The sequence below is a fragment of the Sinohyriopsis cumingii genome, chromosome 4, assembly GCF_028554795.1.
Source record: "Sinohyriopsis cumingii isolate HCF-2022 chromosome 4, ASM2855479v2, whole genome shotgun sequence".
Lineage (NCBI taxonomy): Eukaryota > Metazoa > Mollusca > Bivalvia > Unionida > Unionidae > Sinohyriopsis > Sinohyriopsis cumingii.
The window spans coordinates 70,882,899-71,021,291 of record NC_142964.1 but is presented as its reverse complement, the minus strand read 5'-3'; the positions used below and the strand labels follow the sequence as shown (position 1 = coordinate 71,021,291).

Here is a 138,393-nt window from a genome sequence, read left to right as displayed (position 1 = left end):
TAAGGACCTACGGTAAAACACTAGGGTAATGTCCTACGGTAAAACACTAAGGTAAGGTCCTACGGTAAAACACTAAGGTAAGGTTCTACGGTAAAACACTAGGGTAAGGTTCTACGGTAAAACACTAGGGTAAGGTCCTACGGTAAAACACTACGGTAAGGTCCTACGGTAAAACACTAAGGTAAGGTTCTACGGTAAAACACTAAGGTAAGGTCCTACGGTAAAACACTAAGGTAAGGTTCTACGGTAAAACACTAAGGTAAGGTCCTACGGTAAAACACTAAGGTAAGGTTCTACGGTAAAACACTAAGGTAAGGTCCTACGGTAAAACACTAAGGTAAGGTTCTACGGTAAAACACTAAGGTAAGGTTCTACGGTAAAACACTAAGGTAAGGTTCTACGGCAAAACACTAAGGTAAGGACCTACGGTAAAACACTAGGGTAAGGTCCTACGGTAAAACACTAAGGTAAGATCCTACGGTAAAACACTAAGGTAAGGTCCTACGGTAAAACACTAAGGTAAGGTCCTACGGTAAAACACTAAGGTAAGGTCCTACGGTAAAACACTAAGGTAAGGTCCTACGGTAAAACACTAAGGTAAGGTCCTACGGTAAAACACTAAGGTAAGGTCCTACGGTAAAACACTAAGGTAAGGTCCTACGGTAAAACACTAAGGTAAGGTCCTACGGTAAAACACTAAGGTAAGGTTCTACGGTAAAACACTACGGTAAGGTCCTACGGTAAAACACTAGGGTAAGGTTCTACGGTAAAACACTAAGGTAAGGTTCTACGGTAAAACACTAAGGTAAGGTTCTACGGTAAAACACTAGGGTAAGGTCCTACGGTAAAACACTAAGGTAAGGTTCTACGGTAAAACACTAGGGTAAGGTTCTACGGTAAAACACTAGGGTAAGGTCCTACGGTAAAACACTAAGGTAAGGTTCTACGGTAAAACACTAGGGTAAGGTCCTACGGTAAAACACTAGGGTAAGGTCCTACGGTAAAACACTAAGGTAAGGTGCTACGGTAAAACACTAAGGTAAGGTCCTACGGTAAAACACTAAGGTAAGGTTCTACGGTACAACACTAAGGTAAGGTTCTACGGTAAAACACTAGAGTAAGGTCCTACGGTAAAACACTAAGGTAAGGTTCTACGGTAAAACACTAAGGTAAGGTTCTACGGTAAAACACTAAGGTAAGGTCCTACGGTAAAACACTACGGTAAGGTCCTACGGTAAAACACTACGGTAAGGTCCTACGGTAAAACACTAAGGTAAGGTCCTACGTTAAAACACTAAGGTAAGGTCCTACGGTAAAACACTAGGGTAAGGTTCTACGGTAAAACACTAAGGTAAGGTCCTACGGTAAAACACTAAGGTAAGGTTCTACGGTAAAACACTAAGGTAAGGTCCTACGGTAAAACACTAGGGTAAGGTCCTACGGTAAAACACTAAGGTAAGGTCCTACGGTAAAACACTAAGGTAAGGTTCTACGGTAAAACACTAAGGTAAGGTTCTACGGTAAAACACTAGGGTAAGGTTCTACGGTAAAACACTAGGGTAAGATTCTACCGTAAAACACTAAGGTAAGGTCCTACGGTAAAACACTAGGGTAAGGTTCTACGGTAAAACACTAGGGTAAGGTCCTACGGTAAAACACTAAGGTAAGGTTCTACGGTAAAACACTAGGGTAAGGTCCTACGGTAAAACACTAGGGTAAGGTCCTACGGTAAAACACTAAGGTAAGGTGCTACGGTAAAACACTAAGGTAAGGTCCTACGGTAAAACACTAAGGTAAGGTTCTACGGTAAAACACTAGGGTAAGGTCCTACGGTAAAACACTAAGGTAAGGTCCTACGGTAAAACACTAAGGTAAGGTTCTACGGTAAAACACTAGGGTAAGGTTCTACGGTAAAACACTAGGGTAAGGTCATACGGTAAAACACTAGGGTAAGGTCCTACGGTAAAACACTAAGGTAAGGTTCTACGGTAAAACACTAAGGTAAGGTCCTACGGTAAAACACTAAGGTAAGGTTCTACGGTAAAACACTAAGGTAAGGTTCTACGGTAAAACACTAAGGTAAGGTTCTACGGTAAAACACTAAGGTAAGGTCCTACGGTAAAACACTAAGGTAAGGTCCTACGGTAAAACACTAAGGTAAGGACCTACGGTAAAACACTAGGGTAAGGTCCTACGGTAAAACACTAAGGTAAGATCCTACGGTAAAACACTAAGGTAAGGTTCTACGGTAAAACACTAAGGTAAGATCCTACGGTAAAACACTAAGGTAAGGTTCTACGGTAAAACACTAAGGTAAGGTTCTACGGTAAAACACTAGGGTAAGGTTCTACGGTAAAACACTAAGGTAAGGTCCTACGGTAAAACACTAAGGTAAGGTCCTACGGTAAAACACTAAGGTAAGGTCCTACGGTAAAACACTAAGGTAAGGTCCTACGGTAAAACACTAAGGTAAGGTCCTACGGTAAAACACTACGGTAAGGTCCTACGGTAAAACACTAAGGTAAGGTTCTACGGTAAAACACTACGGTAAGGTCCTACGGTAAAACACTAGGGTAAGGTTCTACGGTAAAACACTAAGGTAAGGTCCTACGGTAAAACACTACGGTAAGGTCCTACGGTAAAACACTAGGGTAAGGTTCTACGGTAAAACACTAAGGTAAGGTCCTACGGTAAAACACTAAGGTAAGGTTCTACGGTAAAACACTAGGGTAAGGTCCTACGGTAAAACACTAAGGTAAGGTTCTACGGTAAAACACTAGGGTAAGGTTCTACGGTAAAACACTAGGGTAAGGTCCTACGGTAAAACACTAAGGTAAGGTTCTACGGTAAAACACTAGGGTAAGGTCCTACGGTAAAACACTAGGGTAAGGTCCTACGGTAAAACACTAAGGTAAGGTCCTACGGTAAAACACTAAGGTAAGGTCCTACGGTAAAACACTAAGGTAAGGTTCTACGGTAAAACACTAAGGTAAGGTTCTACGGTAAAACACTAGGGTAAGGTCCTACGGTAAAACACTAAGGTAAGGTTCTACGGTAAAACACTAAGGTAAGGTTCTACGGTAAAACACTACGGTAAGGTCCTACGGTAAAACACTAGGGTAAGGTTCTACGGTAAAACACTAGGGTAAGGTTCTACGGTAAAACACTAGGGTAAGGTTCTACGGTAAAACACTAGGGTAAGGTTCTACGGTAAAACACTAGGGTAAGGTTCTACGGTAAAACACTAAGGTAAGGTTCTACGGTAAAACACTAGGGTAAGGTTCTACGGTAAAACACTAAGGTAAGGTTCTACGGTAAAACACTAGGGTAAGGTTCTACGGTAAAACACTAAGGTAAGGTCCTACGGTAAAACACTAGGGTAAGGTTCTACGGTAAAACACTAGGGTAAGGTCCTACGGTAAAACACTAGGGTAAGGTCCTACGATAAAACACTAGGGTAAGGTCCTACGGTAAAACACTAAGGTAAGGTCCTACGGTAAAACACTAGGGTAAGGTCCTACGGTAAAACACTACGGTAAGGTCCTACGGTAAAACACTAAGGTAAGGTTCTACGGTAAAACACTAGGGTAAGGTCCTACGGTAAAACATTAGGGTAAGGTTCTACGGTAAAACACTAGGGTAAGGTTCTACGATAAAACACTAAGGTAAGGTTCTACGGTAAAACACTAGGGTAAGGTTCTACGGTAAAACACTAGGGTAAGGTTCTACGGTAAAACACTAAGGTAAGGTTCTACGGTAAAACACTAGGGTAAGGTTCTACGCTAAAACACTAGGGTAAGGTCCTACGGTAAAACATTAGGGTAAGGTCCTACGGTAAAACACTACGGTAAGGTCCTACGGTAAAACACTACGGTAAGGTCCTACGGTAAAACACTACGGTAAGGTCCTACGGTAAAACATTAGGGTAAGGTTCTACGGTAAAACACTAAGGCAAGGTCCTACGGTAAAACACTACGGTAAGGTCCGACGGTAAAACAGTACGGTAAGGTTCTACGGTAAAATATTAGGGTAAGGTTCTACGATAAAACACTAAGGTAAGGTCTTACGGTAAAACATACTAGGGTAAGGTCCTACGGTAAAACACTAAGGTAAGGTCATACGGTAAAACATTAAGGTAAGGTTCTACGGTAAAACATTAGGGTAAGGTTCTACGGTAAAACACTAGGGTAAGGTTCTACGGTAAAACACTAAGGTAAGGTTCTACGGTAAAACACTAGGGTAAGGTTCTACGGTAAAACACTAAGGTAAGGTCCTACGGTAAAACACTAAGGTAAGGTCCTACGGTAAAACATTAGGGTAAGGTTCTACGGTAAAACACTAAGGTAAGGTCCTACGGTAAAACACTAGGGTAAGGTTCTACGGTAAAACACTAAGGTAAGGTTCTACGGTAAAACACTAGGGTAAGGTTCTACGCTAAAATACTACGGTAAGGTCCTACGGTAAAACACTAAGGTAAGGTTCTACGGCAAAACACTAGGGTAAGGTTCTACGGTAAAACACTAAGGTAAGGTCCTACGGTAAAACACTAAGGTAAGGTCCTACGGTAAAACACTAGGGTAAGGTCCTACGGTAAAACACTAAGGTAAGGTTCTACGGTAAAACACTAGGGTAAGGTTCTACGGTAAAACACTACGGTAAGGTTCTACGGTAAAACACTAGGGTAAGGTCCTACGGTAAAACACTAGGGTAAGGTCCTACGGTAAAACACTAAGGTAAGGTCCCACGGTAAAACACTAAGGTAAGGTCCTACGGTAAAACACTACGGTAAGGTCCTACGGTAAAACACTACGGTAAGGTTCTACGGTAAAACACTAGGGTAAGGTTCTACGGTAAAACACTAGGGTAAGGTTCTACGGTAAAACACTAGGGTAAGGTTCTACGGTAAAACACTAGGGTAAGGTTCTACGGTAAAACACTAAGGTAAGGTTCTACGGTAAAACACTAGGGTAAGGTTCTACGGTAAAACACTAAGGTAAGGTTCTACGGCAAAACACTAGGGTAAGGTTCTACGGTAAAACACTAAGGTAAGGTCCTACGGTAAAACACTAGAGTAAGGTCCTACGGTAAAACACTAAGGTAAGGTCCTACGGTAAAACACTAGGGTAAGGTCCTACGGTAAAACACTACGGTAAGGTCCTACGGTAAAACACTAAGGTAAGGTTCTACGGTAAAACACTAGGGTAAGGTCCTGCGGTAAAACATTAGGGTAAGGTTCTACGGTAAAACACTAGGGTAAGGTTCTACGATAAAACACTAAGGTAAGGTTCTACGGTAAAACACTAGGGTAAGGTTCTACGGTAAAACACTAGGGTAAGGTTCTACGGTAAAACACTAAGGTAAGGTTCTACGGTAAAACACTAGGGTAAGGTTCTACGCTAAAACACTAGGGTAAGGTCCTACGGTAAAACATTAGGGTAAGGTTCTACGGTAAAACACTAGGGTAAGGTCCTACGGTAAAACACTACGGTAAGGTCCTACGGTAAAACAGTACGGTAAGGTTCTACGGTAAAATATTAGGGTAAGGTTCTACGATAAAACACTAAGGTAAGGTCTTACGGTAAAACATACTAGGGTAAGGTCCTACGGTAAAACACTAAGGTAAGGTCATACGGTAAAACATTAAGGTAAGGTTCTACGGTAAAACATTAGGGTAAGGTCCTACGGTAAAACACTAGGGTAAGGTTTTACGGTAAAAATACTAGGGTAAGGTTCTACGGTAAAACACTAGGGTAAGGTTCTACGGTAAAACACATGGGTAATGGGTAAGGTTCTACGGTAAAACACATGGGTAAGGTCCTACGGTAAAACACTAGGGTAAGATTCTACGGTAAAACACTAGGGTAAGGTCCTACGGTAAAACATTAGGGTAAGGTCCTACGGTAAAACATTAGGGTAAGGTCCTACGATAAAACACTATGGTAAGGGTCTACGATAAGGCACTGGACGCTTCTTGCCTTCACAAGATATTATTTTCAGTATGATGTTGTGTCCTAAAATACCAAAATATAAAACAAACCATGGTATCACTTCTGTCAATTCTTCTGTCAATAAATGAATGATACAATGAAAGCCAGATGCGACGCGATGGAAAACTTTGTAAAAGTAACTCTTCAGTTTCACATCATTGCTATAAAATATGCCTTAATTAAGTAAACATACTTGATACGGGGTCACACACACACACACACACACACACACACACACTCACGCACGCACACACACACACACACAAACACACACACACACACACATACATACATACATACATACATACATACATACATACATACATACATACATACATACATACTTTAGAATATTAAGGATTGCGCAAAAGTAAGTAGATGATGTCAGGTCTAGAATAAACTCTACGCAGCAATAGAGTCCATCGTGACATTTATGGATTACTGCTAGGTTACGTTTTATGGTCCAGGTACAAATATGGAATTATAACAGTTTTTAATTTCCTGAATTGTGCCATGAATTAAAAATTTTAGGAACTGAAATTCAAGCTAGAAAATTGAGATGAATGGCATGCGTCATAACCTCCGCTTCTACCTGCCCACGCTTTCCGGTCATTGAGGAAGAGTTATTTCCCTTTGGCCATGCCAATAGGAACATCAGCTCTCAACCTTGACCTTAACTTGCGCATTCCAACATAAGTCACTTTATGTAGATGTATAAATTTACAGTCTTTATTGCTATAAAAAAAAAGTTCTTGGAGATTTCCGATTCGTATTTTTAAATGATCTTGGTATTAGTTTACATTTTGTGTGTCAGTTTATGCCCTATATCCTTGTCGAATGTGGGCTCTGCTTAATCCACACCATGAGTCCTTTTGATTTAACAATTTGCATGGCCTAACTTTCACGCAAATGCCGCAAGTGAATATTACTATTACACCGTATGTCAACTTCAACCCTGTGTATCAGCTTGCACCCTTTGTATATGCACCGTATGTATTAGTAAGTACTGTGTGAATCGTATGTGTGTATATATATATATATATATATATATATATATATATATATATATATATATATATATATATATATATATATATATATATATATATATATACACACACACACACACAGAGCGAGACGGAAAATATAAACGTGGTTTAAGATTTAGTTAATAAAATCTGCATATAACTTTAGTTGGATGTGACCCGCTTTAACATATATATTCTCCAACGAATCCTAATGAATACGTCATCGACAATTTGGAGTATAATAGTTCCTTATTATATGGGAGTCATTTACCCAGTGAGTCAGATTTCTACCATACTTTGCACTTGAGGTCGACAATCGCATTTTAATAATGTTTATATTACTGGAATAAATTTTCATCATAACAGGTTCTACTTATGTTACCTAACAATAGCGGTAAATACAAAATCGACTTATCAATGGTGACACAATGGAATGCATACGCGCTTCCTCGTGATATCATTAGTTGAGTCAGCTGAAACTGATAGTGCTGATATAACTGTATGCAACTTTCCAGCTTATCTTTTCGTTCCAGCACTCGCCGACTACATATAGTAGTACATCTACATACTTCTAGAAGCCAATATTGGCGCAAACCTCGAAGCGAACATCAAATGCCAAAAGTTATGTGGGGGTGGGGTTTAAAGTATCCACAGCAATTTAAATGTGAACAATGAACCATTTAGACTACACTGTTGGTTGATGTGTAGGGTATTATTTTTGTGTAAGTTTAACCATTTATTCCTGAAGAATCCCAGTGTTGCTTGGAAACAAATATCCTCCTTAAGGCAATCAAAGTAGCAACCGTAACCATGGTTTGGAAAGAGATAACGAGCTCAGTAGTATGCCTAAATGAAAATGTGAATTAAATAAGTAAATTAAGCTCAACATTCGTTTCTGAGAATAGTGTTTGCTATATTTACGTGGGTGCATTCTATCTTTTATCATAGGGTAAGATTAATAGAAACTTTTGTAAATTAGTCTCAGACACGATTGCTTATATTAATTGAATCAATTACACATGTAATTGCTTCCCTCTGGTACATAGTCATACTTTTGATGTTAAACTTCCAAAGCGTCCGTTTTAGGTCAATTGCCCGCAGCCTTTTCGGCCGATGTACAAATCAACACGCTATTGGTTAGTTAGCATTACATACTAAAAGAGGCAACTTATGAAATGCAATAGATATCGCAACACAAAGCACCAATATATATGATGTTCGATCCGCCAAGGTGTAGATAGGGTTATCATATCGGAACCTTGTCTAGCGAAGATGGCATAGACCATCTGTATACTGTTTAAACCGTTGCATTAATCACATTGCTGGCAATTATCCGTTGCTGGCAAAGTGCCACATTTTGAGAGTGATTGGGAGATCCATATATTCCGGTCATTTTATACAATATTTCCGATATTTCAAGAAAAATGTATTTAAAAAAACACAGTTAAGCAGCTTTTTTATCATGTCAAACAAACACCATTCCTCGCGCTGGCATCTGTGGAAAATGTATTACATTATTCTATCTATTCCTCGGGAGTTTAAATATTATGGGATGCCATAGCTGAACAAGCAGAAAAATGAGACTGTATTGAAATTTAGAAGGATGGCCTTCTTCAGTGAATGTTAATGTTATGAAATGTCTCTACTCTTTTCAAGTCAGAAGAATGTCTTGATCTCTGATCTCGTACAAGCAAATGTTGCATTTCACTCCAGGCACTACAGTAATGAAGCTGTCTTAGCACATGTATTGCTCCCAGACTCGAAACTCCAAAAAGTTCTATTCAGAATATCTGAATACCATTCAAATCTGCCATGAATGCTAACAATATGGATAAAACGTTCAGTTATTGTGCATATACAAGGTCGTAACTATCCGATTAAAGTTCAGTTATCTTGCTTAGAAATAGTCGTAGCTATCCGACTAAAGTTTGGTTATCGTGTTTAGACATGGGGATAACTATCCGACTAAAGTTCTGTTATTGTGCTTAGACATGGTTGTAACTATCCAACTACAGAGCCGAGTGCTTTCATTTTCCTATCTTACAAATAAACCAAGGTATCTTTTTGCTGACCTAGATGATAATTAGTGAAAACTGATCACTCCGTTCTTACTTAAAGCCAGCTGAACACAGTTTGTATAGTGTATCCACAGGTAAGGACAAAAATAAATTCAGACATTCGCAATCTTGGATGTTAACATTTGTTTGAAAAAAATAAAATTGTATGACTTTCATTCCGGTTTCCGTTAATATTACATTCCAGGGATAGCATTATATCTTTGGAAGCGGTCCTGTTTATTTTCTAAAGTGCCACTATGGCAGGTCCAGCCATTAAAGGCCATTTTAAAAATTAACTCTTACGTAAATTGCGTTTGGTGTGTATAACGCAAAAAATGTGGCTGGTCCATCCACCAAACGTCATTTTAAAACAAAATGACCCTATACGTGCGTTACGTTCAGGGTATATATCGTGAAATTGTGGCAGGTCCATCAATCAAACGCCATTTAAAAAAAAAAAAGAAAGACCCCTGCGTGGATTGTGTTCAGGGTGAATAAAGAAACATCTGTGGCAGATCCATCCATCGAACGCCATTTAAAAACAAAATTGACCACCTTCTTCTATTGCGTTCAGGGTATATAGCGTAAAAACTGTGGGAAGTCCATCCACCAAACGTCCTTTTTAACAAATGCCCCCTACGCGCAATGCGTTCACGTTGAATAAAGAAATACATGTAGCAAGTCCATACATCGAACGCCATTTAAAAAAAAAAAATATGTCCCTACGTGTATTGTCTTCAGGGTATATAACGTAAAATCTGTGGCAGGTCTTTCCATCGAACGTCACTTTTTTATATAAAAAATGTCCCATACGTGCATTGCATTCAGGGTATATAACGTAAAATATGTGGCCGGTCTATCTATCGAATGTCTTTTTTTTAAATGCCCCGTATATGCATTGCATTCAGGGTATATAACGCAAAAACTGTGGCAGGTCCCTCCACCAAACATCATTTTTTAAAGACATGACCCTACGTGAAATGAGTTTAAGGTGTACAACATAAAAACTGTGGCAGGTCTATCCAACAAACGGCATTTTTTTAAGTGCGTTGCGTGCAGGGTGTTTAACGTACATTTGAATCACCAAAACGAGAAACAAAAACTATAGACTTTGCAAAACTCAATGTTGCCAAAATGGCAGGAAAAAAAATTAACGTTACACCATCTTTGAAAACTGTAGTAATAAACAATATTTTAAGTATTATTGTGTACTCAAAATGTCTTCTCTTTATTACGACACAAATGTACTGTTTTCCAATATGTTTGGTTTCAAGCACTTGGTATTCAGACCGGATTGCCCAAATAAACGATTTATATGTCGTCCAGAACTTTCTGCAACCTTTCAGAAAACTATGAGAAACTACTTGATCTAAATTGTTGCTGAAACTAATCACAAACTTGTTTAATTTCACCAGAAAATTATAATTGATTGATGTTCATAATTACAAGAGCTAATGTTTTGGCTAAATTAATTTAAATGATATCGGAGTATATGCTTTCTTCGCAATTTGCTACACGGTTATAACTGTATCATTGTGCTTTGCGCCCGATGACCAAACGGTGCTGTTCTTTCGTTCTTGTTGATTTTTAAACGGGAATACCAGGTCAACTGTAATTTGGTTTTAATGGGGTTGTGTGCCAAAATAGCGGGGAATCTATGATATATGCAAGTACTTAAGTGGGTCACTTTAGCCTCACGTAGACTTCTGTGAACATGGGCCTGTTTAGACTCAAAATGAATTGAAGTTACGGTACTGGACACTGGCAACAATGTTGGAAGTGGCTGACCTCAGTTGGGCGGAACACTGGCAACAATGTTGCAAGTGGCTGACCTGAATACACGCAACCCTAGGTAGAGACAAATACAGTAGAGACATAGACATATATAACAAATATACATATATTGATAAACATCAATCACACAAACAAATATACAAAGAATAAAAAAATTAGGAAAGAGAGCAAATCTTTTCGAGGCATATGAGTGGTCCTTAAAAAGGGCCTTTGGGTTTCTTCTATTTTTTCGTTTACATCATTCCGTTAACATAGAGGGCATCGCATATGTCTTCTCTTTCTCAAACATCTTCTGACTTCTGGACCGTAGATGAAGACACTCTTCAGACAGCCTTGTCTCTCCACATAGATTTTTCTTTCCCAAACGCTCGTATCAGTCATCCGAATGATTGTCCATGTTGATCTGACATGCATGGATAAGTTCGTACGAAACAGCATCGACGATACGAGAGTAGATAATTCAACGTTAGTCCCCATCATGTGGCGAAAATGGCTGAAGCGAATGCAGTGAACTATTGTTATTCATAGTGGAAGAGCGGATCGAAACTGATTGAGTTTTTTCACCAATCCCAATACGCGTTACAAAATTCAGCCACAGTGTGGAGTCTGTCTTCCAATCCGAAGAGTGTTGCATGTGATGTCACATTCCCTATATAGATGCGTTAGCGTCTGTGCGCAGTGAATCAATGCGACAAAGTTTTCAAACATGGCGGAAACTAAGAAGACGATTAATTGGGATGCACCGGCCGTGGAGACGAGTAGCGATGGCACAGCAGCGGCTACCAAAGTCAACACAGTCCTCCTTAGTGGATATTCTCTCTTCTTCGCAAGAATTTGTTCCAGTACCAGCACATTCGCCACCTTCTCCTTCTTTACCACATGTCGAGGACTTTAAACAGAGACAGAAAGAAGAATTGGAGAAATTTTTACAGCAGCAGAGAGAAGTAAAACAGCTTTTCTCTTTCAACAGCAACATCAAGAAGAAGAGGCAAGAAGAAGGAAACGACATGGAAAAGAATCATCAGCAGAGAAGAAGCAAGGTCTAGGAGAGAAGGAGGACAGTGAAAGTCAAACGGTGACGGTACTCTTAGACATTTTGGCCGACTTAAGGAGTCTGAAACAAATGTATCAGACTTTTTTATTACGACCCAAGAGAAAAAGACCTTCCCGAGCCAAACAGCCCAACCTTGTTACTACGCCTGCGATGCCAGCCCTAGTGATTTTTACCAAATCATTATCGACAGGACCAAGTCCAGAAGTAGGCCTTGGTAGTGGCAAAGGCTTAAGGCAGTTAAAGCTGATTACTTCCCGTTCCTGAGTTTGTTTCTTTAGTGTGGGATTCTTTGTTAACCTCACTGAAACGACATTGTGAAGCCAAAGAAGACGATCGCTTGAGACTTTCCATTCATCACGACAGTCTGAAGTCCCCCGTTTAGATCGAGTTCAGCAGCCCAGCAGAACTGGCACCTTCCAAAGTCATCGACAAGATTCAACACGTGCAATAATCCAACGACAATTTTCACATCACCGATGGAAAAGCGACACTGTTCATGACCCAAACGACAAAAGGTGTTATTGGTGGAGCACCAAAAAGAGCCTCGTTCAAATTAACAATCCTCAAGACCAGATGTGTGTAGCCCCTGCCATCGTGGTGGGACGAACCTATGCCGACAAGAACGACACGGCAGAATGGAAAAGAGCCTGGAAAACTGTTCGACAGTCGGACCGACCCAAACAACGAAGATTAGTAAAACTCATGTTACAGCAATCGGGGCAATCCAAAGACACACCCTATGGCATTCCTGAAATGCAAAAATTGCAATTCTTCTTGGCTCCACCCTACACCTTGAAAGTGCATCCTCAAGAAGTGCGTGGACCTCTATTGTTTCAAGGCAAAGATTTAAAAGACGGAAAATATATTCACGTCTATTATCCCAGTGAACATTTTGATGTCATTACCAGTCTCACCTGATTCCTGGGATACAGATATTATTGTGAGAAACGTGATTATGGCTATAACAATCGAGACCAACACGAGCAAGGTTCACAGACGAAAAGTGCTTGTCAACTCCTGAGATTGTGCTACTTGTGGACAAGTAATGCCAAGGCTCACGTATGTCCAGGAAAGAAACGATGTCACAGTTATCACGAAATCGTGGACTTGAAACAAGACTGAAAATTCAAAAATGCCATTCCAAACAAGAGGAGGAAGTTGACCACAAGAAAGGGAATTTCATCGTTTTCGATTTCAGATGCATGCAAGAGACCGCCGTTCACATTCCTAATTTCTGCGTGGCTCACCGAGCGTGCGAGAAGTGCATTCAAGAGCCTATCTTTTGTCATTGCCCTCACTGCAGCAAGATTCCTGGAATATGTCAAAACATCTTTCGGTTACCTAACACGCTAGCCGATTTTGCCCAACGGATCTTAGACTCCATCGACGAGACGTGGAGCCAAGAGGACATCGAACATTACGGAGATTGTCATTGCCATGTCACGGTGATGAATCACATTTTCTCGGGATGCGATGAACAGTTTCTTCTCAGATACTATACGGAACAAAGTGCCGAACGTCCGAAGGTGACGTTGAACGGAGCCAAAATCATTCCCAAGCAAGTGGGACAAGTGCAGTTTAAAGATTCGATGAGTTACTTGACCATACCTTTGAGTCGAATGCCTAAAACATTTGGAATGACAGAAATGGCTAAAGGCTATTTTACGCACTTTGTAAAGACCAAAACCAATCAACATACTGTTCTACCCCATTTGCCTGAGGCTCACTACTATGACCACGACAACATGCACATTGAACAACGAGAAGCTTTCTACGCTTGGTACCAGACTCACGCCTCGGACCCCTTCAACTTTCAGGAAGAAATGTTAAAGTACTGTCGTTCCGACGTGGACACTTTACGGCGTTGCTGTGGACAATATCAAGAATTCTTCATGGAACACGGAGGGATCGATCCATTGTAAGAAGCCTGCACTATTGCCAAAGCGTGTTCTTTAGTATACCGCCAACGATTCATGCCCGAAAACAAACTGGCTGTCATTAACCCTCATACGACGAACATTGTCAAACGTCGATTCTCGGTCAAAGCCCTACGTTGCTTACATTACTTGTGCGACAAGGAAAAAAAAATGGATTCAACATGATCGCAATGGAGGAGGCGAAAGACCATCGGACAGTATTCGGTGGATGGCTGGGACTTAGAAAACCCTAAGATTCTGCACGAGCTTAACGCGTGCTTATTTCACCTTCCCGCTACTTCCAGATGATTCACAACAAAACCAAATACATGAAACACGTGGATGTCGTTCGTAAGGATTTGATCCTGGTCAATTACGAAGAAGAACTGGACGTTGGAGAAGCCGACGAGTTTGGAAATGTCATCATTGCGGCAACGTGACAGAACATACTCGCTTACAATTGTACGAAGTTTTGGAGCTGTTAGGAGATCGCGTATTGTACTTTGACACGGACAGTTGCATCTACATCGATCGTCTGGGTCAACGCCACCCTGACATCGAAGGAGACCGTTTAGGAGCCTAGACGGACGAGCACCCCGACGACAAAATTCTAAGTTTTGCTAGTGGCGGTCCTACAAATTACGGCTATGAATACCGAGACAAACAAGGAAAAGTGCATTCCAAGTGTAAAGTGAAAGGATTGAATCTCAATTATCGCACCAGTCGAGTGGTGAACTTTGGTGTCCTGAAAGAAGCCTTGCAGTCTGGATAGGATGAAAACTTTAAAGTAACCACCAACGAACCACACAAGATTGTACGTTTACCCACACACCAAATCGTCAGTCGACCTTTGGAAAAAGCGTATAAAATCGTGTATCAGAAGCGGGTACTGCTTCCTAATCACTTCACTTTACCGCACGGACACGCCGATATTGGTCAGCATATAAAGAGGAAAACGTCCAAGACCGATAGTTTATTGTACTATCAACGTCAATCGAGAAAGCTGAATACTTTTAAAATGGCATCATTCAAGTTCGGGGATTCTCAGGTGGAGTGCGATGCTGTTCCTTCCGATTGCATGGATGCCGTATGCTGTAACCTAAATGATTCAGTACCACATCATGAGAACTTCGTTATCACTACTGCTGTGCGTGTCAAACCTGACGCATTAGAAAGCGATGTCACTCGTTATCGTGGACTCTTAACTGGTTTTCATTATCAATGTCTCCACGTGAAACCATGCGTCTACCACCCTAAGGATTTCATCTAACCCTAAGTAAACTCCTTTGAATTTAACAGCACCATCATCGAAAATGAGCCCCTGAAAGACGAATATTCGTTCCCTGTGCGTTTGCCTAAATACCGCAACTTTGAAAGTCGATTCCAAACCTTCCAAGGAAAATGGCCTAAATATGTGGGAGGACCTACCCCCGAAGAATTAGCCAAAGCCGGATTTTTCCACTTGGGCGAAAGAGATAAAGTCAAGTGCTTCAGTTGCAGTGTGTTACTTCACGAGTGGGAGCAGAAAGATTAAGCTTACCTGGAACATGCTCGATGGTCTCCGTATTGTCACTACTTACCTTCAGTGGGACGACCTCATTAATCTCTGCAAGGATTCTTTACTGGAGAACATTTATGGTTTACATGTGGAGTTGAGAGAACGCATTTACCAGGAGTTGGTCAAAATACAAGTTAAACGCAAACTCAAAATCATTTCTCCATTTTTAGACTATGATCTTTTCCAAAGTAAACGAAGACTGATTATAGGAGGATACTACTTCAGTCACAAATATAAACGAGGATATTGACCACGGCCTAGCGATTCCTGATTCCTAGAGGACACTGAATGGATACTTTACAAGAGAACATTCGTGGTTTGCCTGTGGAGTTGAGAGAACGCATTACCGAGAGCTGGTCAAAATACAAGTGAAACACAAAGAACAATAGCATCCGTTACGTCACCGATGTTAAACCACAGGTACCTGAATCCTATAAGATGACTGATTCAGATGAAAGTGTTCCAGTGGTCAGACATTGAACAGCTACTTGAGGGCGATAAGTATTGGTTTGTTACTGATTGTATTTACTACAAGGTAGACTTACTGCAACAAATTCCAGAGGAAGAGTTAGAGGGTTACCAAAATCTGTTTCACAACGTAAACTTAGTTCAAGAGGAAACTTTTGAAAAGTGTGTGATGTGCAAGTTAGCGACTAAACCATTTAGATTCGCCACTGGAGTACGATCATCTATGTGCAGAAAGTACACTTATTGTCTCCGACAAAAAAAGATGTATAAAAACTGATTACCTTGCCACAGACGTTAACAGTGGTGATGCATCAGATTCCTTGGAAGGAAATCAATGAGAGTATTTAAACGAACTGTGTCCCATGAATTGGGGTCGACGTGTGATGTGTGTCTTAGTGACTTTCTGGGATTTCGTTTACCAGCCGATTCCTTGTAGACTCTTTACGAACACTACCTACAAAGACATTATGGTGGCTCCTTTAAATGTGCACGAGACACTCATGCTGTTCAAAGCTTTACGATTTCATCTCGATACATCTCACTCTCTACTACATGAAAAAAAGATTCCTAAAACTTTAGTGACTTTGGCTTCTTAAGACGATATGAGTAGCTCGTTGGTTAAACTGACACTAAAAAGATGTACATGCTGGAAACATCTACGCTGGAACACAAGTGGTAGCTGACCAGTCACGTGTGTGACTGATCAATAGAGAAACATGAACTTTGTCCTGTTTGTTTGTTTGTTTCTTGTTTGTTTTAGCTTTTTCTTAAAAATGAACATTTAATGTAGTGTGCAAGAAAATGGCATTCTTTTATGAAATGTAAATATAAACGCTGTATATGAAGTGATATTTTTCATAAGATATGAATGGTAATATTTAAAAAATAAATACTTTTCGAGGACCAAGAACTGGGTTTTTAAAACAAATATGGGATATATCTGGGTGAGAGTTTTTAGGCATGTTTAGTCATTGCGCGGTTAGCTTCCTCGAAATTAACTAGGAATGGACTAGATTGAAAGTTCCATTACGTGACAGGAATGTAACTAGTGATATCAAAAGCTTACCAATGGAAATACAAGATCATATCTACAAGTTTCATTACAAGTCAAGGGGAGAGGAGAAGTCCAAGCTAGCGAATAAAGATTATCTTGGCCAAGAGTTGCATAGGAGAAAGGTAGATCAAGTGAACAAATATATTGTATTCATATTTGTTAGAGCTTTCTTTTGGAGCCTGTACTTGTCAAGAACAGATTTGACAATTCAACAACGGCATTGATATTCTCTCCAGGTATCCTATTGAATTTACTGGAGATGTATATATATATATATATATATATATATATATATATATATATATATATATATATATATATATATATATATATATATATATATATATATATATATATATATATATATATATATATATATATATATATATATATATATATATATATATATATATATATATATATATATATATATATATATATATATATATATAATGTTCTTTGAAGATTACTTCAACGTGCGCGTAATGACGTAGAAGCAGAATGAGGCTGAATATTTGTTTTATGAAGAAGATGAGGAAGTGTAAGTTAGAATGTGAGGTTTATTCAGTCACTGAATCAGAGTTTAACAGTACCGTTTGTGATGTGAAACTGAGTGAATCTAAAGGGTTTTTAATTGAATGGTGGAAGAGAAAAGACAGCGAAAGTTTATGACTTTACATGTGGCTAAAAGTAGTCCAAGGAAAGGAAATATGCACATACTTTACACCGATAAACGTGATGAATATAGATTCGTATGAGGACTCTGAAGTATGGAGAGATGATGGTGTAAATGGGATTTGGGAGTTTGTAAAATTAAACGTTTTGAGTTCTGAGAAATGTGTAAAGTAATTTGCATTGGGATATACAGATGAATATGTACATAACTTTTAACTATGTTTGTCACATGTCGAATTATTATATATTAAATGGATAATGCTTAGACCATAGTACAGGTAGTAGAGCTTGTGTATGTAATTGAATATATGTTTTGTACCCATACAAGATATATATAAAAAAATTGCGGTCACAACTCTTTCTGTGAGTCTTTCTTTGAAATATCTCTGTCTTGTTCTGTGTCTTTATATGTTCTGTGACGGTACTGTGCCGTTAGGACACGAACGTACTCCAGAAAACCACACTACTCGACTATGATGTCTCATTCTCTCTGTCACTTTTTACTTTGTCGTTGACCACGATGTCTACAACCCTGATTTATATCGCGTCCGCGCTTGAACCATATACAGCGAAGCAGTCTCCAGCCTGACCATCCATTGTTGACTCATCCACCTATGAAGATGACTTCAAGACTAGCTAAACTGAATGAAGCCCATGTGAATTTACATCGTGTCAGGCAAAAGTCTGATAGCCAAACCTAAAGAGACAAAGAATGTTAAAAGTAGCTAAAGACCTAATAGAGAGATCTTCAGAGAGGAAATCAAAAAGGAGAAATAATAATGGACGAAGAAGTATAGACTTCAGAAGCAAAGACAGCAGAGAGAGAAGCAACAACAGTATCAGCAGGAACCAGATAGAGGATTTGTCGACTGTCGTGTAGACAGGAAAAAGTTCTCCCATTTCCAAAGAAGTCGACCCTATCCTGTGGGAAAGCCTGTCGCCAGACGGGGACGCAATCTTAGACGATAAAAGATTGTCATAACTCCCCATCCATAAAAACAGCCATTTTCAGGGTTACCCCAATACTCTAGAAAGAGATACTAGTTCAATTGCAAATGATATTATTTTGTGTGTCTATAAGCACTTCGTTTCTTTGTTTTATGTTCAACAAAACAGAAGTGTGTCTATGAACACTTCCTTTCCTGTCTTGTCAAATAGTCAGTATGTTTTTGTTTGTAGTTTGTGAATGAAGGTAAAAAGTGAGTGCGTGTTTATTTTAGGTCCGCGCTTTCCTTATTTGTTTTAGGTAATTTTAGTTAGTTAATTTAGATTTAAGTGGTTTTCGCACAGTCGTGCATGTACCACCGTGTTATGCCTACACGGTAGGCTGTTTTTTACAATTAGGGGAAGGAATTCGAGCCACTTCCCCCAGGCTTTTATGTGCTCACGGAGCACTGTTTTTTTGAAGCCGTCAGGCAGTGGGACTAAGATTAGTCCCTAACTGTCTGAATGGAGGGCTTCATGGCGAGTGGGAATAGATCCAACACACACTCGACCTATTCAGTCGCTACTTCTTAGCTGCATTTAGTTATGTATGAGTGGGAATGGACCCATCACACACTCATATGTATTTTCAGTAGTATTAAGGGCGTGCACTGCACGCTGTTGTTTTATGTCTGGCCATGGCAAGGGATGCGAGGGTGGAAGGGCGGCTCTATGGTCACAGGTTGGTGCTCCTAGACTTCAGGATATCTGGTCTAAATTGTCGTCCTACACAATTTTGAAAAACTCTGTGCTGTTTTGAGTTTAGAAATAGCCTAGGAGAGGTATCTTAGGTGACAGTTTTTAATAAAGTTTGCCACCTTGTGTGGCTGGTCCTGATGGTCTTGGACTTTTGAGACCACCTTATATGAAAGATTCTGTTTTTAGGGTATTACTTGTCTAATTTTACATTGTTGTGTTTGCAGCCTTGTGCTGCTTGGCTTGATGGTCGTTGGTGTTTAGACCACCTTATATATGCTAATTTTGGGTTCTTTTTCCTAGGGTTATTTAAAGTTTGCTACTTTGTGTAGCGGGCCCTGATGGTCTTGGGTGTTTGACCATCTTATATGCTCTAATTTGGGGGCCTAGAATTTCTCGTGGCATAAATATGACTGTCACCTTCGGCTAGAGAGTTCTCAGAGGTATTAGTGGTGTTATGTGCATTATAGAAAGTGAGAAAGATTGGTTAAGAATACTAAAGAAGAAAAAAGAAAAAAAAATTCCACTTCCCCTCTTCCTATTTCAGTTCCCTAGTTGCCTTATTTGTATCTGTTTGGATTTGTTTGGTGTTATTTAGGCTAAGTTTATTTAATTAAGACTAAGACAGATATCTTTGCCGATTTGATCGGGTCTCTAGGACGGGTCAAGGACATCTGATCTTATTTCCCCCCTATATTTGAGTTTCTTAGCCTGAATATTAATTATGTGATGTTTATTACCAGGCTATGTCTATTTGGATAAGACAGATGCCCTTGCTGATCAACCGGGTCGCTAAGACGAGATTTGTACCCTATGTTTAGGTTTGTTAGCCTGTACTAGTGTGTTATGTTATTTTCTGGCTAAATTTTTTGGATAAGATATATTTCTTTGCCGCAGAACTCGGGTTACTTACGACAGGTCAAAGGCATCTGATCTGATTGGTCCTAACATTTGGTTTATTAGCCAGTCTCCTAGTTGATAACAATTTAATTATGTAATTTTGGTTTTATATTTTGTTTTGTAACCCAGATTCATGTATGAAGTTTATTATATTTATATAGGTGAGATTGAGGTTAGGGTTGTTATTCATTAAAAATCCTGGGTATGTATTCGGGGATACAATCTTATTTTGCTCCATTTTTAGTTTAGTTCTATCTTTTTTTAGTTTGTGGCAGGTGTTGAATATATGTGATAGGTCTTCTGGAACCAGGCTGTGATAGCAGTTTGGCTTGTGGGGTTGGAGTCCTATGTATTGCCCAAAGCTGCTGGCCAATTTGGTTTTTCTTGTGTAAATTCTATATATTATCCTTTGATCGTTACTGTTCACTTTTGGTGGTTTCCTGGATCTGGTGACGTTTTTCATGATGGAGTATAGTTTTCTGCCTGTAGTATTTCGGTTCCAGATTTCTTGCCATATCCATTTGATATAATTTTTGGTTACACTTATTAATTCACTGCTGTTCTGATGGGTTCTGCTATTTTGGATCCATCAGTTTAAATTTTGGCTGAATTAGGGTATTTAGTCATTATTTCTATTGTGGAAATTGATTTTATCTTATGCTCCTGTTCGTTTTTGATGCCAAGTTTCGTTAATTGTATGTTGATTGATGGTTTGATGTTAGTCCATGGCATTGAGTCATAGTTTTTAGTGATTTCAGTCTAAAAGTTGGCTATTGGTAATCGTCCAATTAGTTGATGTACGTGTTTCCCTGCAGGTACGTTGGGTACTAATTTATTGCTGAATGGTTTATTACATTTATTGATGGCTACCCGGATGGGGTGTGTATTGGGGTGGGTTGATAATCTAGCTGCGTATCTTAAGGTTAACTCCTGCCTTCTTAAGTGCAGTGGTAATTCTCCAGTTAGAAGTTGGAGTTCGGCTAGGGATACATACTGCAGAGTGCCGGTGCATATTATTAGTGCTTTTCTTTGAATCGTGTCTAATTTCTTAAGCTGTTTGTGAGGTGCCGAGTTATATATTTGACACCCGTAGTCTAGTTTAGATCTTATTAACGCCCTGTATAGTGTTAATAGAGATTCCTGGTTGGATCCCCATGTGGTCCCTTTAAGGTTTTTAAGTAAGTTTAGATCATTATTACACCTGTTAACTATTTGGTCTATATTATGTCCCCTGTTTAGATGTTCGTCATAGTACAAACCCAGAAATCTAGCAACTTTAACAAATTTAATGGTTTTATTTTGTATGGTAAGTGTAGGGTATTTCAATTTTATTTGACGTTTGGGGGAGAATAGGACTGCAATGGGTTTTTCGTGAGATAGTTTAAACCCCCATTTATCTGCCCATGTCCCTATTTGTTTAGACTATTTTGGATTTCATTGTTAACTGTGTGTCTTTCAGAGTCCACTGTCGTCCGCAAATTGTGACATTTCAATTCGGTTAGAAGTTAGATTTAGATCGAGGTCATTTATCATGATGTTGAAGAGTGTAGGGCTGAGTATGTCTGCTTTGCAGTGAGAGGTTAGTGCTACCTTGATTGCCGCTTCTAATCTTATGAGTTGATCCGTGGTGGACCTTCTATTTCTAAATCCACATTGATTTTCAGATAGTAGATTGTTACTTTCCAAGTGCTATTTGATGCGATTTGTCATAATTGTCTCAATAATTTTACAGATGTTGTTAGTTAGGGAAATGGGTCTATAAGAATTAATATCATTTAGGTCTTTTCCTTGTTTAGGGATTGGAATTATTATGGCGTGTTTCCATTTATCAGGTAGTTCATCAACAGCCCAGATTTTGTTAAATAGCCTTAGTATAGAGTTGGTAATATTTTCAGGCAGGTGTTTGTATATAATATAACCTATTTGATCTTCCCCTGATGAGGTTTCCTTTCTAGATCCTAAGGCTATTTCCCACTCATATAAGGATATTTCACAGTTTAAGTTGGATTCCTTTGTACCTAGGTCTTTAAAGAGGTGTGTGTGGGTTTTTTCTACTTTATCCCTATTTTGGTGAAAGGCTGGGGCTTGCTTAAGGTTACTACTCATTGCAGTAAAGTGGTTGGCAAGTTTGTCTGCCATTTCCTTGTTTTTGGTGGTACCTGCTATTTTGGGGGAGGTGTTTACTGTTTTTCCTTTAATCGATTTTATTTTGTCCCATTCTTGCTTGGATCTAGTTTTGATATTAATTTTGGAACATAAATTTTGCCAAGATCTTTCCTTTTCCTGCTTATTTGTTTTAGGTTTTTTTTCTCTATCTTTCTATGTTGAGAAACTGAGTTTCCTGATCTTTTGAATTTTTAGAGGGCCTTTCGTATTTCCTTATGTGCCTGCTTGCATAGGTTATTCCACAATGTTACAGTTTGTTTGGTTTGTGTACCACTGTTTTTAGGGATGTAGGAGGTGGCAGCTGCTTGGATTGTGTTAATTAAATTTTCATAAAATATATTTATGCTTTTCGTGTTAATTTTGGTTAATTGTATTCTAAAGGATTCCCAATCAGCTTGGTCATATTTCCATCTAGGGTGTTTGTTGGTGGGGTTGTTTTAAACCGCCACTGCAGAGTGATGATGATTGGAAAGTAGTCACTTCTACTTCCTTCCTAGCGAGTCGGTTTGTTCCACTCTCCAGTCTGTCATCTGTGCTAGTTTAGGTGAGCATATGGTTAGGTCGATAGCAGACAGAGATCCATCCTCCGGATTTAAGCGAGTTTTTGTCCCGTCATTAAGGATGGTCAGGTTTAATTTCGGCAGCCCATGCCTCTACCAACCTGCCTCTATTGTCCGTTCTATCGCTTTCCCACAGCTCGTTGTGTGCATTGAAATCTCCGCAGATGACAATTTTATTTTCTACTTTATTATTTGTTATTTGCCTAAGGGTTGCCAAATTAGAGGCGTTGGTGTTTCCGCCCGGGTCGTATATGTTAAAAATTTGAAGGTTTCCCCTCCCTGTATGGATTATTAGGGATTGTAATTCAAAGTTTTCATTACTACTTGGGGTGTGGGTTATGTTAACTGCTGTAATATTAGGTAGGTTTTCTAGGATAAAAATGACTAGACCCCCTCCCTGTCCTATGTTACGATTTTTAAAGTGACCTGGAGAGTAGCCAGGGAGTTTGGGTAGTTGCTTAATTTTATCTGAGGTCTTACTTTCTTGTATACAAATAACATCAGGCTTTGGAACTTGGTCTTGTAGTTTGATTTTTAAGTCATTGATATTACTTGATATACCCCTACAGTTCCATTGCCATATTTTAATTTATTCTTGATTGTGTTATTCATATTGGAGCGTGGTCATTTAATTTGGTTATATATTTGGGGGAAGGGGTTTTAGGGTAGCATGGCTAATATTAGTTTGAGTTTGCCTAGATATTGCTCTATCTTGTTTTTACCTGGAGTTAGGCTATTCGTGGTTAATATGATTATTTCATGAATAACCTGTTCAACTGGGGGTGCTGCTGTGTTTCATTTATTTGTGTTTGGATTTACTTTAACTGCTGGTGGGTGGGGAGGGTGTTTATATTTTTCCTGATTGGGTGGTTCTGTTACTTTTTCCTTAGGTTTTTGTAGGCTTGGTTTTTGTTTTGCCTGTGTAGTTGGTTTATTTGGATTTGAATTTCGACTTACTGTTTTGATTTGAGTAGTGTGTTTCTTGCTTTGTTCTAGGTTGGTGTTAATTGAATGTTTCAGGGGATTGAGGTTTGTGTTCTCCCCTGCAGTTAGTGCATTTAGGTGCCGTCCTTCTACGAGATCCCTTATGTTGGCCCCCACATTGATTGCATTGGGTGTTGAATTTGCATTTGGAGGCATAGTGCCCCCAATGTTGGCAGTTGCAACAAAATCTGGGTTTATTTACGTATAGTTCCAGGCGATGGCGAACTCCATACTGTCCTAATCTTCCCATGGATGTAAGGGGTGTTATAGACTCAGTGACTGCTGTATTGGTTAACTGCCCTTTATAATTATTGAGTCTGTAAGCCCTTTCAATTGGCGCCCCATTTTCTTTTAATTTTTGTGTTAGAGTTTTGTTGTCCATCCATTGATTTGGGCTTTTTAATTTAAGTACTGCTTTAAATTTGGTGTTTCCTACTTGGGGGGAGGTGGTTTGACAGTTATTGGTTGGTTGGTATGATCAGGTTTTGTTGGTTCTATTTTGTGGTTTGGGATGTTGTGGTGTTTCTCCTATTTTGTGGTGTCTTTGCACTTTTATCTTGATGTTAATTGATTCCATTTCAAGGAATTTTGCTAATTAATTCAGTGTGCTACAGTGCACAATTATGTAGCTGGTGTTGGGCCGAGATACTGTAAATTGGCCCTGGTGTATCCTCTTTAGGGCCCCTGTTAAGCTGTTTATGCTTAGATTGATTAATTTGGTAGAGGTGCTACTTTTGTATAATGTGTGTTCTATTGAGTGGTAGTGGAACTTGGTTTGTTTGGAATTATTTTGCTTAGATGGGTTTGGTTGTTTATTATTTGGTGACTGATTCCTAATTTCAACTGATGTTTGTTTTGTTGATTTGAGTTCATTAACGTTTTTCCTTTTCATGGGTTGCTTCCATTTACCACTGGTAGGATTACTGTTAATAAGGGTGAGTGTGGTTTCCCTGTTTGGCGTGTTGTTTTCCCAAGTTAGAGTTATGTCCTGGGTGTTATCAAGAATATCCCTTTCGGATAGAATTCTAGAAGGACCTGGGGTTTGGCTGTTATAATACTTATTTTTGTTAGGTTTTACTGGATTTTTTGGGGGGTGAGTGTTACTTGACGCTACTGTTTTTGGTGTTGTTTTCCCTTGCTTATTGTCAATTGTTGGGGTTGATGTTTTTGTATCCCTAGGGGCTGTAGCTTGGGTTAGATTTAGGAGGTTTGGAAATTTTGAAACTAGAAATATAGGCTTGGTTTTTTTCACACAGGTTGTAGCTATAAATAGATACTAGGGCAAACAGGAACGTCACACAAGTTGAGGCTATAAATAGATAGCGGGTTTTTCCGAAGGATTTTCCCACAAGTTGTAACTACAAATAGTGTGATTTCATAGGAATTTCAACAGGTTATAGCTATAAATAGATACAAGGGTGTTCATCTACGATCGTCACAAAGGTTGAGATTATAAATAGTTACTAATTAATAGCAATATAATGATCGGTGATATGTTTAGTCTCCTTTAAATTCTTGGACAATTTATTCATTGTAGCGTTACTTTTAGTCACATCGATTTTGACGTTGGTCTTTTCCTAGGTTATAACCATTTATAGCATCATTACAATTATGCAAATTTATTAACACCGCCAACATAATTTCATGTCTAGTTATTGCTTTATGTATAAATCTCGGACTTTTATTAGTATGTCTGTCCCTGTCTCTGTTGTGTTTTGCCATCGACCATCCTTGTCCCTAGACAGGCCCTATACAATTCTCCATTGTCCCTAGACAGGCTCATCCATGTTCAATGTCCCCTTGTCCCTAGATAGTCCCATGTTCAATTCCCCTTGTCCCTAGACAGTCCCAATCCATTGTCGCTATACATTCCCTATGTTCTATTCCCCTTGCCCCTATCCAGTCCCAACCTATGTTAAAACATTCCCTTGTCCCGCTATAGTCCCACCAATGTTAATTTTTCCTATATACGTTCCCAAGGTGTTTTCCTTGTATGTTCTCATTTGCCCTACGGTATCAATCAATGCCTATGTGTTGAATGTGTTATATATCTATCTCTCTTGTATTTGTCTCTGCCTAAGGTAGCGCATATTCAGGTCAGCCACTTGCAGCATTGTTGCCAGTGTTCCGCCCAATAGAGGTCAGCCACTTGCAACATTGTTGCCAGTGTTCCACCCAATTGAGGTCAGCCACTTGAAACGTTGTTGCCAGTGTCCACTACCGTAACGTCACTTTCTATTGAGTCTAAACATGCTAATGTTGAATTCCAGTTTGAGGCTATAGTGCCAGGACCCTTTTTCAACATAGAAGTCTACGTGAGGCTATAAATCTTGAGGCTAAAGTGTCGGGACCCTTTTTAACATAGAAGTCTACGTGAGGCTAAAATACCCCACTTAAATACTAATACATCTTTGGTAGCCAAGGGTCTCAATCACTTGATTATAAACGACCCTTGACTAGAGAAGATGCGAAAAATAGTCCGTGCATTCCATCCGTGGATGAAATATCATAAAGATGTGCTCCGTAACGTCTTCAAAAAAGCTTTTCCATTAAATGATTAACTGTTAAATGATTAGTTATCAAAAGATCCGTCACTCAACACTTTATGTCTGATCATCGTTTATTATAAATCTTTACCATCATTATAAGTTATAAGGCCATCTGTTACATACCAGCCTCAACTTCCTGCATGTATCAACCTCGAAATGTGTATTTGTAGGTTTAAGTGTCGAAAACGCATGTGCGTTCGTTTGTTGTGTGCATTTGTGTACGTGTGATGGGCGGAGGGTTATTGTCTCCTTCCTCCGCCATAAGTAAACGAAAGTAGTTCAGAATATAATTCTTAATAGCGACGAATTTCATCTAATATTTATTTCACCACCTGTCGGAAATGGCCAAGCAAGGTTCCGATCGGCATTGCCTAGTGCACGCCAGCCTCGAAGGGCAGTTTTTCACCCCAGCTGATAACATTGTCATGGACTATTTATCCCTGTCCTTACAGATGGAGGGAATACACAATTAATCGAATATATTTGGTAATATAACCTTTCTCTTAGTGTTGAAGCCGATATTGTTTAATCTTGTATCAAACATATTGTTTAATCTTATATCAAACATATTGTTTAATCTTGTATCAAACATTTTCTGTCTGAACACACAAAATAGTATGCGGAGAAAAAATCTATTGATAAAACCAATCCGATATTTCTGTAAAATCAAAACAAAACATGGATTTACAACTGGTCTAGCGTGTTTTGGCACCAGAATTCGGTAAGCAAATCTAACGAAACATGATTCTCGCTCGATATAGGTAAGGGAGCAGATACGGTGTGTTTTTAATGGAAACTGGCTCTTTATTTATGATGGAGAAAGATTAAGCGGAGACCAACAGTTATCTCAACCTCCTGTGATTCTAAAAACGCACAAATAGTACCTAACTTTGGGGGCACGCCGATTTATGTTTGCAACTGGATGTATACAATGATGTTAACAGTGTTTATTTCCCAATCGTCTGGATCCTATTCATGCAAGACATTAAATAAACATAATTTTTCTTGCCTATCATTGGTAGAGGGAGTGACGATGCTGAACATATATATATACGCGCCAGATAGGCCAAAGAGTGTATTTAAGCATAGGATATAAATTGTGGTAGGCAGACCGTTCGAATTCAGTGTAACAGAAAAGATATAAACTCATATTCCGAAGTTCTTTTATCAATTGCGCAAGGAAATTTATTAGGTAGTGGCTTCTTGGAACTTTGGATATTTTCCGTCCTGATTATCGTCGAGTTTTAGTAACTATCTTGCAGAGATTCAACAAACGTTTATACCTTTTTACATTCCTTTTAGGGATGATATAGTCTATAATTTAAGACGTTTACCTTAATAATGATGTGTTTTGATCGATGTCTTATTGCCACAATAAATAGTGTTGTGTAGCGGTGGGCAAAGAGGGGAACTAGAGGCCAAATTTTCAGGACTATCTCGCAAACTTGGCAGTCCATATTGATACTTTTCGACAAATTAAAGTCTAATTGCTTTAGTCCGACTCTACTTACTCTGATGTTTTTTTCCTAATGGATTCAAATTCTGACACAAGGAAATGGATGCACATACATTTCAGCTGCATGAAATGCGATGGTAGCCGAGGAATAACGAAGTTGATGTATTGTTCATTAACGAAATGATTAAAAAAATATAATAATATTGACGAAAGGTATTAAGGGATCTGATAGCTTCGTTTCGAGGCTTCCGGTTTTGCCAATGGTGGGAATCAGTTGTTCTTTGCGTGCCTGGTAAGGTATCTTGTAAGAGAAGAGCCTTAATGGACCACATTGTAACTCATTTAGAGTTTGGAAAGCAAGCTGTTGAATGGGGAACTATAATGGTATAGGTAAACTATAGCAACGGAATGTATGAAAGTGTGTACAGAACAAAATTTTCTGTATCCTGTCTCTTTAACAATCCCCACACATCTTCCGTTTACGAAGAAACATATTTGCATTCAAGAGAAAATGTCATCCAAACCTATTTTGAGAAGTACTCCCATACCCGTACTTGTGAATGTTAGTCAGATTGAAAACAAATCACAGAAACCTACCGTTAAAGACAAAATTGGAGAGAACAGTCTGGGGCTGAAGTGTCACTGGTAAATATGATGGGTGTGTCTAATGGTGGTACTGAATTTGTGTCTGAAACTGACCCAGAAATGTCCGTTGAATAGATGTTTCTACATAAAATGTTCGATGAACTTGATAAGAATGCAGAAGAAAGACATCAGGCTAAGGACAAGGAGGTAGATCCGATCCTTAATGATATAAAAGGTAGTGTAGACACTTTGAGGTCAAAACTTAGGTGGCTAAAATGAAAGCAATGAAACTTAAAATCACTGATATTGAGCAGAGCCTAAATTTTAGGGACTAGAGAGTTACAAAATTGAAGAATAATAGTAAACAAGAGCTCTAGACCCTGAATGATAAGATAAGTAGTCAGTTAAATTCTGGAGGGAAAATTTTTCTCATGGAAAAGCAAGAAAGAAAATACAACCTTCTGTTGTACGGGGTGAAACAAGATTATCCTGGTGAGAACATCTATCAAGTGGTAAAGAAGTGCTAGAGAAAGATTTGGATATCAACAAGCAAAGAGTACGTACATGTCGTTTGTAAATGCACGCACAGCTCTTTAAACTCCTGATCCAGAACCCATTAAAATAAGTTTCAGTTGTTGGGTAGAAAGAGAAATGGTATTGGTCTGTAGTGAAAGTTTGCAAGGCGCCAAGAAGAGAATAGGGACTGACCTGCTAGTACCAACGAAAATAGAAAGAGGGAGGCTGCCTAAGGAAGTTTATATCATTCGAAGAAATGAGAACCTTCATACAAGAATAAGAGGATGTGTGATTGGAAATAAAGAAGGATGCCAGACATAGTTGGGCAAAGGGAGTTCTGTAATATTTGACTGGTAAACTGAAAAAGTCACAGTTAGACTCAATAGTATTTTACTGTATGCTGCAGTACACAGATTTGACCCAAGTCCTTAGACTTTCCCTTTTATCAGCAAATATGTATGGATCTTTTTTTAAACCAACTTCCAGAATGGGACCTATTTTATTTTGATATTTTGTTTTTGCTCTTACAATATGCTAAGACAAAGACGAATTGGAAACTATATTCTATGTACTTTCAATGAAGCTATTAGATTTTTGTATAGACCCGAAGCATCGACTATGAACGTGTTGCAGGAAGGTAGAGAAATTTAATATAAATTACCAAATAAGTTAACATGAATAAGAATAATAATATATTTATGCGATTCATTATAGGAAATGTATAATATGCCAGTGTAAATATGATATATACAGACCTAATGTTTCCTCTTAGTTCCTCTTTGTGTAAAGGGTCAGTTTACAAGATTAAAAAGGTCATAAGTAAAAGTATGAAGAAGGGGGACTATCATTGACTGACTTGAAAAATGTCATACTTTCTCTCACAATATCCTAGGTCAGAAGAATACTTACCAAACGTACATAATGGAGTAAACTAATGTTGCAAAGTTTTAATTTTGTTCAAGGCATTTAAGAAGTTTGTTTTCAGTTATCTAGAAAGGGACATATAATATAAAGATTATATAGTTTGGAAGGATGTTTTTATTTCTTATAAAATATGCTGCAAAAGCTTATTCCAAAGGCTTTTTCAGGATTTCTTACTGAAGCCATAATGTATATTGAAAATATTAAAGTCGGTGGGTCGTTTTTTTTTATTTAGCAAACAATGGTTTGACAAAGTTATACTTTTATACGATATTGTCGAGAATAATGGGCATTTCATGGCAAAAACTAAATGAAATATTTAATATTCGGACTAACTCTCGACAATATGCAGGGGTCTGAAATTATATATAAACAAATTATCTATCGAATCCCAACCAGAAATTTGGGACAAATCTTGGATTGCAAAGAAACAAAAACAAAACAAAAAAAACCTACTTACTTCTCCTTGAAAGTAAGAAAGGTTGCAGAAATATTTTTACTACCTGGGTGGATGACGGAAGTATTAGAAACTAAAGCACCAACTTAATAGAAAAAAGCAACTTAATCTACCAACCCAATTGGATTGGACAATGCATTTTGCCTCAACATACAAAAATTACAAAGATTCTAATCTAATTTGGTTACAATATAAATTACTGCAGAGAGCTCTTGCAACAAATACCTTTTAAGAAACAACTAGAATAGCAAGTAATAATAAAGATTATATAGTTTGGAAGGATTAATTTGTATGGATTTACCTGAAACTATAATTGATCCTTTTTGGGACAGTGTAACTGTGAAACAGTTTTGGAATGATTTAAGCCAGTGGATTAGAAATAACATTAATTTCTTGGATATATTTACAGGAATAATCTTAGATGCAGGCAATGTAATTATTTTTTTAATTGCTGATATTAAAATACACATGTACATTATTCGCCTTGAAAGAAAACCTCCATCTCTACCTTTCTTTAAAAACTTCTTAAAACATTTGTGATATGGAATTAGCTAAAGGAAACAATGAGGTGGAATGTTTTGAAACTGAATGGTACAGATTTATTATTTTAGTAGTATAACAGTGTTATAGTATCTGTCTATTGGTTGTGTGTGTGTGTGTGTGTATATATATATATATATATATATATATATATATATATATATATATATATATATATATATATATATATATATATATATATATATATATATATATATATCAATGAGGACTTTGTATAGCGCCTAATCTTTAGAAGCTCTAAGCGCTTTACAACAATGGACAACACCTATACAAAAAAACAAACACCGTGAAATTAGAATACAGAAAACATGCTGAAAATATTTAAGGTAAGGAAACATTATTAGGTCTTTAAGTCTGTTCTTGCAATCGAAATAAGTGAGTTTTAAGAGCGCTCTTGAAAGGGATCACTGTGTCTTTGTGTCTAAGTTCAGTGGGCAACTCATTCCATGTTGCTGGGCCCTGGTATGCAAAAGAACGTTGTCCATATGACTTCACTGTCATAGTGGGAATAATGAGTATGCGATTGTCAGAAGAGGAACGTGAGTATCTTGCTGGTGTGTACACATGGGTTAGGTCGGATAGGAAGGTTGGACTGGAGTCCGTCAGTGAAACGTATCACAGAGAACAAATTTTGTGTTTGATTGTCAGGGACGTCATTTCAACTTTTTTTCGGGGGGTGGGGCAAAACTTAATGGGGGGCGAGCAAAACTTGACGGGCTTGTTAATTTTCATATATAGGCAACAGCAATTTTACATTTTTCAGCACATGCAAATTCAGAAGGGGGGGGCATATCTCCCCAGCTACCTCCCCCAAATGACGCCCCTGTTGATTCTGGATCGAATGGATAGCCAATGTAGAGTACAGAGCAGGAGGGGGTGCTCTGATCGTAGTACTCTAAGGATTATCTGAGCAGCTGTGTTTTGAACTTTTTGATGTTTCTGGAGTGGGTATTGAGACGAAAAAGACAGAACTGAATTACAATAGTCCAGTCTTGAAAGTACTAAGGAACACACAAGTTTTTTAGTGGCATCGACTGAAAGATAACTGCTAATGGAGCTGGTAAGTCTCAGCTCAAGATATGCAGTCTCGCATATGTTCATGATATGTTGGTGCAGTGAGAGAGTACTGTCCAGAGTAGCACCTAGGTTTCGTATGTGTTGTAAATCAGAATGGCTTCAGTTTTATCATCATTTATATGCAGCTTCTTACATGTCATCCATGATTTCATATCGGAAATGCACCTCTCTACACCTTGGATGGTAGCATCAGCTTCAGTTGGGTGGCTAGATTTATATATTTGGGTGTCATCCGCGCACAATTGGTGAGACACTGGATGATGATCTATGACACTTGAGAGCGGCTGAGTGTATAGAATGAAGAGAACAGGTCCAAGAACAGACCTCTAAATCAACTGGTTGGAATGTATACCTTTTACAGACACAATTTGTGTCCTATTGACCAAGTAGGACTTGAATTACAATAAGGATCGTGAATGCCAAATACATGCTGGAGACGGTGAAGTAATATAGCATGGTCTAGTGTGTTAAATGCTGCAGACAAGTCAAAGAAGGTGAGGACTGTAATCTTTCCGCTATCCAAAGCAGAGAGAAGATCATTAACTATTTTTAGAAGAGTAGTTTCGGTACTGTGGCAAGGGCGATATGCAGACTGTATATTGCTAAAAAGACTGTTTGAATTCAGATGAGATACAAGTTGGGATAGAACAACCTTTTTAAGATTTTTGACATGAATGGGAGATTAGAAACTGGGCAGTAGTTCTTTAAATCGTTATGTTCGAGTATTTGTTTTCTTCCGCAAAGACTTTACAATGACAGTTTTCAAAAATGATGGGAAATCCCCGGATGAGAGAGGTGTTAATAACATCAGTGATATATATATATATATATATATATATATATATATATATATATATATATATATATATATATATATATATATATATATATATATATATATAGTCTTCTTTCTTCAGGCTATACTCGTTTCCTCTTGTACGTTTATTGCCACGTGTTAATGGTTCAAAGTTCAGCTGATTGAAACCTTTATACAGAAGACAAGACATATGGAGAACAAAAAAGAAATTATAAGGTTGTCCGTGAAATGGCTCCCCGACCTCAAAACTATCTATGAACGGGAAATATAAAAAAAATAGATAGCTTCGTTTTGTTAAAGATACTTATCATCCCTTTCCCCGTTAGAGAAAAATAAGATAAGATCAGAGGTAAGAATTCTTTATTTCAGACTGCAAAGTCCATAACTCTAAATTAAAATATAAACTTATGGTATAATTTTTATTAGCATAAAGGATCATAGATATTTTATATATAAATATATACACACATTTACAGCAATGGACTGTGCCCAGCATTGATAAGAATGAAATGATGAAAGGCATTCCAGGAGTAATTTGTTTCATCTGTGTGAAGTGGCAAATTTTATGTCGATCTAACAAGGATACATTAGCTGAGACCAGACAACCATTAAGTAGATTTATGGAGACAAGCGCGTATCATATCGCCATACTACCGTGTACGGTAATGTCTTTTAGAGGGAGAATTCTGTTCCTAATTAAACATTTGTTTATACAGCAGCCAGGCGGACACTTTAGGACAAGGAAAACTTCATTTTCATGGTAAAGTTGTCACAATTGAGAGAATGCAGAAACTCTGTTACTCAAACTACCAATGTCAAGTTGACCCTGACTTTGGCGCCTCTGGAAAAAAGGGGGCAGAGATATTTGATTCTGATTGGTACGTTAAATGAGAGGGCGTGTTCCAACACAAAATTTCATAGGTTTTAATATCGCCCGCATCGAATTTTAATCAGTCTAAGCTTTTCCTACAAGAGGAGACCCAAAGGTTATGACTCCGGAAATTTGCAAGAAATTTCCGTAAAACTGTTGTCCAAAAAGGGGACGATTGTCGAAAGGAACCGACGAACTAATTTACCGATTAGAGGGAGAACGTGACAGCAAAGGGAGAAAATAGCTCCAAAGACGTACGAACGAATGAGGGACGTTATTCTGAGACCTATACGGAGAAGCATAGAGAAGAGTGCAGTGAGACATATAATCCTGTGACGCAACCCTGCGACGTATTAATCTCTGAAGAAGTATTTTGAGAGTGTCCTGAGACGGGTGGTAGAAACTATCATCCCGAGATCCAAGGGGTCTGAACAGCGACAGAGGAAGCAAAAACAGACTGAGGACGAGCAGGTTATGAAATCATACAAGACGTTGACTTCGATTGTTCACTCGATCCTATGATGAACTAAATCTATCAGTAACAGATCGGCTATCTTATTTAGATCTATTTGCGTTTTCTTTGTATTTCGGTGAAAGTTAAATTTCTAAAAGCAGAGTACACTCCTGATGTAATGAATTTTCACAGTGTTTTGTATGTAATTGATTAAATTGTTTGTTTACATGTACGGAGGCTCGTGTTGGTTTGTTCTATATACCTGCTCAGATCTCTATCTATTCCACCTATAAGTTTCACCACTTATATTTCCATTTACTCGAACCGGGCAATAACATCGAAGGCGGTCAACCCCTAGATAATGAAAACCAAATACGGAGGGACATTCACTCCCCCCGTGTAACAATCTGTCAATATTACGAGAATGTATACAAATGTCATAGTTCCACAGAGATTTGGTGATACAGTTCTTATTAGCAGATATTCTTGTCATCATTGAAAACACATACTTTCTTGCTTCTTCAAAACTGAATACATTATAGTTTACAAACATGGCAGAGGCATTGTTCCATCTTGGAAGGTTTAATAGAAAACGAAGACTATTATTATAACCAATAACTAGTTTTCTTTTCAGACAATCATTATTGTTTGTCCACATTGGAGTGCAGTAGATTGGGCAGCAAAAAGCTTTGACTAATCTAATTTTGATATTCAAAAAAACAATTTCTAAATTTACGTAGAAGCATGCTTGTTGGAGTATACAATAATCTTTAATGTCTCGTCATATCTTCATCATCTGACCTACTGGATTTTACAACATGACCCAAATACGTATAACGGTTGACATATGTAAGAGCATTACCGTTAAGGTGTACAGGGGGAGTAGATGGTAATTTGAAAGAAGTTGATTGAAAGACCTTGCATGCCAATTTTAACTTCGAAAACAAAATCGTTATTTTTCTCCGTATTTCTCATTTAACAAAACGTAGCGTGCCGTTGTTGTTCTTTCCAATGAGTATGAGTCAATCGGTATCACTTTCATCAGATATTGGGCGGGTAATGTCTATGCGTTCAACCATTTTAGATTCATGTTTAGGCAAGAATTATTATCATAAAGATGTGTGACTTGAATGAAACGAAAATATGTCAATTTAGATATTACCTAAAATTACTCCTGCACAAAGAAGTTTGAATAAAGTGTGTGTGTGTGTGTGTGTGTGTGTGTGTGGTTGATGTACAAATTTCATGGCGCATAGGATCAGTAAGGACAAGTACATTTGTTAGTACCCGTAAGCATAAAAAACAATAACCTGACACATTTTTAAAATTATCTACCTGTGTACGTGATTCTTTTAACGATCAGGTGACTTTTCATTATGATGAAGCTGCGCTGGCAAAGTGGTTAGCGTATGGAACTACCGACCGAATGGGTGCGAGTTCGATTCCTACCAGCTTACCTTAGGATCAGCCTGTATTAGCTACCGTGTTATGACCTGAGGCAAGGGAATTTACTCCGATTGCCTCGGCACCAAATAACCTACTTGTGTTACTGTGGCGTAAAACACTAAATCAAATCAAACCAAAACACTAAATCAAATCAAACCAAACCTTTCCACCTGGGAAAAGTGATCTAGAGCAAAGTCTAATCTGACTGGAATATCATGTATTTAAGAGAACAGAGGTATAAATAGTATTTAAGAGGGATAAAATAGCTACACCTAGATCCAAGACGGTATATATGGCTCTCGTACACAACACACGTTTTTGGCCGCTCTGGTGGTCTATTGGTTAGAGCGTCTGCCTCAAATGCGGGAGGTCGCGAGTTCGAACCCGGGCAGAGTCATACCAAAGACTTATAAAAATGGTACTAACAGTTGCCTCGCTTGGCGCTCAGCATTAAGAGGTTAGTGTTAGGATTGGTCGGCCTGGTGTCAAGATAATGTGACAGGGAGAGACATGATGCTAATGTCTGTGGCATGATGTCCCACTGCTAGACGTCACTCTAAACTGCCACGCTGTAGACATCGAGGCGATATGACTGAAAAATTGTGAAAGCTACTTTAAAAATCCAAATTACACACACACTAACACACACTAACACACACACACACACACACACACACACACGTTTCGTATATTTTCATTTATATTATCTCAAGTTTTAAAAAAAAATAACGTTTAATATCTCTTTCAGTCAGTCAATAGCAAATGCTACTTAACGAAATTTATTCACAAATCGTCGCCATATATTTTTCTACAGTATTGATGAGTAAGACTAAAAAGACTAAAAATAAGTTATTAGTAATTTTTACAAAATGTTTATAATGTATAGACCCATTCAGAAAAATTAGTTCCTAATCGAACACATTATAGTAGCTTAAAAATATGTATACTGTCATAACGTTTTATATTTGCAAACATACTTTAAACAAGTTCATAATATTTGGCAAATACCACTCTAAACATGACGGATATCATAGTGCAAGGGAGTCAAGACAACATGGGTCCTGACCAGTCAAGTCATGGACAATGATTCCATATCGTATTACAACAGCAAGCAGAATGGGGTTATTAAGACACTTCAAATTCAGGGCTGGGGCTAGGGTTTATACCATACTTACTACAAAATCGGAACCGAACCACGCCTACATTTGATACAATGAAACAATGACACAAAGGGCACAGTAATTTAACCAACTGCCAATTAAACAAGCAAATTTTTTCCAGTTTCTAAAACTTCCCAGAAAATGATCGAGTTGTAAATATTTCAAAACGGGTTTGACACAACCCCTATAAATGCACATGAGATCACATGACCAGGTGTCTTCATACCATTCATCCATTAAAACCATAGTTATCACTGACTTTGTGCGGATGAGTAAACCTCAACTTTACAACTGCATGTTTACGGCGTTTATTCCAAGAAAATTCTTAATCTTTCGGACTGTCAATTTTCAGTGACGTTTTGAAAACTGAAGACAAATTAAATGAGTTCTAGTTGTAGTTGATTGACTATACCTGTTTGAGAGTACAACATTGTAGTCTTGGTACTCATATTAGTTAGAATTAATTACAATGTATATTATCTGCTGTGCTCATTGGAAGTCATGTGGCAAAAATACATGGTGTAATGAGACCAAGAAGGGCACATGAACTTTACACTATTTTTCGTGCACTTACGTTGCAATCAAACGTTGTTGAGTGCATAATCGGTTCATCAGGACAAGGAACGGGAGTGAGAATGCCGAGAATGGTTTTAAGTGGAATAAACGCAGAGAAAAAAAAATCGCTTAGCGAATACCATAGATATTAAAAATGTTAAAATTAAAATAAAAAACGTAAAAAAAACGCTTTAATCTCTCAATAAATAAAAAAAACGAAAAAAAAAACGTTCCAGTAGTTTTTAGGCAACACAAAAATCAATATTTTACTTATTTACACGCTATTTTGTGAAAGATATTTATCCTAATCTGATGACTAGAAAATACTCAAAAAACTACAAAAATTGGACTTTATAGCATGCGAAACGTTCCAAAAAAGGGACTGCAAAAGGTTAAACACAGCGTCATCTTCCATGTATACACGCCTGGCCTACACTACCAGATATCAGCACTATGTTGCAGCATGTTTACGTAAAGTATCGTAGGCTAGCATCATAGATTCATTATTGATCGATATTTGCTATCTAACGTATGACAGAGGACCGCCTGTATGGCCGATGATAAAAAAAAGAAAGTACCAAATATAAAAAACGCAAAAAAATAAAAAAAACGTAAAAAAAACGCGTTTTTCGAGGTAAAATAAAAAACGTAAAAAACGTTTTTATCATCTATGGCGAATACAGTATGGTACGCTGTCTCGATACTGCCAGACAAGTAACATAACACGGATCGTAACCAAAGAAAAAAAGCATTGGGGTGGGATCTCTATCAAATTTTGAAAAATAAATAATTTTACCATGCCAGCCTGAGTCTATTTGGGAAAGGTATTTAGCTCCCATTTCCTTGGCAAAATATAGAAGCCAATAATGTGTTCAAAGTGTCGTTAAACCAAACAAACACACACATACAAAAAAAATCACGAACCTGTTACGGTCTCTCAAGACAGATTTAAGCAAATTCAGTTTTTCCCTCAAGACAAATTTAAGCAAAATCGGTATTTCATAAGCAAAATATCATGTTACTTGTTTTTTTTTCCTGAAAACAAAAAGAAAATAGTGCTTAACTTTTAGAGTTCATATTTTTTATATTCCGTGTGCATCTGTGTATATAAGTGAGAGAAATATTTCTGAACATTTTGTACCTGTATTAGCCTAGATATCTCTGATGAGATTTAGTCCGTTTTATATTTGGGCTGTGCTAGTTTTAGCCTAGAAACCTCAGATGAGATTTAGTATGATTTATATTTGGGCTGCGAAAGCTTTGAATTCCAGTCACTTTATACAGAATGGTGTGTCAATAAATTTCCTGGTATAAAACGTAATTGCTCAAATAAATATAAACTAAATCGATATAAAATAAGATAACCATCAAAAAACCGAGCAATCAAACTATGTTCTATTTTGTTAACTGACAAATGATCGGAGCAACGAATGCCTTTACAGCTGAGGATGCGAAGGGTGGGGGCGAAAAAGAGGAGCTAACGTGTTCGCCATATTGAAATAAGGAACGTCTGAACGAAACCACCTCCAGAAAAGTTGTGCGCCAGAATCTTGTGTCACGAATTTAAGACCGTAACTCCTGGCTTATTGAGACCGCTGCTAAGTGTCTGAGATTTCATCTGAAATGGATGATCATTTTATAAATGGTTTCACCAACAAAACAGGTTAATGAAGCAAATTGCAAGCGTTCGATTTCTTCGATGAAATTTGAAATTTCTACACATTACAAACCACATGAGTAGTTCTGTTACTTTTGGCTGTTTTCATCAATCTGAATAATTTAGTAATCCAATTTATACATTTTAACATGAATATTTGTAACATGAATATATTCAAGGCCATATGTGCTTGATTAGTGTCCGAGTGAATCCAAATCTTGTATACTGTACTTATGTATATCTCTCAATCCATCAATCCAACCACCTATTATGACCAAATAAGTTTTTTTTCCTTTAAATCACGAAACAAATAAAATGAATAATAAATTGAGAAATTAATGAATAAAGTAAGTCTTTATATAAATAAATTCATGGATACATTGCTTTTTAAAAAACACAAGTTATATGTAGGATTTAATTGATCGCGTACGCTAAGTTGATGACTCTTAAGTCAGGCGTGTAGTTGGGATTCTCAGAAAATAGCAGTGGGATTCTGAGTTCTAGGAGTGAAGAGTACCAATGTGAAATTCTTTAGAGAGCCTTTACTACATATACATCCTTGTTTATAAGTTTAAACCATATTCGAAAAGCATAGACCCTGAGCTGTGTTTTAATACGCCATCATAAAAGGGTTTACACTAAACGGTATGCTTATAATTTCTTACAAATGCAGTAGGACATATCGGACTGCACTGTACTGTTCACGGACAGGAGCAGTTTGTGCAAGTGTACGTACAAATAGTTTTCGTGTGGTTTATGTTATTAGAAAGCCATCAACTACTCTTGTTATATTTTCTCATCCCCATTTGGTTGCACTGCTTGATGAGTATATTACCAAACTCATAGCACTGCTTGATGAGCATATTGCTATACTCATAACACTGTTTAATGAGCATATTGCTAAATTCATAGGACTGCTCGATGAGCATATTTATATATGCTATAGCACTGCTTGATGACCATATAGCTAAACTCATAGTACTGTTTGATGAGCATATATCTAAACTCACAGCACTGTTTGATGAGCATATATCTATACTCATAGCACTGCTTGATGAGCATATTTCTATACTCATAGCACTGCTTGATGAGCTTATTTCTATACCCAGAGCACTGCTTGATGAGCTTATTTCTATACTCATAGCACTGCTTGATGAGCATATTGCTAAACTCATAGCACTGTTTAATGAGCATACTGCTACATTCATAGGACTGCTCGATGAGCATATTTATATACGCTATAGCACTGCTTGATGAGCATATATCTATACTCATAGCACTGTTTGATGAGCATATATATATATATATACTCATAGCACTGCTTGATGAGCATATTTCTATACTCATAGCACTGCTTGATGAGCATATTTCTATACTCATAGCACTGCTTAATGAGCTTATTTCTATACCCAGAGCATGCATTTGGAGCATTCAGAAAACGTTCCACCGATCTTTGTTTTGTGTTAATCCCGTCATAATTCGAGAAGCAAACATGCATACTTGAAAAAAGAAATGTAAAGGTAAAAATTCATTCTTGGAAAATTCATTAGCGATGTCTCCATTTTTTTAAACCTCCAAAATCAATGGGCTGTGCGCCATTTCTCAACAACACGAATTCCTCATGGGCTAACTGGGTATAAATCAACCCATTTTCATGGTCCCAAAAAGGCCTATTTCAAGTCGTAAATACGCCTTTATTTTTTCTACTGTATGTAGTCTTTTTTCCAACCAGATCAATAATCTTAGAACTGTTCAAGAAAAATTGTCGATTTATCTATTTTTATTACTGTCCGCTCTTTCTGGAATTATGTATCGTTATGTATCATTCTTGTACATTAGCTAGGGAAGAACGGTTCAAAGTAAATATTAAGTAAATATTAAAAGTAAAAGTATGAAAACGGTAAATGGTAAAATTAGAGGGTGCTAGAAAGAGACAAAGAGGAAAGAAAACACTGGTTGTTTTTAGGGTATAGTATGACAGCATCTGCGATAGCCAAGGTTCAGATATGTTAACCCATCTACACCTTGGCGTATCGGTTAGATATTTCATTGTTTCGGATTGTGAATTTCATTGGATGCAAGCCACCGCATCAGTTAAAATCGGGTTGTTCAGATTTGAACATTGCTAGCTCTTCTTCCTTGTCGACTATTTTTATTTCTCTATCAACATACTGCAGAGTAACTATGAAAGGTGTACATGCCTGACGTTAATTTCAAGAACAACACAAGCCCGAAACACCTAGTTCACAAATATATCCATATCTTTGATTAGTAAATAATAATAGCTGAAAAAAATCACACAATAGCCTTAAATTAAGAAATTTGCCAGGGGCCAATTTACGAAACTGTACCCTGCCAACTCAGTACCAGTACCAATTTTCCTACTGTGAATTGTTTCGCTCTTTGTAAATAAATTATTTAACTGTGTAAAATTCAATATTTCAACTAGAAATAATTATCCTATCACAATCCTTTCAACAGCAATGAAACCCGTCTGAAGTATGGTAATGTTTTCCCAGTGCGTAACAAAATTAAAGGAGGGAGCTTCCATAATAGGAACACTAAGGACCAGTATACAGTATTTTAAAAAAAAAATAACATCACACCCTCTACACCGTGCAAACATCAGGCAAGGAAATAATTTATATGTATCTTCAGCTTCTTGAAGGTTTAAACTATGGAACAGATGTTCCTCCGTATTAAAAGTAGGCTGAGCTAATAGCACACCAGTGATGGTGCGTAAATACCAGAAGTGTTCAGATGAGGTGGAGGGAGAATTGTTATTCGCCAATAAAACTGAGTTTTGTCTAATTAGGGGGCAGGGTCCAGTTTTTATGTACAAATTTAATGCCGCAATCAGCGACCTAGTATAAAAAATCATAAAAAATCAAATACACAAGTGAGGTCAAAAAGGTCCATATTTTTAGATACCTATATTAAAACAAAGCATATGAATAGTATTCACTTGACCAGAGAAGTCAATGGCAGTTCACAGCAGAAGAGGTTTATGCACCCCAACCCCTATTTTTATACATGCATTTTTCACATCCAAATGCCATTTTTGACAGCATGTGGTGCTCACGGTGCAAACGCAAGCCCTTTCCCTGGATGGAAATTTTGAAAAACATTGTCTACTAAATCGTTTGATGCAATTCAGAATAGTTGTCATCCAAGCCGTCTTTGAGATACTCTGCTTGCCTTGAACCCACGTGTCTACTGCTATGGGAGGCTAGCTCTTCTTCCTAGCCAACTATTGGTATTTCACTATCAACATACTGCAGAGCAACTATGGAAGGTGTACATGCCTGACATCAATTTCAAGAACAACACAAGCCCAAAACACCTAGTTCACAAATATATCCATATCTATAAATACTAAACAATAATAGCTGAAAAAGTCACACCATAGCCTATCGTTAAGAAATTTGCCAGGGGCCAATTTACGAAACTGGACCCTGCCACCTTAAGAATTTGGCTGAAAATGGTTTATGTCAAAAGTTGTGTACATATCACATATTTAGACATGATCTAGTACGATGGTATAAAGGAAAACTTTTTGTGCACAAAACTAAAAATGGTTTTATGCTTTTGAAAAAGTTACCTCTTTGCGGCAAAAAGCACTGCATTATTACATTGTGAATTATGACTGACTGCATTTCTTGAAAGATTTCAAATTGTTTGCAACCTACAATGCTTTTGGTCTTTGTTTACCACCATAGCATCAGTACAAAATCAAAATTCCTTTACAATGTTTCATGAATGTCAAGAAGAGATCTGGAAGTTATAAATTTTAGGAGGGAATGACAGAAATGCTATGTTAGGTGTCAGTGACAGAAGTGAAAAGTTTCTGTAAACTCTTCTAGCAAACTTAAAGAAATCACACATTAAGTAAATCATGTGCTTTAGAAGTACTCTTAGACTGATATAAAAGAAGTGGTTCCTAACTTTTCATTATCATTCTGAAGATGCTAATAGCAGCATCAGTGTTGTGTCAGTGTGTGTTGGGGGGGGGGGGGGGGTAATCGCAACACAAGTCTAGCTAGTCTGGAGAAGTCAAAGTTTAATCAATTAACAGTAGACAATGCTGGAATATTGATATACTGATGGGTGGGACCCTAAAACTTACAAAGTGACATATCAAATAAATTCATTGATACATAGCCAATGAAATTGACCATACATATACAAATTACTCAGTACAATTTAACAGAGAAATTTCTTCTCAGACACCAATTTACTTACAACTGACTTTAATGTTTTCTGGAGTTTACAAAATCATAGTAAATAATAAGATACAGTATAGAACAAATATTTATAGTGGAAAATCCAGTTCAAGGTAAAAATCATTTCACCGGCTTGGCTTTTGATAAGCACGTACCATAAAACAACTCCTGCAGAAGCTAAATCTGTCCGTCAAAGTCACTCTCTTGTGCACTTAGATCAGAATGAGTATCTGGATGAGATTGAAGCTATTGTTTCTTTCAGCATGACTAACCGATTAATCCTAATCTCTTACCATGAAAACTGAGACCTGCAAAAAGAAAAGAAACCAGTGATATTGATGTACTTTTAACATTCAGTGAAAACATAAGACTTTCAGAGGAGAAACTGTATGTGTATTGTCAAATGCATGAAGCTGCCACTTAATTTTAAGCTTTTCCCCCTTTGTTAACTGAACCTAGAAATTTCAAGATATGTACATAACACTGAAACATTTTCTATTATCACCCAAGTGTGAGATATGAATCTCTTATGTCAACTTCAGAGTGGGGTCATGAAGGTAGAAACTATGTAGGTGTGCTAAAACTTTCATTCTTTTCACCAAAATATAGCAAGTAATATGCCATATGCATCATTATTTCTAAGACCGTTCCACTGGTGACATTCAATATTCACAACAGTATGTTTATGTATGATTCCTCTGAATTCTATCTGCTCCTGTGGAGTTAAATTACTTTAAAGAATACATGTTGACATGCTATGCAATTGTTTAGGTGTGTCTATATTGAAATGTGAATATTATTCATAAAAATAGGGGTGCAAAACCTTGACAGCTACAGAAAGTGCAAGACAATACATTATGGTTACCATTTTGTTCCCATATTTAGTAAGTTAAGTCCAAAATATGCTACTTTGTCATGATGTAAACAGTTCTCACATGGAGGTACAAAACACAGTTACCTCCCTCTCCAAAGAGCATTACATACAACACTAAGTGATATATGGAAAAAGGAAGGAGATATAATAAGGTTAATGCATAAAAATTATTTAAATATACACAAAGAAACAAAAAGGTATAATAGATGTGGCTGACTGCACCATCAAAAAATTATCAATTTTCCTTAAGGGGGCAGGGTCCAGTTTTTATGTACAAATTTAATGCCGCAATCAGCGACCTAGTATAAAAAATCATAAAAAATCAAATACACAAGTGAGGTCAAAAAGGTCTATATTTTTAGATACCTATATCTATTTTTAGATACCTATACCAAGCCGTTTTTGAGATACTCTAGTTGCCTTGAACCCACGTGTCTACTGCTATGGGAGGCTAGCTCTTCTTCCTAGCCAACTATTGGTATTTCACTATCAACATACTGCAGAGCAACTATGGAAGGTGTACATGCCTGATATCAATTTCAAGAACAACACAAGCCCAAAACACCTAGTTCACAAATATATCCATATCTATAAATACTAAACAATAATAGCTGAAAAAGTCACACCATAGCCTTAAGTTAAGAAATTTGCCAGGGGCCAATTTACGAAACTGGACCCTGCCACCTTAATACCGCACGCGTATGAGAGAGAGAGAGAGAGATGATTAAAAGCGTTCTCTAATTACAGAAGTGTACAAATCAGAAAATATATTGGGAGCAATAACCGACTTAGTGCGATTTATATAAAGAGCTCTCTAAGTCAATTGCAGTGCTCTATTATTTATTAGGGGAATTCTCTAAACAATTAGAGAATTCTATATCGATTTGAATATATGTTTAAAACAAAAAGCCACCCGTATGAACTGATTAAATGGCGGCATATGGTGCTGTAAATGAAATCTGGAAGCTACCTAACAAGTCCTGCGCAGAAATGTTTTCGTGGGTAATAAGCTAAAAAGAAATTCGTGTATTAGCAATCGAAACGGCTAAGTTCATGTATTAGCAATCGAAACGGCAAAGTTAGTGTATTAGCCTTCGAAACGGCAATGTTAGTGTATTAGCAATCTAAACGGCCAGGTTCATGTATTAGCAATCGAAACGGTCAAGCTAGTGTATTAGAAATGGAAACGGCCAGTGGTGCACTAAGGGAAAATGGCCCCGTCCGCCCCTTCCCCCTCCCCCCGCCCGTCCGTTAGTACGCTACTGGAAACGGTCAAGTTCGTGAAATTAGCACACGAAACGGTCAACCTCTCGACGTATTTTGTTTTCCTCATACAAATACTGGATTAATCTGGTGTACACCTCGCCCACCGTGTTCTGGCACTAGTAAACAACTCTAAGAAACCGTAAACAGTATTGTTTCTCAGAACGCCTGAAGCGAGTCGAACCATGTAAAATGGTAGCATGTGCTGCTGTAAATAGCATCCGGGAACTACCGAACAATTCCTGCAATAATTGTTTCCATGGATGATAAGCGTTATCTTCCAGTCTACTGCCAACACGGCAAGAGTAATGTGGTTCATGATGATACAGATCAAAGTATCATTTCTATCCGCCAGCCAATGTTAATGGTCTTGAATACTCATTTTGTTTATTCTAATTGACTCGGATGAGTTAGACTGAATGTATGCGATGTTTATCAAACTTTTCTTTTATCTTTCTATATTCATGCAAACGGTAAGATATGCACTGTGCGTGACGCGTGTTCGCGCCGGCAAACAACATCTGGAGCATAATCTGCATCTGACGTCAAAATAACATCACAGTTCGGTGTTTATAATTGGGAGAACTGAGTTGCTGACCTTACGGTTATCCACATTTTCCTGCAATTCACATGACCTATAAGTGTCGGCCAGCCTATTTGTATGGGGAATCCAGTACATTTCTGGATGGGTTTCAATTCGATACTAATATGTATTCATTGATCCGGAATTTGTATGCCATAGCAGTGATTGACAAACGGTTGAACGAGAACAATTGACGATTATTTTGTTACTATATGTGGATTAGATCAGCCTAATTTTTTACTACGGAGGAACATCTGTTCCATAGCTTAAACCTTCAAAAAGCTGAACATACATATAAAGTATTTCCTTGCCTGATGTTTGCACGGTGTAGAGGGTGTGATGTTATGTTTGATACTTTAAGCTTCAAATTTACATGACCCTTAGCGTTCCTATTACGGACCCACCCACCTCCCTTTAATTTTGTTACGCACTGGGAAATGCCTAGGCAGTCCCTGACCATGTTATTGGTATTTCTAAAGGCATCTATGGTGCTTTGGCTATAGTTATCTAGGACATGATCGACCACTGTGTTATTGCCAGGATCGAGTAACAAATGAAATAAAATATGAACTTAATGGATGGAATAACAGAGATATGAACAAAGATATAATATAGAACAACACAAGCCCCCGTATGTAAAATATAACAATTTATTCAATTACATAACGCAATTAAATTGAACATGACATTTGAATGATACACTTTCTCTTAGAAATGTAATTATAAAATTGATGTCAAATGTAATTATCCGTTCTCTTATACCGATAAACAAATTTCATCATATAATCGAGTGCCTTGTAGAAACTCATTTTATCCACATGTCAGTATAACCTGGTTGCTTCACGTCTTTTCCAAATTACCGTTGGCGATTGGTCGGCGTTGCAGTATTTCTTCTCTCTCTCTCTCTCTCTCTCTCTCTCTCTCTCTCTCTGTTATATCAACCGTGTTGGTTGCAGACTGCTCTCTTTTCCACTGTGCAGTACAGGTATGGAACTATTTTTCCTCCAAATAAAATGCAATATCCAACCTTAATACGTGTCACGTTTTTGCCTTTAGGGATCAAACAATATTCCCACATCCTTTACGTCAGATACCCTTTTATCGTAATTCAACAGAACTAAGCTATGGTCGGTTCTCGACCTAATACTGATACGCAGTCCTATTAACGTGAATTTAGGTATTTTCTATCGGCTACTCACATTCCTAACTAGAACTATGACATAACTAAAACTCTTTTATAACTATTAGGCCCTATTCCGGGCTGTACATTACTAACTGAACTGTGAGTAGACACACGTTCGTAATGCTACCACCATCGATTCTCGATTGAAAAGTATTCACAATTTAATTATACAAATCAATTAATGGACTTCATTCATTGTCTTAACTACGTTACTTGCTAATTAGCGATTCACTGGCACACATTTCCAACATAGAAAAACAAATTCTCTGCATACATTATACAAATCATTCAAGACAGATAAGTTACTTCTCACAATTCTAACAGAAGAAATGCAAGAAATCTTTAGATACATAATTTTATAACATTCAAGACAAAATACACGAAATTTCTACACTACATGATTTCTATTTCATTCAAGACAGATGAATACACGATTATTTTCTGAACTCAAGGAAAGTTGAAGAATGAATTAAAGACGAATAAATTTAGCAAATAGTTGCAAACTTACATCAGTGAACATACTGTATGCAATTGAGACCAATCTTGAGCTTTATTTAGACATACTCTTACTATGCAGCTCAATCTATCTCTTTTCGTGTCCTCAACTTTCCGACACATGTCCCTTGGACAGTCTAACGAGAAATACTTGTTATTTCCCGGAGCTAAAATTCTGGCTCCCTTCAGAACTTAGACTAACTAATATCGCGATGTAGATTACTTAAACTTTGAATTTCGTCTGGGTACGCACATCCCCTCATTTACCTTAGCCAATCGGATTATTTCTCTAACCGCCAAAAACATTTAACACTACCATCGAAGTCAGAATAACTCTATTTTTACCGCCTTTGTTAATAACCATCCTGGAAAATATCATTTTATAACACATGTTTCAACTGCCCCAAGATTTCCCGAAATTTATAGCTCTGTGTATGTCTTGACTTTGTCATTTCCCGCTACATGACCTTCCTTTAAACATATCTGTCTCACCGTTATCGAACGGACTCTAATTAAAACTCAATTATGCCTCCAAACACGGGAGGTTAACCATCGAGAACTGCCCAGTTATTGCGAGTCTAGCCTATACGTCAATCTTAATGGTTACATGACACGCTGACCACGACAGAATGTATTGCGAAATTATCAAAAATAAATTGCACCACTCAATTTAACGATGTATACACACTCGAAATGCTATACCGTGCAGAGTTAATTGCCGTAAAGTGTCTTCTTCAAATGCACACCAATGCCTGGCATTGGGAGGACTCAAACCTGAACACTGGAGCTAAAAGTAATTTTCGGTGGCATTAACGTGCAACTTTTATTAACTACATCTCTGCTTCTTCTCTGTATATTTTGATTTGTCCTATTTCTTCTTTGTTAATGGTTTTCAGGAATGATCATAGACTTAAATCCGCTGGCGCCTTATCCGAAGGCAAATCTGTTTAGGTTACAATGGAACAGTATATATGACTTATTAACATATATTATCTTATGCACACACACACACACACACACACACACACACACACACACACACACGCCAGGGGCGTATTAACCATTAAGCAGACTAAGCACGTGCTTAGGGTACCAGGGCCAAAGGGGGCACCACAAAGTTGAGAAAAGGGTGAAAAGAAAAAAAACGAATGAAGATTTGTAAAAAAAAATTGATAAAACTAGTGCAAATTGATCATAATGTTCTGTTTCTTGATCATGGTGCACCCTAGGGTTATCTTCCCAGGTGTACCACAAGGAGCACTGGTGGTGCAGTGCAATCTGACCTCTGTCGGTCAGCGTGGAAAGGATGGGGGCACCAAGATTTGTCAGTGCTAAGGCACCAGTGAGCCTTAATCCGCCCCTGACACACACACACACACACACACACACACACACACACACACTATCCCCACCAGGTTTCATCCAGGATAGCCGAGATTTTCGTTGTCATCAATTCAACCTCATTAAACAACGTACCAAACATTAGCACCTCCATTAATCGGTGCAGATGGGGTTAAAGTTTCAAGGTGAGCTCAGAGACGGACTAACTGTTGGATGGACAAGCGGACACACACACAAACACAATACGTTTCGACAGACGGACGTGATCAATGAAAATCTGTTCGCAAAAATATGGATATATTTATATACCAGACAGAGAAAAGTGACAATCTCTCTCCGAAAGGAAAATATGTGAACCGAATTTACCGAGAGGAAAAGTACACAATCAAACAATCAGTCCCTACTGCGTATATAAAATCCGGGTTTCAGGTTTGGACTTCACAACCTTGCTTCCACGTACCATATAATCAATATCAGTATGACAAAAGTATCACATAGACTAGGTTGTCCTTTGGATATGCAGATTCAAATTATCCCATCAAATTATTATAATTTCTTACTGTAATATATTTAATTCTTTGTTGTTGTTGTTGTTTCTTAAACCAATTATTATGTCCCTACAATAAATTATCAGTAATTGAATACGAAAATGTCTAAATTAAATCTCTATCTCACTCCCCACCACCACCACCACCACCACCACCATCGTAGCAAGATACGGGCAAAAATTGTATCATACAATGTCTCTTGACCTGTGAATGACGGTAAAGTTAAATCAGACCTACCAAAGGAAATGAGGAGAGAGAGAGACAGCGACTGAGACAGACAGACAGACAAAGAAACAGACGAAGATACGTAAATGATTGAGGGTTCAGTTTTCAAAAATTGATGCCAAGTGTTTGTAGTGTTCTACTTTCTTCTTTAAAACCATCTTTTATGTTAAAATCATAAGTGTGCCTTATATTGACTTAATCAATGTGAATCAAAATAGAAACTCAAAAAAGAAAACAATCAACTTATAAATTTACAAAGGTGATTGTGAATAGTCACGAAAGGCAGAGAACTACATTCTGTAGCGGACACACCCGGCAAGGATATGAGGTGTTCATTTACTCGGTCAATACACACCTGCCTGAAGTCAATCTTAACTCCATTCAAAGGTCAAATGTGTATTTGTATGTGATATATATAAAATATGTGTATAGTATGTACGTTGTATCTTTGATATACCACTCGTTGTATAAATTTTTCATTAAAAAGGCAAGCCTCGTTTTCTTTTAATGAAACATTAACACATCTTATTCAGTTTGGAAACCCACTCCATACTTTGGGGAAAGTACATGTATATAGTGCTGATATATTATGATCACCCGCTTTATAGGGGATACAGACATGCATATATTCGTGAAAGAAAGAGGTATCGGTGAAACAGATATTTATGAATTCCATATTTTTCAGGATATGCTTGTTGCATGATCATACTATGCGATCACAGAAGACTGTACACATAAAGGCATATAAACAATGTCGAATTATATGCAACTCAATTTATAAATCTGTGCCTTCTAAATAGCCATAACACTATTTCAAAATAAGGAAACCAGTCCAAGTGATTGAAAAAGTTTTGTTTTTAGATTTGTTGGATTACTTTTTTGCCAAAATCAATCAAACAACGTTAGTCGCTATTTTTATACACCGTCAGGTTGCACAATTCTTAGAAATCCAGTCCGACGGCAACCGGAATTCTCGTATCTGTAACTATCTATAACATGATACCTGTAAAAGAAACACATTACGGTACGCAAAGCTGTAAGACATAAGATATATCGGTGTGTATTATGTGCTTTCTAAAAGACCTTCTGCTTCGAAAAAGAAACAACATACAAGTTTTTAAGTATAATGTTTATTTATAAATGAGGAGCACCAAGGATCAAACATATGCCAGTCTATTTAGTTTAGCCAGACTAATATTAGTAGAATGGACGGACGTAAGTAATGGTAAATACAGCGATGAAGCTGAGAAAAATAATAAGTTTGGCACCCAGCCAGGTATCTCTCAGAGCTATGTATTCGTTTCCCAAGTTGCATGCAAAGAAAATGTGCTTCCTAAGCATCTTCAGTCACTAGCATTGTTTTTTGTTTTAGGTACATTTAGTTACAGAGAAGCCATACGCTTGACTTTTGTCCAAAATGGATATCCGATTCATGTAAATGTACGTACTTTATGATACTGTAATTCCAAGTAACCAAATTATGCTGGTATACCATCTTTGCGGACGGTCCGAAAATTAGTGAAAATTTCAAAAACTTACAAATATTAATGCGTGCACCATAATGCGTTTAATAATCGAATATTAATCATTTGTAGTTAAGCTGGCATACTTCAGACATTGTATCTGCATTCCGAAAATGAAGTCTAATAAGGGTAACGGAATGAAACTGAACTAAAATGAGCATAGTATGTATGTATGTATGTATGTATGTATGTATGCATGCATGTATGTATGTATGTATGTATGCATGTATGTATGTATGTATCTATAAACTCTGAAAAAAGCCGAGAAAGCTGTAACAAATTGAGTCATTAAACCTAACGAAGCCTATACGAAATGGCAAAATGCCGAAATATCAAAGGCACCCCTACCCCACCACCACCACCACCACCAAAAAATAATGCTCTGAAGTCAGAATGCATTCACGGTGTCTTAATCATCGGTATGGGGAAGAAGGTGGAAAAATCAACATATGGCGAAAATCCATACAAAAAGGAAGCCAGATTCCGTAATAGCTATTTTCTGGAATGACTTGACTACTTGCCAATAATCACAGTAATGTTCTTGCACAGATTATTGCATCGCCGTGTCAGGTAATGAAGTTTAAAAAAAAAAAGCTATTTCAGAATATACAGAATGATTTTATGGTCGTAGCTATGTGGGATATATAACGAATCGTGAGCAACATGCATGTAGATGCATGCATCATTCTATGAATAGTACACTCTCAGCTGCTAATAGTTGCGACGTTTGATACTAAGTATGCACTTGCGGAATTTTTAACTCATGCTGCAGCATAAATCGACCACTTTTTACAACTCTCTCTCTCTCTCTCTCTCTCTCTCTCTCGTTACCTTAATCTATCTTTTCTAACACGAAATTTACCATCTTTTTTTCACGTCTTCGTCGCACGACATTGTGAATCGTCCTTGACATGTAAATGAACAGGTTCCCACGAGAATCAACTTGTGATGATCTTTAATGAGTGCGACTTAGTCAGTCATGCTGATATAGTATCCACCCCTTCCATTACACTTTCGAGTTAACGTCATATTTTGTGCTTAAGAATAATTGACTCGCAAACACGATTTGGAAATATATGATATATGAACTGAGTCTTCTTTAAGGTCGGTATACAAACAATTCAGAGAAAAATCGTTTTCATTTGCGTAAATAACAAGGACCAAGCTTCAAAAGTTTTCAATTACGCAATCTTTATCTGTTGAGATTGTAGACTGGTATCTAGTAGTTCTGCTGCACTCATAAATGTGTAAACACCCACACGCATAAATATAATTTACAATGGATACAATATATCACGATACCCGTGAAGACGAACATGATGAATTGTCACGTGGTGAGGAGAAATACCTTCTAACAAATTTCGTGATGTAAAGCGCTTCCTGATTGGTCCAACACAAAAAATTTGCGTCAATAAAATCTTCATTATACCATCTAAAACATTGGCGCCCTCAAATTCTCAGACTGTTATTTTTAATTATCTCATCCATTTTGACTCTGTTATCACGTAAAAATAAAAATATAAAAAAAATAAAAATAAGATCAAGTTGTTTAAGTGTACAACGTTTTGGGTGTGGGTGGGTGTGATTTGGATTTTTTACGTAGCTTTAACAATTTTTTTCAGTCATATCGCTACGATATCTGCAGTTGGCAGTTTACAGTGATGTCTAGCACTGGAGATCATGCCGCAAACATGTAGCATGATGTCCCACCCAGTCACATTATCCTGACACCAGGCTGACCAGTCCTAACACTAACCTTTTATTGTTGAGCGCCAAGCGAGGCAGCTGTTAGTACCATTTTTGTAAGTCTTTGATACGACTCAGGCGGGGATCGAACCCACGACCTTCCACATCCGAGGCGGACGCTCTAACCACTAGGCCACCGGAGCGGTACACCGTTTTGGATAATTATTTATTGTTCCTCGTGAAGGAAACGTAAAATTAACTTTTTCGTAGAATTAATATCTTAGCGCTTCAGTGTACAGTGTAACGGTTTCTTTTTCTGCCTGATTTTCATAGTAATTAGTAATTTTTAAAACTATATATATATATATATATATATATATATATATATATATATATATATATATATATATATATATATATATATATATATATATATATATATATATATATGTGTGTGTGTGTGTGTGTGTGTGTGTGTGTGTCTTTTCACCATGCGCGCACGCAGATATATTGGGGGGGGGGGGAACATGTAGTGCTCAGCTGTTAAGTTTAACGGATATAGGTCAAAACATGTACGGGCGCCCATGCTTTTCACCTGTCAGTCGCACTGTTCGAACATTTATGCAACTGTCAGTTTATCTATCTCTGCATCAATTTGATTTGTTAAACAATGATCTATCTTGTCATTGGAGTTCGAGTATTGAATCACGCATAGAAACTCTAGTAAGGCTACAAATAACAGTGCTTATTCAGTCTAATGTCACACATAAACCCATTATATAAATAATAAATCTAAATACAAATAAGAGTAGTGTTTATGCAGTCTGACATCACGCCCTTAGATAACACTGGACAACAAATTTTTACAAAAGTCATGTTACTGAAATAAAATTAGTCAATTCTTATCAATTTTTATGTGCTGAACACGAATATGACAGTCAAATTGCAAAATTGGCTCTAGTTTTTTTGTAATCTGCAAGAAATTAATGTTTACATAACGAAATGCATTCCAATAGTAAAAGGTCAACTGTAATAGCCTACCTATAAAAAATCAAGTCATTGACTACATCTTAGATTTCTTCGCCTGTCTCTTGTACAGCTGTTCGGGAGCATCTCTGAGGAGTGTCCAGCAGTAGTCAGCCAGCATTGTAGTGGACCATTTTCCCTGGTATCTTTGTTCCATTGTTGCGATATCTTGATGAAAACGTTCGCCGTGTTCATCACTAACAATACCACAGTTGCTAGGAAAGAAATCCAAATGGGAATGAAGGAAGTGAATCTTTAGAGACATATTGCAGCCAAGTTTCTTATACTTCATCAACATGTCTTCTACTAGTTCCTTATAGTTTTCTGCCCTAACATTTCCGAGGAAGTTTGTAGAAACTAGGCGAAAAGCATTCCATGCTTGTTTCGCGTCACCTTCCAGCAAGTTGTTGAACCGGTCATCTTTGAAAAGCTCTCGAATCTGAGGACCCACAAAAACTCCCCCTTTAATCTTTGCTTCGCTGAGTCGAGGGAATTTTTCATGCAGGTATCGGAATGCTGGCAAAGTCCGGTCAATGGCTTTCACGAAGTTCTTCATCAAACCTAGTTTGATGTGAAGGGGTGGTAGCAAGATTTTCTGAGCCTCAACCAGAGCTGGGTGTTGGATATTCTTCTCTCCAATGGCTACATTCTGCCTGTGAGTCCATTCCTTCCTCATGTAGTGCATTTCCCTTGCTCGGCTATCCCACTCGCATAAGAAACACATGTATTTTGTATATCCTTGCTGCAGTCCCATTAAAAGGGCAACTACCTTCAAATCACCACAGAGGTGCCAGCTGTACTTGTTATACTCAATGGAATTCAGTAGCTGCCTTAAGTTATCGTATGTCTCTTTCATGTGGACAGCATACGCTACTGGAATAGATGGAAGAATGTTTCCATTGTGCAAAAGCACAGCCTTGAGACTCAGTTTCGAAGAGTCCACAAATAGTCTCCATTCTTGTGGGTCATGAGTGATTTTTAAAGCATTCATGAGGCCCTCAATATCGGAACAGAATATCAGATTACTTTCCTTTCTGAAGAAAGGCTCCAATTGCTGGTGGCGCTTTCGATATGCAGTAATTGTGACATCTTCTTCTAGAAGATTCCATTGTTGGAGTCTTGATCCTAGCAATTCTGCCTTGTTCTTTGATAAGTCCAAATCACGAATCAGGTCATTTAGTTCTTCCTGTGTTATTCTGTGTGGGGTTGATGATGCACCACAGTGAAAATCTGGATCACTGCATGCTGATGGACCAGGAGAAGAACAGGTCGACTCACCTTTGTCTTCGTCAGATGAATCAAGAGAATATTCTGCTGGAGGTTCTGGAATAGGAAGTCCCTCACCATGTGGAACTGGTCTCAATGCAGACGGAATGTTTGGGTAGACTATTCTCGACTTCTTTCGCTTCGTTATTCCGCCGGAAAGAGGAGGAACCAAGCAGAAGTAACAGTCATTTAGGTGGTTGCTTGGCTCTCTCCACACCATTGGGACTGCAAACGGCATTGATGACCTTTTGCAATTCAACCACTGTGAAAGCTGTGTTGTACATGTAGCACAGCATATATGCGGAGCCCAAGGCTTGTCTTGGTCACCAACCTTGCATCCGAAGTAAAGATGATATGCCTTCTTCACTTGAGAATTGATACTTTTCTTCTGGTTGGCAAATGTCACTTCCCCACAAATATAGCAAAAATTGTCCGCGGTATTAACACACTTTCGAGGCATTACTGTTCTTTATTGTACGTAAATGGATAAAATAATAAGTTTTATGTAACAGTAGCTTGAACTGTCTCGCACAACGTCTAAAATATTTTAAATGCTGAACCTATCTGATTGGGCTTTATATAGTACACTGCTTACGTCAGCTTCAGCAGCCGCCTGGCATTAGTATAATAGGCCTACACATGTATAGTACACTGCTGACGTCAACTTACTTCAGCAGCCGCATGGCATTAGTATTGCATTGCATCAGAAAATGATGCAATCAACTGTGGATGATGTGAGCATGATGGTATTATGCAATGTTACATCATTATTCCGGATGTTGCTGCAGTCCTACTGGAGAAATTTACACAGTGAAACATAGAAAATGAGGTATATGAATATCTTCAAAACGAGAGCCAATACAAATTTTTCACGGTTATATTCGTGTTCGGCACACCAAAATACTACAGATTAGGGCCTTTTCAAGTCAGTAATGATTTCACTGTTGACCAGTGTAATATGACAGCAGGCAGTGTTCAACAGGAAGGAGACTGATGCCATACCATATCCTTAGATAGTTTATACTGACTGACATGTGTGCGTGGGATTTCGCTTACCGGAGGAGGTAGCTACCTCTTGCTTGACGTGGTTGCAATTATTAGACCATGCAGTTTTATATCAAAGCAGGCACTTTCGTTGCCCATGCATACTATCAATGAGGTACTATCTTCGTTCTATAATAAAATTACTATTTTCGTATTCTGAACTGTCAGTTTATTTTATATCAAACAGGCCCGGGGCCCCGGCCGAACAGCAGTTTTTAATTTAATAAAAGAAAAAAAAATTTTGAACAAGAATTAGGAGAGGCCCGGGTGTTTCTTACCCCAGGGCCCGTGATCGTTCTCTATGGCACTGTCTGGGGTCTGGGTCTAGTGCAAGCAGTGATTACGCTGGATATTTGCATTGTGCTGTTGCATCCACGATCGTGGTATTTTCACTCTACTAGTAACACTTAGCAGGAACTAAAGCAGGTTAAACATACTTTTTATGCTTCAGTGATTACGTTTAAGTTTTGAATTTAACTCTTTTTCATCTATAATGGATTAATTCATCTTAGGAATACAACTTACCAAAGGCTAATGGTCAATGTCACGTCTAGGTACTTAAACTTCAGTAACAAGACAAGGTAAACCCAACAAGCATTCCATTTTCCAAACTGCAAATTTATTTAAATAAACTAAAAAAAAGTCAAACAAAGTGAAAGAATAAAAAATAACAGTTTATGAATTCCTAATTGCTATTATCTATTTCTCACTAATCGGAAACAGTCGAAAAGCATTCCTGATGAAGGTTCTAAAGTGTGTATGTCCTACCATGCTTACACCATTGAAATATCACAGTTCTATTATAAGATAAGAAAGAAAAAAGTTTTGTTTTTTCAGTTAACCAGACAATAAACTTTAAATATCGCTATTCATTCATAAAGCGAGACTTTGCAATTTTTTTACGTGACAAAAGATTCTAACAATTATATACCCAGACATTATTAATAAACAAGGTTATCATATTATTTACTTCAAAATAAACGGAAAATGCTATTTAGCCTTGCATGTTTAAAAAATAGTTTGTTTTAATTTTTATATCTTGATGATTTTTATGGACTTATGGAAATTTCATTTATATTATGTTACTCGATCGTACATGCAAATGTGTCTCAGGAACAGCCAGACCGACTTCTTTAACCATTGACTTAGTAAACAGTAGTCTAGTCCTTGTAAGCATTTAAAATTGCAATGAAAACAAAAAGCTGCATCACTTTCTTCTCGTCCACTGTAGTTTGTGTGTGTGTGTGTGTGTGTGTGTGTGTGTGTGTGTGTGTGTTATTCTTGGGCCAGACCTATATGTAGAAACATGAGCCTTAGCTCCACTAGGCTCTAAGGCTGTGTCATTATGTGGAAACACTGAGCTCCAATGGGCTAGGCCCAGGCCTATATGTGAAAACATGAGCCTTAGCTCCACTAGGCTCGAAGGCTGTGCCATTATGTCGAAACATTATGCTCCAATGGGCTAGGGCTAGGCCTATATGTGAAAACATAAGCCGTAACTCCATTAGGCTCTAAGGTCAGACCTATATGTCGAAATGTAAGTCTCATATGCATTGATCTTAGAACTATGCTGTGTGGAGGAGGAAATTTAGATAGTTACAAAGAGCTTAGGTTACCAAACAAACATTGATCATGTACACGGGAAATCTACTTCTTTTCACGGGACACGTGACAAGCCATGAACTATTTTCAATATTTTGGTGACTTAAGTTGGATATCATATACGAACTAGTATTTAAAAAACCGCTAAATTTCCAAACCCCGTGTCTGGAAATCAATAATGTTACAGATAACTAGATGATAAATGTCTGTCAAGTGTGGATTTGAGGGTAGTTTGATTGTTTGTGACATTTATTTTATCATCTATGCCGTTTATCAACATACACTGTATCAAATAATGAGAGTTGAGTCTGAAAATGAAGATTTGTGTCAAACAGACTCTACAAAATTTAGTTACCACATTACAAAAACCAAACATATGACAGTCTTGTTTCCAGGTCTCTAATTAACTTGCTTAATTTAAATCCACTGAATAATCTGTAATCTGACACCGATTTTGCTACTACAAGTACGCTAATATAAATATGCACGGCTATTCCACTTTATATAATACCACACACACACACGCGCGCGCGCGCGAGCGCTCTCTTTGTACAAAAATTAAATACTTTTGAGGAAATAACGATGACAATTCAATGAAATATGCTATGCAACATATTCATAGACACTTCATTAACATATCTATAATTTCTCATATATGACTCAGTCTTTCTTATTGTCGCCGATTTTGGAGCTGACATTAATGGGTGAAAGCTTTTTCAGCAATACTATGGGAAAGATGGCATTGAATATATACTTGACTGAAGGATTGTTTATATTTTCACAACAGACACAGTAAAGAATTGTTGATAAAATTATATCCGTGATGGGTATTGGTATGTGTTCGGATGTTTTGTTTAACAACGACAGTGCTATACTCACAGGCTCATACAAAAACAAACGCCAAAGACAATGAGATTAACACACAAAAGTCCATAGTCTCCTGACTGCGGACTTCAGAGTCCACTCTACTCCACCACAAGACTCCGCTCTGTATTTTACACTATCCCAGCTCTATTTTTTATGATTGTAGTCCAGATTATATCGCTTATGATATGTATACAAGTTACACATGAAGTCGGCACAGTGACAATCTGATGGTGATTGGTATGATTATCGAAATCAAAACGACGGTTACGTAGTTGTGACATAAAAGCACAGATGACGTCGAATTAATGAAAATGCAACATCACAGCATAAATTACTCAACTAAAACGGCGTACCGTGGCATTGTCACACACTGACATTAAAGGAATTATTTTTAAAAAAATAACACAAAAAAACCCACACGATCAGTGTACATGCGGACACTTGGTGAATAATAACGATATCACGTTATATTATAAATAAATACATTTATCTAATTTTCTGTTATGAAATACTCGTGCTGCAAGGATTTTACACGTTTTACCTTTATCTGTTATTCTATATATATTTTGCAGAATTTTAACACCCTTATGTTTTATATTTTGTCTTCTTGTGTTAGATAATGTCTAATTTCACTTGGAAGTGATTCTCATCCTAACTTTTTGTGAAAATCACTTTTAAATTTTTCAAACTTTACGTGTTGTTACATAGCCATTCCTGTGCTGAGGTGCCATAGAACACTACTACAGACATGCATATATTTTGAAACACTATGGATTTGTTCAAGGGTTTTCATTCTTAAAAAATAAATAATTATCTATTCAATAAAAATGACCGAGTATGAGTAACCAATCATAAGATGTATTTATTATTTGTGTCAGTGGCTTTTCTTAACTCTTAAAGTTAATTGTCATTGCAAGACTGTACAGCTATGTTTTGTGGCATATATCACTTTTGACCTTTGAAATAAGATTCATATTCAGGTGGCATTTTCATAAACCGAACGCAGGGCATAGTTTCAGCCTTTATAGATATGTATAGCACTGGGGCATCATGCAGCAGACATGTAGCATCATGTCCCACTCATTCACATCATCCTGACAGTAGGCCGACCAGTTCTAACACTAACCTCTAAATGCTGAGCGTCAAGCGAGGTAGCTGCAAGTACCATTTCTATAAGTCTTTATTATGACTCGGCTGGGATTCGAATCCACGTACGCTCTAACCACTAAGGCCACCGGAGCGGTCCAAGATAACGCAATACATTTTCACCACCTCTATCTTGCTCCATTTAGAGGCTGAAAATGTAATATAGAATCATAATGGTCCAATCTTTCTTTTTTCTTATTGATAAAGTACTTAGGTAAACATCACCGTACTGTCCTTGGGCTCATGTGGATTACTCTATCCCCAAGCCAGTATCGGGCCTCTTGGTATTTATATCGCTTCAACAACTGCTGACACGAGAATTATTTTATTTTGGTTTCAAACCTTTCGTTTTAGAAAACTGTAAATTATCTGCACATCAGAGTGATTTGACACGAAAATATTTTAGATGGTTTGGCAGTACGCTGCATTTAACGGTCTGGAATGAGTAATAATATTAGATAGCACTAAAACTATATTGTTTACTCGGGGGAACGTTAGGGCGTGCGACCCAGATGTATACGGTATAATGTATTACTTCAGTAGGCCATGAATAGACTGTTATTATTGGGAAAGGAGGAGAGAAGTGGCCAAATCAAGTAGACCACGTGTTCAATTTATGTCGCTTTTGAGAGTATGTGGCAAACCCATTTTCGAAGGGGTATTGTTATGAACCAAAGGATGACGGTGAGATAAATTCTGTGGAAAGCCGATGTACTGGACACAAAACATCTGCGTTGTTTTAAGATATACCAACCCCTAACAAGTGTCTTCCTTCCCCCGATTTTTGGGGATGTTTTATTTTACTGAACAAAATCATCGTCTGCCGAATAGTCAAGTTCTGGTTCAATTACCTTTCATTTGAATAGTTTTTCTCTCTTGTCTTTCAAAACTAGTTGGTTTAATTAGCAATCAATTCTTCATACATAGAATATATACATGCCTATAATACAGACAACTGGTTAAAATAAATATTATCTCGATAATGTCTGTAAAAAAAATCGCTAATCATACTGAGTCAGCTTTGCCGTCATTTAAATCAACCAGAATGATTTTAAAGAAACGAACCATCACAAATTGCATCTCTCTCTCTCTCTCTCTCTCTCTCTCTCTCTCTCTCTCTCTCTCTCTCTCTCAACACACATGTCAAATATGTAAACGTATTTCACAATACAATATCTACAGGAATACATACTCAAGGCTCTCAGTGCGGACCGTGAATAACATATTGTTCTCTCACTCATGCCTGATTTCCGCAGATAGGTCCCATGCAGACGTATTGGCTGGAGACATGCTGGCTTTGTTGTTATCTTTAGCCCGGTAATTTTAACTCGTGCTATTGCCAACTATCAGGTCAGGATCTGCGGATAACCAATTGTTGATGGAAAGAGATAGAGATGTAACCCCAGAGCTGCACACGTCCGTTAGGCCATATGTGAGACATGTGCCATAGGTCAGGAGTAAGCATAAGATACCAGTATTAGTTTCTTAATTACATGAATGAGCGCCCGCACATAGGAAATGGGGGGTGGCCCCCCCCCCCCATTTCACCTCTAAACCATGTTTTGGTCTACGTTCGTAAAACTTCGTAGCTGACCACTACATGTTTGCGCCTCCCCAAAAATAATAATTCTACTGACGCCCCTGACTATATGTACTAATTTGATAAATGAATGTGTATACTCGACAATCGTTTTAAGATGTACAATTCAAATAAACATGAAATAAATAAATAAATCAGAAATTATTGTTTAATTAGCCTTCTTGTAAGCGCTAACACACGACAAGGTCACGGCCGAGCTATCCTCGTTACTAAACAAGGAACGCTACGGTATTATCACATAAACTTCCGTATTCTGGATATTACGTCATTTGTATAATCCTGCTGACATATCCATCATAAAGTGGTTTTTTATTTTAAAGAAAATTACTTCCATATTTTGAAAATGAAATGATTATCAAAGCAACTTTTTAAGTACAGCAATAATAACACGCAAATCATAATCAATTCTAGAAATGAAACCTTAAATATTTTCTTTGAAAGATGTTTGTATTTATATATGTTTCTCGATCTGTATGTCTGTCTTTCGGTATGTATGCATGTGTGAATGATTATACGTGTTGCACCTTTGAAGCAGATGATATGCTGTGATAAACGTCTACAGTCGATAAAGATTTGCCAAATGGTTATATCGTTTGTCTTGAATACGTCTTGTCTAAGAGCATGTATCAGTTGTATGACTCATGGAAAAATGCTGGGACAAGTATAGTACGATACCGCTAAGTCCGATTCCCCAGTCATTTCAATGCTGGGACAAGTATAGTACGATACCGCTAAGTCCGATTCCCCAGTCATTTCCATATCGCCCTCTTAATTTAAAAGAACAATTACAGTTGTACAGAAACACGGACAGGCAGACAGACGTAAAGACGGACGTTTCAGTACCATCGCATTAAATTCAAAGTAATACACTTTTATTGATAACTGTGTAATATATTTTCTAATAAGCTCCAATAATTGAAAAATGTAACCGTGGCGGCTAAAGGTGTTGGTAAGGTTGATTGGCGGATTGTATCCTCTTACAAGGTGTCCGTTTTATTTGGTTATCGTTATCTAGAGGGTAATCGCCCTAGGTGTTGTTGCCCGGATCGAGTAAATATTAATTTAAAGTGTGAAACTTATAGATGGAATAAATATAGATCATAGCAGATATATAGAACAGAATGACACGATACATGAAATAAAACAATTTAATCAATTACATAAACAACTGTGATAATACGTTAAATTAGGAAGATACACTTCTCTTTTGAAATAAATCATTCACCGAATTTCAAACACAAATATACTTATATAAATAGCCGATCTGTTTTAAAAGATAGAATTGGTTCATCATAGAATCGAGTGAACAATCGAAGTCATTGCCTTGTACAACTGCATAACCTGCTTATTTCCGGTTCACTCCATCTTCACTGTGGCTGTTCTTCTTGGTCCTTTTTTATTCTCCAAACTCTCTATTGTCTCTCCTTTTCGGCCCTCAAACTTTGTGTGGCTAGGTGGATACGTCAGTACGTAGATACTTGGATAAGTAGGTACGTGGATACGTCAGTGGCGCTATTTCCTCCTTTCAAAATAAAGAGAAGCAACCCAAATCTTCAGTCAGATATCCTACTGGGAATATATCATTACTCCCCTCTCGTTATGTCAGATATCGTCCTATCGGAATTCGAACAGATACCAAAGGCTATCTAGTCAAGCCAAATATGACAGACCATAAACAAACCTAGTTTCATAAGAATAATGTCCTTCCTAAAGGCTATTACCTCACCGACTCACATTAACAGCACACAAGACATAACAGCTCTGTTCTCGTCTCAATTACACAAATGAATGAATGAAATTCATTATATGACGTAACTAGGTTATTTTCAGAGAATACACACATTCAAGTCTTTGTCATACACGAACTCTCACTTCATGGATTAACAACGTTAATTTCAGTCAATACGCACTCAAGTCTTTATCATACGTGAAATCATCTAAGATCGGAGAATTCACGCGGATTCTCGTAACTCATATCAACTAAAGTAATGCATGAAATTCTTAGAATACCGATTCCTATAATAATAAAGACGACAAATTCAAACAATTCGTCAAACTTATATAAAGAAGATCATCGTACGAATTCAGATAGATGAACTCAAACAGAGTTATACTCATATCAAGAAAACTGATATACGGATTTAAACAAATACATTCATACAAATATAAGAAAATAAATTGAAGCAAATCATTATATTGGTATCCACGAATTACATGAGATTGACGCAAATACCTTGTGCGTTCAAGCTTTGCTCGCTTCTACCGCCATAATTGTGTCGGTCGACTTTCCAGACATCCGGTCCCTCGAATAAATGTGTTACGAGAGAATTTCTTCTAAATTCAATCTCGGGGTCTCCAATATTATTTCCAGTTGCATGATAAAGGAAGACTAACTAAATTTTGGCGATGTGACATATTAAAACCAAGAAATGTAGTGTGGGAATCACGCTCCTTATTTAGCGTAACCAATAAGTATTAAATATACATACCGCCTTTTAAAACTAGGCGCCAAAATTGTGGTCAGCCTGACTTCTAGATTTCCAAATAGCTAATTATGGTCAATTTCAACTCTGAAATTTTCGATACAAAGATCGAAGTTCACCTTTCCTTCTAATCTGTCTGACTGTTAAATAAATGAAGGCTTAATTAAGAATCACTTCCTCTCACGACACAGACATTAAAAATCATTGCACTATAGCGGTTGAACACGCACCTGTCCCCATAAGTTCAATTAATTGTTCTCTCGCCCAAATTAATGTGCTCTTTATAGATGGACGTAAATTTCACCCTTACAGTAACTATTTACGTGCAAAAAGTTTAAATCAGTTCATGCATGTATATACATCGAAATCAATGCAAACAGGCGCTATTCATTGTTAGAAAATTAAAAGCCTTTTATTTGAGGTCTCATGGGCATATTTGATTCACAAATCAGAGATGGTAATATGCAATAGAGATGGAGAACTACTTGATGTGAACTAATTATATCAATGTGCTGAACAGAAAACGTTCAGAAAGATACAGTGATGGAAAATATTTCAAGTACATCTGGGACACATTGTGTTATAGTTTATAGCACCACCCAACTGCTAACAGCATAGACCAGATCTGCCGTCTCATAATGACCAAGAATATCTTGGTCTATCTTGTTAATTCTGCTGATGATTTCAATCGCACTGCGCGAACTCTCATCGGTCTATGTTAATGACACGTAGGTGCGGTTTATACAGGGTAAATACGATAGTAGATGCTACAGCACGCGATTACACGAATAAATAATAACCAACAATGGATTCTGTGTTTTCGCAATGCTGAGCTTATCAACTGTAAAATAATAGATAATAACAGGCTCAGTGGCTGAAATAGTATCAAGTGGACTGATTGATTCGTGCTTAACGGCACGTCAACACGGTAAAGTTTATTTCGTGCTAGTACAACAAATGGAGTTCAGTGCTTGTCAAGAGACACGCACTGGACACATCACAGAATCCAAGCTATTCTGGTCCAACTCGCTAACCAATGAGTTACCGCAGTACTCCGTCATGAGGTCCGGAAGAGAACTTCAACAACACCTCAATCCATGTATACGAGTGTTTATTCTGACTGTTACTCCCAAACATTAAAGTTTCGATTATTACTATAAGACAATAGTCAGGAGACAGCTGAGAACAGAGTTTTGATATAACGAGGAAGTTTAATTTTAATGCATAACTCAGCATGATTGCAAGGACCGTAGTTCCAAAGTAATCCAGTAAAAAATGTAATTAGAACATGACACAAATATAGTTGAATCCATTTGCAAAATCAACCCCGACCCTCTGTTTTTTCTCGGCTTCTATTCTGGATTTGGTTAACGACAGGGGGCGCTAATTGTGGTCAGAGGTGAAACCCGCAAATATAGGGTAGAGAAACACATGATTAAAACGTTTCAGATTAAACTCAATACAAGATTCAAATCTAGTATCTAAATAGTCTGTCAGGCATGAATGATGAGGCAGAACGGTCTTTGTATTGCAAAAGAAATATTACCTTACCAGAGAAATTCTGAAGTGTAAAAAAAGAACCAATCAACTAAAATCACCTAAAGTCTTACCCGAATTTTTGTTGTTGTTGATGTCTATTGGTTTATACTATCAGCAAAACCAAATAGTATATATAGGCAAATGAATAATCTTCGACTTGTGATGGGACTCATGAGCGCAGAATGATGGAAACCGCTATATACCTCTACTTCAAAACATGTAACCCGGTTCCATCATGCGTAACGTGCTAAACATTTATATGGAGTGGAAAATATGCAAGGCGGTTGGGGCAGAGATAGGATTTTGGTGCAACGGACTGCATCACATCTTTCTTTTAAAATAATAGAAAATGAGAATGAGATTTCAGGTGATCTACCGATTAAATTTTAACTCACCACTCAGTGAATTTGGCTCATATAAATAGCAAATTCAATGAGCAAATGAACTGAATGAAACAGATTGGGATCCAGTGAATAAATATCTCCGTTAACAATTTTACGACAGTGATACTGTTTTGGACTTTGTTAGAGGAAGAGCTGACCTTGAATCCAGAGTAAATCAAGACAACGATATAGATACATTAGAAAATAAAACGGAAGTTTTGTTCCTGAGCAAAATTTCAAATATCCATACTAAAAGAGAAATTATGTAATGAGGTAATACCACTTTGTTGAATATGTTGTGGGTTTTTAATTGGAAACGAAAAAAGTTTTTAAAAAATTCCTGCTTATCGGTAAAGACGACGAGATCATAAGCATGTCAGCATCTTTCTTAACTGGCTTATTTGGCAAGCGTAATTTTTACCAATGTACATTCCAAGCTGTCCTTTCTTAAACGAGCAAACTTCTGATTAGCCTATTATTGCCGGCGCGCGTGTAAATATTGTTTCTACCTCGCGTACCCTTTGGATATTTAGTCTTGCCTATAATCCCAAGGTGGCAGGATCCAGCTTCGTAAATTGGCCCCAGACAAATTTCTTAACTTAAGGCTATTGTGTGACTTTTTCAGCTAGTATTGTTTATTATTTAAAGATATGGCTATATTTGTGAACTAGGTGTTTCGGGCTTGTGTTGTTCTTGAAACTGATGTCAGGTATGTACAACTTCCATAGTTACTCTGCAGTATGTTGATAGTGAAATAGCAGTAGTCGGCTAGGAAGAACAGCTAGCCTCCCATAGCAGTAAACACATTGGTTTGGGGCAAGTAGAACATCTATATAAAAAAAATGGCTTGGATGTCAGCTATTTTCAGTTGCATCAGCCTGTTTAGTACACACTGTTTTGCAGAACTGTCATCTTGAAAAAGGGCTTGTGTTTGCACTGTGAGCATCACATGGTGTCAAAAATGACCTTCGGACATGAAAATTGTAGGTAGAAATTTGGGGTTGGGTGCATAAACTTCTTCTGCTTTGAACTGCCATTGACTTCTTTGGTCAAGTGGATATTCTTATGCTTTGTTTTAATATGGGTACCCAAAAATATGGACCTTTTTGACCTCACTTGTGTATTTGATAATTTTATGATTTTTTTATACTAGGTCGCTGATTGCGGCATTAAATTTGTTCATAAAAACTGGACCATGCCCCCCAGTTCAGTATTTGCTAACGGTAGATTAATCTGGTACAGCGTGTGTCAAATGTGTGCCTGAAAACTCATGGCCAAATGTTTCTCACAAATACAGCGGCCTTCATTCATATTAAAATTGCCTTACAATGCAAAGATCTACAAATATATACGAGTGTATCCGAAGATTCCTCTTTCATTTAACCAAATAAACCTTCTAACAGTATGAGTCACCTAAACATCATTTGAATCAGAACCTAAAACATCAAATCACGATAGAAAATCACGTTAAGCAGGTCATCTAAACATCCATGGTTTGTTTCCAATCTGAGTAAAATCAAATCTTCACTTTCCTTCACGTGGAGATCTGATTTTAATCAGGTTGGGTTTATTCCTCATGTGATAAGAACCCAATTCTGTTCTGGTATTTTGGTTGTAGTTATCTAGGAGATGATTGACCAAGGCGTTATTGCCCGGATCTAGTAATTAATAACATAAAATATTAAATTAATATATGGAATCATAGATACGAGCAGAGATAAAGAATAGAACAACACCAGCCCCCGTATGCAAAATATAACACTTCTGATCAATTACATAAACAAAATGAAATTGAACATGACATTTGAATGACACGATTTCACTTAGAAAGAGAATTACAAATATATGAGAGTGACTGATCGAAGTCAAATTACCGGCATCAGCATAACATGGTACTTCCGGACGGTCATTTCCAAATCTCTGTTGGTGACAAGGTCAGCGTTGCCGTATCTCTCTCTCTCTCTCTCTCTCTCTCTCTCTCCAACCTCTTCAGGTCATCATTAACTTGGTTGCAGTTTGCATTCGTTCCCACTGCGTAGCACAGGATTGTAGCTAATTTTCCTTGTAAATAAATAAAACCCAATCTACATATTTTTCAGGTTTATTCCATTTCTGGTGTGGAACAATATTCCCACCCTTATGTCATGTATCGTCTTATCGTAATTCAACAGAACTAAGGCTAATATGGTCAGTTCGCAACCTGATACTGATACGCAATAATATTAACATAAAAGTAATGTCTCTCTAGCGGCTATTCCCATTCCTAACTGGAACCATGACATAGCTAGACCTCTTAGATAAATTATTAAGTCCCACTGTGAACTGTAAATTACAAGCTGAACGACGTCGGTCGACATTCGCCGATTTTCTTGGTTAAGAGAGTTCACAAACTTAATTACACAAATGAATTATTGGACTTAACGTTAACTACATTACTTGCAAACTAGCAATTAACTGACATAGACATAGTAAAATCAAATCTAAGCATGCATGCTACATATCATTTAAGAGAGATAAATAAATTCTTACAGTTCGTATCAGAGTAATGTATGAAATTCCTGTAACACATGATTTTTATTATAAACAAACCACTAAATCCGATCACATTCATATCAATGAAATATTGTATAACATTAATCATATAACATTCACAACAACGAATGCACGATTAACTTCTGAACTCGATGAAGAAGTATTAATTTAAAACGAATTTGACAAATAATTACAAAATTACATGAATAAACATATTTTAAGTGACTGAGACAATACCTTCGGGCCCTTTCAAAAGTCGCTATTTCTATGCAGCCGAAACTTTCTCTGGTTCCGGATCCCTCAAATTCTTCCAGACTGTCAACCCTAAGAAGAATTATTTAACGACAAAATTGCTTGTTAATTCCAGACTTTCGTTATGGCAGAACATCTTGGAGTGAAGGATATTTCATGGGAAATTATTTAAAACATTCAGTTTCGTCTGGGAAACACACCCTTTCGTTTAGCTTAGCCAATCAGGATTAATGTTCTCTAACTGCCAGAATTATAGCACTCCCAACGAAGTTTGAATAATTCTCTCCACGATTCCTGGACAATTTCATTTTATGATACCTATTTCCAAATGGCCCAAAATGTCTCTTCATTGTCTCTTTTTTGTCGTGTTACTCTACTTGACCCCACGTTTACATATTTATATGAACGTTATCGTCGTGGGTCCTAATTAAAATCCAATAATCATGCCCACAAACACAGCATATCCCATCCGTCGCAGGCAGTAATTTATTGCGAACCTAGCCCATACGTCAACGTTACTTGTTACGTATCACGCTGACCATAGTAAATGTGCTTTGACCAAACAAAATACAGAAAAATAGTACACTATTACACCTTGTTAATACGATATTCAAAGTGTTTAGGATTAACAAACAATATTCCTTTATACTGATGTCATGTAAACGCATTCCGAATTTCAATTACTATGATGTAAAAGAAGCATGAAATTGTACTTCATGGTTGTGACTGGAAAATTTTGATTTATTATGTTCGTAGAGTTTCGTCTTAGATGAAGAATATGCTTTAGTTTAAAGTCAAAATACCGATTTTATTCTATCATTCGCGAAATGCATTTCGATCGTGGTTCGTTTGGTGGCTTGCTATAAAGCAAGTGTATTCTAGCAAAATCGTCCGCCAAACAAAGAAAACCATTCCCATGAAGTCATTTTAGCATAATTAAGACAGCTGGACATATTGACACTAGATGGTATGGAAATTTAGTGATGTCAAACATTCTTTTATCGTGTAAACGAAAACAAGTTTTCCTGAGAGAGAGAGAGAGAGAGAGAGAGAGAGAGAGAGAGAGAGAGAGAGAGAGAGAGAGATCATGCCAGTAATACAATGGCAATAGACAACATGGTGCAAGGAGATAGAAATGGAAACGTACAGATAGTCAGACTGGACACCAACATTATACGACTTTCGTATACGCAGAAATGTGTCACTGTGGCTCAGATGACAGCATTTTGAACAACAAAAAATAAAAGAAAAAGGAAAGCAAATACAACTCAACTTTTCATGAGGATTAATCTCACTGCACCACATTACTATTACGCTTTATGACTGTCATACAGTATAGTTTAGATATGTTTTTCTTTGTGGAAACAAATACAACACGTGCAGAATTATACTGAAAACGATTAGTTTCCCTTATTATCGATTTAGAACCCTTTCAATGCAATAGGTCTCACAGTTTTTCACGAATATCTAAGACATATCCCAAATATTACATACATACATACATACATACATACATACATACCCTCTTGACAACGTGTCTAAAGGTGTTTTCTTATTTATGAACGTATAAAAGACAAATAAAAATCCCCCATTCATATCATTTTCGCTAGCCAACATCGGAACCTTGGTTAGCGAAACTGCGTTCATATATACAACATATATTTATCATAGGCCCTGAAAAAGTGGTGTTCTTAGTTTCTGTCCTAATCAGTATTGCATGCGTTATCGACAATAAATGTACCTAAACTTTGCGTGCATGTGTATAGTCTCGTTTCGCTTCGAGCCATGCCGATATATGCAACACTTAAGCGACTTCGATGTTTAATGAAGTGATTAGGTAACAGCTTGGAATAGCAACTAGGGCGCGCCACTGTACAATTAATTCACGGATGGACTTATTTGCTAATCCTGTCATATATAGTTCAGTTCGCCCGTGTAATAATCGAATACAACTGCCTGCTGAAGATTTGGAATTCAAGACGAAGCTTGCACTGATTTCTTAGGACGTTGTGAAATTAAAGAACTTAATGTAAAATAGAATTTTATTATATTTAAGCAATGCGTAATTTCCTTTTATACTATTAAAATTGCATAATGACACTCATTTATACAGATTATTTAATGCACTATTCGACAGATGCAGTATGCGTTCAATCCTCGTCCATGAATGAGTTTTCCTGTGGGTTGATTTTTAGAAGAATACGTTGTAGGTTACATCTGGCAATGCTGAATATATGTTTTACATGTATATATAATAATAGGCATCAACACTTTTAATTTACAAAAGTCGGGTATTACTTAACCCTTTCCGCTTGATAGTTAACCAGTTATTATGCGCTGTTTAACTAACAGAGCAATTACACCAAACATTATTATGAACGACTTTGCATGCTTGTTTTTTCCCTCTGTTTGATTAAAAATTTAAAATCGTGAAATTCAACTTGTACACTATTTATGAGGGTTGAAAATCGCGTTGTACTGAAGCTGAAATATATTCGTACGTAGGCTCGTCGTCTAAAAATTAGAGCACGAAAGCACACGCATTACGGTGGGATCGTGTCGCCTGAACGTGGTATTTTCCAAGCGCGAATGGCTGGTGGGCCTTGTACGAGCCTATATTGATGCTTTCACATCATTGTCTGTGATAATAAAAGACTGTTTACTGTTGTCGTTCACAAGATCAAATAATATTAACATATAATAAGGAATTCTCAAAAGAAAAAAGCAGTTTTCATCAGTTGTTTGGGATCAACAGAGAAAACAAGTCAATTAGTGTGTACTGGGCGCGTGGGAGTCATCTCAAAATGTTACCAAATCAAAGCGTTCTCTCCATATGAAATCCTCCACCAGAGTCAGATTAAATCAGATCTCCGCTGTCCTACGTGAAGATCTGACGACGACCGCTTAAGGGTCGTGTTCTTATGACCTTTGAATTAGCCAATGGAAATGCAGCTTTCAAAAATCTGAACGTGAATCAGATTCGTTCGGTACACATTGATGCTCTTCATCCACAGTGCTCTTTCTCCAAACGAGAAGATATAAGGCTTCATCTGATTGGTTGATAAAATTAACAATTATGGTAATAGCATAAGTTACCAGAATATGACCCTGAGCCGTCGCTGTCAGATCTTCATGTATAACAGCGGAGATCCGATTTGAAACAGATTGTCCTCTCTCTCTCTCTCTCAAATAAAAGGATGCTGACTGGTTTAATCTCAATGACGTATTTCAAACTTTAGCTCAGATCGATATTCCGATGCGTGCTTTATGTATGTACGTAATTATGGAATTGTGGAAATGACGTTCCCTTACTATTTTTTGGCGATCGCCATTGTCCCCCCACCCCCCGGAGTAGCATGTGTTCTCTCGCTTCTTTATTGAGTTCTTTCACTTCTTTATTTAGAACTACTTCACTGGCAATTGGTCGACTTAATAACCATAAAGGCCCATATTGTTAATTTTGTAATATCAACGGCAATGGGTCGTCTTAGTAACCATAAAGGCCCATATTGCTAATGTTGTAGTATCAGTGATAATGAGTCGTCTTAGTAACCATAAAGGCCTATTTTGCAAATGTTGCAATATCAGTGATAATGAGTCGTCTTAGTAACCATAAAGACCCATATTGCTAATGTTGTAGTATCAGTAGCCATGAGTCGACTTAGTAACCATAAAGCAGTAGATTATTATTAATGTTGTAATATCAGCATAAACTAAGATTTCATTGAAATTTATGAAAAACTAACGCTATATAAATATTCAGTATAGTCAAACAGTCAATCTGATGAAAAATAAGGCGCACTTGTCAATAAGTTGATCTGCGTTTTCATCGGGTATTTGTCAGAATCAGGATGGAAGTTTGTTAACAGATTCTTATTGGATACGATTACTCTCCTTAGGTACGTCCCACGCATTACTGGAATAATGTGTGTTCTTGTTGTCGCTTTATCCACCTTGTATTGTAATATATTTACCAGCTTAAAAGTAAATGCTATTTTTAACAGCAAAAGCAGAAGAAGAAAAAAAGAAAGAAAAAATATCTCCTAACACTGCCTGAACCCCCATTCTCTGCTTTTGTTTACCAAACACTTGATATCAGAGACTTGAGCAAGATGGCATAAGATGTAGTGAGGGTATGACTATTTGTGATTTTCTTCTAGCCAATTACAGCAAATGCAAGACGCCAGCTCGCATTTTAACAACAGTGAAGGTTATTGTTCAGCTTTTCATATGCGATTTTATGTATAAGCAAAGCTTGGAATGGATAGCTGTCATGTTGAAGTGTAGAATAAGTAGGCAAAGCCGCTATCAACTCCAAGGGTCCTAAAAATCTGTCCCTAAGTCAAGATCAAATGAAAATCGTAACGACAGTTTAAGTCAACGTGTATCTCTATGGTCAAAAGCCCCAAACCTTCGGATGGGTTATGCTCTCTCTCTCTCTCTCTCTCTCTCTCCAAACCTGAACAAGCCCGTTGTCATTGAAATATCTTTTTTAAGTTTTCAGTTAAGGTTTATATCATGCTGGGTGTAAGGAGAGCCGATTATCCATATTTCAAATAAAATACATACCGTGCTTCATGAACATGAATCGTGACATCAGAGGCGTCACAGATCGGACCTGACTGCTAGATATAACTGATCTCTGATGTTGAACGAACACTGGCCTTATGCATATCAAATGTGCGAATTGTTTCACATACAGTTTGAGGATAAGATACTCTGCTTTCTTGAACACCATAACGTCTCAGAGGCCAGGCTTGTGTGCACTGAGGTTGACATTGAGGTTAAGATCAGGGAGCTTAAACAACTGCTGAGACATTTCAAAGTCGTTACCTCGACATCTTGTATTCGTCAACTATGTAACTTAAAAAGATAAATCAACTGTCTTTACTGAAAGCACTTAAGGAAAAGAAAGTTGTCTAGATTCTAAGTTCCAATTACTTTGCAGAAGAGATGAATGTTTTCGTTAAAAATTAGAAATGTTCAGCCATATAAATTGTAGTGCATGCGCCATATACATATTTAACTTCAAAACGAATATTTTTAACAATGTTTAAATGATCAAAATGATACCAGGCATAAAATTCATGTGAATAATGGTCCATCTAGAACATGGATGGTAATATTTGCGCATATAATTAGTTATACGGCTGGAAACCTGATAAGACAACGTTTTTACAAGTCCTAAAAGACTATACATGAATATTACCGGTAAAGCGCAAACATCCGAGATAAAAGAATAAGATTTTCACTGGAATTCGGACATGTATTTTATCTGGGTTTACGGGAAGAGGGAAGGGGCCTTTTCAACAGTAGTCTATTTGCTTGGGGTATTGTTTAAATAGAGTGATAGAAATTCAGAGAGACGTTCATTCAAAAGAGAGGAAATGCGTAGGTGTTGACCAATATGGCGTATTCTTAATAATAGTTATGCTCATTTGATAGTGAACTGGAAACATTTTAATGACACATTTTGACCCCCAAAAAACCTTGGTCCAATTGTATGCCAGAACAGTTAACTTAGAAAGCAGTCACCGGAAAGCTTTAAAATTCTTTATTATCTAGAAATGACTTTATTAGTCTTTCACAGACTCGAAGCACAGTAATATCTGCTCGATCCGCCAAGGTGTAGATAGGGTTAACATATCAGAACCTTGGTTACGAAGATGATTATGTACAAGACAGGATATATGGTTCCACACGTGCGTGCATGACAAAGTAAGGTTATATGATCAGAATTAACAACAATATAGAACCCAACTAATTTCAGTCGAAAACGAGAGAGAGAGAGAGAGAGAGAGAGAGAGAGAGAGAGAGCAAGCATTTCCAAGGCCTTAAAAATAAGTGCTTGAGAAAGACTTCTTGACTACTGTGTGGCTCTTATTAATCCGGACTTTTTAAGACCACAAAATAAGTAGAAATTAGACTACTTCAAAATATTACTCCTTTCACGGGTCTCAACATCGAAGAAGAACCAACTAACTAGATGCGATCTTTTTTGTAGACACAATGTCCAATAAAGAATTGCTTTTTGTCAATAGCAATACCACAAAGCATGACAACTTGTGAGCATGTCGACACTGACAAAAGTTCATATTCCTTCATTCCTTCAACGACACAGCAAAAATCTAATCAACATAAATAAAGTTACCCCAGTAAGATAAACATATGATACGTAACCTTTTAATTAAGTGTTTAACACCGCTAAAATGGAAAGCGGACATATGGTAAAGGCCATTTTGGTTCAATAAATAGATAATTATTTTAGCTTTCAAATAGATCAGTTTATCTTTTATTTTCTAGAAGGATGTTTTAGCCTTAACAATACTTATTGTTGGACTGGATGTTTATATTTGCAAAAGCGAAATGCAGCATTGAAGCAGATATTGGTTGACAAAATACTTTTGCTGGACAACTTTAGAATTTTCAGATCTAGCACTAACAGGAGCTTTAATAAAAAAACCAAAGTGATATTTCAGTAGAATATAAACATCACGTTTATATCTCAAATGCATTCGACAATCGTCTTTGTGGATGACTGGTATTCTTGTCCCCCTCCCCCCCCCCAAAAAAAAAAAAAAAACATATTTGGATGTGTCTTTATTCAATTAGGATCTTCTGATAGACATTTATTAACATTAAAACATTATGATGTTTCAGTATTCACACAAAATCTATCACTATGTCCTAAAATGAGCAATTATGTTGGTTGTTAGATTGGTACTGATAACTGCAACATTTCAAAGGTTTCTGACGGCTCAGAATGTTAACTTAGTATTGATTATTTATTAATTATCATGCTGTTAGTGCTGTATGTTATTCAGGGATTGATCTTTTCAGCAGCCAAACACAATGTATCAGTACATTTATTTTAAATACACGTTTAGATTTATAGCGATAAACTGGAAGGGCAGACTGAAATAATTTGTGTGATTTTTAAAGCTATTAATGATATATGAATATACACGGTACTAATAATTTTTGTAAAGGTTTGAACATTCAATCAATGCAATTACATAGCAATTTTTTTAACAACAAACTTATTTTTCTTAGCGTAAATCTGAAGATCATGGATGTCAGCTCTAATTATGAGGAATAAGATTTTGACTTGCTTTTATAAATTGTGACCTACTTTTATTACTAATATTGGAGACAGGGGATTGGCAACGACACTTTTTGCGACCATAAAGATCCCCAGTGACCCAAATATCGTTGCCAGCTTCAATCATGTTGCTCCCCTGCCACCTCCTAAGTGAAGTTTGAAATTTCACCACCAAATCTAATATACACCTTAGAAATATAAATAAAAAATAATATATATATATATATATATATATATATATATATATATATATATATATATATATATATATATATATATATATATATATATATATATATATATATATATATATATATATATATATATATATATATATATATGTGTGTGTGTGTGTGTGTGTGTGTGTGTGTGTGTGTGTGTGTCTTAGAGTGATATGGCTAATTTTGTTTCGAAATAGAGTAATTACTTTACAGGTACGACTACGCTTATGTGTATTCCAAAATATAATTCAAATCAGATCAAAATTCCAAATTTTATCGGATCGCTTGTTTATACCTCTAAAATAATAGGTTGTACATTTCTGTTTTAACACATCTATCACTCGCATTTGAAATATTTTACAAGATTAGTAGTACATGTGTTTAGTACCAATCGCTAATTTTGGCATTAATCCATTTAACTCACACAGGGTGTGAGTAAACATTACAGAAAGCACACTGTGATACTTATGTGGACTGTGGACCGGCTATCCATGTTAAACTTTATAAAAAAAAGAAAGAAATGCACTTCTTTCTCCAGGAAAATATAGTTTCCATCTTGCATGATGTAAGCCATTTGCTGCATGTTCTTTGGGAACTTTCATTGACCTGCTAGAGAGAAACTTCAAAGACTCACTCTAAACGATTCCAGTCAGTTTCTATGGTAACAACACATGTATGTAGGTAGTAGGTACGAACTCAACGCGTTTATCTGCTGGCTCAATTAACATATGAAATAGAGATTTTCCTTGAACGTGGGATATGTTCATCACCTACTACTTCGGGTAAAACAGGTAAAGTCTCTATTCCAAACTGGATCAAAGAAAGGTTAATGAAAGTTAAATTCGATAAGTAAAGGCATGGCAGAAAAAAATTAAAATATTTATTCTAATTTCGACATAATAATCCAAAACGTAAGTATATTTCGTTATCTCATGCAATGATGGTACACCGTCACCCCTCGACCTTGAAATAGCATCTCCCAAAGCCTTGTCCCTTACGATGCCTTATCCAAAGATGGGTGTAATTCTATCGGCCGGAGGCTGACGTACGGGTCCAGAGCCAAACCCCTTTTAAAACAGAAGCTCTGATAGGCTACATACCGCATTCCTTTGGTATCTTTCCTGGAGGTTACTTAGCAGTTGGCCGATATCTTGCTTTACTTCAGCATTGCCCTTTCGAGTCTGCAGTTGCACACACAAGGCACATCGTTGATAGCAACAGAGCCTCTTGGCTGTTAGTCTGCAGATCTTCGAACATTCCCTTCTGCCTTTGAATTCCCTTTCTATTTTATTTTCTTCGAGGAACAGAAGGAACCAGTATACCAATAGCAATGGATCAAATCAAGAAAAAGATGCTTTCCATGAAAATGGAAAAGGAAAATGCTTTGGATAGGGCCGAGCAGCTAGAACAGAAACTAAGGGATACGGAAGAGCAGAAGGCGAAGGTATGACTCTTTTATTACATGTGTTAAATTCTAAAATTTGGAGGAAAAATACAGTCTCCTGTGTTTAGAACCATTTTGAATATATCTGTAAGAAAAACAAAAAATCAAGAGACTTATCCAAGACTTTTAAAATTTCTGAAAACAACAGTTTTCCTGATTTCTTATAAGTTTCTTATCACGCATCTTTATCATGCACGCAAATTGAATGTACGCTTAAACCATGCACCTTCTCAATTTTGTCATGCAAGTGCGTCTCGTTACTGCTCAGTTTTGTCATGCAAATGCGTCTCAGTGCTGCTTAGTTTGCAATTACGGTAAATAGTGGAGCTTGGCAAAGAGTAAGATTGTTAACATTTGTCGCAGCCGCCATTTTGAAATTTGATCTAGCTCTTATCTTTGGTGAGTCTGCATTTCTTCACTAACCCCTACGTAAGTGGCTGGCATTATCGGTGCTCGCTATATTAGGCGTACTGCTCGCGTTGTACTTACTCACCTAGCTAAATCAACAGTGCTTTTTCTTATATTGCTATATAGAAAAATATGTGTTGTCCTTGCCAAGGTTTTGTCATCACTAGCATTTTGTAAAGTATCAATTGCCAACATTGTAAAAGTATCAATTGCAACATTGTAATAATATGTAGTAATGCGGTGCTATAATGTATACAGATGTTTGACATATGAAGATAATAATCAAGAACAAGAGAGACTGCAGTTGTCAAAGAAATTCAGATTGCATTATTATTATGACCTTGCTCATCGTAAACCAAGGTTTTAAATAATTAACATTAATATGTATTAGAATAAGTAGATTGTAGTGCTTGAAAAAATTATATTAGATACAAGAAAAAATATATTATCTAAAACATTTACTGCTTTACACCCATTCCCTTAAAAATACTGAAAATTTCAATCTGCCTAGAATATTCGCCATCCCTCGCAACTTTCCTCCTGTCAGCTTTAAATATACCATCCGTACTCGCTTATAAGTTTATTCTAGCTGCAAACTGTACACACCTAGATCTGCTATCGCATAATAATGCGCCGACAGATCTGGGTCTGTGCAGTTTGCTAGGCGTAATTAGCATAATAAATTACATAGACTATGATCAGTAGGTGTTTTGTGCGACGTAACCATCTCCTTATAAGCGAGTCATGGTGGTGTATCGGTAATTTGTTGGCATAAAATCAATTCGAAGTGTGGTCTTATCTACTAAAAATCAGTAAATTGTATCATAATAGTGGTCATATATCATAGATGGCTTGACTGATGCATGCATCTTTGACAAGTGTTTTCATTTTTCCGCATGAAAATTGAGGTTTCATCTAAGTGCCCTTCAATTTCAAGGTATTGTTGTATTAAAATAGTTTAATGTAAAACATCTCAAAATACTAGTTGTGTCCACAATATGTAGTTCAATTGTTTCTATAATTAGTGCACGTTTGCTGGTCTAAAATATATGGCATTATCTTGTCCATTAAAGTTTCGGTCATTTTTTCCCCGTAAAAGCAAAACGAAGAACACACACAAACACACAGACACATACATACATAGACACATACATACATACATACATACATACATACATACATACATACATACATACATACATACATACATACATAAACTTTTCATATACTTTTCAATTTGCGGTCATTCATTTACAAGTTGTTGTTTAAAAGTTCACACGGTATTACAGCGGCTAGCTTTGCTGGATTCGTACTCCGAAGTACAGTGCAGACTAGGCGGGTTCAACTTCCTTGTTGTGTCATTAGGCAAGACACTTCACGCAATGCCCAACGTGGGTTCAATTGCCTTGTTGTGTCATTAGGCAAGACACTACACGCAATGCCCAACGTCATCCGAAAGCAAAACGCCCCACCCCCACCCCGGAAACTGTGTGCGGTCTGATGATTCATACTAGTATTCATTTGAAAGTTACATTATCGTTCAGAAGACAACAATTGAAAGGAAAATGTGTTTCTAATATTATAGCTTATGTTGCTAACTGTGTTGGTAACTTATAGTCTACGTTGACTTTTTGTAGTGATCCCCAACCGTCGTTATAATAAGTATCTTCTAGTCGACGCAAATGACTCTTTATAACGGGGTTGTAATCATAATAAATGTTCTGTGAACTACGTTTGTGTTTTGGGGGAGTCCAAGGTTGATGTTCTTATACATCTTTAATATTGCGGCATGAAGAAAAGAGCTATAACAAAGGGGCCATTCATTGTTTTAGTTTCGTTATTCCATCAAATATTCTGACAAATTTCTTTACTCATATTTTCAGGTAGAGGAAGATTTAACGGTACTGCAGAAGAAACACCAACACCTTGAAAACGATTTTGACAAAGTTAACGAACAGCTACAAGAGGCCGTAGTAAAACTCGAGACCTCTGAAAAGAGAGTAACTGAGGTAAGCTCTCCGTGTTTTGTTTTTCGTTTTGCATTTGTCCTTTTTTTTAATACAGAATCCTTTGTCAAATGAAAGACATTTTGGTTGATAGGCATTGTATTACGCATGTGTCGTAGATTGATTTCTGTATTTGTGAAGCGACCGACCCGGAAAGGGACTGCTTTACGTACAACAATGCAAATCAAATGAAATGTTCAAATACGGTAAAACGTGTGCCATGATAAGGAAAATTACTTCGGTTATATTATTTGTAAATATTGAGTGTGACTGCCAGTAAATATAATGATACAGTGAAATTAAATGATCTGTATACCCGATTCACACCTTCGAGACAGAGTGTGATTCAATAAGAGAAATTTGGATTAAATTTTGCGTTTTGGATGTGAGATATTGTTCTTTATTCCGAGGCCAGAGGTTCCACAGCAACGCTTCTGATTTAATAATATACGTGAAGAATCAACAATCAGTTCCTTCACCAGTTCATTGTTGAAACACTTTCGAAACGTATATTAACAATTTAGGTATCGGCACATTTCATTATACAGCTTGTATTTTTGTGTCAAAATAGCGATAGTACGGCCTTTTTGTCGTAATAATATGAATTGACATTGGGCGAAAGGTATGTATATTCCGACATAACACTACGAGACGTTATCACCAAGAATAACAAAGGATCTCCACATATGGCCATAATCCATGCGGTTCATTTTTTGAAATCACTAATCAACGGGCATATCAGTTTATCAATAACTTGTGAGATTTTGTTTTTTGATAGCAAGGTAAGAAATGCATGGGGACGAAAATAGGGTTTCCTCTTTAAAGCCGTTTCCACGAGGCCAACGTTGAAAACTGCTTTGCGAGTAACTGTAACCGTTTATGGTGTAGTGACGCAAAGCACTGTCCGGAAGTATACTGTACACGGAACTTAATTTACAGCGTTTCTTTTTTTTTGGCGTAGTTCAATAATAATAATAATAATAATAATAGTTAATAATAATAATAATAATAAATTAATTTTAATGAGATCGCTACATCATAGTTTTATGGATACGCATGTCTTAAAAAAATATAAATAAAAATATTTATTCAATTTCTTGAAAAAAATTCTATGAAGCTAGTTGCTTTTATTGTGCTGCCTTACTAATATTTGCTTTGCTTTGACCGTTTATGCCATAACACGTGCTTTATTAATTATCTTTACTAACACTAATAACGGTGTTTTTGTATTTTACTACATTAATGACATTAAGTTAGTGAGGAAGACATACACTTTCTTCCTTGTCAAATGTTTGTTTTTAAATGGCAAATATGTATATGGATACTAATTCATTCCTTCATTTTTTTTTACATAAATCGTCTGTTTCTAAAAATGTAGTTCGCTTCTTTTAGTTATCTTTTCTTTTTCAAAGCCTCTCACGGGCTCTTGTATGCACATGTGTTGTAGAGCTATTTTTAGGTCAGGTGAACCTGGAGAGGTAGCGCCCAGCGTGATTCATACTCTGACGTCATTCGCCATATATGGAATACCATGTTAGGAATCCGGCGCTCTGTTTATCTGTTGGACAGTATGGCTGTTCCTTCGAATGAGCATCATCACACTAATTGGAACTAACTATTTTTAGTAGTCTCCAGTTTTCCTGCGCAGTTGATTTACAAAGAAACGATTTTTTCCCAGTTTAATGTAAATTTGTGGATATTTACTGAAGTTTTTCATTAAGTGCACTTTAACTTTAGGATTCCTTTGGTGAATTAGACATGTCTGAAGAACATCAAATGGAGACACAGTTGAATGTGGATGGTGAACTTAGCAAATCGAACGATTCTTTGCGTGTTTCCCAGGAATGTTTACAGTGTTCGGAACTTTCCCAGGAATCGCAGTGCTCCGTTGCAAGCATTTCTCTGGATACGGGAAATACTGATGAAAATGCAATTAAAAAGAAAAAAGTCAAAAAGACGAAAAAGAAAAAAATTAAAACGAAAAAGAAAGATGGGGAAAACAGTGATATTGCTGAAAAAAGTGACAAAAAATCAAGTGCTACAAAAACAAAAGCTAAAAAGAGTGGTGATAAAACAAAAACGGATAGAAATTCCTCCTCTTCCAGTACTTCAAAGCACCGTCCCGAACCCGAGGGCGGAAATTCCGTTAACTTGAATCATATGGATGAATATGATAGAGTCATTTACGGCAACGAACCTTTGTTTTCGGATTTGGAATTATCAGGCGGGGAGGGAGATTCTGTGTATTATTTACCTCCTCCTCGACAGCAGAGCGGAAGAAATCGTCCCGGGGGAATTTTCGTCCCTGGAATGTTAGGAATAAACTCAAGCACAATGATAAAGTTTGCTATAATTGAAACTGAATTGAAGAACATTCTGCGGGTGTCATTAAAACGGGTAGGACCTATTGATTTGGAATGCAAAATATTACGTTAACCTCCTCCCACATCCCAATACCATCTCATATAGTATGCATGGTCATCAGGCATGGAATAAAATAATACAATAATCAATGCATTTAGTTATTCATTATTTAAGCCCTCGAGTCAATTAGAAGTTTGATATTTTAATGTTTTTGTTTTGTTGTTTTTGTTTTGTTTTTTTGTTGTATTGCTGCATCGTATTCTTTCTATTTTTAATTATATATATATATATATATATATATATATATATATATATATATATATATATATATATATATATATATATATATATATATATATATATAAAGATTTCTTAATTTATTTTGCAAAAAAAATTTAGTTTTTGCTTTTATGATTTGTAATCATTTTTTAAAAATTCAAATTGCATTTATTTGTTTATTCCGTAAACGTTCGCTAACTAAACATTACTGCATTGTCGTTTTCAATTTAGCTCATACTGCAAATTTAATTTTAAAAGTCGACATTTTAAAATGTTTTCTAATTAATATTGAAAATTTTTTGCTTTTATTATGGTTTTTATTTTTTCAAATTCTATACGGTAAACTGTTTATGTTTGTTATTCTCTCTTTTTGCACATTCCCTATATCCGTCGACGAGCATTATTCTCCCGTGACAATAATTTGTAAGTGCATGAGCTGTAATTGCATACCAATGTTTTTTTTTTATTTATTTAATTTATTTATTTATATTAGTTTCTAGTTCAGCTTTAGGTTTTCTTTTGTGTTATTTAACGCTGTTTTCTCCATATGATATGATATATGGCGACCTGTAGAGCATCAAATTGTTGTCCGAAGAAAAAAGGCGGAGAATAACTTGTTGGTCCAGGTTGCCAGCTTATTTGGTGGAGGAAGAACCCGCGGAAAACCACCGACCACTGGAAGCTACTGGCAAGTGATCCGATATTGCGAGGGCCCTAGACCGCTTCCCCCCCTCCCCCCCCCCCCCCCCCGTCTTCATCAAATACGCGATTCAAACTTTAACAAGCTTACAAGAGTTTCTTCCCTTTAGCCAGGTACATTTAGGTTGAAGATGCATCCATGAAATGTCATCATAACTAACATAGATGGATTTAACATGGTGCATTCAAACCCTAATTTTTCAAACCGCGAACTTTGCAAGATTTCTTTACTCAACACGCATTCGATTTATGAGTAATGGGTGATTGGTTCATTTTGCTTAGACATGTCAAACCTTTCTGCGTTTTCGTTCAAACAGTCAAGAGTACTATTTGCTGGGGACAAATTCAACTGACACCTAACCTCCAATATATATGCCCCTGCTGTGAGCCATTAGCACCCCACAAATAGAAACACAAATATTTCAAATTTTATAACAGAATGAACTTAGTGTAAAACAAAATTTTAAAAATAAATTCTTATTGGGTAAGTGAAAAAAGCTATGAAAATTACAAACTAAACAAGTGCTACGTCGATAGCGATGATGGTGATAGAGAGAAATGTCTTTTCTGTTTTCAATTTATTATTATTATTATTGTTATTATTGGTCACATACCAGGAGTGCTTATGGGATGATCGGTTGTCCTTCGTCCGTCCGTCCGTTAGCACAAGTTTGTTATCCCTACTCCTACTTTTCCAAAATTACTTAGAGGACTGACTTGAAACGTTACATACATATTTATCCCATGATCAAATTGGTCCGAAATGAAGATGGTATTGATCTGACGTCCCATAAAGCCAACACGGCAGTCATCTTGAAAATCTTGTTATCGCAACTACTCGCTGTCATTTCACCAAATGACTTTTCGCGATGTCTAGTTGCTCCTGAATAAAAATGATATCAATCCGACATCCAGTATGGCCGCCAGTTTAAACTCTTGCTATCACTACTCTGCTTGGACGGAAGATCATAATTGATATGTGTTTTTTTAATGAAATTGGCGCAGATCTGGCGTCCAGTATGGCCGCCACTGCAACCATTATGTTATAGCTACTCCTGAAAGGAAAGTAATATCTTGAAATTATTCTTCTCTACTCTCTAAGAATGAAAATATATATCAACGTTGGGTTTTCACCATTGGAATTCTTAAGACACCTTGTTGGTCAAAAAAAAAAAAATGGTGCTAGTCCATTCTGATTAAAATCAGATCTCCGCTGTCCTGTGTGAAGATCTGACGACGACCGCTTAGGGGTCATGTTCTTGTGTCCTTTGAATTAGCCAAAGGAAATACATCTTTCAAAAATCTGAAAGTGAATCAAATCGTTCAGTATCCACACTGCTCAGTCTCCAAACTCGAAGATATAAGACTTCATCTGACTAGCTGCTAAAATTAGCGATTATGGTAATAACATAAGTTACTAGAACATGACCCCTAAAGTGGTCGCTGTCATATCTTCATGTATAACAGTGGAGATCTGATTTTAATCGGATTAGGTACTAGTCTTACATCCATAATGACCGTTTTAAAAATCTTTTCTGTCACTACTCGCCCAGAATGGGTGATCTTTATGATATGAGGTATGATTAAAGAATATCGCATATGGTTTCAAAACTCTGCAGTTACAAGGAACACATGGTCTTATTGTAAATTCCTGAAATTCGTTTCGCACAGATGGGCGTTAGTCTCTTTGAAGGACTATTATTATTATTATTATTATTATTAATGCTCAACCATTATTTAAAAATAAATTACTAACCTTCAAAGTTTCAAATATACAGAAGTATCTTTTGTACATGTTTCCATATTTAGCATGGTTTTAGTTGCATTGCTTTTCTTTGCTTTCTGTTTTGGTTCAGTGTTGCGTTGTTTTTTTTTAGATGGAATAAACAGCTGCTATTTTAACGTTACAGATGATATGTTCTATAAAATATTTTAGAGTATAATACACCTGGTTCGTCTCATCTTGTTAATGGGAATGCTATAATCACAGAGGCACACGATCCATCGCTCCTTACCTGTTCTCCGTCTCCAATCTCACCTACTAGTATATCCCTGTGGATTTTAGTCTTGGGCTCGGCCAATGTGGGTAAGCGAGAAAACTTGGCAGTAGATTCCCACGGGTCAATGGTTCTTTCCGGTATTTCTTGCACCATTTATACTCGCCGCAATGTATAGCCCTAACGTGTGCTGAAAATAATGGCCTTTAAAACCCACAACAGCAGCAAGCTAGATATGCATATTTTAAAAGCTCCTCTTTGGAGTACCTGACACATACGAAAAAGATTTATAAAATTAGAGGTTAACCGTTTAAACAAATAAGTCGGCATTGTAAACGATGCTATTAAGTTTGATATCCGTTACAAAAATATATTAAGGACAGCTAATGCAAATGCATTTCAAAGTATCTGGTGTATTTCCTGCTCATAAGTAACTCTTGCGTTCATTCAGAACCATATATACAAAGCCTCAGAGTACGTACGTGGACTATAAGTGTTGTTTTCCCGTTACAGAAAAGGACCATGTTTAAGGTGCAGGATTGTAAACGAACTCGTATGACATTTAGTTTAAGTATATTTAGCACAAGGATGTTGATTTTTAACCTGCTATATCCAAATGCACGTCAACCATTGGATCCTACACGCGTCACAAATGTGGCTTTTAAATTTGTCTGTCTTACAATGTAACTACCCCACCGCAAATGCTAATGAAAACACCGGTCGCAGGTGGGGTTTAATATGTTAATAATAAGAAGACATCATGCTGGGAACCGTCGAACCCGAAGAACACGAATTTGGATGTATGTGACAATAATTCTCTAGTACTCGAGAGATTGGGATTTGAACTGAGACTGGGATTCGAACTTTTGGAACCCACGAGATGGTGGTGGTGGTGGGGGGTTTGGAAGGGGAGAGGGGCTTATGAGGTTGGTGGCTTATTCACTTAGGCAAATCGTCAGCAAAAAGCGCTATCTTTATTGTCCATAATTGCTGTACGAAGATACAGTGGCTGATGGTAATTATTTGAAGAAAAAAAACTATAACAAAACTAACCCTACAACTGATTGCTGAGAGCGAAATTTCCGTCAGTTACTGATAGCTTAAAAGTTTGCAAAACGGCTGTCGCAACGACAACAAAAGCACTACTGCTGCTACTACCACTACTAAAATCACTACCACCACAACAACAGCAGCAATTGTTATTGCTGCTACTGCTACCAATATCACCACTTCCAAAATCACTACCACCAACCGTCCCGAGCAGTACGGCCACGACTATATCATTTAAAAAAAAAGAAAAAATAGAAGATAATGCACGAAATAAATAAAGGAATATTATGTGTGTTGAATGATTGTTCTTCGTGTTTTCCTTTGTACAAGGAGAACAAAATATTAAGCACACCTTTACTAACCAAGCCTGTGGCTAATGTATCGTCATGATCAGCGTAATGGAACGCAATGCGTCCATTAATGCCATGATGGCATATCGTAACATAGACGAAGGGGTGTGGTTTGAGAGGTATTGCTTTATCAATAAAGAAATCTTCTATTAAGTAACAGTGCACTTTGCGGTGGGCGGGATAGTTGGGCGGCATTATACTAATAATTAAAGTTATCGTACTTGCAACAGTAGAAGAATGTTTATCAAACAACAAACAATGAACGTTTCCCCTTTGTAACTGAAGGTAATTATAGTCCCCCTCCCCGCGTTCTCTCTTTAGCAATTTATCAAGCCGTTCAATAGTTACTTCATATATATATATATATATATATATATATATATATATATATATATATATATATATATATATATATATATATATATATATATATATATAATTGTAATTGCATTGAATTTTAAGTCATACCTGAGTTAGTACATTGCATCGAATTAGACCATAGTACAATTAAGATGCTGAATCTTTGTCTCATCGCGAGAATATAGAATATAATTTCAAACAGCGATTACTTTTAATATAATATAATATAATATAATATAATATAATATAATATAATAGCAGGCAATGTAATATGGATACAATTCTCAATTTAAATCGATAAGTTAATCATACCATTATAAAATAACAAGTTCACTGTACATAAAATGTCACCATTCAGAGAAGATAGATTTTTTAAAGCACTTCTTTTCGTTACACACGCTATTGTGTAATATTACGTAAATATGTATTATAGAAATACGCAACCTTATTTGCCCATATATGGAATAATTGGCGCTGGGTGAGTCCATATGAGTCAACAGCCAAAGTATCTGGGGCATTTTCTTCACTTGGTCACATGACCACATATTTCTCCAAAGTCACACCTAATACGTAGCGGTCACAAGAACTTCACTTAAAGCATGAATGATCAACTTTTGTCTCACAGAAGACACTAGAATTTGCTTGTCCATGCACCGCAAGAGCAAATAGAACTTTTTGCAGCTAATTCTATATTTACTGTTGTCGTTGTATGTGAACTACTTTGTGATATATCGCGGTAGTATATCATTGGTTGAAATTCGGTCCATCGCCGGTGAAAGGTATTAAGGCCGCCATATCGGGATAGCGGTATACTCCACATTGCAAAAAATGGATGTTGGCATGAAAAATTCTGGCCCTTTGGCCACATTGAAGAACAAAATGACCGCTCTCAGAGGCGAGAACGAGATTCTGCAACAGAAATATGAGGAAATGGAGAAATTGTACATGTCTGAGAGGAATTCCAAACTTGCAGTAAGCTGTCGGCCGGAAGGCTTCCTTTTTCATTTTATATTTCTTCAAAACTTATTTTCGGTTAATTATTTAAATTTGTGGATGTATCATTTGTTTTACCTATTATTACTGCACGTTGCTATCACTACATATTGGTAAATAGTTCATAAGAAGGTTAAAGGTAGAGCGACAGGTGTCCCCTACCCCGGTTGACAACCGGAAGAGTATTGATAGCAAATTGCCCCTCCCATATAGTCCCAGTTCAGGTGTGCAGATCGTGCAACATTTACGTTAGTCTTGTTTTTTGACAAATAATTTTTGTTAAATCGAAGATTTATATCTAGAACTTGCTTTGACAACGAGGTACACAATTTAGAGGGTTGGTGACACGGGGGCCGGACATAATTGATACATTGTTTTAATTTTTTTATAGAGACCAGTGTACTCGGAATGAATGCTTGTAAAATGATTGCAAAGCGGAGGATGCAACTGTACATGGAAAAAATGCTGGAACTAAAAATGCATTTCATTATTGGATTTGAAGGGGGAAAATACTTATTTCAGGCTGCAGCCAAATTTTACAAATTCAGTCATTTCATATAATCTGAGATCAGATTCACTGATGTTATATATTTCATTGCTTACAAATGGTGACATTCTTGGTTAGGTAGACGTGAGTGCTAATATTGGTACCCCTCTGAATGGCAGAGTGGTCTAAAGTACTTGCCTTTAGTGATCGCTGCCATCTCACCTGTTCACACAAGTTCAAGTCTTGGGCTCTGCCAATGTATGTGAGATAGCTTCCTGTAGGTTGGTGATTCTAATGAGTTATCCCAAGTTCCTCAACTACCAGTACTTATACTGGCTGCCATGTATAGCCTATCGTGTGCTGAGAAATGGCATTGAACCTACCGAAAATGTACTCCTACTTCAACAGTATACTAAAATGTTCCTATAGATATAACTGGAGCAGCCTGATGTAATTCACTTGGTGCAACCTGGCCGATTGTCAGAAAGTTTGAAGATATAGCGTACATATTTTTAAAGTCAAATTGTCTTCTCATTTGTTATTTTTATTGCTGAATTTCACTCGAGCAACACTAGCAGAATAGAGCTTACATTTTTCATATGATAATGTCTGTTAGATTGTCTTAAATATTTGTTCATCTGAGCACTAACATGTTTGATAAAGTTTTAATTAAGGCATGCCACATAAGGACATGCATCCTTCTTTGGAAATGTAAATAGATTCTAGTAACCAAGGCATGCATTTAATACTGTATCATAGCGAATTAGTGTGAACATCTTGTGTTATCTAATATGGTGGTCATATTATGGTTACAATAAAAATACAAATACATTTTACCTTATGTAGGGTTCATAACTATCACAAGCCCAAACTTAAAAAAAAAATTACATAGGAAGTAGATTTTTACTCATGTCACCCTTTTGTCTGTGACAATAGTTTTATTTGCTCCATTGCATGGTACAGGGGCCCAGGTGGTCTAAAGCGCTCACCGTTCCGGATCACTGCCATCTCACCTCTGTCTGTATGGGTTCGAGTCAAAGGCGTGGGTCGGTGGGTTTTCCAGGGTTCTTCCTTCACCAGTTATACTGGCTGCCATGTATAGCCTATCTTGTGCTGAAAAATGGCGTTAAATCCTAGAACAACAACAGCATGGTACAAGATCACTTTGTATCTTTGACCATGTTGAGTCTTTGTTATTGTAGCTAGGAGCATTGCAACTGCTCTTTATGCAATGGCATCATCACTGGTGGTTGTATCAGTGGGGATTTTAATTTGTTTACATCTAATTCAAAAATTAATTTCTTGATAGTGTATACTCGCTTATAAGTCAAGTCCAACTGAAAACTGCACAGGCTCAGAGGTACCATCAAATATTAAGAGTAATCATTAGAACAAAAACAATGACCCAGATCTGCAGACACATTATGATACAGCAGATAAGGATCTTTGTCTCGATTGTAAGTGAGTATATGATACTCTCCAATTATATTTGTACATTTATTACTTTCCTCCATTATATTTCTGCATGTTTTGGAGACCATAAATAAAAATTGCAGTTAAGAACGAAATGCAAATAGAAGCACAGATGAAATGAAACTTAAGGTTAAATGCAGATGAAGGGCATATCTTGTGGTCCAAATGACAGATCTCAGGGTATGTACATTGTACAGTTTATTTTCAAGACAATTAATTTTACAGGTTCTCAGGAATTAATGGCTGATAAGGGTAGAGTAATTCAAGATCAATTTACCTGTAATATACTTTCAGTGTGGAGGTGTGGGTCATGTCCTCTAAACACATTGAACATACTTTTGTAAACTACTTAGTTAATTGAGTGCACAGTTGACTTGATATTGCAATAATTTAACATGCTGGTTTAGTTTAAAAGGTTACATATTAGAGAGGTTTTGGGGTTGTCTAAGTTGCTGTAACCTTTATGGGATTCTGTATTTTCTGTTTTCTGTGGAATGACTCAATTTCAAGTCCTAATTTTGAAAGTTCTGAGTTATAAACTTGGCATCAGTTAAGTCTGTTTGAACAACCTACTTCGATTTTTTGCAAAAGCAGTAAACTAGTCATAAGACAGTAGAGACAGTCAACACAATAACAGTAAAGAGAAATCTTTAAATCTACATATGATTGGTCATAATTAAACTTAAAACATGAATTTCATGTTGGTATGGAGTCACTTCACTTCACTTTAAAAAGATAATCTTCCATGGCATGGCTATGTTCCCTACACCGTTACATAAAAGTCCAAATATCAGAAGCTCTCTGGGTTGGATCAGAAGAAACACGGTCAAGGATATAGCAAAGTATGAACCGCAACAAACAAATTTTTGGGGTTCTAACAAGTTGTAGGATAGGTCTGGTCCTATTATCTTGTATGGTCCCAGAATGCTAACTGTACGGAAATTACATTTAAATCATTCAACCACAAACATTATATGGTAGTTTTTTTTTTTTTTTTTTCATTGTCCCTTCGAATATGTTATAGTATCCTTGTTTAACATTCCTATGTCAGTTACTTGTTGAACTTTCGGTTTGCATTACTAAGAATGACTGTCCACCAAAAACTGAGTTTTATGGGCAGGAAACGTGAGAATGTATTGGCTGTATTTCCTAGTGTGGAGCTTGTATCCAACCATGATGAATAGTGTGGGTTTACACCTGCTGTCATATATCCATTTAATTCACCTGCAGTTTTGGGTCTATTCAATTTGTGTTAACTAGGCAGTAAAATAAACCATACACCCTCATCTGCCTTCACATTATGCAATGACATATAAGGCTTTCTGTTTGCAATATGGATGTAGCTCATAAGCTTGTATATATGGTAGTTTTGAATGATCAACCTTGAATGACTAGTAGCTTTACCTGGGATTTGTAATACAGATTAGGTGCAGTAATGGATTGATGCCATGTAGCACATTCCTTGAAAATATACATGTAGCAGTGATTTTTAATGTGAATTACTTGAGGACATGTACCTTCCTATTATATTAGCACAGGACTGGGCATTAATTTAGCACTGGGCTGGGCATTAATATATATTTGCCAGTTTGTAACACCTTTACAAGCTATAAGCTTTTACATTTTGTGAAATGCATTGATAAAGCTATTCCCATTTACACTTTGGGCTAAACTGATCAGTGATAAATCTTGATTATCAAACATTGTTGTTTTTTTCCACTTGGTTAAATTGTTCCATGATAAATCTTTACAAGTGTTATCAACATTGTATCAATTTTGTATAGTTTTGTTTTAATTTCTAGGTCAAAACTTGTTCATTGTTGAGTAGCTGATTGAAAAGGCTGGCACACATTTTTTGTTTATCGTACATTACAGTGTATTCTAGTCAGTCTTCCAAAGGCCTGTATGTCTGTAGAGGCCAGTATTTACAGGAATCCTCGTCTGCTTTCAGTGCAAGTTGTGCAGTTTTGATAGATGGTAATATTGGAGACGTGCTTGTGAACAAGTGATGTTGCTCTTGCAGTTTGTGTTGTTGTCCTTTTGTCATGTGGCTGAATGCATTGTATGATGGAATCTTGTGAATGCAACTTGTGTCTCATTCATTGAACTTCCATAAAACTTTGTACATGGTGTGTTCATCGTCTGAAGAAAGAAAGAAAAGTGTGAATGTAAATTGGAGAAAGTTGCATGCAACATGTAGTTGTTCTGAGAAGCCTCTGATTATTCCCATGTATCTTTCTAGGTAAAATGTAACAAGCAATCAGATTGGATCAGCTTCTTTTATCTGTATCCAATAAGATAGCGAATGGAAAATCTTGTTTCAGCTAGCTATATGTGGCTGGGTCCCTTAGGAACAGATGTTGACCAGACATTCTACTATCAAAATATTTTTGGAACAGCTTTTCACCTTAGTTTACCCTAGACTTGTCGTCATCGTGGGATACAGGAGATGGGGTGGGGAACATTTGTATGTGCAAATTGCTTAACAATTCCAGTTTTTTTTTTAAATGTGAAATTGACAATGTACAGGTTAGCACCCATTGTATATTTTGTGGTGGTTTGAGTTTCAGGAAATGGTAAGTTATACATGGCACTTGTTGTAACTGGTGGAGCAAGAACCTTTGAAAAAAAACTTAAGAACCACTGACCCACATGAAGCCACTGGCAAATTTTCTCACATTCTCACACTAGCCAAGTCCAGGACTCTTGCAGACGGGTGTGAGATTACATTGATTGGTAAAACCTGATGCTTTAGACCAGAGGTGGGCAAACTTTCCAGTGCAAGTGCCGCATACACAAATTTACACCTTGTCGCGGGCCGCATAGTTCATTAAGTAAAATAATATTTGAAATAGCAGAAGCAAAAGGTTTTTCTAAATAACATATAATTAATTTTCAGTTGTTAATATTTGAAAACTTAAACTTCAAAAGAAGCACATTTATTTGATAAACAAAGTAAAATAAACAGAGTCAGTGCAAATGATGACTTGTTCCTAGGCCGCATGAAAACCCTTGGCGGGCCACATGCGGCCCGCATGCTGTAGTTTGCCCACCCATGCTTTAGACTCACTCTGACCCTTGGGGACCCTCTGTGTATCCTGTAATTTATGGATTAAATCAGTATGCTGGATGGATGGATAGGGTGTCTAAATACAGCACAGAGAGTTAATTTCTTGTAGATATAATGAGCAAAAGTTATATGGTACACATGGAAAGTCAAAATAAGTTGTGTTTTTTTAAAGTCTTGATGTCAATTTTTAGAGTTGTCTTTAAGCAGAAATAGCAAGATGTTCCACTAAACCCTTTTTGAAGAGGACTTTTTCCCAGCCAGCCTCCCCAGTTCCCATTAACTGATAGAATAATACCCATATTCTTCCCTATTCAAAAGGGAGTTGTTACTTTTTCAATACAGATATTAAAGTGTTGTGCACAGCCCATTACAATTTCCATCTTACCCTTTACCCACTACTTCTGTCCTTAAAGCTTTTGCATTGTGGGATGGAATGTTAAGAGTTTGCAAGTGTCAATTCCAGCTGATACTTCATTTTCGTGTAAACATCCAACCTAGCTGAGTGTGGGTGTTTCCCTGTTTCTTCTTGATATCTGACATTTATTAAACTCTGCCTTGTTTAAGGAAGTCCGTGTTGCAATTTACTTTTATTGGAATACTTTGGGGATTCGTTGTTAGAGAATGCTGACTTACTGTTAGTTTTTATTAAGGGTGCACATGTAGATTAGATTTTACCAGTTACTTTGAATAAAAGTAAATTATGTCTATCTATGCTTTTTCTTTTGTTTGTTTTTTGTTTACTATTTAAGCACTCTTGGTGTCAAAAATATTGATCTAGGTGGACATATTCTTACCTCAGTGTAAAAAGAAAGTCCACACTTTGTTATTAGAATGTGTACACTTTATTAGAATGTACAAAATAGCCTTGTTTGTGATAATTGATAATCAGAAGGAAGTGGAGTTTCCGTCCTTCTGCACTGAACTGTTTTGATACAGTATCTTGGATGAGCAATTTCCTGCCAATGTTTTCATCACGAGACATTTTGTACTGAAACATTGAAAGCTCAATGCTGAAGTCTTTACCAGGCAACTAGTGGTGTAGCACTGAACAGCTGAGATGGGACACCAAAATGGACGCAACGCTACTTTCCCATCAAGTTGTCCATATTCAGCTAGAATTAATAGGCCAGCTGAACAAGACCATGCCCTTGTAAACAGGCTGGACAATGGTGGCTATTCTAAACAGTTGCTTGTTTGCGTTGATATATGATCAAGAGTCAACCATTAATGCTTCTCAAGATTTTAATTATACTGGTCATAATCCAGGAGAGCTTGTGGAATGGCCAGCAGGCCATAAATCAGTTATGGCAAGTTTGTTATTGTTACTTCTCCTAGATTACCTGGAGGCTTGTCATCAAACTTTACATTCATATTCATCCCAAGTGTCAAGTTTGACCTAATGAAAATGGTGCCACTCTGACATCAAATATGGCCATCACAGTGGCCATCTTGAAAACCTTGTTATTGTTCATCCTTCTGAATATATGGTTAAACCAAAATGGAGTTTTCACTTAAAGACTTCTTCTAATCCTAAATGAAAATGGTTCCAATATGACATCCAATCTGGCCACCATGGCAGTCATCTTGAAATCTTATTTCTACTTCTCCTGAATGGCTTGGTCACATCAACATGGGGTTTTCACCAAAGGACTTCACATAATATCTGGTTGGTTCTAAATGAAAATCGTGTGGGTGTTATATTTAATACTGCCACTATGACAGCCAGCTTTGAAAATCATTTTACTGCTCAAGAATAACAGCACTGGTTCCAACACTAAGCACTTAAAACAAAGACTTGTCTTGGAGTCTTTAAAATTCATTTTTGGCGGTAGAGCAACAATCCATTTTAGGGACTATGCTATTTTCCATCTTCTACTGAAAAGTACCAAAAAACAAAATAATATGCTAGCCTCTAGAATTCGACTTTATATTTGCAAAATTATGTTTAATCAGCATTTTAATGGGATTGTTTTATAATAAGGACAAGTTGTATTGATAGGCCTAATAGCTAGTGACCGCTGTCAAGTTCATGAAGATGGTGGGTTTTTTGCAGGTTTATCGTGTCTGTCCTAGGAAGGGATGAAAGCCTCCTCTGCAATATCTGTCAGTGTTGGATATTGCTAGCAAGCACTTGTAATGGTACATTAATTACTTATATAGGGACCCAACTGGTGGTTATAAGGCTCTGTTTACTAGTGTGATTAACCATAGGTCTTTAGCTGTCATCCCCAGGACATGTGCAACCACTGAAACCCAATTCCTTGGTATTTTTCAGCTGTGGAGGTGAAAAGTTGTAAGGCTAGTCAGCCTGTCTACAGAGGTTGTTGGCATTAGCCACACCTTAAATATCTTTTTCTCATGTACCATTTTCTATTCATACTGCACATGTTTACTTTACACCAGTTAATCTAGTCATAATGTTCACTTGTAAAAAGTGAATAACCCGGTTCCCAGGCTATGAAATCTGTTACGGTTTTCTGTGTGTCTACTGTCTGGTCATGAATAATGCAGTTGACAACAGTTTAGACTCCAATTGGCAATTATTTCAGTGCAGGTAATTGTACATGTTCATTCTTGAAGTACTTCATTTCCTATTTGCTGAAGAAATTGTGGTAGCAATATATGCTAGTATAAGTATTCCATGTTTTGCATTAAATCATTGTCGGAGGGGACATGTGTCTGATATGGATTGATCATGTATATAGTTACACATGCTTTAACAAATCAGCTGGAAAAGGCATTGAAGGTAGGGTGAGGCTCCAGAAGCCAGAATGGGGTGCAGGTAATGGTACTGATCCTATAGTAAATAGTCTGATTTGAAATTTAGTGTTACTCGTTTTGCTATGGTTATGGTGTTCTGTGTTGCCAGATGCTGTTTGTAGGGAAATATTCAGGTCCAACCTTTTGTTTACTTGCAAAATGCAACATGTTAAGTTTGGATTATCTCAAGCACTTGAAGTTTTATCTGCTGATAAAGTATACACAGGTGAGGTACAGACATATACAGGTGAACATGTCATATCTACCACCTCTCTAGATAGTGGTGGTGGTGGATTGCTCTTTGAAATGGGGTAGTGGAGAGGTTTTTGTGTGTGAAAACACATCTGATCGGAGATAAAAGCAGCTTTATTTTGCAGCAATTATATAAGAGAGAGGGAAGGAGAGTGATCAGAATGAAAAAAAATAGCAAAACAAGTCAGCAGCTTTTAGCCAACTGACTGGGCAGGTATGACTTGCATACCAGACAGATGGTAGTTATTGCCTTCTTTTAGCTTACAGACACCAATGTAGTGTACATTTCATTCAGAAAATTAAAGCCATCGCATTGAATTTATATATTTAAAGTTCAGACAACATCTGTCTGTGTTGTTGATCATGTTGCCCCTCTCAGTTTTATTTATGCTGATTACACCTGCCATGGGACTGTTGATATGTATATATTTGGTTGGCTGTATGTAGACATTAAAGTTCACATGCAGGATATCCGTCTGCCTTTAGCACCCTTGAGGGATAATGATGAGTGTTATTTTATCAGAGTAGCTCAGTTTGGGTATTGTTCCCATGATGCAATGTCTGGCATCCCCTAATAGTGATTTATCTTGAGGAGGGAGTTTTAATGATAGTTTTTAGTATTTCTTGTGTGATTCCACTGTTTTGGAATGATAGAGGTGTGTGGATACAATAATGTTACAATGACAAACCTTTCTTATAATGCAGATCAGAGTAAAAGCCATCCCATCTAGTGTTTCAGTTGTTCTCACTTTTTGATGAATTTTGTCAGGGTAAAATTTGTTTAATGGTAGATTAAAACCATATGCCCCTTTGACACCTCCACCGTTGTAGATTCTGATTTGCATCAAATAGCAACTTTCACCTGCATATAGGTGATAAATTCAAGTGTCAGACACACAAGTAGTAATTTTGATAGCTAGACTGTTGTGGAAATATCAAAAAGGAATACCATATGTACTCACAAGCCAAATCTACCTGCAAACTGCACTGATTAAGATCTGTCATTTTGCATACTGTGCTGGCAGATCTAGATCAGCAGTTCTTTTTTTGAGTACTTGGAACAAATAGCAAAGACCCTAATCTGCAACTACATCATGCAATGGTAGATCAGGGTCTGTGTTGTTTATGGTTGGATTTGACATACAGGCAAGTATATATGGTAATATTACAATACATTGAATTGTTTGACACCCAGACTAGTAGCATGCTGCAAAGTTATTTGACCCAAATTCTGAATTACTTTTAAATTATAATAAAATATGGACATGTTAGATTATCTTAAGGCTTCATGCAAGGAATTTTCCATTATTAATCCAACTCCTATTTTCTTATAAATTCACAAGGCCACCCATTTTCATGCATTTATCTTTACAAACTAAACAGTGTCATTTATTGATAAATTATGCATTTAATAAGAAATATAATCCTTTTGTTGTATATTATGCAGTCTATAAAGTAACAAATATCAGTGACTTAAAGTAAAAAAGTTTTAAAAAACAGAACATTTCCCAAAATTTTGACTCGGATCTAATTCACTTTCATCAACATCGATCATTATGTGGCAGTTTTAAATTGCTTTTGGCGATTTTAGTCATTGCTAATGAAAACAGATTTTGAGTTGAATCTGTATGAAATTTATGTGTGAATTTAAGAATTCTTTGTGGTCTTGAATCAAGAGTTTGGTCCCATTGATCATGTCTTCCAGTTGCAGTTATTAGTGGCATCATAGAAAGACACTTGTCAGATATTTAAGGCTGGATTACATGCAGCTGTATCTTGCCTGGAACAATTGAAAGTGTTTATATGTCCTCTTCAGCTAGTCTATATATAAGGTCCTTTTATATTGTCACTACAATTTATAACCCCACAAGTGAACACTGCAGTAATTAGCCCACTTTCTCATTCAGTTTTAGTTTAAGGTCTCTACATATGCAGTTTAGTAGTGTTTATCTAGCCACACTTGGAGAGATAATTTAAGTCTATATATTTCTTTGATAAAGTCCTGAGTTACTATACCTTGCTCGAGCTTTCTGTACGTGTAATTTCCTTCAAAGTCACAGGTTTTCCTTTTGTCAGATGTTTTTGATATAGTGAAATTAAGATTGGCATTCATTGCATCTATCTTAGGCCAAATAAAAAAAAGGATGTGTGGTTCTGCTTACTCTACCGACCCTGTTTTAAAGTTGCAAACAAGTTTACAGCTGTATTGGAACATCCAAAGAAAATTACACTAATTCAGAAAATCACAGAGGACCATCTTGTCTTTCATGCTTTTTCAAACTGACCTTGTTTGGGGGTCAAAATGCTTTGTCAATTTGTGCAACAATATTTAAATTTGCATTAGAAAAATTGAATGCTACAGGCAGCCATTAACCTTTAGAAGTATATTTGATCTGCCATTTAGATTATATATATATTTATTACTGGGGATAATGACCTTTTTACTTTCAGAATAACATGACTATTGTAGCATTTATTTATATCCATTATTTATATCCATTTAAGCTTTTCATTGGGAAGGGACAAAAGCTTGATTACTGAAAAAAGTCAAAATCCTGAAAATGCTATAGAGTGAAGACAATTTGTTTTAGACCAGTGGCCCAAAATAGAAGTACATGTAAATTGGTACTGAATATGGTCTAAGGCAAGTACAGGTTTTATACCATTGTGTCCCCTACAATAATAACATACCATGTATCAAAAACAGTCATAGCAAATGCAGAGCCCAGCTAGGATCATTTTGGCAGGGCCTCCTGTGAGCAAGGCATTTGGAAATAAACTTTAAAACAAGTTTTATATGATTATTGAACTTGAAATTTACTTCCATTACTTTAAAATTACTTCTGCCAAGTATACCTATTTACAAGTCTGGACCAGCTGCAGAAAGCACACAGATCTTGACATGCTATCACCTGATGTGCTCATAGATCTGGTAATTAAAAGTTGGACTTCACCTATTTTTTTGTGGGGTCACAGCTTATGTTAATTTTAGAGACCATGTATTAGAAGGGTGTAAAACCTAATATATTCTTGCTGTACATGTTTTCATGATTTTAGTTGTTCAATATAGAGCCTGTGCAGTTTTGTTGGAGATTTTCAGCAAAATTAACAACGATGACTTATAACATGAGAGACAGATTGAAATAAACTGTTTTGTCTCCTATTTCAAAATCTGATGCATAAAGTTAGTGCAAGACAAATCGGCAAGTGTCACAGATTGTACAACTTCCAGTAAAATGTCTTAAACTGAATTATCTAGCGATAAGCAGTCCTTCATGACTCATGCCATGATTTTTTGTCTCATAGATTTGGTAAACTGTTCTTTTTTATGTGAAGATTCTTATTAAGTGTTTGCACCTGCCTAAATAACTAAGACACTTTGAACTCGTTTTGTCTGTTTCATCATAGTACTACATTTGTAGCATCAAGGTATCAGAATACTTGGATTATGGTAAATAACCAACAAGTATTGTGTGTACATTTTTGTGTGTTTTAAATGGGGTATTGGAATTTTCAGTCATTGATTTGAGGGGTGGTAGGCATTGCTGACAGGGGGAGAATTTGTTCTCCAGCTCTGGAGGTTCACATCATTATGTAGATCATTTGCATTTTGCGATATTTTACCGATGGTTGGGACTTCATCAGGGTCCGTTCTGTTTTCTCAACTCACACCAATTGCCCCAAACATTAAACACACCAAAATACAAAAAATAAAATAAAAAATATAGTGTCACATTTAAAATCTCCACCTCTATACTTTATAAAATCTCCCCATATCTAGAACAATGCATTGGATCCGTTATGCAATAGACTGCGTAAGAGAGGTAAATGGATTTTGGGCTATATTTCTGTAGTTACTGATATCCTTAAGAAAAACACCTGAATTTGTCCTCTAGCCACTATATCAATCTCTCCATAGTTCAGAATGTCAAATTGCCATTGCAAAGAGATGTACATCAGCGAAGTGCTAGGGGCAGAATAATAACAGTGACTAAGGATTAGTGTCCAGGGAAATCTATATCATTAATCAGTAGAAGATGCCTATTACCACAGGCATTAGAATTGGGGCAGCCAAATTTGATATAAATTGTTAATGTGTAGACTTGTGCCTGATAACTTGTTATATGAAGTTACTCATGCCCTTGAATTAGTGGCCACTTGAAAGTCCCTGCCTTCTGATTTCTGTAACGTTTTGGCAGCTGGATTTTAAGTCTATAGATCTGTTGATTTGGGACAGTATATCTGGTTTAATATCTTGCAGTCTAAAAGCATTGATTATGATTATGCATATATACACTAAAGTGAAAGTCCCTGTGTAAATATTTGTCCTTTCTGCCTATTGAAAGCAATCTTTGTACAATATTGTTACTCATTAAGATAGTAAGGCTAGAAGAAAGTTAAATCAGGAATATAATCTACATTCCTGAATCGATAATGTAAAAGGATTTCCACAGAGATGTAGGATTTAAATTACGATGGAACAGATAGAGCCAAGAAGAGAATACTCCAAATACACCCTGACGTAACTATTTGTTTGACTTGTTTCCATAGCTATTTCATTTGGCAATCAAATTGGCTTGTGGTCCATGGGAGTCTCTCTTGTACGTACAATGGTTGATTGAGATAATGAACCCTCAGAAGATGAGTCAGTTGCTTATTAGATAACTCATAAACATCACTTATTGTATGCTGCCATGTAAATGTGGTACCTAAACAATGACATGGTCTATTTATAATGCGCGTTTTTTATGATGTATTTGAAACTATCAGAAGACTGGAAATTTGACATCGTCTTGATGTTGTACCAGTTGGGTGGTTTTCTGTTTTAAATTCTATTACTTTATTTAATTTTGTATTAAATTTTATCTTTTTAATCCATTTTATTCATATATGCAGTAAAAAAATTTAGATAGCTGTATAAACTCGGTATTCACGGGTCTGGTTTTTGCATTTAAAGTTACCAAAATAATACTTAGACAAGTTTCTTTTTACCGGTATATTTGTTTTTGTGGGATTTTAGTTCTTCCCTGATTAAGGTCTATTCTCTTTTACGAAATATATTTTGTATTACTAATGATAGTAATAAACTTTACGAAATTACAGAAATTGTTGTAAAGTAATTATGCACCAGCCTTCAAATTCAGTTTTATGTTCAAGGGAGGTAAATCAAATTTTGGCAAGTGACAAAACCGGAGAGAATATCTCTCCTTTGGATATTGCTCCACTGATGGCAATGCTTAAAATAAAATATTTACAGCATTTATTGATGTGGAATTTTGAAAACATCTAATTTTATATTTTAAGTGTGAGGAGGAGGTGAAGGCACTCAACAGACGAATCCAGCTGCTGGAGGAGGACCTTGAAAGGTCAGAGGAGAGGAATGGTACTGTTGCCACCAAGTTGGAGGAGGCTTCCAAGGCTGCAGATGAAAGCGAGAGGTAAAAAAATGAGGTGTTTGTGCTTTAGATTGTAGCCATTCAGCTTACTAACAGGGTCTAATCTAGGATATGCAGTTATTTTGTTCATGCCTTTTTAATAAAATCTCCGTTAAGTATTCATCAGAATGTGTGAAAATGGTGTCAGATGTATTTACTATTATTCCTTTTGATATCTTCATTAAATCAATTATATTAACAGAAATTTCTTCCCTTTGTTTTACAAATGGAGTGGGTAGGATTTTCCCTGATGATTTTCAGTTCTTGAATAGACCCTGATGCTAATGTAATATTTTATCTGCAGTTCATTTTCTTGAAAGTCTGCACTATATGTTTCTACCATATTTGCTTGTGTATGCATTATAATAAAGATTCAGCTGTGAAAAAAAATCATATACCCTGGGAAAGTGATTTTAAAAAAATACCACCATCAGCGGGGCAGAAACGAACTTTTAAAAAAATTAATGTTTGTGATTCACGGAATTCTTTTTCTGGAACAAAAAAATCTCTAACTCAAAGTAACAGACCCAAGATTTTACAGGATACTTGGAATGCACTAATTGCATGGAAATTTAGCATTGTAAGAGAGGCACCCAAGTTACCAAAAATCTGAATGTTGTGTGATTCTAGCATCCAAAGGAACAGTATGTACCCGAGTCTCATCTGTACAGTATGCAGCAGGATGACTAGGTCTTGTCTTTCAGGCATGTCGGCATTTAGGAACCCACTTGGTTTGGGTAACCACAGTAGAAGTCTATATAATGTGTACTTTTTATTCCTAATTTTTAAAAAATTAAGCATTTGCACTGTACATTAACATTTGGGTCAGAATTTCAATTAATTTTTTCTGTCAAGAAATGCTTGCGTAATGGAAATGAATCAATTTCTGTATGAGCACAACTATTACTGAGTGGGTTTCTTAACTGCTTGAAGTGCACAATTTTTTAATGTTTTGAGGTAAATGAACAATTTATATTTCTAATGGAACTGCTGATTGTCAGGCTGTTTTAATTGGAGATACTATTATCCTAAGAAATTTTTCATAAATACTGACCTGAAGACAGAAAATATGATGTGCTACAACAAAGACCTTACATGTCTTGTTCCTAATACTTAAATCCATCATAAAAAGGCTAGATTAATAAACTACATCAACAGCGCACATGTATCTGCATAACTTGATAGGATTTTTAAAGAATATGTCTAGGACTACAATTCCTCCAAAACTTTTGTACTGGGAGAATTGTATACCAAATTTAGAAACCAGGGATCAGAAGCAGAAACTGTGTCCTGAAAGCAAAGGCTGTCACTATAAGGGACTCTCCCTACAAATGAATCCTGATCCGATCACCATCTTGAGCCATGCTACATGTGCATGTACACTGCATATATTTAGCCTGTTTTGAAGTCTTGTTAATAAGACCTGTACATTTATTTATTCCTGAGCAGCTCTTGGTTACTGCAGTAAAATTCAGGGTGGAGGTGAGGCTCTAAATGAAGAATCATATCAGTGGAGTAAGACCAAGCAATTAATTCAGTCTTAGATTGCACCCTAGGAATCAAATGCAGTTAAAAAACCAGGTGTGCTGGAAAATAAATGCATTTGATTTATTTAGGTAAATTATTGTCATTAACATTAGTTGAGAAATATACCTCGTGGGAAGAATATACATCATTGATAGGAAACTAGAATAGTAAGAAAAATTAGTTCTACTTTGTATCACTCCACAATATTTGGTATAGTATTTTCACACCATCCCATTTATTTGTAACCCCCCACCAATTTTAAAAACAGAAGGTGTCAAGGATTTACAAAAATGCACAAAACTTTATCATTTTGTTCATTGATTTGTATGTTCTGACCTGATTGTTGCAAGAGGGTCCCAAATGCTGTCATCTTGTTGATGTTTCGAATCAAATGAGATTTTGCTGAACAACATGGTTGCCATATTTGCTTGGGCTAGTTGCTGTTTTCAATCAAGAGATGTAATGTATTTCACCGTCTTTAAAAATCTAAATAATTCCATAATATTTGGATCCTCCTATTTTTATGGGGTACAATTTGTTTTAGATGTATTAAAACTTGACATTGCAAATATTGGACACAGACAACACAGACTTTACTGAAATAAGCTATTCTTGAATTCAGAAATGGACAGCAAGTGTCTGTTTGCTTCTTTACATTTAAGAGCCTCTGTTTGCTTTGGAACACCATTAGCTCTACAGTGTTAGGGACATCGTGGTGACAATCAGATTAGAATTTAAATATATCAGTGAATAAAATAAAGGTCTGTGCAGTTTTGAAGATACTTTTAATTTATTAAATTGGTAGGGTGTACAAACAGGAGGGTGTACGAATACTATACCTACTCAGTCATTGAGAAGATTGAGATAAGCAAGCATAATTGCAGTCGTTTAATGCTAATGTGTGCATCATAAAAATCGATTTTTGTCAAATTTTTGCTACTTACCTATGCTTTCACATTATCTCTGGCCGCACATTATACGCAGCATTGTACTGTATACTAGATCAAAATTGTCATCTGGATCATTGGCAAAGCATTTTCACATAAAGAATGTGGATTAAACTAGACAGCCAAAAAAAGAATTTGATAACGAATTTTCCATGAATTGATTGTTTCTATGTACAGTATACTAAAGTAGTAGTTGGGTACAAGGATGTTTGATTATATATACAGTCGGCTTCACTTAAATGCATATCACTTAATTGCATATATCGCCTAAATACATAGCGAAGTATGGTCCCATTTTACATTGTAAATATACATCTATTCTGCTTATATGCATACTCCGTTTATATGCATAGCTTGGGTCTGGCTGTGCATATAAGCAGAGTTGACTATATACAGAGAGAGGCAGACAGACACATGCACGCACCTTGTGTATGTGCTAAATAAAAAAGTATTATATTTGGTGAACAGGAACAATGGGAAGGGTATATGGATGGCAAACTATTGTATACAATATAGTAGGGATTAAACATATAAAAGGAATAGAGGTGTATTTTCATCTCTTGTTTAACAATAGTTTCCTTGTTCATACAGATTTCTTTACCATATCAGATATGTCTAGAAAGAGGGTCATGATAGGCCAAATAAAAAATGTGTGGTTCTGTTTGCATTGAAAAAAATTAGGTTGGTGGGTGGGTAGATACATTTTGTTGTTTTTTTTCCATTGTTTTTGTCTAGACATTTAAATGAAGAATAAACTTGAAAATACATGTAAATTTAGACATTTAAATGAAGAATAAACTTGAAACTCCATGTAAGTAAATTTAGACATTTAAATGAAGAATAAACTTGAAAATACATATTAGTAAATTCAGACATTTAAATGAAGAATAAACTTGAAAATACATGTAAGTAAATTTAGACATTTAAATGAAGAATAAACTTGAAAGTACTTGTAAGTAAATTTGCATGGTGAATTTATCTTCGATCATTGTTGCATCCTTCAATTTTTTTCTTCTGTACATTTGTTTCTTTTTTTGTTTCCTTTTGTCTTGGTTTTTTTCCCCAACAATTAAATATAATGTTGGCAGCAAAAAATGAAGTTGGTCAGGTAAACAAAACCACACATACACTTTTGGGGTGCCTTAGGTCAAAGCACTAGTCCAACAACTGGGCCAGATATGTTTTCTTTCTTCAAAATGGGTTGGTCCCTGCTGGTTGCAAATGTTGTACATAGAAAGCTAAATGAACCATTCTTTTCTATTCTATTTGATTCTATTGTTTTTCTCTCCTCTGTGCTTTGTGCAATTCTAATCTAGCTAATACTGGGCAAATGATCTAATTGAAAATTGACAGTATCTGATATTTAAATGTGTGCATACATATGTAATAATTCTAATGGGGATATACAGTAGTCCCTTGCTTTGACAATGTACAGGGTGCCTTTTACTGGGGTACATTGCATGGAAAAAAATAGAATTCATCTAGTATAATGGGATATGACTACACCTATATTATACCAGGGAATGGGTTATACTGACACTTTATAGAGATGAACCACTGTATAAACAAAGATAATATCACTGGTCAACAGCGAAATCATTACTGACTTGAAAAGGCCCTAATCTGTAGTATTTTGGTGTGCCGAACACGAATATAACCGTGAAAAATTTGTATTGGCTCTCGTTTTGAAGATATTCATATACCTCATTTTCTATGTTTCACTGTGTAAATTTCTCCAGTAGGACTGCAGCAACATCCGGAATAATGATGTAACATTGCATAATACCATCATGCTCACATCATCCACAGTTGATTGCATCATTTTCTGATGCAATGCAATACTAATGCCATGCGGCTGCTGAAGTAAGTTGACGTCAGCAGTGTACTATACATGTGTAGGCCTATTATACTAATGCCAGGCGGCTGCTGAAGCTGACGTAAGCAGTGTACTATATAATAGGTTCAGCATTTAAAATATTTTAGACATTGTGCGAGACAGTTCAAGCTACTGTTACATAAAACTTATTATTTTATCCATTTACGTACAATAAAGAACAGTAATGCCTCGAAAGTGTGTTAATACCGCGGACAATTTTTGCTATATTTGTGGGGAAGTGACATTTGCCAACCAGAAGAAAAGTATCAATTCTCAAGTGAAGAAGGCATATCATCTTTACTTCGGATGCAAGGTTGGTGACCAAGACAAGCCTTGGGCTCCGCATATATGCTGTGCTACATGTACAACACAGCTTTCACAGTGGTTGAATTGCAAAAGGTCATCAATGCCGTTTGCAGTCCCAATGGTGTGGAGAGAGCCAAGCAACCACCTAAATGACTGTTACTTCTGCTTGGTTCCTCCTCTTTCCGGCGGAATAACGAAGCGAAAGAAGTCGAGAATAGTCTACCCAAACATTCCGTCTGCATTGAGACCAGTTCCACATGGTGAGGGACTTCCTATTCCAGAACCTCCAGCAGAATATTCTCTTGATTCATCTGACGAAGACAAAGGTGAGTTGACCTGTTCTTCTCCTGGTCCATCAGCATGCAGTGATCCAGATTTTCACTGTGGTGCATCATCAACCCCACACAGAATAACACAGGAAGAACTAAATGACCTGATTCGTGATTTGGACTTATCAAAGAACAAGGCAGAATTGCTAGGATCAAGACTCCAACAATGGAATCTTCTAGAAGAAGATGTCACAATTACTGCATATCGAAAGCGCCACCAGCAATTGGAGCCTTTCTTCAGAAAGGAAAGTAATCTGATATTCTGTTCCGATATTGAGGGCCTCATGAATGCTTTAAAAATCACTCATGACCCACAAGAATGGAGACTATTTGTGGACTCTTCGAAACTGAGTCTCAAGGCTGTGCTTTTGCACAATGGAAACATTCTTCCATCTATTCCAGTAGCGTATGCTGTCCACATGAAAGAGACATACGATAACTTAAGGCAGCTACTGAATTCCATTGAGTATAACAAGTACAGCTGGCACCTCTGTGGTGATTTGAAGGTAGTTGCCCTTTTAATGGGACTGCAGCAAGGATATACAAAATACATGTGTTTCTTATGCGAGTGGGATAGCCGAGCAAGGGAAATGCACTACATGAGGAAGGAATGGACTCACAGGCAGAATGTAGCCATTGGAGAGAAGAATATCCAACACCCAGCTCTGGTTGAGGCTCAGAAAATCTTGCTACCACCCCTTCACATCAAACTAGGTTTGATGAAGAACTTCGTGAAAGCCATTGACCGGACTTTGCCAGCATTCCGATACCTGCATGAAAAATTCCCTCGACTCAGCGAAGCAAAGATTAAATAGGGAGTTTTTGTGGGTCCTCAGATTCGAGAGCTTTTCAAAGATGACCGGTTCAACAACTTGCTGGAAGGTGAAAACTATAAGGAACTAGTAGAAGACATGTTGATGAAGTATAAGAAACTTGGCTGCAATATGTCTCTAAAGATTCACTTCCTTCATTCCCATTTGGATTTCTTTCCTAGCAACTGTGGTATTGTTAGTGATGAACACGGCGAACGTTTTCATCAAGATATCGCAACAGTGGAACAAAGATACCAGGGAAAATGGTCCACTACAATGCTGGCTGACTACTGCTGGACACTCCTCAGAGATGCTCCCGAACAGCTGTACAAGAGACAGGCGAAGAAATCTAAGATGTAGTCAATGACTTGATTTTTTATAGGTAGGCTATTACAGTTGACCTTTTACTATTGGAATGCATTTCGTTTTGTAAACATTAATTTCTTGCAGATTACAAAAAAACTAGAGCCAATTTTGCAATTTGACTGTCATATTCGTGTTCAGCACATAAAAATTGATAAGAATTGACTAATTTTATTTCAGTAACATGACTTTTGTAAAAATTTGTTGTCCAGTGTATTCAGTAAATCTTTGCAGTGGAGCAGTTATTTAAAGTGTTTTCTGTTAGAATTTGGAAATTAAATATAAGGGTCCAAAAAATTACATTTTTGGGTAGGGGATGAGGGGCCTAGGAGTTAATATGGAAAAATGTCCAGCCCACACATAAAGAGCTTGAAAAAATATTCTTGCTGTGATCTATACAAAAAGAACCTACTGTTGTATATCCGTTATATTAGTTGCTTTTCTTCTTTAACACTAAGCACACACACCCACACACACAGTTCTGATCACAGGGAGGTGAAAATTTTATAAACTCCGATTCTTCCTCGATCATATAAAGTTCAAGTCTCTGTCTTAAAAAGTTATGAGTAGGATAACAAAACACAATTCCTGAAATCACTACACATTTGATACTGAATTACAAATATGTAAAAGTATTGCATAGTATAAAATGTATAGGAGCAGTTCCATGGCATTACACATGACAAACACACTGATAGGCAGGGTCACACTATCCCTACCGTTTAATGTAAAACATGGGGATAACATATAAATATAAATAACTATACTGGTAAAAGGCAGGGTGTTGTCAGTACAACTAAGAGGCTGACTATTTGATTTTAAGATTGGATTGGGAATATGGTTGCTGCATGTCCTCTTTTTCCTGGACATGTATTCCATTTCATTTCTTAAATCTCTAGACTGAGACAGATACACCCACTCTACAGTGTCATCTTTTTTTTTTGAAAGTTCAAATATGGTAACCGTTAGTTTGGAGGGGCAGCAGCTGGGATTATTTTTTTCTTCATCCTACCCCTAACTTAGAAATAGCTTGAAAACAATATTCTTGGTCATATTTGAAGACAAAGAGAAAGTAATTATATATGTTGATTGAACGAAAAATGCCCCCCATTTGATAGAAAATTTGTCTGCCTTGAAGGGACCTGTTGGTTACCTGGCAAGGTGATTCCTCCACTTCATAACCCTGATGTTGCAAATGGACTTGAAAGAAATGAAACTGTGTATCTTGCCTAGGAGTAAAAAGAAATGAAACCATGTATCATTGTTAGATTTAAAAGAAAAACTGTATCTATGTAACATTTTAAGCAACATGTTTGCAAATTAAACATTGTATTATTATGCACCATTATTCAACCAAAGTCAAATGCTGAATTGTGGTGTCATATTTGTGCTGCAAAAGTGCACAAGTCAACTCTCAAAGCTAATTTACTGTAAGTACTCCACTAAAAGGCTAACTGTAAACTGCACAGACCCAGATCTACCATTGCATAATGCACTTGCAGATCTAGGTCTGTGCCTTTTTAAAGGAGTACTCAGTAGAAAAAATGTGCTAGCACCTTATGTGATGGCAGATCAGGGTCTGTGTTGTTTGCAGTGGGACTTATAGCAAGTATATACATTTGACAAGTTACAAAAATGTACCTCTAAGGGGTAATTGTGTGGGGATGGTGGGGTGACTGGTTGGTTGTCATACAATGTATGTTCACAAAATTGTACCAGAGAATTGTAGCTTCCAACCTCAACTCTTTAGTTTGGAATAAAAGAACATTTTGCTTAAAGTAAAATTTTAGCAACGTGACAATTTCGTTATTGTTAATATTGATGACAGAAATAACGTTTTCTTGAATCTTTGAAACGAAATGCCCTCAACTAAATAAAGCTTAAAAACAAGACACCTAACAGTGTTTAAGACCAGAGGGTACAATTTAATGGTACACAGTTATTCAAGTTATATGCTGGCTTCAAACTTAAAATTTACATTTTACTTTATTCAACTGCAGCAAGCTATGAAATTGAATGATACAATGTATGCATGCTTATAAATAGTTTAATTGTTGGCTATATATGGGAAACACCCTAGATAATTGTAAGTATTTCTTTAAAATTTTATTTTAGAGTCCTGCTTTTAAACTTGGAAATTTCTTTAGTTTTAATCAGTGTGCTTCATTGAAAAGGTGATCATTATGTGAACAGTACCTATGCATGTAAAATTAATCATTACTGACTTCATTATTACACAAAAGGTCATTAATTTCAAATATTTATGATTTATTTCTTTATGTTAGTTTTATTTTTTTTATTTTGACAATACTTCCTTGAACTGCATAATGTAACTGGATAGCATTTTTAACAAAGCACACATTATAGTCACATGCCTGATCAGGTAAAATGTTTCGTAGTAGATTTGATTCCCAAGCCTGTTTGAAACATATTTGTGTACATGCAGAAGAAGAAAAAGCCCAACAAAACAACCATAGCTTTTGGTGACTCAAAACTTCAGACAGATAGGACAAAAGTGCTACAGTGACCACCCTTTATAAACAAGTACATCTTTAAATAGAGACTACGTTGTATATATTCTGTTATGTATAAATAATCTTGTACAATCTGTAACAAAGTACACATATTGATATAAATCTTTTATTTCAAGCATTCATTGTTTTAGATTTGACTCCATTTCAGTCTTTACTAGTTAGTTACTAAAAAGGGTGTTTTCCCATCTATTGCCACTGCTGAAGTTACAGCTATGGAGTAAATTAGACCGAGTTTCCTTTGCCGTGGATATTTTGTATTTCTCTTCAAATTATTTGTGTGTATCATGCTTGCTCTTGGAAATATGTACTAATAGCATAATAATCAGTGATTTCCAAGTCAGAGGAAATTTGGTCTAATAGAATTCTCAATATACATGTAGGCCAGCCGTTGGGGTGATGGATGAAAAATTAATATTTGCTTATCTCTGTACTAATACACATATGCATGCACTACTATCAATATGAAAAGGCTTTGCTACTATTCTTTAAAATGGATTGAACACTGGAAAATATCTAAATGTAGTTTGTAAGGTGCATTTTTTCCCCAAGAAAATTTGAAGTATATATGCTGTGAATGAATCTGTTTTCTAAGGTACTATTTTTTTATGGTTTTGCAGAGATTACATTTTTTATATATACATGAATTCATTTATATAAATACATGCATGTGTTGAAAATTCACTGACCCAACACCAAATGGCTATTAAAAATTTGAGGCAGTTGAGTGAATTTTCCAATCACTTGTTCGATCAAACGGGTGACTACTGATCAACAGTTTACCATTGCTTTGTTTACATGAAATGGGTGTTCTGTTGAAAATATTGCCAACTTTGTTCATTGAAAGTCCATACTTTCTGCTTGAAGTTTTCAATGTGTTAAAGCTCATACAAACATTCACTTTCACTTTTTAATACTAAGTGCTTACCATAAAGAGGGCAGACTTGTCATGGTTTGTACTTTTTTTGTATCTAATTTTAGAAATGATCAAATAATAACTTGAAATGATCTCTCTCACAGTCAAATTTTGGTCATTGAGATCGTCATTAATATTTCCATAGTAAATATCTGGCCAAGTAAGAATTTACTCTGGGTGAATACATTTTTAAGTACTTGACTAACTGAACGAGTCATCACTGGGAGATTTTCACGTACTAGTATCCCCCCCCCAAATCGTATTTGTAGGAGTAACAATTTTCACAGGGTATTTGGAATTTTTGTTTTGTGGCAAGAAAGAAATCATAGAAAATTAGTACTCGGCTAATAAAAATGCATTCACAGCATATGATAATCACAAATTTTTAACTTGACAAATATGATGTATGAATCCATTTCACCCCAATGGCATATAGAGCACGGAAGATGTTGGAGAATCGGACCAACTTGGAGGAAGATCGAGTGAACGAATTAGAGCTAGCCTTAAAGGAAGCACAGCATCGAGCCACTGAGCTAGAAACCCGTTATGACGAGGTATGTCAGTGTGGGGAAAGGTTCACGGCTTGCTGTCAGTTGATATGGCAACAGGAGTGGCAAACCACTGAATTTTGAGCCTGGTTGATTAACACTTGCAAGAAATTAAATTACAATAATTAAATGCACAGTTTTTAGAAAATCATTATTTGCTGATGCATGTATTGAGGCATCATCTTATGGTCATGCACACAACTACAATACATTTTTGTATGCTCTGGAAAGACACCTCAAACCCACCCACCCCATGTCAACAGTTTTCAATATATTTTATTCCTTTCCACAGAAAAAATAATTTATCATTATAGTGAATCACTCGAGGCAGAAAAATTGGTGGTTATGCTCAAACCTGAGGGATGCAGTACTTTTGCCATGTACAATCAACCCAGCCATATCAAATCAATCCAGACTTCATGTGTATGATTTTCACTTTCACAGGGCAAGGAGGGTATTAGAAAACAAGACATACCTTGATGATGGAAGGATAGACCAATTAGAAGCAATGTTAAAACAAACTGAACAAATTGCAAATGAAGCTGAAGCAAAATATGAAGAGGTAGGGCATGGTATTTCACATTTAACTGAAACTTTCTTCTTATTTTTCAGCCTCTAACCAGCTTGGAAAAACTCTTGGACTGAGAATATTTAATGTTGCAGGTTACACTGGATTTATCAAAATTTTACCCATTTTCCAGGTTTCAAGCATTTAATATTTTGCAAATTAAAAAAAACAAAAACACTTTACCATGCCATTAGAGTATTAATCCAAGAACTTGAATTTCTATTCTACTCTGATTGCTGGGAGCTCTTTACCATCATCCAAAGTGTCCCCGATTCCTAAAAATGACTGAATATATGCTTGGAACTTGGAGTGCTATGCAGATAAAATTAGGGCTTTTAAGTGCCGATATCCTGGGAAAAACGATGTTATTGTATTTGGCACTCAGCTTCAGTTTTTTTATAGCAAGCTTTGTTGAACACAGTGGCTTGTTATCGACAATATGTTAAGTTCCAGATTAGTTTATAATATATATTAATGGTGTAAACCTGCAGCATTGGTTTTATTTGCTGACAACATTTTGATATGAATATTCAATAACTGCTTTCCTCTTTATTCAGGGTTTACATCAACACTTACCATCATGGGTATCTTGGAATCGACATTGAGGAGTAGTTGGGAATATGACCTTTCTCAAGGATCCATTTCCACAAAGCTTGTGGCATCTAGGAGACCTTTTCCTTAAGACAAAAGATTTAAAGTTTGCCCCATAAATGATGGCCAGTATCACTGTGGTATGAAAAGAACCACAGTTTCACATCATTATGGGTACATTTGTCATATAACTCTTTGCTATTTTGGAAAAGGTCCATAGAAAAATTAATTTTCATAATATTCATGAATCTGGTAAACAAACATTCTTTGTTCCTGCAGAGGACGCAAGGTGCTTGAGAGCAGGAGCCTTGCTGATGATGAAAGGATAGACCAACTGGAGAAACAGCTCAAAGAGGCCAAATATATTGCAGAAGATGCCGATCGTAAATACGATGAGGTGAATGCACGGCCTCACAAAGCATGTTGTAATGGAATCTTCCTACTTCCTTTTGGTCCTGTACTTGTAAACGGTCTCTATGAAAGTCTAGTCCTTCATGGAAAGTTCTCAATATCCTTCAGAAAACAACACCAAATCAATCCCCTATTCCATATTGAACTTGACACTTCAACTCTGCTTGCAACCATTCTCTACAACTTTTATTCTGACTTTAATATTACTCCAAGCCTATCCCTTGCAAAAGAAGCTTGACTTTTCAGCAGCTGTCTTGGGCAGCTGTTGTGTGTCACTGATGTGATTCATTTTTTGAAACCACCATGGTCTTTTTACTATGGAAAAACCAAGTCGTGGAAAGCCACAAATACATTATATTTATTTATTTATAATTGGACCAAAATGGAAGAAATGAAACCTTCATAAAGACCTGTATTTTGAGCATAAATTTGTTTGGACAAATGTTTGCCACATGTTTCATGTAGTTTTCATGTCAACATGGCATTGTGTAGACAGCTGCCAATTTGTGCAAAGGCCCACTGCATCAGATAGAAGTTACTCTTTAACCAGACACTATACACCCCCATTTATTCATTCAAGTCACTAAATACGATGTTTCATGAATGTACTCCAAAATTATTTTACTATTTTCAGTAGGTTCCATTTAGTCTTTGCTCTATGCAGGTACTTAATGTTTCTTTCCGAATAAACTTCTAATGAGCAGGCGCAGCTTTATTCAAATGCACAAAAAGCTGTCTGCAAGTAAGTTGATCTGGATTTGTTTACTCCAAATGATTGCTTTCATGAAACAGTTTGCAAACAATACATCATTTTTGTGAATTTTTATGTAAAAGATTCTCAAATGTACCCAAGGACTTTTCACAAATTGAGAATTTTTTATAGCTGCCCAAAAAACATGCATTGGAAGACTTCTATATTCTCCATAAGAGAAGCAGTTTCTGGCATGTATTTTACTTTTTTTATTTCCATGTCTGAGACAAATTTTTGTTGTAGCTTGGTGATGAAAAGAAGCTTTTTATTTTTGTTTTTCCCCATCATTTACTCCTGAGTGATTTACTAACAGAACTTAAGCTGTTCAGAAAAGAATGCTTGGTCTGTTTTGTTTTCTGGACATGAATGAGGTGTGTATTGACCGTTTTGTTGTCATGTTTGTGCATCTAGAGGAAGGAAAGTGTTGGAAACTCGCAGCCAGAATGATGAAGAAAGAATAGACTTTCTGGAACGACAGCTTGAGGAGTACAAATGGATTGCTGAGGATGCTGATCGCAAATACGACGAGGTGACATGCATGATGATGACATGGTCAGCAATGGCAAACAACCTTAAAAAATGTACAATATACCCTGCTATGCTAATCAAATAGATAATACATCTTAACTAAGCAGATTTAAAATGAAAAATGACAAATCAGTGTATGTTAATCTAATCGTGCTGATATCTTTATCGTTTAATGCATCACTTCTGCCTACTTTTAATCACAACCTTTGGGTTGAATAAAACCTTAATGAAATCCCGTCAAGCTTCTTATTGATTCAGACCAGTAGTTTGTTTCTGGTTAAATGATGTACTTTCATGTCGGCAAAAGTTGTATTTTTAACTGCAAAGGCCAGTTCCCACAAGCAACACAAAAATTGGTAATCTTCCCGATATTATACCGTGTATCATAATTGTTAGCTTTATATTTGATCCATTACATATTAACAGAATCTGGTATATCTTCTATGATGGTTGCACGAAGAAAAGATTTTTTTAAATACTAGAAAACAAATGACATCCTATTTAGTTGTTTAACTTGAGATGCATTACTTCCTAAAAATGACCTGGACTGTTCCTGTTTATATAAAATCTCTTGATAAATAAAGTTTTTCTTATTTTTTTACATAATGTAACCTCTGCAATATTTGCCAACAGCATCACAATTAATAGTAATGTTTATGATTTCAGGTGCATGAAAAGTGGGTCCTACTTTTAACAGCATTGCATTATGTTAATAACTGTGCTGATACATCAGTTTGGCAACCAGCAAGAAATATTAAATAGTATACTGTGCACTTGTTTCCATAATTCAGGCTGCATAATCTAGAATAAACAAGAACAGTTGCATTTTATGTGGAACTTGGGGGGTTGGGTGAATATTTTTGTTTTCCAACTGAGCTGCCATGGAATATTGTAATGAGATAAATAAATCATGTTAGATTTAGCAATTTAAAGTTAATTAGGCTCCAGTAAGGAAGCCTAAAATTTGACTTCATGTCAGTTTGTACAGATTCAGTTTTCCTCCCATTCTTGATGGTTGCTAACTTGTTGCATTTAGTTTGATCGTAAGTTCATTTTGTTCTTAATTGCCTTTTGTTTTATTTGCATCATGATCACTTACAAGTCACTCTGATTTTTCCACAAGTTGAAATTTCAACACCTATTTATCTTTCAATTAAATATCCAAATTTATTTTTGCCATAGCAAAGCCTGCATGTTTAACTACCATATATACTGATATATGGGATGGGTCCAACTGCAAATAGCATAGACCCTGATCTGCCATCACATAACATACAAGCAGTTCAGGGTCTGTCTTGTTTGTTGTACTGATTACTCCTAATAAACTGCATAGATCCATTTCTGCTTGTGCATTATGGCATAGCAAATCTGTGTGTATGTTGTTTGCAGTTGGATCACTTAAACGCGAGTACATACAATAGATTTAGTTGAAATTTACATGTAGCAATACAAGTTTACAAATGTAATTCTAAGGAAGTAAATTTTATCCAGCTATAAATAAAAGGACATTAATTCATTCAAGCAAATATGATAACTCTTTTTGTGAAGAAAAGTTTTTGTCAGAGTGACTTGTTGTAACCTAGTAAAAATACATAATTAGATTAATTGAAAAATTTGACACCTGAATAATATTACTGGATGTACTTGACTAGTAAGGTTTTGACCAGTTATATTATGAATATATTTTGTAACTTAGCATGTCTCACATTTCTGAGATGGAGTGTTTTAGTGATAGCGAGCATGGCATGATTTCTAACATTTTCTTGACAAAAAATGTTTTGAGAAAATGGTTCATACACTGGAATTTAATGCACATAACTCCTTTCCTGGTAAGATTAAATATTTTTTGTGAAATTTCAAATAAAAATTTATCATTCAAATGCAAATTCTAAAACATTTTTTAAAAAAAAAATTATCTTAAGCAATATGGACTGTATTTCAAAATCTTGCAGAAATTAAACATCAGTTTTTTAATGCATGCTTAAAGTGATAATCTTGGAAATTCATTCTAAATCAAAATGCAGCCATATATGAAAAGTATTTTATTTCATCATATTTTGACACCCAATTTGCACGATATGAGAAGGCATGATTGTCCATTTGTACCTTGTTTGGCATGTTCCGAGTACTAACCTCGAAACAGAACAGTAATGGACGAGCAAATTCCTTCTCTATCAGGCTGCCCGTAAGCTTGCTATCACTGAAGTTGACCTTGAGCGTGCTGAGACTCGTTTAGCGGCCGCTGAAGCGTAAGTAACAGGTTCTTTCTTGGCATGGTGATTTCCTGCCAGATAAAGGTTAGTGAATGCCCTTCATTTTGCTTCTATTTTGAAATAATACATTTCGATGATTTAAATATTCCAAATCAAATGTTCATTTGGCATTGATTAATATATAAATATAACTTCTCAGTCAAATAGAAAATTACATCCATTCCACGCGAAATTTATTATACATGTGCATGTAATATCATTTATCACATAAAGATTGTAATCGGCTGTAGCTATTGTAAAATGGCAGCTGTAATGAATGGGCATTTTCTAAATGTTGAAAATGCTGTTATTTAGCATTGATTGTATTATGAATATTTTAAAAGTCATACAGAAATTTGATTAGTATAGTCTTTTCACAAATACCTGATCAGATTGATTGTAATAAATTCTACATTTTATTTGTCATGCAAGCCATTGTCAATTCTATGAAAAGTTTGTTTATTTTTACAGGGTTATGAAATTCAGGCATGTTCTTGGATTTCATATTTATCATTTATGTGAGAGTTGACATGGGCTGGTTCAAGATGTATTTCATTTGAAAACTTTGAACATAGTATGTTTACTTGTTTCATTCATTGCATTGTACCTTAATCCATTAAGAAATCGGGCACATAAAAATAAACGTGTCTTGGGAGTTCGTATATTAATTTGCTACCCAAAGATTTGAAGTATTTTTAAATTGTGGCAGAAATGGGCTAGATTGAATGTACTTGACTGTAATTGCGTACAGAGTGCATGTATTGGATGTTCAGAGTTTTCATACAACATTGTGTCATAGTCCAGTTGCCTTAATCTTCTCCATAACAGAGCGACCATCTTGCACCATTCTGTGAAATTATGTTTGCAATCTGTAGCAGTGTAAGAGTGTGAATTTAATTACAGATTATTTAATTGCAAGTTTTGAAAAGTAATGGATAGACACAATACATATGTTAGAAACCATTTAAATATATTTTTAAATTTTAATATAAATGTTGCTGAAAAGACATTCCATGTATTGTTTTCAGTTTTCTTAACCTTTTATAAAATACATTACCTTTTGAACTATTGGATTATTGAAACATTTCTTAGTCATTATGGACCCTGCATATGAAACCATGAGGACATTTTACAGAGTTTACATTCTTGCCAGTTCCATCTTTTTTCATTTTCTGTCCCGTAAGACAAGACCAAACAGTAAGCTAACACATTTGGGTTTTTTTCCATATGTTTTCAATGTGTGTGGTGTGCGTGGTGCTCTACATGCCTTATAAAGAAGTGCCTAATTGGCAACTCCAGACTGTGACACAAGCTGTGGATAAGACTTTAGGCAGATGCTGCAGAAACCTATGCATGTGCATCATGGCATCTTTAATTTCTGTTTGTTGCATGCAGGTTGCCCGTAAATTGATAATTGTCGAGAATGAATTAGAAAAGGCAGAAGAAAGAGCAGAACAAGCAGAGAGGTATATATTGGCACCAAACCTATTTAATTTCATTCATTCTTTCTGTCTGTAATGAACTTTGTACGTGAAATAAGATGCTATAGTAATATAAACAAATGCTGGAAAAAATATTTAAATTATGCTGAGCTTAAGCAGCTGCTAATCCAGTATATACTTCGTGGTATAGTGAGTAGGTAAATACTCTGTTTAAATAAAAAAAGAAAATTTTAAAGACATATCAGCATAACAGGACAGCATATTACAAATGATCATTCACAAAAAAATTAAAGATTTGCTGTTGAACAAAATGTATAATATTGGAAATATACTATTGGGAGAGGTACCAATTTTCATGGATTTCAGGGTTGTTTCAGACCACCAGTTTAAAACTCCACTGAACACTAATTAATGTGAAAACAGTCGGACAATTCCATAATCCATGAATTTAAGTACAAATGGAAACAAATACTTGCATAACCACAAAAGTTTATACTTAATAAAATAGATGATATCACAGTAATTATTAAAAATTCCCATGGAAACCAAAGCATATTTTCAAAGATGTATTTTATATTTATTTACTAGCTTTTTAAGAAATCTTCAACTTTAAAAACTACAGTGTGACTCCACTATAATACGGTTGTTGGAAGCCATAGAACCCAACAGTGTATATTGGAAGATTGGCGAAGCCCTACGCTATCCCAGAATAAACTTTTTACATGTTATTTTCCTACTTTTAAGAAGAAAAAACTTTTTCTTGTATGAGAAAAATACATATAAAATTGCAGGAGCCATGCCACGATCATCTTGTATTATTCAAATGCGATCTATCCCAAAATGATAATAACTTTTACATGTATATGAAATTTCGGGAGCCACACCACAACCACATTATATCCGAATTCGTGTCATAATGGAGCGTGCTATAGTGGGGTCATGCTGTATGTGCATGATACATGTATTTGAAAAATAAAAGCATATCAATAGGAATAATAGCAAATTTAGGCACATTTTCTATTCAAAAGTATAGTATCATGGGTGGAGTGAGATTTAGGGAAATAACTGTGCTTCTGATTGGCATTTCAAAATTTAGATGTTCATTATATAAAAGATGTTTTGATTCTCGTAATGCTTGATGAATCTGCATCTTTTCCAATGAAATTTATTGATTTCAGTTTTACATATCTATTACTGGTACATTTCTTGCAGTGTATTTTATAAAGGCCATGTCATTGTCCTAGTCGGTAATTGTGTAAAAATAATATTAAAAAAAAATAAAATAAAGTATTGTAATATTTTAGACATGTAGTTTATGAAACCTCAAGTAATTCAGGATGTTAATATTCCTATTTGAAAACTTCATTTAAACAATGGGTGCAAGTTCCCTGTCCGTGATTGTTCTGTGCTAAAGAAATAAGCTCTGAAGTGATGGACACTTCAGAATAAATAAACTGTACATGTAAAAGAAATGGAATTGTTTACATTGGATCTTTAAGAAGCATCCAGTTTTGTAAGGAATAAACAGTTTGAAATAATAAGAAAACTATACAGGCTGTATTGGTGTTCTTACATCATAGATATTAGTTTAATTTACATTATCATTCTAGGAAGATGTTGTTAATGTGGGTTGATCGCATTATGGACATGTTAACCACTTGGAATTTGCCTGGTTTGCTGCATGCTGGAATTTTATTTTTTGTTTTTGTGTTGCCCAATTTTTCAGAAAAAGCAAAGGAATGGAAGCTGATTTGGTTCAAGTTACTAACACGCTTAAGTCATTAGAAATAAAAGAAGAACGGGTAAGTTATCATTGTAGTATATTACTAATTCAGATAAGTAATAATCTTATATATATAATCTTGATAAATTACTACTAATGTAATTAATATAATCTTTTACTTGTTTGCCATATTTGAAACACTTCTGCTTGACTCTTAGTGTGATAATTATACCTCAGTAAATGATGTGGGGAGGGTCACATTTTTTTTTTGTAATTGTTAAAAATCTTCTGTTGTTCCTCTGAAATTGGCATTTATATCCTAAACAGATGTTACACCCTGTAAAAATGGAGTGTGATATTTTTATTATTAATCGTGTTTGTCCTCTCCAGTCTTGCACAGTTAATATCACCAGAAACAAAAACTTTGCTATATTTTCATAAAGCTTTGTACACATTTGTATCATGGTATTTGGGGGATATTTTCTAAGCACTTGCCTGTAAGATTTAGTTACATCAGCATAGGATGAACTATATAAAATAATATGTACCAAGCTAAAGCTTTCAAAATTAATCAACCAAAAACATTCTGAAACAGTTTTATTATCATGCAGAGATCTCCTCCCTTGATAGCATTTCAAGTATGGCAAATGTAAATGAGGGACAGATATGCTCAGGTTTCAAAAGTTTGTGGTCTGGTCATGGTTTGTATATCTGACCAGTTTACTACTTCACACATTTGAGTAATCAAGAACAATACATATTCATTCTGCTGCAGAAATTTTTAAACAATAACTGATACACATATTTGGATCAGTGCCATTGTATAATGAGCCAGCAAAGCATGATTCATTTTGTTGGTTTTAATTAAATTCCAAACAAACTGTGTGGATATAATCAGATTTATGCGGTATGGTAGACCGAGACTCCCAAATGGGACTAAACATTTCAGGTCTTGGTCCATGCTATATATAATTATATCACAGGTAATGTAGTTATAAACACAATATGGTCCAGTCAGTCTGGTTTCATGAAGCTAGTTTGTTTGATTTTGGAGTGATTTGCCATGGATAGTGCATGTTCTTGATTACTTGATAAATTATAGCATGCTTAGAAGTTAATGGTTTGAAAGCTAAGCATATTTGTCATTTGTTTTCATAAAATTTGCAAGTCCCTCATCCCAGTGTTTGCATTTGCCCCTCCCCTTTTTATAATTTCATCATGTTTGATGCTTGCACCTTGTGAAGTTCAACGTTTAGAAGATTTGTGGGTGGTTGGCATGGTGGTTGTACATCACCAATCATTGAATTGTATTATTCACTGATGATGCATTACAGTGAGTATGATCTATAAGACAACAGCAAGTCTAGATACAGCATGAAAATGATAATCACTGCTGTTGGCATGTTTTGATTGGTTAATTTGCTGTAAACATTACTGTTTCAGTACAATTTCATTGCAGAAGGGCCAATGAGACACTTATCGAGAGGTGAAAACAAACCAATACTAAATGCCAGAAGACATTAGAAATTGGTGGTGCTTTGAGCATGTGAAAGCAGATTATGCATCGTCTGGATTGCAGTTCATGGCATAGTGTGATAAAGATGTTTTGTACTGAACCAGTTAATGTATTGATAGCAATTTGACTGTTGTGTTTGATACATTTGGAAAATGTACGACTGCCTCAAATGTTGCTGCATGTTGTGTTGTTACATCGACCACTAAACAAACATGCATAATGCAGTTGATTCTGTTCTGCAACTGACATGCTCAGTAACAACGTTTCTTGTACTATTCCAGCAAAATTATCGAGCTAAATGAAGAACTTCACATAGTTGGTGCAAATTGTAAAAGTCTGCAGACAAAGGTCGATCAGGTAAGCCAGCTATCAGGGACTTGCAATTTTGTGTCAAGTTTTAACATCAGCATTTGTCTTTCAGAAAAATCCTTGAATTGGAAGAGGAGTTGAAGGTTGTGGGCGCAAACATGAAATCTCTAGAAATCAGTGAGCACGAGGTACCACCAAACCACATAGCATGGTCTTGAACATGAGATCAGTCGCTTGCTCAAATGGTCTACTTCAATTTGGCATGCCCATTACAAGTCGAAAGTGCTTGTACAATGCATATTTTTAACGGCCAAAAAGAACATGTCATTGCTCTATATCTTCTAAGTGATGGATGATGCCCCAACGGATGTTATGCTCGATGTCAATAGTGTTCAATTCTTGCGCTTTTTGCTGATCTGGTTACTTTCACTGAAAGTTTTTTGGTGTTACGTGAAACGATTGTAATGAAATAATGTTCTGCAGCCTGTGCATAATTTTTGTGACCTTTAATCTACTCTTCTGCAGTCTAGTGTCATTAGTCCAATTACAAAAAGAAGTCCACTAAAATTGTTACCAAATTTGAGATTTAAAAATATGTAAACTTGACCCATTTTATTGGACATGGATATTACATCTCCATTATCATTTTTGCTAGCATAGTTGTCTTTCAAGTCATGCAAGCTTTTTTCGATGTGGATGGCTCTACTTGTCACTAACTAAAGGTAGTAACGATGACCTTCATTCCTGCTTCACTGATTTCTCTTGCTCAAAATATTGGTCATTTTGTCTGGTGGATTAGCCATCACTTTCTGGGTGGTGCTATACTTGGACAAGTGAAATCTGGACAAAAGAAACTAGACTGTACTGTTCTGCTTTAATGAAGTAATGTATTCAGTCATTTCACAAGCTAGTAATCATGTATTTACATTTGTTTATGTGCACTTTTTTCAGGTTTCCAGGAAATGTATCTTGCCACCACAAAGAGCCTGTTTGTATTATCAGCAACAGGCGCAAGAATACAATGCATTGTGTATATGAAGAATCTAACCTCAACTATGCCAATATCCTGATTCATCTGCCATTCAAACATGGGCATGAATCAGACTGGTGCTCATACATGTGCTTTTAGTGAAAGATATGTGAACATATCAAATTCAACAATGAATTTCCCTGTATTCTCTCTGCATGTTGTTGTTATTAAGTGACTTACTAAATAGCACATGGCAGATTTTAATGAAATCTAGCTTAGTTAAATCAAGACTTTTATTTACAGATTTGTAGCACAAGTAAGCAGTCACTTGTGTTGTTTTGGCCAAAGTACCTTGCACTTAAAAGTTGAACTGTAGTTATCATCTTTTGGAAGTAATGTAAAACATTATATTTAAGCATCACAGAATGTTCACATATGCAATAAAGTCAACATTTTTTGCACGAATTATTTTCATGAATATAGTTTTCTTGCCAAATTTTAATAAAAAAAAATTTTGCACGCTACCAAGGATTACAATAAATTTTACAGATGTAAACTTATTTTGTGCTGTCATGAGAAATTTTGACATTTTGGTAGATATTTATCCCAGATTTAAAGCTACTGGATTGTTTGATTAAATTGTGCAAAATAACCAAATACATGTCAGATCCTGTAGATATTCATTCATTTAAAAATTCTCCATGATTCCTTTCATATAAATCTGCCTTGTGTATTTTGCAGTAACCCATTAGCATGGTGAATAAATAATTTGTTATTAAATGTGGATAGACTACTCAAATTAATATGAATTTAAAACATACATAAATAATAACCTCACAAGCTGAAGAAATAAACATTTTTTAAAAAAATATCTGTGGTCTCATAATTAATCCTCATGTTGAAATTTGTGATTCAGTTTTAATTTATGTGGCTACAAAAAGATGTTCAAGATCAATAATTTTAAATTTCAGATGTTTGGAAAATTATAAACAACAATAATAACATGAATAGTCATCAGAATGTGACTAGTCTGTGAGAAAAGGAAGCAAAAGGCATAAAAAAAATTCTTTATGTAACAGAAATGAAGATGATTGACAATTGAATTTTCCTTTGTGTTCCCCTCCCTTTGTTTTCACCCTTACTAAATAACCATTTATTCAGTTTTCTTTTTTTTCTTCCCTCGTTTTATTTCCTCCAGTGTTTCCCCATTAGTTCAGTGCCTACATCTCTTGTATGTAATATGTAGATTGTTTAACGTTGCTATCCTGAAAAACAGTTGTTATTCTGAGCTTGTTAGAAAAATGACAGTTACTTTATCTACAGGTGTATAATGCATGCTTAATTGCAAAAGGCATACACACAAAGCTGCCATCACAGTGATCAGGGTTTACAATTAAGCCTTTGACATGTAAATAAAACAAATATCAGTACACTATATTCATCAAAATACCATCAGTTGCCTTAATAAATAAACACCACTCTCTTGGGTGAAAAACTTGCCAACAGCATGTTCATTTCTGAGTGCATATCTCTTGACCTTGTGGTTTGGGTTTGGTTTGGTGTTTTAATGTGCAACACATTGTTTAGTGCTGAGGCTGGTGTAGCAAAGTGCCTTACCCAGCAATACACTAATGTAGCCAACCTGGGCTGATCTGGGTGAGATTCAATCCCACAACCTTTCAGTCACCAGTCTGGGGAGGTCACAGGTTCAAACCCAGACCAAGTCATATCAAAAACTTAATAAAAATGATACGAGCATCTGCCTTGCTTCGCGCTCAGCATTAAAAGTTAGTGTTAGGAATGATCAGCATGGTGTTGGGACAATGTGACTGGGTGGGACATGATGCGGCATGATGGCCCAGTGCTAGACATCACTTTAAACTGTCACACTGCAGATATTGTAGCGATATGACTGAAAAATTGTAATGCTTTGTTAAAATTTCAAAACACACAATCACAAGTCTAGCACAAAAACCAATGAGCCACTGCAGCTCCACTCTGTGGCTGATGTCTGTGTGCCACTTAGCTTTATACACTAAATCAAAAAGTAATAAACTTTTTTCATTCAGCACAATCACAATATGAGAGGCAGTACACCTCAAAAGTGGAAAACTCCCATCTTGTAAAAATGGAGTCCACTTCCTGTACTGTGTACATTAATGTGACAGAGTTACTTGTGACACCATTGGTGTTCACTTATTATATAACATTACCCAAATAATTTTTTAACCTCGCTCTGCATGTATTATGTTCAATACAGTACCCTGATCTGTCAGTGGATCTTGTAACAACACATCTGTTCTATACATCTCAAAGATTTCAAAATGTAAATAGAACAAACATCTACCAACAGATCACATTTTATATGGCTAAACACTAGATGCTTGATATACGAGAAGAAATACGAGATTTAATTTTTTAAAATTTAATCCACTATATTTCATAATTTATGACACCAAATAGTTATGCTGTGAATTTAATCTGCAACAGGAACTCTGCATTGATATGCTCACTGACAGCAGTTCTTAATGAAATTCTTCAACAATGAAACTGTCATGTAACAGTTCTGCCTGTTTTTCCCCTTCTTGAAAAATAATCTAGAGTAAATTATGATTATCAAATGATGCAAGGAATCTTTTTGTCACTGAAAACTACATTTTCTATTTCTCATAACTTGATCAAAATATTCTTTCAGTTTTATGAAGGGTCTTGTATAATTTTGATTTCACTTGAATTTGGACCTTGATTTTACTTTTGTGCTGTACTACAAAACCTTCGACTCAGCTGTTGAACTTTGTAGGATAGCAAGAAAAATTAACAGTAAAACCGGAAAGTATGACAAATGTGCAGGGGAATGTTTTGTGTGCATACAATGAAAATTATCTAATATCATAATGGATGACATTAAAACTTGGAAATTATAGACATTTACAAGTAATGACCATAATTAATATTATTTTATCAATACCATATTTAATGAGGCAATACATTTTATAGTAGGGCTGTCCTTCATGCAGGTTTCATCTTGTTGACATACGAAGTAAATTTGATATTTGGCATGGAAGACAGAAAAAGATTACCTAACATTTTGCATCAATAGTGATGGTCATTTTAAAACACAAATTGGCTAGGATAGAGAACTAATGATAAAAATATAACTGAAAGAATAAAGCTCTAGATTTGCATGTTATGATGCATGTTCTGTGTTTATATACCTTCAAGACACCTTTGTAAGTGAGACAAAACTTTTGTACTCAGATTTTTTCATACATGGTTACATAAATAAGGCAGAGAAAAATTTAAACTGTAAATGATAAACGAAGAGCTTTGAAGAAACTGTTGATAGGACAGTTGAGAATGTAATATCGTATATTTACTTCTGTGATGAATTTGCTTGCAAACTACACAGATCCTGATCTGCTGCAGCATAATGTGTCCGCAAATCAGAGTAAAGTTTTTTGCATTACTGATTTCTCCTAGCATACTTCATACTAATCAGATCTGCCTGCCTGTGCAGTATGCAACTGCAGATCTGTTGGCACTGTATTCAGTTGGAATCAGTTGAAAGCAAGTATAGACAATAGTTTCAGTTACTACAGTGGATTCATTTATTACTGTGGTTTGCCATTTTTATGCAGAAAATGGATTTGTATGGGAATGAGTGGCTCTATTTTGGGTGTGCTTATAGATTCCAATTGTTCCACAGGTAGATGAATTTGTTTCATTTTAAAAGCTGCATATATAAACTAAGAAATAATAATACAAATTGTTATAGCACAATTGAAAATGAATCCACTGCATCCTTTTCATTAAAGAAAGTAAAAGATGACCTTTTACCCCACAAAAAAAATTATAGCTTTCAAAATAATTGCATTTTGCATCTTATTTACTAACTTGTTTTATTAACATTTACTACCTTGATATTTTCACATATCATCAAAAGCTTTGATATTTTCACATATCAAAAGCTATTACATTATCTTCTTGGAGAATAAGTATTTATACCATGGTTTATACTGTTGACAGCAGAATTAATGTTTTGTTCTTTTTTTTTAAAGCCACCTTGTATACCCATGTTTACGTAATTAAGTGCACAAGCAGAATTTCTATTGGCAGCTCCCATTTGGAAGATAAATGCTCTCTCTGTTTATACATGCTGTTGACAGTACAAGACTGATGCCTAATGTATGAAATAGTTTAAAAATTAATCAGACATTTATCTTCATTTACATTTCAGCTTAATTGTTTTGGAGAAAAATCACTTCATTTGATTACCAAAACCATGACTTTTGAGGGTCTATTTTTTTCTTTCTAGAGTCAAATACAATGAATGGGTAACTGGCTGATTTTTGACAAATATTCTCATAAAATTAATGTAAATATCCCATTTTATGAGCAGACAGATTTAACCATACTGGCATATTTATTTGAAACAAGTACATTTTTGACTGAAATTTAAAGAAAGCCTAAATCAGTAGTCAGTTACCATGATTTGGTGGACTTAAAAGCAGATTATTTCTGTTATTTAACTTGCTTATGTGCCCACATCAAATAAAGGTTTATTATTGTTATTATTATTATTTTTATTGTTATTATTGTGGTATCCAATACTTGTACACATTAGGGTATTGTCCTCAAAAGTCATGCAGTTTCAAATATTTATTTTAAAAGATTTGACATTTTTCACATTCTCAGAAAGTATCATTGAAAATAAACAAGTCTTTTGAATACATGTGTATTATGAATTTTTAAAATTTATTATGGAGTAACCCGAACGTGAAATGTGATTATTTTTAGAGATTGATACTGTGCAGGCACTTCTGATTGCTTTCTTGCTTTTTTTTACATTTTGTTCCTACCGCTCAGGTGCCCTAGTGGTTAGAGTGTCCGCCTCGGATGTGGGAGGTTGTGGGTTTCGATCCCTGGCCAAGTCATGCCAAAGACTAGCAAAAATGGTACTACTAGCTGCCTTGCTTGGTGCTCACCATTAAGAGCTTTGTGCTAGGACTGGTCAGCCTGGTGTCAGGATAATGTGCCTGGGTTGGACATCATGCTACATGTCAGCGGCATGATGCCCCAGTGCTAGATATCACTATAAACTGCCACACTGCAGATATCATAGCGGATATGACTGAAAATTTGTTAAAGCTACGTTAAAAATCCAAATCACACACACATTTTGTTCCATAGCATTATAGTTGATTACTATCAGCAAGAAAATGGTTCATTGTTATCTAATTTGTAAGTTGTATATAGAGGCGTAAAATTTATTTATGTTGATAATTGCTCTTCGAATCGTCTGAGAAGGAAACGGTGATGTAATCAAGACAATGTTTGTCACTTGTCCAGAAGCATTTGTAATCATCATACTTTTATCCCAAAGGATCTTTTAAGGATATCATTGTATTCCAGCATGTTAGGGGTCATTAATAGGCCTACAAAGGGCTTGACCTTTGTCCTCCTCTACGTCATTACAAAACCAGAGAAATGTTCTCGGTAATAACTGAGCTCTCTTAGCATATCCATAACATAGCTGTTGTCAGGCTTCATATTCTGTACTAGTCATAACTAAGGGATCAAAAACTGAAATAATTAAAGAATCGGGTTTCATTAACAGATACTGTGGATTACTTCTTTTCTAGTTGTATTATTGAATGACAGTCTTTTTTTATTTAACAATGTACCAGCCATTTCTCATAATTTAACCTTTGTTAAAAAAAAACAATAAAAAAAACATCAGAATTGTTGGCTTGGTTTAAAGATGATGGCTGGCAGACCTAGTTATCCATTCAGCTGTAAATATGTACAGAGTAAGTCTTTGTACCCTATAGAAATGTCAGCATCTTAAAACGAGTACAGTAAATCTATATTAGTCAGTCCCTGGAGGGGGGCCCCGAGTGGCCGAGTGGTCTAAAGCGCTGTCCGTTAAGGATCACTGCCATCTCACCTCTGTCTGCGTGTTTGAGTCTCGAATTCGGCCAATGTGGGTATGTGAGAAAGCTTGCCAGTAGCTTCTCGAGGGTCGGTGGTTCTTTCCGGGCATTTCCCAGGTTCTTCCTCCACCATTAATACTGGCCGCCATGTATAGCCTATTGTGTGCTGAAAAATGGCGTTAAGCCCTGCAACAACAACAGTCCCTGGAGTCTTTTTGTTAAGATTTTCATGTTTAAAAAATGCATCACTAAACATATCACTGCACAAGTTATCTAGTGTTGTAGAATTGTTTTCTTTACATTTTAGCATGAAAGGAACAGGAGTTTTTAACTGTAAGAAATAAAAAGATCTCATTGCTTCGGAGGTTTTCTTATACATAACTCTATACAAGTTTGATTTAAGATGTATTAGTTACCCCACTCTCTTGACCTGCTTTTTTTCTTTTTAATGTTCCTTGTCATCCTCTAACAGTTACAAAGTATTCACTAGTAAGTACAAACAAATACAGCAGTCAGTTTGCTTTCTTATGTGCAGGCTTCCCAGAGGGAAGACAGCTATGAGGAGACCATCAGGGACTTGACACAGAGGCTGAAGGATGTAAGTATAGCATTATAAAGGGAGGTGTTATAAAGGGTGGTATTATTGCTCCATGATTGTTGTAGGGGTACATCGTACAAAGTGGATTTTATTGTGCAAAGTGTGCAAGAGAAGACTTTTGTTTAAAAAGGGGATTTTTCTGTAACTGCTTTACCAAGCAAGCAAGTAGCAACTCCATTTTATGTACTTTATTTAGGTTTATAATATTAAGAAAAACTTGATCTTCTGCATTATAAGGACACAGAGAAGCAAACAGATTTTCTTTTTTTATACTAGAGGTGATGACTAATATATCTGACTACTCTTTAGGAACTCTTTGGTGACTGCTGAATACAGATTTAAAAAATCCAATGAGAACCAGGTGAAGCCTGCCTTCTTTCTCAGGTTGCTTGTAAATGGTTTGTTTGCAGCTGCGCAAATGTGTACTGCATTGCTAGCTTTATCTTGTGACTGTCCGCAACTAACCTAGCAAAAACCTAAATTTTAGGATATAAAATTGATACAAGATTTTTAATAATAAATAATAGCAAGAGAAAATTGGTATGTTGATAAAGATGACAAGCTTTGTAAAACAAGACATTTGATAGCATTTCAGTATTTTAGATTGAGCATGCCACATTTTTTAATTACATTTATGAGAATATTGTACATTTTATAATGTGCTTATGCCCAAAAAAATGGTTGAATATACAGGGTCCTGGATGTTGAGAGACAAGATATTTTAGATAATTGCTGGATAAAAAAAATCTCCAGATTATAACTGAAACATTATACCATGTAGAATTAAACATTTGCAGATCATGGTGAATTTTCATTTTAGTATGTACATGTTGTACCACTTGCATATATATATTAATATAAAAACAAGCATACACACCTTACTGGTGATCATCTGAACTGTGCAAAAATTCACTTTGATTGATGGCAAAAAGATTTTAAATGAGAGTTGCAAGTTTCAATAAAAAAGTTAATGACATTACATACATGTATTTTGCTTTAGCAAGAAATCACTTGCTCAAAACTTGTATGGGTTCTGTGACTTACCTCATTTAAAATATTGTAGCTCTTCTTTTCAATTGTTGCGAGCCACAATTTGAGGAGGCAGGATTACTTACGAGTAACCAGGGCAGATTGAGTTTTGTTTAGCATTTTCTTTCTGCTGGCTATATTGTGAAATTTTCCTAAACTGGACACTGTGGAGACCAAAACTGGAGTCTGATTTATACATCAGTTTGATAATCATGTTGGGTCCAGTTTACAGGCGAGTTTGGGTTACCAAGTGGCCGATATGGGAAAGTTTAATTATTGCACTCCGACTTCTTTGTTCTTGCTTATAAGGTAATTGTCATTACTTTGTAATACAGGCACATTTAAAGTTGTTTGGAAACATGACAAGAACTTTCTGTTTGGTATGAAATGGTTTATTTTTAAAAAATATGGGATATTCAATCTTCAGCATGTCTGGAGAGACTATTTCTAAGTCGTTTTTCCCTTGATTTATTTTCTCTACTTAGAAAAAATACTTTTTATGACAGAAACATTGGTCTTTAATTTTTGGTTTCCTAAGAATTTGCTAAATTAAACATATATAAAATTGCCATGTTACTACTTTATTAACTCGGTTCTGTCAGACCTGAAATTTTCACTGAAATACCTTGAGTGAAATGCATCTTGAAGCATATTTATTTCTTATGAATTCCTACAAGGCTTAAGTTGTCACCAAAGAGTGTTGTTCCCATCTTTGTGTGTGTGTGTGTGTGTGTGTGAGAGAGAGAGAGAGGGAGTTGCAGGTTTCCTGATTCAGGACTGGAATAATCTCAAAATCCTTTACTAAACCAGAGATGAGTTATTCAGTTAATTATTTAAATTTGACCAGTTTAAGCTATGTTTTAAGCAAGTAACAAATGTTTTTACTTGCATTACACATTTCTATCTAGTTCATGGCTGCTGGACATGGATTTTTCCATCACTGCTAAACTCTTATCACAAACATTTTAAAATATCTTGGATCTCCTGGAGAAGCAAACTGCATGTGCTGAAAAACACCAATTTAAAAATAAAAATATACATAATTATGAAGCATGTATATGTTATGTTTGTTCTTCCCTCTAAAATAGAACCAATTTAAAAATAAAAATATGCATATTTATGAAGCCTTTATATGTAATGTTTGTTCATCCCTCTCGTTTAGGCTGAGAACCGTGCCACTGAGGCAGAGAGAAATGTTAATAAGTTGCAAAAGGAAGTTGACAGACTTGAAGGTAATGAATGGTTGCTTATCTCCCCTGTCTTGGTATCATGTTTACAGTTGCAGTAATGTATATAAAGCACTGATCATGAATCCAGCAATACATGTGCATCGTGTTACCAGTTACAGAATATATCATGTATAGATGATGAGGAGCATGGCCACATTGTGAAAGCATTATTATTCTAAAGCTTTTTTTAATTAAAAATAGTTAAAAAGACAATAAATGTGGTCATGTGATCCAGCATCTAAGTTTGTGTTGGTTTTTATTTAGTTATTATTGTTCTGTGTCAGTCACTATCATTTGTCATTGTTTTCAGCAAGTTCATTGTGAATAAAATTGGATATGACTGCAAAAAGGTTGCCTCAAAAGTATAATACAACCAACTGGTCAGTCTAATGACACTGATTTAGATTATGGGACATAAATGCTGTTAAGATATTTTTTTAAAAAACATTTTAAGTTTGGTCTGTCCACTGCATCACAATGAGCTTGTACCAACACTGTCTGCCAAGTTCATCAAAAATGTGCGGTTGAATTCAGTTATCTTCACCAAGTCACAAGACATGATAGCAAAAAAGTTTCATTTAAATGGGTCACTGAATTGGGGAACAAATATTGTCAAGATAATTATTTTATAATAGACAATTGGGAATATGATAACAGAATATGGCTACTCTGTCTGAATTTAAATGTAAAATTGGTAACAACAAACAATGCCATGCTTGAACTCCTGGTTTTGATGAACTTCATGAAAAACATTAACAGCTTGAGTCTGCAGGCATTGGCCTTGACTAAAATCTGACTTGGGGTTTGACCCTCCACCCCTCAGACATCAGGAGAGGAACATTCGGATCAGGAGACAACAGTCGTGGTTTACTCCTTCAGTAATAGGCAGATTAATAACCATTTTGCATCCTACACCTTGTAGAGGCACTTGCACAAGCATATAAGGCAATCAGGGTCATATGAGTATGATAGACAAACTGTAAGGTAGGTGGTCTCTATTTCAAAGATAGGGTCAGTGGCTTCAAGCCATCTTTTTTATTCACTCCATCAAAGTCTCTGTGCCATCCCACATACTCTTCCTAACTTTTGTACTGTTGTTTGGTGAGGGAATTAGATTCACTGGTTATTTGGGGCAGTTCTAATGTTACCTCTGTCCACAGAATACATTCCACTGCATCTATGATTTATCTTAAGAAAGCTGACAGCTTTATTAAGCTCAACTGACTTGAACTAATGTCTTGATTGGCTCATTTCAATGTAAAAAGACACTTTAAGAGAAGGCAAAACTAAAACTGTTGCAAACTGTACTTGAATAATTTTCTGCAAGAACAGGATGGCTCTGTTGAATGACAAATAATTTGTAAATAAATTTCTATTTTTGCATGAAAGATGCACACAAATTGTAAACTTGAAACTAGCCATTTTTACTTACAGCAAATGGCAAGCTATAGAATTTAACAACCAAAGATTATTTTAATGTTGGTAAGAAAATAACATTTGAATGTATGATTAAAAATTTGAAATATAACAAGAAGGACAAGGTGATGGCAAAATTTACAAACTTTTTGACAACAATATCGATCACTTGGTCACTTGAAGGACCTGCTCAATCGTTCTAGGATACCTTGGAAAAAACTCTGAAAACTACATAAATCTTAAGTAAAAATATGGGCCTGCTGTGCATAAAGTTTTCAAAGTTTTAATTTCTAACCAATATTCATTGAGATTTACCTCTGTTTCTTTCTAATCAGTTAAATGTTTTGGCCCTTGTCGGTGTGGCTTCTGGTAAGACTTGAATCAATTTCCTGGTACGATTTCATTTTCTTGTTTAGATATCATGTGCCCCTTAAAGGTATTATTTTAATTCTGAATGTCAATGTGAGAATGCAGTTCATTACTGAAATAAGAAAAATAATTTTTTGAACTGGAGCTTATGTTAAATAAATTTGACATCGACTTGCAGTATTAGTGTCAGAGAAAAGGTGTCTCTTCTCTATTAAAATAAGTTTAAGTTGGTGCTTTATATATTTGTATGTGAAGTAAAACAAAAGGCTGGAGAATGTAAATCCAATTCTGTTGTCGCTTAATGCCAGCTAATTGAAGATTTGGCCACTATTTTTTTAAATACAATTTATCGAATGACTAATAGTTAGAAGTGTAACTTCACTCAGATTAAAATATATGGTCTTAGATGTTGCTAGTCTCAGTTAACGAGTTGCAGGGTGGTACTGATCCTCATAACAACATTGAGGTCTTTCATTAGTCGAGGACAAAAATGAAGACCTTTTATCCAGTTTCAAGGTAAAGAATAAGTTGACACTTATGGAGTACATATGATGGGTGTGCATGTGCATGTTAGTTTGCAAATTAGGATCTGCAATTTCAAGTTTTGGTTTTTATCCCATTATTTTATGAACACGAGTTATCTTTTCATGTCAGTCATGAAACCAGATACTCTTGACAGATTTAATCTTCAAATCTGGAATACTGCTAACATTATTTTACATGCATCTTGCTTGTTTGTGACTTAGTTATCAGAGGTGAACACTGAGGCATTAATGTTTTATATTCAGGCAAGGTACTGCCTTTTATGCTTGACAGATTGTTGCCTAATTTACACTGAATTCGGAATTCACAATAGCACAGTTAGCAGAGTGTCAGACTCCCAATCCAACGATTGTGGGCTCAGTACCAATATCCACCCATGCCAGCCAGGTTGGCTGCCACATTGTGTACTCTGGAAAGGAATTTTGGTCCTATTTACATGGCATAATGAAGCCAGTGTGTTAAAAGTGCCATTAAAACCAACGGAACAAGACAAGATTCTACTAAATTTGGTTTTCTCATCATATGCTTTGAAACAGCTTCATTCAGATGTTGTCCTTACTATTTGATATAGTAAGTGAAGTTTTTCTGTTAGAAGTATCCTTTGCAGTATCAGCCTTCAAGTATCACTATGTTTTTCAGAAACAGGTTTGATTTATGCATTGTACATTTTCTTAAATGTCCCGATTTATTCAGATGAAACCAGATCAAACCTTGGAAGAATGTTACCATTGACCAATGCTCTATTGGTTTAATGGGGTAGGAAGGGCATACAGTAAATTGTAATATTTTAGCACCTTCAAACTTTAATGAATAAATTTATTGCAGCATGTAAGTTGCATCAAAATTTACGGTGTAATTAATAATCCTTTGTATCATTTTTGGCAAACAAAAGAAAAGTAAATAAAGCTTCTCTGCTAAATTCAAAAATATTTTGTGCTCTTTAGTAATTTTAACAATTATCAATGGCACTAAATAATCTCCTTGTCTCGCTGTGAGGTAAAACACAAAACCAAACCAAACCGATATAGCAGTTATGCCTCTTGTGAGAAATCTTGCTTCAAAATAAGAGTATTGATGTTGACTAACTGTATTATATGTTACCCATCTACTAAATTTAGTCGTTTGAATGCCATTGTGATGACCCAATACCCTAAGATTTTACTAATATAATATACGGGTAATATAGTTGTTGTCATGACAACTATATGCTCAGTAACAACAGTTGGTGGGTGATGTGGCTTGTTGTTTGGCAACCAATGTCTTGCCCATCCCTGTTGGTCAGTGCTGGGTCATGTGACTGCTTGTGTGAGAATGTGATTAGTTAGTTGAATTTTGCTTGTGCATGTTGTGTCTCCTTCCAGTTGACCTAGAGCAGTCCCGGGCCAACAATAGACAGCTGCAGGAGGAAATGGAACAAGTGATGAATGAAATGCAGAATATGTAGAATAGTTGATTTCCATAAAGGTATTTGTACCAAGAAAATATCAGCTGCAGAATCAGCAATTGCTGCTTATACAGTTACAACTCTTGTGCTTGGCATGAGCTGTATCCTAATATGGGGATTGAAACAGGAATGATGACATTTGTAAGATGTATTGTTTATTAGGAATTGCATTTTACCAGGTTCCTTGGGTTTTATCACCAGGCTTGAATTACTTTATCATTACTGGTTTGAATTACTTTATCATTACTGGTTTAAAATCTGGTTCAGATACTGTTACAAAGATATGAAGACTTTTGCTTCAACAAAATCTCTGCAGGTAATATCGGCATGGAATTTTCATTACAAGACTTACTGAGATGTCTAATTGGTAATAGATGAAAACTTTACAGATTTGACATCCAGTATGGCCACCACTGCATCCGTCTTGAAAATCTTGTTATAGCTACTCCACCGAAGTGGAAGGTCATACTGGCATGGGGGAGGGGTTCCACTGGAAGACAGATTGTAAGATTATCAGATTATCTGGTTGGGAATGAAAATGGTGCTGATCTGACCTCATATAGCTGCCACAATGAGCATATTGAAAATCTTGTAACTAGTTCTCCTGGATGGATGATCATATCGACATGGGTTTTCATTGAAGGTCTTCTAATGGGCTCTTACATCCCATATGACTGCTACAGTGGCTAATTTTATAATCTTGTATCTTAAGATTATCATATATGGGTTCCACACTTGTCACTTAAAAATAACAAAATGCTGTTGTCTGAAATCTTGGAAATTCCTGTCAGATAGTAGAGTAACAATACCTTCACATGTCTCTTGTTTACATTATTTTTTGTCACACTAAGTGCTTCCTTGTACATCATAATTATTGTGCCATTGAATTATGCTAATGCAAATGCTGAATATGTCTCTGTATTGCCATTGCTCTGTTTAAAATGATACTAGGTACTACCTGTGATCATTGCCCAATCCCATTTCTTCAGCTGGTAGAAATGTTATATCAGATGCTACATTATTTGGCAGTCTCTCTACAGAGTGGTATACCCTGTTATAATGAAGGAATACTATTATATGGCACGTATATCGGGTTATAATGAAGGAATACTATTATATGGCACGTATAGATCGGGTTATAATGAAGGAATAGTATTATATGGCATGTATGGATAGTGTTATAATGAAGGAAAATTATACGACTTGTATGGATGATGTTATAATGAAGGAATATATGGCTCGTATGGAAGGTGTTATAATGAAAAAATACTATTATATGGCAGGTGTTATAATGAGGGAATATTATATGGCAGGTGTTATAATGAAGGAATACTATTACATGGCAGGTGTGTTTATGGGTCCATTTTATTTAAGTGGTGAAAAAAAATGTATAATGTACTTCATTACAAGGCAGTTTCACTGTAACAGCATGCTCTCCGACTCCATTGATAGCATTATAATTGGGTAGTGCTGTAATTGCTTGTCCAGTTTGCTGCGTCATGTGCACAGAAGAGGGTATTCATATATTGCATACTTGCTTTCAGATGAGCTTCTATCAGAGAAGGAGAAATACAAGGCTATCAGCGACGAGTTGGATCAAACATTTGCTGAGCTTGCTGGCTACTAAGAAGATAAGACGAGTCTGTGACAAATTTTCTTTTTTATTAAAGTGCCCTCAATCAACATTGGCATTATCATTGAAATATTTCACTTTCTCTTGTCTACTTTTGTACAAAGAAATCTTAAGCAATTTTAATTTGTACAGCAGTGTATAGTATGTACGCAATTTTTTTTTAAAATGTCTTATCTTCAAAGTGGTTTTAAGAGTGGATCAAATTTGTCAAAGAGAAATGAACATGTTAAGTAATTTGAGTAATAATCATTATCCATTAAACATGACCGCTATGTGCGACAAGAGATCATTAGGTAGCTTATCCTGATCTTATTGTATGTATGTATGTTTGTAAATGATATGTAATTACAGAGATCTGCCTTTCAGGCTAGCCAAACCTTTACGAGTTTACTGTCGACCCACTGTAATGATCACATGGTCTTTTTTTTTTTTTTTTTCGTTGGGAGAAGGATATATAATCTGTGATGGTGTTTTGATTAATGTACCAAAAGATCTTTTGGTTTGGACAATGTTTCGATTGTGGGATTAGATTTTGAGTCTCTACATAATAGTACTGTAACCTCTAAAAGGTTTGGCAAAGGCATACATGGGCTAGAAATATGGCTAGAATTGGTGGATATGTTTTTCTTAGATGGTAACCATCTCACAGTCTAAGACCTACTTAGAATCCACGGTTATTTTTGGTTCATCTTGTAAGCCAGTTCTTGGTGTCCTTGGTGAAATCTTTGCATACCTAATGGTAAACGAGTTGTTTGATCGGCAATATCCAGTCCCTAATATACCCTCATTCTTTTTTTTTTAAAAATGTTTTTAGCTTTAGTAGTATCCAGCAAAGTTTGGTCACAGTTCTGGCCCTCATGTCACTGCCAGATGATGTATGTAATAATAATACTTCACAAAAAAATTTAATGATATAGTACTAGATGCATTATTTCTGTATATTGAAACCTACATAAATCTAAATAAGCAGCCCTTTACTTGGCACAGCTGATGTAGGCTGTAGCATATCTATACAATTTTTGTGTACACTTTATACAGGATTTTCTATTTTGTAAAGAAAATTGATACCAACTTTACATCTTTTGTCGTTAACATTTTTATTGAAGTTTAGTGTATTTAACATTGTTATTCAAAAGTATACAGATCTTTGGTCTCGTATTATAACATGCAAGTCATGATCTAATTACTTAAGTTGTGTAGAAAGTGTCTTCTTGCTTCGCCTACTGTGCATTGTCCCTGGATATTGCCAATTTGGATTTAACCTTCAATAAAAAAAAATCACACTAGTGCCATGCTTTTGTTGTTTTTAATTTTTAATTTTGATGAATGTTCAGCATTTTTATGCTTTCAGACACATTTTTTTTGTTTTCTCTCTATATCATTTTAAACCTTTATCTCGTAGAGTGTATGGCCTTTTAGCCTTTTGATACACATGTAGCAAAGTTACCCAGTGCAGTGTGCAATAAATAGAACATCTGTTACCTATTAGACTCCATACACATAGGCTTGACCGTTAACTGTTAAGCAGTGTAGTACAGTGGAACCCTGTTATAATGCGATAATTGGGGTCCAACAAATTGGATCGC

General features: G+C 36.2%; 1 protein-coding gene and 1 long non-coding RNA gene across 16 annotated transcripts; one reads left to right on the top strand and one right to left on the bottom strand.

Annotated features, from left to right (window-relative positions):
• Positions 1–43,024: 43,024 nt before the first annotated feature.
• Positions 43,025–86,867, bottom strand: LOC149801426 (uncharacterized). 4 transcript variants are annotated; one of them, XR_016420648.1, is made up of 3 exons: positions 85,186–86,867; positions 59,839–60,007; positions 43,028–43,494 (listed from the first exon to the last, which is right to left on the bottom strand). It is a non-coding gene; the product is annotated as an uncharacterized LOC149801426 (long non-coding RNA). The 4 variants fall into 4 exon arrangements; XR_016420647.1 differs by lacking the exon at positions 85,186–86,867 and adding an exon at positions 61,051–61,127; XR_016420646.1 differs by lacking the exons at positions 59,839–60,007; positions 85,186–86,867 and adding an exon at positions 52,084–52,516 and having other exon boundaries at positions 43,025–43,494.
• Positions 77,098–138,094, top strand: LOC149801425 (tropomyosin-like). Of its 12 annotated transcripts, none has more exons than XM_089955546.1 (9): positions 77,098–77,414; positions 79,706–79,831; positions 101,267–101,400; positions 114,285–114,402; positions 116,580–116,650; positions 121,756–121,831; positions 129,082–129,144; positions 131,336–131,405; positions 136,719–138,094. In XM_089955546.1, exons 1-9 carry the CDS (start codon positions 77,301–77,303, stop codon positions 136,799–136,801), a joined length of 855 nt encoding a protein of 284 aa, XP_089811672.1. In that variant the 5' UTR covers positions 77,098–77,300; the 3' UTR covers positions 136,802–138,094. The 12 variants fall into 12 exon arrangements, with proteins under 12 accessions (XP_089811672.1, XP_089811671.1, XP_089811670.1 ...); XM_089955545.1 differs by lacking the exon at positions 114,285–114,402 and adding an exon at positions 112,991–113,108 and having other exon boundaries at positions 77,104–77,414; XM_089955544.1 differs by lacking the exons at positions 114,285–114,402; positions 121,756–121,831 and adding exons at positions 112,991–113,108; positions 121,616–121,691 and having other exon boundaries at positions 77,109–77,414.
• Positions 138,095–138,393: the final 299 nt, after the last annotated feature.

What these genes read in the sequence shown, in the direction of transcription:
- LOC149801425 (XM_089955543.1), top strand. Translation starts at nt 81,587, where the DNA reads ATGTCTGAAGAACATCAAATGGAGACACAGTTGAATGTGGATGGTGAA. An exon ending in GCTGCAGATGAAAGCGAGAG is followed by an intron (nt 101,401 to 111,996) that starts GTAAAAAAATGA and finishes TCACTTTCACAG; the next exon opens with GGCAAGGAGGGTATTAGAAA. An exon ending in AGAGCAGAACAAGCAGAGAG is followed by an intron (nt 118,120 to 119,821) that starts GTATATATTGGC and finishes CCAATTTTTCAG; the next exon opens with AAAAAGCAAAGGAATGGAAG.